This window comes from Prunus avium, chromosome 6 (genome assembly GCF_965620075.1).
Source record: "Prunus avium chromosome 6, drPruAviu1.hap1.1, whole genome shotgun sequence".
NCBI lineage: Eukaryota > Viridiplantae > Streptophyta > Magnoliopsida > Rosales > Rosaceae > Prunus > Prunus avium.
The window spans coordinates 26,324,879-26,469,057 of record NC_142289.1 but is presented as its reverse complement, the minus strand read 5'-3'; the positions used below and the strand labels follow the sequence as shown (position 1 = coordinate 26,469,057).

The 144,179-nt window shown below is 36.8% G+C and overlaps 7 protein-coding genes, 2 non-coding genes and 3 pseudogenes across 11 annotated transcripts; 6 read left to right on the top strand and 6 right to left on the bottom strand.

Annotated features, from left to right (window-relative positions):
- Positions 1-3,409: 3,409 nt before the first annotated feature.
- LOC148293926 (small nucleolar RNA R71) lies at positions 3,410-3,516 on the bottom strand. The gene has a single exon (XR_015836897.1). It is a non-coding gene; the product is annotated as a small nucleolar RNA R71 (small nucleolar RNA).
- A 9,150-nt stretch (positions 3,517-12,666) lies between these two features.
- Positions 12,667-15,456, top strand: LOC110767118 (aluminum-activated malate transporter 2-like). The gene is made up of 6 exons (XM_021970561.2): positions 12,667-13,153; positions 13,288-13,428; positions 13,555-13,827; positions 13,916-14,022; positions 14,281-14,424; positions 14,521-15,456. Exons 1-6 carry the CDS (start codon positions 12,874-12,876, stop codon positions 14,998-15,000), a joined length of 1,425 nt encoding a protein of 474 aa, XP_021826253.2. The 5' UTR covers positions 12,667-12,873; the 3' UTR covers positions 15,001-15,456.
- A 9,239-nt stretch (positions 15,457-24,695) lies between these two features.
- Positions 24,696-27,465, bottom strand: LOC110767115 (aluminum-activated malate transporter 2-like). Its single transcript, XM_021970558.2, has 6 exons — positions 27,105-27,465; positions 26,723-26,863; positions 26,317-26,589; positions 25,842-25,954; positions 25,588-25,731; positions 24,696-25,312 (listed from the first exon to the last, which is right to left on the bottom strand). The coding sequence occupies exons 1-6, from the start codon at positions 27,385-27,387 to the stop codon at positions 24,839-24,841; spliced, it is 1,428 nt and encodes a 475-aa protein (XP_021826250.2). The 5' UTR covers positions 27,388-27,465; the 3' UTR covers positions 24,696-24,838.
- A 20,273-nt stretch (positions 27,466-47,738) lies between these two features.
- Positions 47,739-56,573, bottom strand: LHW (transcription factor-like protein). Its single transcript, XM_021970560.2, has 10 exons — positions 55,799-56,573; positions 54,547-54,765; positions 54,358-54,439; positions 53,373-53,414; positions 53,225-53,284; positions 50,381-52,249; positions 50,174-50,275; positions 49,716-49,856; positions 49,493-49,618; positions 47,739-48,483 (listed from the first exon to the last, which is right to left on the bottom strand). Exons 1-10 carry the CDS (start codon positions 55,891-55,893, stop codon positions 48,307-48,309), a joined length of 2,913 nt encoding a protein of 970 aa, XP_021826252.2. The 5' UTR covers positions 55,894-56,573; the 3' UTR covers positions 47,739-48,306.
- Positions 56,574-73,775: 17,202 nt separating this feature from the next.
- On the bottom strand, positions 73,776-75,590 carry LOC148293925 (uncharacterized; annotated as a pseudogene).
- Positions 75,591-76,932: 1,342 nt separating this feature from the next.
- Positions 76,933-82,212, bottom strand: LOC110760032 (uncharacterized). The gene is made up of 4 exons (XM_088255794.1): positions 80,884-82,212; positions 80,359-80,824; positions 78,065-78,195; positions 76,933-77,938 (listed from the first exon to the last, which is right to left on the bottom strand). The coding sequence occupies exons 1-4, from the start codon at positions 82,210-82,212 to the stop codon at positions 76,955-76,957; spliced, it is 2,910 nt and encodes a 969-aa protein (XP_088111920.1). The 3' UTR covers positions 76,933-76,954.
- Positions 82,213-97,512: 15,300 nt separating this feature from the next.
- On the top strand, positions 97,513-97,619 carry LOC148293924 (small nucleolar RNA R71). The gene has a single exon (XR_015836860.1). It is a non-coding gene; the product is annotated as a small nucleolar RNA R71 (small nucleolar RNA).
- An 8,068-nt stretch (positions 97,620-105,687) lies between these two features.
- LOC110760037 (uncharacterized) lies at positions 105,688-116,725 on the top strand. Of its 2 annotated transcripts, none has more exons than XM_021962212.2 (15): positions 105,688-106,422; positions 107,002-107,523; positions 107,948-108,049; positions 108,172-108,224; positions 108,949-109,006; positions 109,376-109,458; positions 110,575-110,652; positions 111,003-111,082; positions 112,000-112,181; positions 112,608-112,682; positions 113,582-113,622; positions 113,876-113,981; positions 114,254-114,336; positions 115,575-115,648; positions 116,244-116,725. In XM_021962212.2, the coding sequence occupies exons 1-15, from the start codon at positions 106,246-106,248 to the stop codon at positions 116,348-116,350; spliced, it is 1,821 nt and encodes a 606-aa protein (XP_021817904.2). In that variant the 5' UTR covers positions 105,688-106,245; the 3' UTR covers positions 116,351-116,725. The 2 variants fall into 2 exon arrangements, with proteins under 2 accessions (XP_021817904.2, XP_021817905.2); XM_021962213.2 differs by having other exon boundaries at positions 105,690-106,422; positions 107,951-108,049.
- Positions 116,726-122,435: 5,710 nt separating this feature from the next.
- Positions 122,436-123,351, top strand: LOC148293923 (zinc finger BED domain-containing protein DAYSLEEPER-like). The gene is made up of 3 exons (XM_088254653.1): positions 122,436-122,760; positions 122,856-123,182; positions 123,281-123,351. The coding sequence occupies exons 1-3, from the start codon at positions 122,436-122,438 to the stop codon at positions 123,349-123,351; spliced, it is 723 nt and encodes a 240-aa protein (XP_088110779.1).
- A 3,202-nt stretch (positions 123,352-126,553) lies between these two features.
- Positions 126,554-130,696, top strand: LOC110760022 (BEL1-like homeodomain protein 1). 2 transcript variants are annotated; one of them, XM_021962196.2, is made up of 5 exons: positions 126,554-126,841; positions 127,229-128,118; positions 128,939-129,312; positions 129,448-129,508; positions 129,582-130,696. In XM_021962196.2, exons 2-5 carry the CDS (start codon positions 127,363-127,365, stop codon positions 130,356-130,358), a joined length of 1,968 nt encoding a protein of 655 aa, XP_021817888.1. In that variant the 5' UTR covers positions 126,554-126,841; positions 127,229-127,362; the 3' UTR covers positions 130,359-130,696. The 2 variants fall into 2 exon arrangements, with proteins under 2 accessions (XP_021817888.1, XP_021817887.1); XM_021962195.2 differs by having other exon boundaries at positions 127,206-128,118.
- Positions 130,697-131,195: 499 nt separating this feature from the next.
- Positions 131,196-132,455, top strand: LOC110760031 (F-box protein At3g07870 pseudogene; annotated as a pseudogene).
- Positions 132,456-143,139: 10,684 nt separating this feature from the next.
- LOC110747590 (beta-glucosidase 12-like) overlaps positions 143,140-144,179 on the bottom strand; it is a 6,988-nt pseudogene continuing 5,948 nt past the window's right edge.

Below are 144,179 nucleotides of genomic sequence, written 5' to 3'. Positions count from 1 at the left end.
ACAATATAAATCCATGGGTTTCTTAGGCCCAAAACCAAGGTCTCTCAATAATCTCCTCAACCATAGTAACTCAGATACACCATGAGCCATTCCCCGATACTCGGCCTCAGCACTAGATCGAGACACCACCTTTTATTTCTTGCTCCTCCACGTAACAAGATTGCCACCAACAAACATAAAATACCCAGATGTCGAGCGCCTATATGTAGCTGAACCTGCCCAATCAGCATCTGTGTACCCTTCCACATCTGTATGACCGTACTTGGAAAACATTAACCCTTTGCCAGGTGCCCCTTTGAGGTATCTCAAAATACGTGTCACGGCACCCATATGATCTTCACTAGGTGAGTGCATAAACTGACTCACTACACTCACTGCATATGCAATATCTGGACGTGTATGAGCCAAATAAATTAATTTTCCCACAATCCGTTGATAGCGCTCCTTGTCAGTAGGAGCTTGATTAGGATACAACCCCAACTTGTGATTCTGTTCACTAGGAGTATCAATGGATTTACAATCCAACATTCCAGTTTCAGCAAGCAAGTCCAAAACATACTTTCTTCGGGACATAAAAATACCATGCTTAGATCTGGCAACTTCAATCCCAAGAAAGTATTTCAAGTCACCTAATGATTTCATCTCAAATTCAGACGCAAGATATTTCTGAAGATTCTGTATTTCTACCTGATCATCTCCAGTCACAATCATATCATCAACATAAATTATTAAAGCTGTCAATTTACCTCTGCGACGTTTCAGAAATAAAGTATGATCCGCGTTACTTTGTACATACCCAGACTTCCTCATAGATGCAGCAAACCTCCCGAACCAAGCTCTTGGAGACTGCTTTAATCCATACAATGATTTCTGTAGCTTGCACACCATACCCTCCTTAGAGGTCACAAGGATACCCGGTGGAGGATCCATGTATATTTCTTCTTTGAGGTCACCATGGAGGAACGCATTCTTGACATCAAATTGTAACAGCGGCCAGTTATGATTAGCAGCTAAGGATAAGAGTATGCGTACAGTGTTGAGCTTAGCTACTGAAGCAAAAGTCTCCGTGTAATCCACTCCATATGTCTGAGTATACCATTTTGCTACCAATCTTGCCTTGTAACGGTCAATGGAACCATCATCCTTATGCTTCAAAGTAAACACCCATTTGCACCCAACTGCCTTTTTCCCTTTTGGTAAAGGAACTAACTCCCAAGTAGCATTCTTGTTCAAGGCTTCCATCTCAACATGCATTGCATCTACCCAGTTTTGATCAGATAGAGCATCCTACAACTTAGTTGGCACACATACACTAGATAATTGACACAAATATGATGCATATGACTTAGATAAACGATGAGTTGACATATAATGGTTAATGAAATACTTGGACTTGGCATGTATATCAGGAGAATATTGCACTTTAGGTTTCCCACGGGTAGTACTTGGGGGCAAAGAATAGGTAGGCACATCACTAGAAAGTACCTCATTATTACGACTTGATTGAGGCAATGGCAGGGCAGAGGGGGGTCTTGTATCAATTTCATCTGTACGAGAGTCGCTAGTATCACTGTTATGTCCTTCTGAGAGAGGCTCGAAAAAACAAGGAATATCATCTGGCGACCGGTCGTGACATTCCTGGTGACCGGTCGCATCACTCGTATCGATACTGTTGTTGCTCGTCGAGGCAGGCGACCGGTCACTTCCTATGGGCGACCGGTCGCTTCCTATGTGCGACCAGTCGTTTCCAGGCAGATCCATTAGCGACCGGTTGCTCACTTCTACTCGACCGGTCGTATCCAGACAGATTCGTTCGCGACCGGTCGTTTCATTCCAGTGACCGATCGCTTAATCCCAGCGACCGGTCGCTTCCTGTTCGCAAGAAATTCCTTCTTCAGGTCCAAGATCTTCCATATTTTCCACTCCAAAACTCTTCAATTCACTCCCCCTCTCCCCCTGAATTGAAGAGGAGGGAGAAACATAATAGGGTACTTCTTCATGAAAGGTGACATCCAAAGTGACATGTACCTTCTGAGTAGGCGGGTGATAACACTTATAACCCTTATGAACAGTAGAATAACCAATGAAGACGCAACGGAGAGCACAATGATCAAGTTTACTCCGTTGATGGGAGTAGACATGAACATACGCAACACACCCAAACACCTTCGGAGGTAACTTAGAGACCGAAACCGGAGGAATATGAGCACACAATACATCAAGTGGGGTCTTGAAATCAAGAACCCGACTAGGAGTACGGTTAATCAAGTAGGCGGCGGCCAAGACACCATGTCCCCAAAGATGATGGGGAACAGACATATCCAACATCAGAGAGCGAGCAACTTCAAGTAACTGACGATTCTTCCTTTCAGACACACCATCATACAGTGGATCAAGTCCGCCAAGAAAGTCATAAACTCAATCGGCTTCAATTTCTTTCAGACGACGAGCCCCATCAGTAGAACAACTAAACTCATGCGGACGCAGACAATCAATCTCTTGCCATATAGCATGAAGTTTTTCATAGAACACTTTCACAGATTCACCATTCTGACCTGTAAGTATGGACTGCCGTCGGAGTTGAAACAAACGAGAACTATTCTGAGTCATAGTATAGGTCTTCCGAGCAGCCTCCCATATATCAAAAGCAGTATCACCATGTTCAAACAAGGCACGAACTGGTTTAGTCATGGAATTGAGAAGCCATGACTGCACCAGACAATTATTTTCTTCCCATTCGGCATAGGCATCAAAATCTAGAGACAGAGTAGGCTTCTTCCCATTGATCCAACTTGCCATACGACGACTAGTAATCGTAATACGCGCACCACGAGACCAAGAGGCATAATTGGAGCCATCCAATTTGTCAGAAGTAATCGGGGTAGAGTAATCACGCGATGGACGTGCCTCCTTCGGTGTAGACACACTAGTACCAATCACAACCTTGGAATCATCACCCATGATAGCAGCGGAATTATCACCCATGATAGCAGCGGAAACAAACACAACACAAAGCACAAACACAGCACAGGTACAGGCATAGGAATCCTAAAAGAAATTAGGGCACACAGTAGAACACGGGTGGGCACAACACACACAGGTCACCAGAAAGTCGGCTCTGATACCAAGTCAAACAATATGGTAGAATATTTTCAGATATATTTTATTATCCGAAAGTAGGTATTTATAATACAAGGTTACAAACCCTAGTAGGGTTTAATTAGGAAATAAGTGGAATCCTAATTACATAATATCTATACAAAAAGGAAAAAAATAAATAAAATGCTAATAGAATAGGATATATCTCGCCAACACTTGGTTATTCACTCTACCAGCTAATAGCATTACAACTTGGCTGCAGTTACACACAAAATTCTTGAACAAATATTATCCAGCATCCAAGACGTTGAATTACAAGAGGGAGATTCTGACATTCACACAGAAGCCTAATGAAGAGTTTCATGAAGCATGGGAGAGATATACAGAGATGTACATGAAGTGTCCACATGCTAACATTGATGCAGATACACAAATGAATATTTTCTTTGATGGGCTCAATCCTACATCTAAAAGTCATGTGAACACATCCGCTGGAGGATTGTTGTCAAATAAATCTGCAAGAGAGGCATTTGAACTGTTTGATATGATGGCTATAGACTCTCAACAATGGGCAGCAGAACATTCACAGAAAAGGGGCATTTTTGAGTTATCAGTAGGTTCTCCCAACATGTTTGCACAAATGGAAAAAATGGAGAAGAAAATGGATGCAAAGTTTGATATTCTTCTACAACAGATAGCAAGTTCTACACAACAGCAACCACCTGCAACAACAGTTTGCACTATCTGCAGCATGGCTACACATGACATAATGGGTTGCCCACATAAAGAGTCCTACCCAAAACTTGTTGAGCAACATGTTAATCTGATGAACAGCTATTAAAGGCCTAGGAATGATGCATATGCTACTCATTACAATCCAGGTTGGAGAGATCATCCTAATTTCAAATGGGGTGACAATCAGACAAATTGAAAACCATTCCAGCATGCACAGAGCCCATTTGCTCCTTCCCAACCAACTTTGGATGATCAGCTTGCTAAATTGGTAGCAACAACTCAGTCATTCATAGAGGGGAGCAACCAAAGATTCCAAAATGTTGAAGTTTCAATTAAAAGTTTAGAGCAACAATTTGGACAGCTAGCTGCACAGATTTCAGAGAGAGAAAAAAGCAAATTTCCTAGTCAAACAGTACCTAATCCAAGAGGACGTGAAGAGTGCAACGTTGTTCAGATTTTACGATGTGGAAAAAGCTATGACAATCGTGAAAATAGCATTGAAAAGGAGCAGCCACCATTGGAAAATAATGCAGCAAATTTTACAGCAGCAGAACCTGCCAAAACTGCAGAAGAAGATATTCTGGCAAATCCCGAAACTGTCCCAAAACAGGTTTTAGAGCGTGTTTATGACCCTCCACTGCCTTATCCTGAACGTCTAATTCCTAAGGCATACGTACCCTTAACAAGGGATCAAGCCACACGTAGTTCTTCTATTTAATAATATAATTGAATATCTTATTCATTCATCATATTTCCATGTGTTTTGCAAATCAAACTGAATTCTCATGTGCGTGATGTACTCAATCATATTCACAATTCTAAAACAATACTTTGCAACTTCCCAATACACGTAACAGTCAAATACTGATTATAAATAAGCACTATACTGAACTCCCTTTATTTTAGTTTAAGAACATCTCGAAACCGAGATTCTCTCCACCTAGGCGTACCCCCATTCCTGATCCGTCAATTCCATCCGTGCAAGCCTCGGAGACACCAAGTCTACTCGAGCCGCAATACTCGCAAGCCTCGGAGATACCAAGTCTATCCGAGCCGCAATCCTCGCAGGCCTCAGAGACACCAAGTCTATCCGAGCCGCAATCCTCGCATGCCTCAAAGGACCATTGGTCAGCTTGAGTCGCATTCCTCGCACCACATGGTTCAGGGGTTCCCAAAACACGTGGGGCATCATTTATAAATGATACTGTTTCAAAGCAACTAGGGGGTACCCTTGTGGTGGGTTTGAAAAACCATATCCCAAATTTGTATCAATACTCTCCCTTTATTTCACAATCCATATCCCGACCTTAATATCAACTTTCAATAAATTGATTCTCAATATACTTAATCCGTAAATAACTATCTATACTTAATAACTATCTATACTTAATCCGTAACACCACCTAGATAACTCATTTCCGGTCAGGACTCGCTTACATGGTCATTCTAACGCTTCTCAAAGGTTATAACTGCCTCGGAAGACTCACGGTCAACCGAGGGATCAAACCGCCTAAGCTCGGTCAACCGGGCCCGTGGGGCCCACGACCTCCTATCACAAATTCGGGAGTCCCTAAAGGTTCCAATATGCCTAGAACACATGTCCCAAGCGTTTGGTCACGATCGAATGGTCAGATAACTTACGATCGCACGATCAGACGGTTACTGTAAACCTAGCCCTAGGGTTGGCATTTCCGGAGTATCCGGGACTCAATTTTTACGATCCATTGAATCCTATACGATCCTGGAATTATCTAGATCAACATATATGAAATTGACTATGATCCAAAGGTTCAAACGTATCGAACCCGGAAATCGCACAATAGGCGAGATCCGTTCGGGGTTCAAATGTTGCCCGAATTGAAATCTGAAAGTACCTACGCGCTCGTGAGGATCAGGAGATCATTCTGAAACCCTAAGCCGGTCCAAAGCTTGGCCCACGCGCCAGCAGCGTGTGGATGTTGTGAGTAAATTCCGGATGCCGGAAAATCTCCAAACTGCAAGCCCAAATTCCTACCCTAGGTGTAAAATCCCATTTGAAACCACTTTTGTTCTTAGACCTACCCCGAACAATGGCCGGAAGTGGCCGGAATTTCAATTTGAAAATCGGCCGAATTTCAATTTGAAAATCGGCCGAATTTCAATTTGAAAATCGGCCAAATTTCAATTCGTATTTCGGGTTATCTACGCTAAAAATCGATCAAATACTACCCAACCATCAGCTAGAGCTCAAAACATAGGTGGAAAAGCATACCTTATTCGACCGGTTTGGTGGCCGGAGGAAGGAGAAACGGCCGGCGAAAGTTTAAGAAAAATCTGTCCAAAACCGCCTGGTTCGTGGCTGATCCGGCGGCTACAACGGCGTATAGAGGCGGCGAAGGGTTGGGGCTGGAAAAGGGAAGTGTAGTGGTTCTTTTGGGATCGGTCTTGCTTGAAACGGAGACTGGAGTTGAGAGAAATCACGATCTGAAGTTGGTTGGTTGAGCTCCCAAGTGAAGAAATTCTGGGATTTTAGAAAAACTGAACTTCAGAATATTTACGATTATGCCACTAGCCTATTCTTGATCACCATTTCTTCGTTACAACTCTGATTCAAGCCCACTACGTGTCTACGGACTCGTCTCAACGTGCTCTACGCAATGGTCCAATCAGAATTTCCAAATTCCTTCCCAAACTTAAAATGACCTTTTGCCCCTCTTTATATTAAAGAATATCTTTAATTTTCAAAAACCTTAATTAATTCAAATAATTTTGTTTTATTGTTTATTTCAATTTATTTTCTCTTATTTTAATCATTTAATCTCCCCCGAATAAAAAGTCAACTCTTAAATCATTTCAATATTCCCGGGGGAAAACTGTCTTTTCCTTGAATAATTTAATGTTTAACTATTAATTTAGGATCGGGTTGTTACACTTTAGGGTCTCCTAGAATTTTTTTTCAACGATCCAAACAATCTATTTTTTAAGTCTACATTCATAGATTATCTTTGCAAAAAATTAGACAAATCGGAAACCGTTTCAACATCCAATTGTGTCCTACAAAACCAATGAACATGATGCTTCATAAAAGTACTAAAATTTCAATAATTTAATTGAGTGGTCAAATGAGATCGGATTCAAGTTATTTTTTTTTTTTTGTAGAGATGATATTTGAATGAATATCTACAAAATAGACAGTTTGAATTAGTGAAATACAATATTGAGTGGGCCCTACAAGGGTGTCCCTCAATAGAATATATATATATATATATATATATATATATATATATATATATAATTTTATTTGAAGGACACTCTTTAAGGTATATCCTACGAATTGTTTTTTCAACAATCCAAACCGTCTATTTTTCAAGTCTTCATTCATAGATCACTCTTGCAAAAAATCAGACAAATTGAAAATCATTAAGGCATCTAATTGCGACCAACAAAATCAATGAACACGGTGCTTTAAGAAAGTACTTAAATTTCAATAATTTAATTAAATGGTCAAAATAATATCGGATTCAAGTGATTTTTTGTAGAGATGATATTTGAATAAATATCAACAAAATAGACGTTTGGATTAGTGAGATACAATATGCAGAATGAGCCCTACAAGGATGTCCCTCAAATATGAGCTAATCATATATGATAGATGTTTGAACTAATTGGTTGAGATAGTGCTGAATGGTGTGATTTCCGTTGACAAGATCAGTCAATGGTTGGAACCAAAATTGACGAAGAAATACTACTTTTTCAATCACGTAGTCAAAAGGGCATCTAATTCTTTAATGGTCTGCCATTAGGCGATCGTTAATTCATTTTAGGCTAAATAATTGTTTAGCCGGTTTCTGTGATTTGTAACAAGTTGGAATCTGAGTTGGGTTTTAGGTTATTTAAATTTCCTTTGGATATACATGACAAGCATAAATAAAGTTTGAGATATTTTGATGATAGCAACTCGTTTCTAATTGGTTGGAAAAGAAGGATATATTCTCACTCAAAATCCAATACTCAATCCATTGCCCAGAATCTAACAATACAGTTTTTTTAGTACAAAGTGAAAATTGTGCAAAGTTGTCAATTTATTAAGAGTTAATGTCAAGATTTATCTAAGAGTATTTATTTGCGTCAAAGTTTTATTAAGTAGGGTGTATTTAATTTATATTTTAAATGATTTTAAAAGAGTTATAAAGTTGATGGAGTTTAATTGAATTTAATTGAGTTTGATTGAATTCTACAAACTCCATATAGATTTTGACTGAAATTGTGTATAGATTTTAATTGAGTGTCTTAGAAATTTATTATTGATTTTAATGGAGTTTATAGTGATGGCGATGGTGGTGATGGCAATGACGGTGGGGATGGTGGTTTGTGGGGGAGGTAGTGGCGGTGGTAGTGGCGGTGGGAGTGAGGTGGTGGAGGTGGAGGTGGCAATGGCAGTTATGGTGATGATGCTGGCAGTGGTTGTGGTGGTGGTGACGGTGGGGCTGATAGCGTGGGTGGTAGTGGTGGTGGAGGTGGGGGTAAGGGTGGTGGCGATGGCGGAAGTGGTGGTGGAGGCCGCGGCGGTGGCAGTGATGGTGTTGGTGGTAGTGTGGGTGATGGTGGGGGTGATGGTGTGGCTGGTAGTGGGGGCAGCGGTGGATGGTGGTAGTGCTAGGGGGTGGCGGAGATGGCGGTGGTGGTGGCGGCGACAATGACAATGACTGTGGTGGTGGTGGTGGCACGACGATGACTATGGTGATAGTCTTGATAAGATGGTGGTAGTAGAAGTGGTGAAAAATCATATTTTGAGAATAAAATAATATATCTATCAAAATCTCTAGGGGGAAGCAAAGATTTGTCATGGCCTAAAATTAGTCTATTATCAAACGAAATCCATTTTTTGTATTTCCTTTAAAATCAATGAGTTTTTGAATACACCCAAACTTTTATCAAGTCTTTTAAAGTCATGATTGAATACATCCAAATTTGAATGGAGTTTAAAAAGTCTGAATTGAATACACCAAGAATTGAATAGACTTCTATAAAATCGTGATTGAATACACCTAAACTTTTAAACTTCTTTAAAATCTTTTAAAATCTAAATTGAATACACCCCCCTAAGTTTTCTAAGAGTATCATTGACATCCAGGACAATGTCAAAGCTAGTAGCTTTTCTTTGGGAGCCAAGCCAGTACTATAGATTTACATTTAAACTAATATTGCAGTAGCTACTTAAGAATTAATTGCTTTTTTCATGGAGCTTCACGAGACCCCGGGGGGAGGGGGGCGCCAAGGCCATTGCATGCCTGTATGTGGCTCTACCCCTGATCTAGGACATGTCAACAAAGCCTAGGCCAGGAAAATATGCAGCGAAGTTAGACAAGACAAATGTTTGTGCAAATTTCCTTCAGGGAGAATATTCGCGGATGATCCTCTTCACACTCGAACCTTTTCTTCCTCGATACCTATAAAATAGATACGGTCAACGAAGCACACCTAGTGAGTGTTGGCCAAAGGCCCTCCAATGCATAAATCAGTTAAATGGTCTTGGGAGAGATAAAGGGGCGGCTGGAGCTGTGAGAAAGAGTGGCGAGAGAGAGAGAGAGAGAGAGAGTTTCTCTAGCATTTTTGAATGGAATTAGGATTACCTCATATGTGGTGTATAGCCATCTATTTATAGAGTCTCCTTGTTGGCTAGGGTTTGTAGAGAATAATTCTCATAAGGAAATGAATTATTATTTTCCATAAATGACAAGATAATATCAAGGAGATTTGATGGAAATCGAATCCTTGATTTGGGGAGATATTCCTATCGTAAATTACGAATAATTGACTAATTAAATGGCGTTTAATTAGCACAATTATTTGACCTAAGGAATATTCCTCTATCCACGTATCACCTTGTGATTCGTTGCCAAAATTCATATTCCCACAACAAGGCTGGACAAAGAAAATTTGATGTGTTGTTTGTTGTAGTAAACAAGACATGAGTGGCTTTTAGAGAGGCAAGACTTGACTTGGGCTGTTAGTAGGTAGCCAAGACATATATATATGGCACAACAAGATCCAAACCAAGGAATGAGAAGCAAGACCCAGCATACATGAGTGTGGACTGTCTGTGACAGCAAGCTTGGCAGAGTCGGGCTTGGGCTGGATGTTGTGTGAGCTTGCAAGTAGGTCTAATGGGGCTTAAGGTTGCATGTGACATGATGTGAAGGTGTTTGGGAATGGAAAAGTTGAAAGAGATGTTGATCATGAGCAAGTAGGTCTAATGGGGCTTAAGGTTGTATGTGACATGATGTGAAGGTTTGGGAATGGAAAAGTTGAAAGACATGCTGATCATAGGCAAGTCATGTTGATCATGAGCAAGTAGGTCTAATGGGGCTTAAGGTTGTATGTGACATGATGTGAAGGTTTGGGAAAGGAAAAGTTGAAAGAGATGCTGATCATAGGCAAGTAGGTCTAATGGGGCTTGAAAGTAGGTCTAATGGGGCTTTAAGGTTGCATGTGACATGATGTGAAGGTTTGGGAATGGAAAAGTTGAAAGAGATGATGATCATAGGCAAGTAGGTCTAATGGGGCTTGAAAGTAGGTCTAATGGGGCTTTAAGGTTGCATGTGACATGATGTGAAGATGTTTGGGAATGGAAAAGTTGAAAGAGATGCTGATCATAGGCACTGGAAATAACTTCTACTACGACCTGCGCAGCATCTTGGATTGAAAACACAACATTAAGTGTGTATTCTTTGTGTTTTATGAAGGAAGTTGAGGTTCCACTCCAAAATCAATTAGTAATGGGGGAGTAGTCTAACTCCTTGTAAGTCCTTGTTAGGTTTTTCAACTTTCCAATGTATATTTCACCTTCACATTCTCACATTTTAAGAGTGAAATTTAAAGCTAGAAGACTTCATGTAAATTTATCTTAAATGATATTTTGTGATTGAAATTTCATTGTTATTTTTATTTTTGTAAGTGCATGTGATGCTGCTTCGCTTTGATTAACTCTAGAGGATAGAAAGAAAGATTTATCAAATGAAGAAATGCTTACAAAGGTTGGAAAAGCATGTCCACAATTGAAAGTTACAAATAATGTGGTTTTTATTGTTGAACATAAAATTTTGAACATCAGAGTACTCTCTTTTTTCTTCTTGTAGGATTTTGTCCCGCTAGATTTTCCCCAAGCAAAGTTTTAACGAGACACAGTCTAGACTTTTGTCAAGACCGGTTATATATATGATGATAAAATAGATATCATTTATATTAATTGAATTTGAGAGAAATAGACGTCTAAAACAGATAATTTATATTAATTGAATCGAGAAACTACCCAAGATCTGAAAACAAAATATGTATAGAAAAGAAAGAAAAAAAGAAAACCAAAAGCTAGCTTCCTTTTTCTAAAGGCTTATTATCACAAAAGGTCCCTAAGGTTTACGAAACTATCAGATTGCATCCTTAATGTTTTTTTGTGTCACTCGTGGTCCTCAAGGTTAGTATGTATAATCACAAATGGTCCCTGCCGTTAGGTTCCGTCAAAAACTCCGTTAGTTTGCTGACGTGGCATATATACATATCATAAAACATCCCTAAGGTTTACACATCTATCACAAACGGTCCTTGCGAAATTTTTTAATTTTTTAATTTAAAATTCATAAAATTTTGGTTTTCTTTTTTATATTATTTAAAAATATATATTGTATTTTAAATACATATGACACTATATTTTTGAAGATGTGGGCTCCACATATATGCCACACCAACAAACTAATGAAGTTTTTTTAAAATAATTTAAAATTCATAAAATTTAAAAATGAAAAAACCATTTATATAAGGATTTTAACCTTAAGGACCATTTATAATCCCTAAACCCTTGGTTTTTTCATTTTTAAATTTTATGAATTTAAATTATTTTTTAAAAACTCCATTAGTTTGTTGATGTGGCATCTATGTGGAGCCCACATCTAAAATAATATAGTGTCATGTGTATTTAAAATACAATATATATTTTAAAATAATTTAAAAAATAAAACCAAAATTTTATGAATTTTAAATTTAAAAATTTTAAAAAATTTGCAGGGACCATTTGTGATAGGTGTGTAAACCTCAGGGATGTTTTGTGATATATATATATGCCACATCAGCAAACTAACGGAGTTTTTGACGGAATCTAACGGCAGGGACCATTTGTGATCATACATACTAACCTTGAGGACCACTAATGACAAAAAAAAACATTAAGGATGAAATCTAATAGTTTCGTAAACCTTAGGGATCTTTTGTGATAATAAGCCTTTTCTAAAAGAAGATAGCTTTTCTTAATTCATTTCTTGTCTATATCAAACAATTAATCGTTTCACACTCCAAGAGCACCTACCCAAAAGAACAGAACAGGTGTACACGGTGAAGCCGCACGAAAAAGACCGCTCATATAATTTCTCTTTGGCATGTACTGGATACAGATAAGAAAATTAAAGTATGGCAAACAGGCTTGGTTCACAAGAATTAATAAATAATAAGTTTGTGTCCCAACTAACCCGTACGTACTTGGAAAAACGACAATATCAAACAAAAGGTGGTGCAACAATTGCATTGACCCCAGGTGGGATTCTGCTGTGAAACACTGAATCACAACCAAACGACAACAGAAAATGATAAAACGACCACAGAGTAGGCACAGGCACTCGTTTGTACTGAGTGATATCCAATACCAGCGTGACACCTATCTGGTTGGTACTAGTTGTCCAGCACCGTCACAGTAGGACCTGTAAATCGAGACGTGTTATTTTGAAAATGATAACCTAAAGCTACCTGCAAATAATAAGGAAGATATATGTATACGCGTAGGGTTCTAGCATTTCACATATTTATTTAATAAAATCTTAATATTTTTATGATTTTTTTTCTCTGCTTCAAGGCAGCTTCGTCATCTGTTTCTGCATATTTTATTCACTATATATATCTCACGTATGAAAGAACACAGCTAAGTTATATATACTTAGTTTCAAAGCTGAAGAACATCAAGCCTCTCTCAGCCACTGGTGTCTGTTTCACTCTCAGCAGCACACAGAAATCAAAATGGCATCTGAAGCAGCTCGTGATCAGAACAATCGTAACGAAGGAGAAAATGGAGATCGTGGTTTCTGTGGGAAGTTGATGAACAAGGTGGTGGAATTTCCAAGAAAGTTAAAGAAACTAGGGCAAGATGATCCCAGAAGGATCGTTCATTCTCTTAAAGTAGGACTTGCAGTTCTTTTGGTGTCATTGCTTTATTACTTCCAGCCTCTCTATGATGAGCTTGGTGCCACTGCCATGTGGGCTGTTTTGACTGTTGTTGTCGTCTTCGAATTTTCTGTAGGTATGTTTTTAATTTCTGCTAGCTTTTTGATTCACTTATAAACCATCATAGTTTTGTTTTAATTAAATTTGGTTTAAGTTGATATGAATAAATTTATTTATCTGTTTTTTTTGGTGTGTGTGTGCATAATGCAGGGGCAACACTAGGAAGAGGTTTAAACAGGATTTTGGCAACATTCCTAGCAGGTGCTCTAGGATTTGGTGTTCATCACCTGGCAAATCTTTCTGGACAAACAGCTCATCCAATACTCATTGGGGTCTTTGTCTTTCTACTAGGTAAAATTACTCCATCTGAAAAAAGAAATAAAAATATTTAGAAGCTTTTTTCAAGCAACTTTATCATCACATAAATTACAACTAATATTAATGAATTGGGAATTAATAGAATTTATTCATGTGCAGCTGCATCAGTGACATTTCTACGCTTCTTTCCGCGGTTGAAGGCGCGATACGACTATGGACTTCTGATTTTTATCTTGACATTCTGTATGATATCCGTGTCGGGATACAGAGATGAGGAGATACTAGAAATGGCCCACAAGAGGGTGTCCACAATCCTGATAGGCGCATTTACAGCTGTGTTTGTGTGTGTTTTCATTTGCCCTGTATGGGCTGGTGATGATCTGCACAACTCTGTTGCTAACAACATTGAGAAACTTGGGAGCTTCTTGGAAGGTACATTACTCACATGCATTACATGCCTGGAATTTTCATTACTTATGTGACTGGAAACACTCACTATAAATTTTTTAAAAACTTGCAGGTTTTGGGGATGAATACTTTAAAGTAGCCGGCAATACAGAGTCTAATAAGGCACTTTTGCAAGGATATTCTAGTGTTCTCAACTCAAAACAGAGTGAAGAAAGTCAGGTATTGAGTCTCTCTTAATTACCCCCACAACAACCAGATTACAAGTATCTAAGTCAAATGTAAATTACAAATGATATTTGCCAAGTATTTGACATGCGTTGAGTTAGACTATGAATTAGAACCGCATATTTAGACATAAATTTTATGTAATTTATGGATCTAATTCATAGCGTAGCAAAATAACATCTCAAATTGTTTGACAAGACATAATTACTACTCATAGATAGACTGATAACACTATACCTTGATGTTTTGCAGGCAAATTTTGCAAGGTGGGAGCCTAGACATGGAAAGTTTAGATACCGTCATCCATGGAAACATTATCTGAAAATCGGTACCCTAACCCGACAATGCGCATACCGGATCGACACTCTTAATGGCTACCTCAACTCAGATATTCAGGTATTGTACACCAGATCATTTAATAAGACTATATTACAAAGAAAGACACAACGAAAAATGTGTACATATTAACAATGAGATTTTGTTATTGTACAGACACCTCTAAACATCCAGAGCAACAAAGTTCAAGAGCTATGCATGAAGATGAGCTCGGAATCAGGCAAGGCCTTGAAAGAGCTAGCATGGGCCCTAAAAACAATGACCAAGCCATGCTCTGCCGCCAGCTGCCACATCACAAAATCAAGAGCTGCAGCCAATAACCTCAAATCTCTGCTCAAAACCAGCGCAGCATTGTTGGGTAGCGAAGGCATTCACCTCCTGGACATCGTACCTGCTGTCACTGTAGCTTCGCTCCTAAGCGACGTCGTTTCGTACGCTGAGCAAATCGAGAAGTCGATCCAGGAACTGTCCTCGTTTTCGCATGTGCAGTTCAAGAGCGCAGAGCCAAAAAAAGCATTGCAGCCGTGTAATTCTTCTGCGAGTTCCACCAATGATAACGTGCCACATCATGTCATCACGATTCATAAATTGCCTTCTCAGAAGGAGATTGGAAGCAAACAAGGGGCTGCCAATTAATTAAGGAGCTCCATTTGATCTGACCGTCCATCGAAACCGAGAGATCCTCAGCCGTTAAGATCTCGCTATCGCAAAGCCCCTGCAGGTTTCGCTCACTCTGCCCCAACGCCTGATCTTGTCGCCACCTTCACGGAACCCTAGTTGTTGTTCGTGCCACCTCGGCACAGGCGCCTCTATGCCGGCGCACATCTCACTCGCCCGGGTGACAAGCGGTGCGGTAACATCTCCAACTCCGACCACCATAAACGGTGTCGCCTCTGGGGATATTTAGTTTGCAATTTTACAAGGGCATCGTTTATTATCACTATTTTTATGTTTTTTTTCTTATCATGGAGAAAATAAACAAAACTGTGCTCTTATATTAGTTGTAGCATTAACAGAGTAAACAAAATTATGCTCTTATTATTTGATGAACAAGAAATACATATTTTTGCATTCATGTTGGCCATACTTGAATTTTAGCCTCTACCCTTATTTGCTCTTTCTTTGCTTCTTGAGTTGTTCTTGTTGTGTGTCTTGGTGACACAAACTCAATCGGCACGTCCATATTCACATATTACACAAAAAGTCACACCAACATGAAACTTACCAGTCACAACCACACAGCAACCAAACATTTCCAATTAAAATTCAACACTATCTCAATCGTGGCACAATCTTGTAGCTTTCATTTTAACAATCCAAGAAACAAAGGAATATGGAGTTTCTAAATCCACAAAACCCATGCTCCTTACTCTTGTTCATGAGACAACTCAGCTCCCCCACCCAATACAACCTCCACAAACCTCCCAGAGCCCAGCTCCCCCACAATCTTTTCCCACACTCCACCTTTGTCCCTCAGCATCTCCATCAAGCTAAACCAAACTCCTCAATTGACACCATTATTAATGGTGTGGTTTGGGAAGAAAGCACACTAATTATGGTGCTTTTTACTGAAGGCCACTATGCAGCTACTATTCTTTGGTCCTGGATCTAAACTGGAGTTTCTAATGACTAAAAGCCACTTTTCACAACTTATAACTGTAAATCAACATCCTTCACGGTTTGGGCCCATGGTCCTCAATCTCAAAGTCCTCAGCCAACAACTTCGCCAACTACTTCCACTTTATAAACACGTCCCCATTGTTGATATTAATCCCAACCCGCTTTACTACCTGGAAATCTCAACGACAACCCCTCGTGCTTGTATATAGTAGCGTACGCACAAAGCATACTCACAATGACCAGCATTGTTGTTATACACATCTGGTTGGCACCAAATAGTCTCTCTGATACCTGATATATGGTCTAGCCGAAATTTCCTACCCGAGGTATCCTACTCGTTTCAATATAGCCTAGCCTCCGATATGTGTCTTACCTGAAATGTCATACCCAAGGATGAAAATATCGGCCGATATCCCGATATATCGGCCAGTATATCCCTTTTTATGGGTGTTGATACATGTTAAAAAGTAATGCACATTTGTACTAGAATAATATAGAAATGTCTTGAATAATCTAGAAAAATCTAGAACAATTGAGTGAAAGAAGACAAGACAAATTTGAGCTCTACACTAGAAACATCCTATTAATTATTTAATGTATTGTAACTAGACTATTCTAGACTTATAGTATAACTAGTGGCTGGAAATCAGTTTGAGAAGTCAGTTACTGTGCAATAACCGACTTCACTAGATATTTGCCAGGTTTAAGTCGGTTCAGCTAGTCTATATATATGCTATTAGCTGCCCATATGCATCAATCAAGTGAGAAAAGCTACAGCCAGCCAACAAGCTTTTATCCAACTCCAGTTAAGTCTTGTACTTCCTATTTCAATCAAATAAAATCACTTTGTTACTCTTCAAAAAGTTTTCCTTTCCAAATCAACCTATTATCCTAAAACACTACCAACTATTTTCCAACCCTCTTCTCTTTTAAACTAACAATACAGATAAGGGGGGATAAGCCAATTTCTTCCCCCTTATCGATGATATTTCCCCAATGCCCCCGATATCCTTGATATTTACTGATATTTACCAATATTTCCGATACCAGACAAATAACCTAGAAATTTGTCTTCAATTTTAAAAGTAATCAAAGGTCCCAGGCACTGAATCAATGTCAAAAACCAAGCTCTAATACTTAGTAGCTTCTACTTTCTTCTCTTCTCAGTCATTTCGACTATCTTCGGCTCTTCCTCTCCTCTCTCTGGTTGATCAGTTTCCTGTGTGTTTGATTTTATTTTTCACCTAATCTTCCATCTCTCATTTCCTTTATCATTAAGTCTAATTCTTGTAATATAATGTTGGGTTATGTATTAATGGGTTGGGTTGGGTTTTGTCTTTGTTGTGTTAAGTCTCTAATTGTATTTATTTTCAGGATTTTCATCGCGCATTATATATACACGTACATTTCATCATATGCATATCTTATACTTAGTATATTTTGAATTTTATTATTTCAATACATTCATTGATAATGTGCTTAATATCTATGAAAGTTTCACTTCAAAATTCCGTGTTTTTAAGCCATTATTTGTCTTTTTTGTCGATTTTCCCCGATACCTAAGACGACATCGATATATCCCCCAAAATATCCATAAATTGAAGGCCCGATAATATCTGTATCGCCAATATTTTCATCCTTGGTCATACCCGAGTAATATGTCCTACTCGATTCACTATGTCTTAGTTGAGTTCTACTTGGCCCAAATCCATGTGCTTCTCCTGGCTGGCCTCACTCACCAACATAGGGACCACTCAGTCTGGTCCCCCACATGCCACAAGTACCAAGAAGACAGACCCATGTGCCCAGCTCATGCTCCACTGAGGAAGACCCACGCTGCCACTTGCCCATTAAACAATGGTAAGTGGCTCTCATCTCCTACCTATATATGGGAAGAAACCCCTCTCCAACAAAGGACTCTCCATTCTCCTCTGCATGGGTATATCAGGGGACGCCCAGGCTCTCCTTCTTCCTCATGTATTCAGGCTCTCAAGCCTTTCCATGTATAATGTAATACTCCTCCATAATAAATACCAAGCTCTATAGTGGACGTATCCCTATTCATGGGTGAACCACTCTAAATCTGTGCATTGGTCTATTGTGTGTGATTGACCATATACCTTCTAGGGCCCATGCTAAATCACCCATTAGCATAAGTGAATTGAGTGGTGTCTTATGGTCTGCCAACACATAATGAATCGAGTGGTGTCTTATGGTCTGCCAACACATAGTGAATCGAGTAGGTGAGGTCAGCTGGGTGTCGATCAGGTATCTCTAATACAAGCTCGAGTAGGTCAGGTCAGTTGGTGCCAATTAAGTACCTCAGTTGGGCTAGGCAGGTGAGCTCACCTTGTACCAACCAGGTACAACAGCTCAGCTAGGTAGGTGAGGCCACTTGGTGCCGCCCAGGTACCTATACTAACAAGCCACTAAGTTCTTAGTGGAGAACTAGTCCTCGACTGGGAACTTTAAGTAGAACTATTACTGGGGGAGGCGACCAACTTGTATCTTTGAGGGGGGAGCTTTTGTTCCTTGGAGAATCAATCACGCAAGTTTCTCGGGTTGGCAAGTGATGCGGAGTAAAGCATGAAGGCGAATAAGCTAGCCGTGCAAGGTGGGCGGAGGGCTAACCATGCCTAGTAGGCATAGAGCTACCCATGCAAGGTTGGCATAGATTTATTCTTGTCAGGTAGAACTTATTGAATCATGTAGGTTTTTTTGGATCAGCTTTGACCTTTTGGATCATGTAGGACCTTTTGAATTGGGAAGGACCTTGTGGATCAGGTCAGCTAGGGTATATACCAACTCTCTATTCAAGGGTCGCGCCTTGGGTGGGGAGTTGCATCAGTCTTTATACCAAGCCAATTCATGTTCGATTCATTCGTACCTTGCTTGTGTGTGGAGTGGTAGGAGTACACTAATGTGGAGGTTGACCATGCAGGTAGTCAGGTCGGTCATCTAACACGAAGATGGTGAGGCCGAGCTGAACCGAGCACAATATGCTAGGGTCGAGCCTAGCAGACCCATATGGAGATATAAGCTGTCTCTTAGACCATGGTGGGACAAGGTGGAGATGGTGAGGCCGAGCCAATCTAGGTGAGAAGTAAGGAGATGGTTTCACCGGACCCATGGCGTCGCATTTATAAGCGATGGCAGCACTTGGAGTTTGTGGATATCGATACATATATATATTTCTACTCATCTAGCGGCTTTGGCTATTCAAGTGCTCGTTTGGAACGTTGCCTGAAGGCCATTGTATATATGACTGAGTGTGAGGGTGTTTTCCTAGGTCGAATGGTGGTGCAGCGAAGGTGGGCTTGTAAATCCGACCTCCTCGAGCTGAGAGAAAGAGAGAGAGAGAGAGAGAGAGAGAGAGAGAGAAGTGAGTCGTTTCCCCATAGGTTGGTCGTCATTTCATTGGGTGTTCCGAGCCGAGCCGTTTCTTCAATTGGGGGGATTCAGTCTCAGAGATACATTGTTGGTGGTTCTCTTTTGATTGCTAATCGGTAGTGATGAGACTTTATCTGGTGGTTAAAAATATCCCAGAGATCTTTTGGAGAGGAGCGAAAGAAAGTCAACCCCTTTTCAGGATTGAGTCGACATGTTTCTCATAATGCTTTGTTTCTCCTTGGAGGGGCAGTGGTCGGAGTACGAGCCAAACCATTCCTACTTCGTTTGTTTTTCTTGCAACCCCCATTTTTAAAGGAGAGAGGGTTGGTTGTGCAACATGGTGGATGGTCATGCAAGGTGGTCGGGTCGGTCGTGCAACGTGGAAATTGAGCATGCGAGGTGCTTTGATTGGTTACGATGTGGAGATTGAGCATGTGAGGTTCTCGGGTCGGTCGTGCAACTTGGAAATGGAGCACACAAGGTGCTTGGGTAGGCTACGACGTGGAGATTGAACATGCAAGGTTGTCATCTAGCTCATCCTTACGAGTAATATGCCATGCATGCAAGGTGGTCAGGACGGTCACTCATGCAAGGTGGTCATCCGGCTCATCCTTGCTAGTAATACACCACTCATGCAACATGAGCGAGTCGGTTATTCGACGTAGTGGATAACCATACAAGGTGGTTGGGTCGGTCTTTCAACGTGATGGATGGCTATGGAATGTACTCGGGTCCGTCATGTGACATGGTTGATGACCAGTACTTGGGTCCGTCATGTGACATGGTTGATGACCATGCAAGGTGGTTAGGTCGATCATTCAATATGATGGATGGCCATGCAATGTGCTCGGATCCGTCGAACAAGATATGGGTGTACATCCGTTCGAAACCAATACAATTTAGTCAATGCGCATCATATAGAATGGCTTGTGATTTTTTTCAATCCAATCCAATCCGATCCAAATTGATATTGGGTTGGATGATCGGTTTTGGTAATGGAAAAAGACTAATGAAATATTAAACGTTTATTCTCAGGTTTAATCTAACCAAACATATTAATAGACGTAAATGTAAAATATAAATGAAGTACTAGAGAAAATTGTTTTGATTATATAATACATTAAACTTAACTCCATTAAATGAGTTAAAATATTCATAACTTTTCAACTACAAATACCTACAATAGCAAAATAAACATAAAACTAATTAGATTGGATTGGATTTGATTGGATTCTGATGAGCAAATATGTCATATGATCCAATTATGTCGGTTTTCAAAATTACAAATCCAATACTTTGGAATCTGAGCCGAACCCCATGTGTGTCCGACACCGGGGTGCCGGGCACAAACAGGGTTCGGCTCGAATTCCAAAATGGAATTTGGGTCGGGTCCTGTCAGTCAGATCATTGAAACCGATTGAAATTGAATTAAATTGCATTGGATCAATCAATTTAGGGAGATTAGATTGGATCTTGTACACCCCTAACACAATAATCCGACACCTCTAAGTCTCTAGCTTTATCTTCGCAATTGACTTGTTTCATTGTTCATAGTGGCCTGAACCATGAGACCAATCTTTTGACCAAAAAAGAACCATGAGACAAATCTTGTCACCCCTCCAGTTATGCAATCTTTGGAATCAACCTGTAAAATCTGTACAAATCCCATGTACACCTTAGCAGAAATAACATTTTACTGGTGTTGTAAATCGGCTTGATACAATTTGAGTTCGACTTATGTTAGGCTTGTTTTTGGCTCATTTGAGCTCGGTTTGTAAAAAAGAAAAAATGAGCTCCGTTTGTAGAAAATAAAAAATGAGCTGAGTTCAAAGAAAATATTAGGTGCGTTGGACAGGATCCAATCTAATCAGCTCATAAAAACACATGAGCAGCTGGTTTTTATTTATGAGATAGCTCGAGTTTACCACAAGATTACACATTAGGGTAGTATGATTCAATCTATTTGGCTAGTTGTATGGTCTATTAAGACTCCCATTAGGGTACTGTGACCAGTAATAACACTTTCTTAGTGGATCTATTCGACTCTATATTCACTTTGAATTTGGTGGAAATCAATAATATATTAGAAAGAAAGATAAAAATGTAACACAAAATGTAGATTGAAACTTGACGAAAGCCCAACAGAAGGAGACATAAAATCAGCACAAGCCCAAAAGAGTCTGGTCATTATACCATCTTGCCCCTGACTACATGAAATGTAGTTTTTTATTATTTATTTATTTAGTACAAGCGATTGGAAGAAGGGGGTTTATACACAAATATTCATTAGGTGCTTGGGTTTCGAACCTCTGCCCACATGGGTGAAGGTAGACAAGCTCAACTGTCTGAACTATACCCAACCGAACTAGCGGTGTTAGAATTTCTTGCATACAAACTAAACATAAGGTTTTTATCCAAAACCGTAACTAAATATAAAGCGCTTGAGATTCAAAAATAAACCAAGCACCGGAATATACTTTTAAAAAAATTAAAAAAAAAAGAATATACTCTTAAAAAATACAATATAATTGATATGGGCGGTTATAAGTCAGGAAAAATAACTAATCACCAAATATTATGAATGTAGTCTGACTTCAATAATCAATAGTAGCACATAACACAAGAGTCGGAGGATATAATTGATAATTAAAAGAAGAAAAAAAAAAAGAGTCAGAGGATATAGAAAATGCATAAAGTATTTCCTCTCGACGTGGCATAGTTTTTTTTTTCTCTTAATTTTTTTATAAATAAAAAAATTAGGCGATGTGGGATGAATGAAGATGACCTTTGCTTTTTTGTAAACAAAGGAAGCTCCCAATATTAAATTTGCAATTTTCCTCACAAGGACAAGAAGTCAAGACCTAGAAAAGTTGGTTATGTAGGTAGAACATGTGTGATAAGAGTAGTAGTGTATTAAAAGTGATAGATGCTCTCACAGATCCTGATCAGCCACTCCATCATCCAGAAACACACAACAAAACAAAAACAGAAAAGGTGCATGCATATATATATATATATATATATAGTGGAAACCAGCTCAAATTCCATCCACCTTTGCCTTTTTGCTTTGCTTTCTCTGTTCACCACTTCCTCATTTTCATGTTGTGTGGTTTGCGTGGACTCTCAGACTCTCAAGCCACTTATAATATATTGAAAAAGGGAAAGGGCATGAGGGCATGATGAGGGCACCTCCTCTTTAAGTTAAGTGCACCTGCATCATCCATGCCAACAGTTGTCTTTCTCAATAGGTAGAAAAAGGTGCTTAACTTGATACTTCACGCAAACGTGAAACAAGTTAGTCCAATTTTTTACACAGAAAGAGTGAGCCTATAGATTTTTTGTTAATAAGGTTAACACAATTGCAAACATGCAGTGGTGAGGAAGATTATAGAACAATCCTAAATCAACTAACATATTTACAGCAGAACGGTACATTTCATTACTTGTACTATTGAATGAAATTAGCTCTAGATATGTTCTTTTAATTAAGGATAAGAGAGGACATGAATCGAACTTTTACCGTAAGTACCGAGGAGGTAGCTATGAAAAAACAAAACCTGTTATAGTGGTTAGCCTCAGATGTCCGAAATCTTAAGGCCGGCCTGATAACAACCCTAGATAACGGAAACATAAAGCATCAATAAGAAATCAAGGGTCTTCTCTAAACTTAATTATGTTTCCTGAGAAATTAATAAGGAATCAATAAGGAATATGTCGTTCTTCATAGGGTGATTATACTTCCTGGGAAAGTAAACTTATGCTTTTCTAAAATTGTATTAAGAAATATCTGCAAATGGCATTGGAGAAAGCTTCCAAAGCACTACCAAACTGAGTTACAGATATGAGAAGGTCACACCATGTACACTTAGTTTGAAAGTTGCTAATACTGTTCAAAGTTTTCTCTGAATTCTATGGTCTGCAGAATTGCATCTTTAGTATTTAATTGGAAGGTTAAAAATAGCCAGAAACCTTTGTCAGCCCACTTAAATCCTTCTGCATATTTACCAAAAATTGAAGTCTTAATTAGTACTTATGTTTGGCACTGATAAAAGTATAAAAGGAAGTAACATATAGGATAGATGCCCCATATGCATGTGCTCTACTCATTGCCTCTCCTAATATGCAGTCAAGAATAATCAGGGAATATTTGTCTAAAAGAGGATTTGGGGTCAATTTATGATGAGTGATAGATGAATCTTTCGTTTAAACTTTAAAATAATATTATATTGTGATTTATGTGTGGCCTGGGTTACATTTCAAAAAGTCTGAATTTGTGGTTAAGTTTGGACGGCTAGAATTCTTTGACGGCTGCCATTGGGTTTGCCTATGTTGATTAATTGTTCAATTCAGCCTTTGGTAACCTTTCCTTTTTGTGTTCCAGTTATTTTTCAGCCTTAAATTCTAATAATCAAGAGATCTACTTTGACTAGCCTTTTAACTTCTTAAGATTACATGGCTATGTATAGCACTTCCCACATCCCAGATATATAACCCTTTAGGGCCCATTTTGATTTACGGAATAAACTTTCTGGGAATGAAACTCTCGTGTCTAATCCCACGAGATGAAAATGGAAGTTGTTAATTGAAAATGCTGAGATTTTGTGAGAAAGCATAATTTAGATCATCATTCAAAGATTACCTTTGCAAAATATATGAGCCAAATCGAAAATGGATTAACCATATCATGAATATTTTTATTATTTACGAATATTGTGTTTGCCTATTTATTTAATCACAGTTAGATTATTACTTAGATTATCTTTTGCAAGGGTAATGTTTGAATAGGGAGTACGTAAAAAAACAAACTATTTTGATCATGAGATGACATTTTAGAGTGAATCCAAAAGCGTAGTGGTTAGTGTTGTATTAACTTACCGCACTAACTGGTCGCTTGAACGCTCTTGCACATATATATATATGAATGAATGAGGCAACCAAAAATAGCTGACCCCTGTTTTTCTCGCTATAGGCCTAGGGGCCTAGCTAGAGTATATTTTCATGATCGGCTAATATTCTTGAATTATCTATTATCTTTGTCTCTGGATCACCATCCCATTGTGGTCTCAGAAGCCATATATTCCTTCATGCATGTAAAGGGTTATTCTCATTATATGGCTGGTGTTTTTCAGAGTCGACAAGAACGAAAATTGAGTTTGATTCCATAAATCAATTCCTCAAAGTTCCACTTATATGCATGTGTACTAATCCTGCCCTCCCTAAAAAAGGAATATTTCAAATGTCCAAAGCCATCACAAAATGAAAATTTTGGAAAATATAAACCACACCAGTTGATAACTAGGAAAGTAAATTATTTAGTGGGTTCAGGATAAACCTTTTACAATTTTCAAATTATGGTAAAAAGTCTAGCTTCATATACCCAAACTTTATAATACATCAGTGTGGGTATTATGGCATTGCCATAATATTACATGTGTTAGTAAAACAGTACTATAACATATAATATTTACACTTCCACTTGTTGACTACCAACTTTTTCCCCATTTTCTGGTAAAACTGAGGGTGCCTCTGCAATTGTAACAACAACATCCATGTTGGGATTTTTTTCTTTGTTGTCAAGTTTTCCCAACTGTGATTTTTCTGGTGACACTGTGGCTTCAACAGTCTTAAAATTTGCAAGAAAGGCAAGTTCATTAACAGACTCAATAATTTTCTCACTGCAGTTGACAACATCCAGCAGAAGTGAACCAACTGTTGCTGCTGGCATCACTTCTAAGAGCTCTGTGTCTTCCCACAGCCCAGATTTAAGTAAGGATCTGAGGGACTTGGCTGCAGCCTTTGCCTTAGCCATGTGGGTTTCAGGAGAGGGTGATTTGGTCATTTCCTTGAAAGCTGATGCAAGTTCCTTCAGTGCTTTGCCAGTCTCCAAGCTCAGTTTTGTGCATGATTCTTGAATTATATTAAGAATTTCTGATGAGACCTGCAACACAAGTTAAGCATGAACACTAATTAATTATATTAATTATTAATGGTCCAATATAGCATTATGTTACTACTTAATTTTATATTATTTTTTCCGTACATGCATAAACGTAGCCAAATTGCCTAAGCTCCATTAACAATACAAACTTTAATTTATAGTGTGTTCTTTATTAATTTTATATTATATATAGTTTTATATATGTGCAGGTGCTAAATTAGTTCGACTTTTAGAAAAAAAAATGAATGTACTATTTATGGATTTTGTATTCATACTTTGTTGTCATCAGTGAGGCGGCTATGAAGTGCTTCAATCCGGTAGGCACATTGTCGAGTTAAAGTTGCAACTTTGAGGTATTGCTTCCATGGATGACAAAAATGGAAACGGCCATGTCCAGGCTCCCATCTTGCAAAATTAGCCTGAAAGTAACATAACATCTTAGTTCATTAAGAATAAGAAACATTTTTTTATATGGAGAGAGAGAGAGAGAGAGAGAGAGAGAGAGAGAGAGAGAGAGAACTATACCCACCAAGGATTCTTCACTGCTTTTAGAATTGAGAGCACTTTTATAAGCTTGTAGAAATGACTTGTCATCTTTGGACTCTGCATCCTCTAACGTTTTGAAGTATTCATCTCCAAATCCTATAAAATAAAAAATTGATTTTATCATTTGTTTAGTCTCATACCAAGAAAAGGAAAAGGGCGCAGTTCCTTAAATAGCATTGTAGTTGTAGTTATCCACGATCTTTGTTTTTGTTGCTTGTGCTATAAAAAAAAAGTATGTATTCAAATCTTATTAATTCATTTTGATAACTTAATATGTTACGTTGGTCAACTGTCAATTTTGACCACACATTCAAAAGAAAAACTTGTAGAAAATTGCTTTTGCTATGTGATAATGTTGAATGGTAAAACAACTTAGTTAAAACAAGACATGTGTTTAAAGTTATAGTGTCATACTAAACAACATTATTAGGGTTACAATAAAGAATTTGGGAATATACCTTCTAAGAAACTTCCTAGATTTTCAATGTTGGCAGCTATGAGGTTGTGAAGATCTTCGCCAGCCCATACAGGGCAAACCACTATGGAAATGATCACACAGGCAGAGCCACCAATAAAAATGGTTGCCAGCCTTTTGTGGGCCAACTCCAATATTTCATCGTCCCGCAATCCAGACACAGATATCAAAGAGAATGTCAATATAAAGATCAACAAGCCATAGTCATATCGTGCCTTGATTTGGGGAAAAAACCGTATAAAGGTTGATGTCGCAGCTGCAAAGACACAGAAGTTTGAATTTAAACATGTGATGAAGATAAAAAGGACAGCAAATATAAATTTTTTTTTTTTTTTTTTAATGAAAGAAAGCAAGTATAAATATGTTGGCTAAAAACCAAAATATTTTACCTTGTAGGAAGACAAAGAACCCAATTACTATGGGCTCACCTATCTGCCCAGATAGGCTAGCAAGGTGATGAGCTCCAATGCCAAGAGCACCAGCTAGCAGTGTTGCCAATGCTCTGTTTAAACCTTTTCCAAGAGTGGCTCCTAGAAGCATGTCCATAAAACAGTCAGAAATCAATAAATCCATTTATGGTGAGTAATACAAGAGCAACAACGTTAACATTAATTGGTCACATGATCATATATCTTTTATATAATATCTAGGGTATAAGTAATTACGTATAAACTGTCACATCATGTGGCTAGCTAATGTTGTCCAAAAACCGATGAGATATTATTAGTTTTACATTAGTGAGATATAGCTTAAGAGAGATGATCAACATACCTACTGAGAATTCAAATACAACCACAACAGTCATGACAGCCCACATTGCAGAGACACCAAAGTTGTCGTAAAGTGGCTGGTAGTAGTAGAACAATGAGACCAAGGTGAGTGCAAATCCAACTTTAAGAGAATGAAAAACTCTTCTAGGGTCATCTTGCCCAAGCTTTTTGGTGTTCTTTGCCATCTCAGAGACTTTGCAAGCAATCATATTAGGCATCGCTGTTAGCCGAACCCACCAACTAGCTAAAAGCCCTACTTTTTCATGACTTGCAGACTCCATCATCACTATGGGAAAAATAATGAATGATGTAAGACTAGCTTTGCATGAACTAATTAAAGAGAAAGTGGAGAGAGAGAGAGAAGAGAGAGTGATGCTTTTCGAGCACACCACAGGCTTCATATTTATAAGGGGAAAAGGATGTAAGTGAAGATTTTAAAAATCTTATTTGAATTCCCCGAACAAGTTTTGGTGCTTTTTGTTTTGTACGGAGAAAGTACAAGAAGTTTCACTGAAACCAAGGGTTGAAAATGCAAAGTTAAAATAAGTGCGATGTTGCTCTGGATGGATGTTGTTACCCATTAACAAGAGCCAACAATTTGATCCTCAAGCTTAAAGTCGCATCAACTGGCTCTTTCTATCTGGCAATGAAAAGTACTATTTCCTTTTTACTGATTTTCTGTGTAATGCTGAACTTGCCTGTATATGTAGGCAGTATCCAATATTGGTTCTAAACTTTGTGTTAAGCCAGTTGGACAAGGCATTGAGTTCGCCCTTTGCATCCAAGGTCCATCTCCTTCCCTACACATTAGAATAGTTCAAAATATCGCTTTATAATTAAAATATATATATAAAATAAAAACTGTGTCAAGTATGGTCACTGGGCTTGACCAGCCAAGCTTTTATAGCTCATGGCCAGGGGCGGATCTACAGAGGAGCAAGGGTGGTCAATTGACCCTTGCAACCTCTGAAATCCTCCATTAAAGCACCCAAAGTTGACCCCTGCAAAGTGTTCGATGAAATGCCCCAAAGGGGCAAGCCCTTGCAGCTGAAGGAGATGGCAGCGCAGGCTGCCCTTGCGCGCAGCGCGCGATTTCTTTTTTTTTTAGTTCCCTCGACGTCAAAACGACGTCGTTGCACTTATGTTTTTTTTTTTTTTAACCTGGCCAAAACGACGTCGTTTTGGCACAGGTTTTAAAAAAAAAAAAAAAAAAATTCTGAATACAGCAGCTTCTGTTTTTGCCCGATCCTTCCCCTTCCTCAAACAAGTTTTTAACTCATTTCTCTCAACTTCTCAAGTCTGAACCCTAAATCCCCAAACCAAGTTCCATCCAACCTTCACTTCCTTCCCCACAAATCCGGCGGCAGCAAAGTGGCGGCGGCGCAGCTCAAATTAAATAAGTAACCCTCAAATTCAATTTGATTTCAAAGGTGAATTTGTCCCTCAAATTTGAAAGTATGTTATCCTAATTTCTTTATGCTTTAATTAATTAGTCAAGATTGTTATATGTTTGTGTTTTTGTTAATTAGTTGTTGTTGAAATTTATTTTGGTTTGTTAGTTTGAATAAATTAGGGCTATTCTTTTATGTTAGTTTGAATAAATTATGGATTTTGGTTTTGGTTAGTTAGTTTAAATAAGTTAGGGTTTTATTTTTATGTTAGATTATATCTTGATTAGTTTCAATAAACTAGGGGTTTTGATTTTGGTTAGTTAGTTAGAATAAATTAGGGATTTACTTTTATGTTAGATTATATCTCTTGGTTAATTTGAATAAATTAATAAGGGTTTTTTTATTTTGGTTAGTTACTTAGAATAAATTAGTGTTTTTTGTTCGATTATATTTTGGTAAATTTGATTAGTTGTTGGGATTTTATATTGGTTAGTTTGCATAAGTTAGGTTTTTTCTATATTGTTGATGTTTGATTGGTTATTTATACAAATATAGTTATGGAACGCTACTTTAAGAGAAGGTTTGCATCAACTACTTCTAGTTCGGATAATGTGGGTAGTTCGAGTTCGAGAGATGTGGATATTTCAAGAGATGTGGATAGTTCGAAAGAAAGTGAATTGCAAGATATCTTGGCTAATCTTATTGCAGACCCCGGACTTTACCGGTTGCAACTGCTTCTGTGGAGAGAGCATTTTCTGCTATGAATATTGTGAAAAGTCCACTTCGCAACCGAATGGGAGATCAATGGTTGAGTGATAGTTTGCTTGTTTATATTGAGAAAGATGTATTTGCTTGTATTGATAATGAAACTATAATGCTACGTTTTCAGAATATGAAAACTCGTCGTGGACAATTGTAATGTGGTTTTTTATATTAATTATGAATGATAATATTATCGTTTCATTTTTATGGGTATATTTTGTATAAATTTTTTTTTACCTTTAAATGTTGACCCCCGGAACGAAATTTCCTGGATCCGCCACTGCTCATGGCCCGACCTAAATGTATAGATTTTAAGAAAGAGTGTAGTACTAGTGGAGACAGTACTCTAACTATAAGTTATAGCTAATTAATAGGTTAAAAAAGATTCAACCGAAAGTTGAATATTATATTAAAGGGTTAGCTACATAAAACCTCGACACCGAATAAATAGAGAATAAGAGAGAAACCACAAGTAAACACTCAAAGATAAACAACTTGCTACTTAACGATTCCACCAGATATGAGAGCTGAGAAACAAGAATAAATCCTTATTCCCATAAGCCTAGGGCTATAAATTCATTTTAAATTTAGATGTCTCATCCCATAAAGGAGGAGGAGGGGTTTATATACTGTGGTCATACTTGTAGTTTTACTGTATGTATGAAGTACGTAGCAGATATGAATGCATGTGAAATCTGCATTGCTTTTGGTTGGCATATCTCTGCTTGGCTTTAAATATATGTAGGGCATCTGCTTCGTGCATCAAGGATGTTTCGATGGGCACGGACTTTGTGTTCCGATTAAAATGACCTAAGAGAGACCACATAAGGATGACCTTAGAATTCGATACCTAAAACCTTCGTGTCAAGTTATACAGACGGACTAGTCCTGCAATCTTTGCGGATGGGGGTTGGATATATGAGGTATAACCATGAAACAGACATTTCTGCTACCGTTCCACCTGAGTTTGATAAATTTGTGTATGGGTAGTTGGCCTTGTGGGTCGATCATCAGGTAATTGTTATTGGTTCCGAAAACTTGGTTTTAAATGTCGATTGAGCATCCATGTTTGTTGAAAGTTAAATGAAATGTTTTGTTGTTGTGCATTATGATTTTGGTTTTAAGACAATTATGGACCAAATTATACTTGGTAGTTATTTTTGTTATCTACCCCTTACTAGTGGCAGATGAACGTAAATAATGTTCACCCCTACATATAGATTTTGCATGTATTGTTTACATAATTGATGAGGATCTTGGATATATTTACTTGTGGTAAGGTTGTTGCTTGTCAACTCTAGCATTTAACTGTAATTTGGTTCACGTACTTGGCAAGTCATCCCTCCTTATTGTTTTGGGGACTTGTGTTGTCTTACCCCATTCTAGAGTAATCATTTGTCTTGAAAATTTTGAACCCTGAGAAATTTTGATAACATCTTGAGGTGGTGATTTTAAACTTATTATGTTACAAATATACTAAAGGTTACGATCAAAGTTACTTGTTCATGTTTTTATTTTAAATTTTCTGCTACCAAATAAAATTTTGATCCAACTCATTTTTAACTAATTAAAAAAAGCTTAATGTGTTTCAGGAATACATACGAATATAATGCTCTGGCAATTGAACATTATATTCTTGGGATTCTAGAGGTACATGTTTTTATGTGACCAGAATTTTTGGAGTGTGATAGATTGCTTAAGAATAATCTAAGTCTCTGCATTTGGACTCCACTCACTTATTCGCATTTCACCTCATCTTGATCATTAGAATAATCTAACAACATTATCCCTATCATTACTCTGTCTCTTTCTCCCCTACCCCTTGATCACCTCCCTCTCTCTCCCATTTCCTACTTCACAACAATCTCTACTCAAATTAAAAGCCCAAATCAAAATTCCAAATAATATTTAAAATTTCATGGATGCTTTTCAAATTGGAATTTTATGCAACAATTTTAAAATTGAATTCGTGGGAATTGTTACTAATTAAGAAATGCAGACACATATGTGCAATCTAAATGCAGAGACTCAGAATCCTTAAGATCTCCTACCTATCTTTCAACTTTCAACATATTATGCACATATTTTTGAAATCACGTCATTACACGCAATGATCTTCTAAGAATCAATAAATAACCCAATAAGAATTTCAATGATGATATTGACAAAATTTTCTCAATTGATTTTTACCTTCAACCACTGAGCCAAAACAAAGTCCTCGATCCATCATCATTGTGCCGTTATTCAATATTGGCTTGATCACTCTCGAATGTTGGTCATTTTTAAAGTCATGTCACAAGTTGGCGTACGTATTGACTTAACCCGGAAATGGCTTGTAAAAAAATTTAGGTCCAAATAACCAGTGATAAGACAATGAGTTGCTAGGGTTGAGATCTACCTAATTAACCACCCCAAAAAAAATGTCTTTACTGACCACTTTCAACAGTTCATACCATTACAGAAAAAGAACGATTCTTTATATATCGATATCTTGTGATATCTTGTGCCCCTCATTAGGAAAAAAGAATGATTCTTTATATCAATATCGTGTGACCCAAAGTGAGGAGTGATTAAGATTGACTGAACAAAAAACCCAAAGTAAAACCGTCCTCACCACCCAGAAAATGGACGAAAAAAATATATCCTTCAATAAAGTTGCTGGATTGACGAAAAATATATTGTTTTGAAGCTCGTGTTTATGGATTTGTGGTCCCTATTGACATTGGGGAGACCAGAACCATCCAAGAAGAACTTTTAAAACCATTGGGTTCAAATTAATAAGTGACCACCAGCTATAGGAAGAAGAGTACAGCACCTTCTTTTGACAAAATTACGAAACTTTTATCATATATAAAAAAATCAGGAAACTTTTGGCACGAAGTAATGATTAAGACATCCATTTTTCTGTCCAGATATGCACTGATACACACCATCTAATTTTGTTTATAAGAACGACAATTTAATTTTGATTAGCCTAAGAACTGATTAAGACGTCCACTAATACAAAATATATATATATATATATATATATATATATATATATATATTTATACATACAATCCCCTTCTATTGAAAGATCTCTTCAATAATTGTATTTGAGGACGTCATTTAGGGTACTCCACGATTTTTTTTTTCAACGATCTAAACCATCTATTTTTCAGGTCTTCATTCATAGATCATCCTTGCACAACATTAGACATATCGGAAACTGTTTAGACATCTAATTGTGTCCTACAAAATTAATGAACACGGTTATTTAAAAAAGTACTAAAATTTCAATAATTTAATTGAGTGATCAAATGATATCATATTCAAGTGATTTTTTATAGAGATAATCTTTGAATGAATATCTACAATAGACGGTTTGGATTTGTGAAATACAATGCGAAATAGGCCCTACAAGGATGTCCCTCAAATATTATTTGAAAAATCCCTCGATAGAAGCTCTCTGTATATTACATACATCAAAAAAAATATTCCCTATGCAAACCATAACCTCGGGCTACATCAAGAAAAAAAAATAGCTTTGCCAAATCAAAAGCAATATATATATACTTGATGTAGCCCGAGGCAATGCCTTGCATAGGGAATATTCTTTTGTAATTAACATAAACTAACAACTTGAAGGTGACGATTAGGAAAAAGAAAAGAGAAGTGTCACATGCTGTTTGTTGGAACCCGAAATAGTGACATGTATATATTTTTCTTTTGGGTCCAGATTAGGACATGCATAACTCCTTTAACGTTCAGGTGAGGCAATATTTCTAAGTGCTTAATTCCCAAAAGAAAACATTATAAGTGGTTATATAATCTGTCCACATCATCTGGTCTGAGATAGTACTCTTCATTGAAATATTTCCTGAGGTTGAATTTCATGAACTTCAGTAATTAAATAAATAAAAATTTCTAAATCGTAAAACTTTTGATCACTTGGCCTAAACCTTCAGATTAAAGGAGAAAACCTACTAATACATACGTACTCTACTAATATAAGTGGATTTACAACACCACATGACACTATTACAGTCCATTAAAATTCCTCATGGTAGAGGGCTCGAATGCTTCATATCGGATCATCTCATGACCTTATAAAAATAAAAATAAAAATAAAATAAAAATAAAAGTAAAAAAGAATGGTTCTTTGTGCTTTATGTTTAGACCGTACGTGCCTAGCTGGAGCATATGCGATTTCAATCTAAATTCACATGTTCCCTTGGAAACGCTCAGCCACATATCATATGTGAGTGAAAGCTGAGGATACGAAGACAAGCTTTCATCCTTTGGCAGTGCATGAGAGGTTGTATGTGCGCATATAACTCTTTATTAACTACACTTATAATCTTGTCAATGCAGTAAATAGGAACCTTAATTACTTTAATTACAATCGAGAACTCACTCTTTAAGTAAAAGAAAGCCTATCAATACAATGGGGCTCACCTCTATTAAAGAAGTGATGATATATAAATGTAATAGAAAATTTGGCATAAGTCCAATTATGAGGAGAGATTTTGGGTGCAATCCACGCAGAAATTGTTGTTGATCCAAGTTCTTTGACTTTTGCGCCATATAAGATTACATGCCTATTTCAATTTATTGATATTTACTTTTTTTTTCTTTTTTCTTTTTTTGTTCCAGTTATGCACCTAAAACTTAAATAAGGTAAATTATGAATTCCTAAAACTGGTAAGTTATTGATTTGTAGGATATTAATTATCATATTTGATTTGAATTTAATTGCAAATCTATTTATTGAATTCTGAAATTTTCCCAAGGTATACTGACATCAACATTTGTAATAAGAGTTCATAAAAACTTCATATATACCTTAACAATAGGTAAGGTACCTATGCATACACCTCGTATGCAGTATGCAGGTAATTAAATCCATAAATTACCTCTAGTCTAGGTAGTTATACCCTCTAGCCCAGCTAATTGAACTCATATAATATCTTGGTATGGATCTTTAAACTCAACCGAGATAAAAATCCATACAAAATTTCTTTGGAAAAAAAAAACACTATTACATGGAAGACATGTACGTATGTATATAAATATGAACCTCCAGAAAAAACTGCTTAAGAAAACTCAAGAAAAAAACACTTACCTGTAAGGTAGGTACATATATACCTGTATGTATTAACATTATTTACCTGTATGTCAGGTACATAATTTAATGTGGGTGCTTGCCTAATCGATTGGTATAATATGTGAGTCTTTACTTTTTATTGATTAAATTGTATTTTATCTATATATTAGGAATATTATCAAGGAAAAAAAATTCAAAATTCAAAATTTGGAATTCAATTTCAAGGAAATAATGCATTAAATTTAGATTTTCAATATGATTTCCTTATTTACCTTAAAGGGTAAAATCGACACAACAAAAAAGTAATAAATGTCAAAAGACCTACATCTAAAACCAAAAGCACGAGGACTAGACCCAATGACAGCTAATCGTTTTGGACCTAGATTTAAGAACCCCTAAATGTAAAGATCGTTTTTGTACGTATCAACGGATGAAGGGGATTCAAACTGGACCTATTCCAACTTCAAAAGAGAAGTACCACTTGACTAACAATGAACATTAGAAGCCAAAATCAGACTACATCAATCTGGTTTGCTTGCTATAATTGGAATAATATCTATTGCACCCTCTTATCTAGACTTAACAGAAGCGTGCCTGAATGTGTGATGATCAGCTGAGTGCTCTAGCCATATCATCAAATTGCTTGAAAAAGTTGGGACAAATAGTTGACCCAACACTGACGAGAAAGACAAGATGGTTACCAAATTAAAATACAGGCCGTACAAAGCAATTACAAATGCGTATGTTCAGTTGATCATATAACGGGCCCTTCTGGAAACTTAATTTCAAAATCTGTTCATGGCACGTCAGAGTTGCAAGATAAGGACCCTTCTCATCTGTCGGCAGTCTAGGATATTGTTGTGTAGTGTGCTGATAGTTGGATCCCGTCGTCCCTAGCATTGCATTTTTGCATGGTGCGTTCTATCTTTTGTTTTTTATTTTTTTATTTTAATACAAGCAGGTTATGAAGAATACGAATCTTCGAACCTCTTTCAATATTCGAAAAAAAAATACTACTAAACTGAAAATTAGTCGATGCAAACTATTTTTGGTTTCTAATTAAGAAAAGTAATAAAGAAAAGCATTTAATTAAGAACATATAAAAAGAGAAATGAAAAAAGTGAGGGGAAGAAAACAGATTATTGAGCTACGACTCTACGAGCACCAAGCTACGTTCAAGTGGTTTTCTTGGGTGGATGGAAAAATCAGGATATAGTGCACCAACTCCAAGCTACGTTCCAAAGCCCTTATGCACACTTCATGATCGGTTCATAATTGTATATCATTTTGTACCCTTCTAGCTTATGATTTGGTTATGTTTTTTAGTTAAACTTGTGCTTTTAATCCTTTTTGTGTTTATCTTTCAGTTCATTGAGTTTTAGGTAATAATGAGGGCTTTGGATAGTAAATGATGCAATCCATGCATGTTAGGGCCTAATTTGGATGAATGGATGAAGAGCTTAAAGACAAACTCAATTTTGGCTACAGTCCCCTGCCAGCCCAGTTTCGTAGGTCATATTGCAAGCTTTGTTTCAGCAACCTACATAGCTCGGATGAGGCCACATTCTTCATGAAAGTTGTTCCAATGGGTGTATACTATAACATATCCAAAATTCAGCCCCATTGGATAAATATGGAGTCTGTTACCTAGCAAACACAGAACCATGCTCAGGATGGATTTTATCAGCGCGCAAAATGAGTTAGCAATTTGTTTTGGCCTTAACTTCCTCCTCCGACCTTGGATTGGCCCAAATGATATATGGCTGGAAAGAAGACATTCTGAACTTCAAGTTTGAGTGCTTAAAGTCTTAATTTTCTTAAGGGAAGCCCAATTCGTAAGCCCTTGAAGTTGCTGGTCATGCTGACCTCAGGATGAGCTATTATTTCTGGTTGGAAGCTTGGTCATGGTGACATGAAGATGAGCTAGGGCTGCTGGTGGGATTTATTAGTGAAGTGCATCAACCATTTCAGATTTTATAATGGAAGTGTTGTATGCATTAGTGAAGTGCATCAACCATTTCAGATTTTATAAAACAAGTGTTGTATGCATTAGCCATACTTAATTCAGATTTTCAGCTTCCTTAGGCCTATATATAGTGAGGTTTCCCAAGCTTGTAAACACACCCCAAGGGGGGGAGCTCTCAAACACTTCTCTAGAGCTCCCTTCCCTTCTCTCCCTCAAATTCTCTTAAGTTTCTCTTTCTAGTTTTCAATTGTTATAATGAGATCTTTGTGCTGAAATTTTCCTTTAAGTCTTTCCAAGTTCTACTTTAATTTTCATTGTTATGTAAATTCTTTTCTTTAGTTTCAAGTTTGATTAGTTTCCAAGTTTCAATTATGATTTTTGTTCTTATTCATTATGCTTATAAGTTAATATGCTAGTTTGAATGATTGATCACCATTTAGGCTTGCATGTTAGCTATCTTGGTTTGAATTAAGAGTAGACACCATACTTTAATTCGAATTGAACTATGAATAGGAAGAGTATGTATGGACATTCGACAACAGGGATTAGATACATGCTTGGTTGTTTAAATTGTTCTTCTATGCTTAATGGGTTCCTAATGCTTAATTTTAGGTTAGACAACAAATGATCAAATTAGGGAATTAGGAACACAAGGTTATGACCACACACCATGGCTTAATCATACATTAGCTAGAATCAATCCGTTAATCTAATTGAACTTGGGAACTTATCTGCTTGAGTTAGTTATTTTCTTTCTTCCTTGTTTTATTTATTTCCCTTCTTTTTCATTTCTGTTTTGTGTAGGGAAAATGAATTGAATCATTCAATCACCAATCCTCGTGGGATCGACCTCGCACTTACATACGCTATACTACCGCACGGCTCGTGCACTTGCGAGTATCACAAGTTGAGGATGCAGCTGAATCCATTTTGGTGCAGCTGTATCTACACAACAAGTTTTTGGCGCCGTTGCCGGGGATTGGCAACATAGTTTGGTTCTATTTCTTTTCCCTACTTGTTTTATTTTTATTTTTCATTTTCATGTTTTTCTAGACAATTTCAAGTTTTAAAGTTAATGACGTTAATGGACAAGTTGTGTTTGTAGTCCAACAGAAAAGGACAATTGCCCAACAAGCAAGAGAACTGGGTTTAAGTCTCAGCTTACACAACCCATTGGTGCTTGTTGCTTTGAAGCATGGAATTGGATGTGTGTTGATTTTCCTTTTCATTTTAGTTTTTATTTCCTAATCCTTTTAATTCCATTTCAAGTTTGTGTGTTTGTTTTAGCAATTTATGATAGCTTAATAAAAATGGAGAGAGATGGCAACCTCAATCATAAGAATGGGAAGTGTGGAGCAATGGGAGAAGTCGCGACCTCCAAGTGCATCACATTCGACCTAATCGCTTCAAGGGGGAGCATTTCAATCCTTTCTCTTCTTTGAATTATGTTTATTTCCGTCATTGTTTTTACCTTTTGGTCCGCGTTGAGTTCTTTGTTTTTCTGTGCTGAATCCAACCATATAAAGAACGTGAAATTTGGACTTACGGTTGGAAAGTTATAGCCTAAACACTGAACACAGGTCGAAGCTGAAAAATAGAGAAACGAATCTGTCCAAATGGTGATAAACGGGTGATAGAAAGTGCTGTTTGTGTTTTTCTTTGGTTTATTGGTTTGTTTCTTTTAGTACAACAATTTATGTTGTTTGTTTGAATTTGTTTAGAGTACTTAGTTCATTTTCATTTATGGTTTGTTGTTCCATTTTATCTTAATTTTTTTTTGTTTCTTATCTTAAAAATTTTAAAAAGATTTTTCATATGAGCTGACTTATGGTAACTCCAGTGAGCACTTCCGTCAATACAGTGTCTAGGAGTTCTATAGGCGACACCTTCGGTGTCTAAGAAGTTTGGGTTTTAAGCGGGACCATTGTGACCCCTCCAACCTTCCCGGATCCCCTGGCTGTGTTTTCTGAGGCCCTTAACTGGTCATCCGTGAGTTGCTTGTATATTGTGTGTTTTTAAATTAAGTTTTTTTTATTTTCTTTGTTTTCTTTTTTGTTGAGTCTTTGTTTTTGTTTTGTTTTTGTTTTTGTGTTGTTATGTTAGTTTATTTATTTATTTACGTGGTATGGTTAGTTAGTTTATTTCTGAGTGTTAAAACACATTTTTATTTCAAACATTGCATAAAAACAAAACAAAAAAAAACAAAAACAAAAAACAAAACAAAAATAAAAACAATAAATAAAAAAAAACATCATCATCATCATCTTCTTCATCTTCTTCATCATCTTCATCTTCATGGCATGCCTCTGTTTTCTCTTACTTGCAGAATCTGCAGCAACTCCACATGGTCCTCATTTTTTCTCTGCAGTGCTTCCACGTGCTGATTGGCACAATAGAGCCGCTTCTGCAAGTCCGCCACCATAGCCTTCAAGGAAGCTATTTCCTCGCTCATCGCGGCACACTCCCGTGTTCTCGCCAGCAATCGCATGCCCAAATTGGTAGCCGAGACCGCGTGGAGCACAGTTAAATTGTGGGACTCCTCTACTGCTGCCTTATCAGACCTCTGTGCCACATGCAGATGATCTGTCGGTGTGAGCTTGCTGCCAATCATGCCTCCCAGCAGCACTGCTCTGTTCGGCACTGCCTCATAAAAGTTCGGTATTGCCTCAGCAAAGTTTGAGGCCGTACCGTGATGATATGTGGAGTTTGGGAAGACTGGGTTTGAACGAGCCCTTATCTGGGCATTCGGTGGTGCAAGTGAGAGCTCAAGGTTGAGATCATCAAGGTGAGTGCATGAGGATGCCATTTGTTTTGTTTCTGGATTTTTTGATGTTTTTCCTTGAGTTTGCAGGAAGAAATGCTGGGTATCATCCGCTTGTAGAGGCGTGCTTTAAATAGACATATGCTGATGAAGGTGCCAACACCATTTCGGATTTCCCGGGCATGCTCGACCTAATCGCTTCAAGGGGGAGCACCTTTACTTTCACTTTACTTTTCTTTTTTCCGTGTTTTCTGGTGTTTTATTGTTTTGCCCGTTACTTTCATTTTCTAGAGCTTTGTGTTTTTGCCTTTCCCTTTCGGCTATCATCTTTATTTTATTTTAGTTAGGGAACTGTGCTTCCATTTCCGTCTGTCGTCTTCGTTTGATTTAAGTTTGGAAAGTGTGCTTTCTTTTCCGTTTTCTTTTTCCTTCTGCAAATTTACTCTTTTATTTCCAAAACAAAATAAAGACAAAAACAACCAAAAAAATAAAATAAATTAAAATAAAAACATCAATAATGCAGTAGAAGTCATTTCTTCACAGTGCTCGGTGTCTCGACCATTGGAGCTTTGAGTTTGGCCCTCTGGCTGTCCTCTTCCTGGGCTTCATGCACAGCCTCTTGGGGCTCACCACTTGAGCTCCCAAAGATCGCAATCTTAGCTTGAGCGTAACTACTCTCACGATCTGCTTGCTTGCGTTTACCCGGTCGGTCTAGGTCTTCCAGCTGTTTTCGCATGTCGCGAGAGTACAACTCTACCATCTTTGATAGGTTTCTATTCTCGTCCCGCAATACTTCTAGCTGGTGTCGATTCACCTCCACTATCCTTGACCTCTCCCTTTTCAAGCTTTTTATAGCAGTCTGACACTCCTCAACCATACTTCGCTCCGCCGCCAACTGACCTTTCAGCACCTCTACCTCATGGGACTTCGCAAGTAGGCGATGACCCAAACTTGCGACTGTTGCCGTACTCTGCACGCTCAGTGCTAGGGCATCGCTCACGACCCGGTTGTCATCCCTTGTCCCCAGAACACGTATATCTTTAGGAGTCACTAAATTTCTAGCCACTCCAATGGCAACATCGTTGTCCAAGAGTATTGAGTCAGTTACTGTCACAGGCCCCCGTGCGGAAGCAAAGTAGGGCATCCATACTGGTGTCGCTGCTTGGCCTCGTGTCTGAGTCGGTGGAGCTAGGTTGAGATCCAACGAAAAGGGGTAGGAAGAGGCCATTTGATTTCTCACTTCTTATCTTCTTTCTTTCTTTTCTCTTTTGTGTGTTTCTGAGTTTGTGTTTTTTACCCTTTCCTTTTTTTACCTTTTATAGACTTAGTTTTTGCTAACCCTAGCCATTGCGGTTCTGAGTTCTGTGCGGCCCTTACGGCTTATCTCTATATGTCGCCGCACCCGTTTCCCAACCCCCTTAATTGCATTTTCACCTTTCACCACCTTCAAGTGAAAAAGTCGTCGCGCCTTCCTACGAGTCTAATAATTCTAGCTTGGGGGATGTGAAAGCGGCCTCTGCACGCCGACACGTCCCTCGCCTATTTTCCCCTTCACTTCCCAGGAACCAAGGCATCAAGGACCACACTTTTTCTGTTTCGTAAATACCCGCCTTCGCACTCCCAATTCACGTTTCATTAAATTAAAATAAATAAACAAATAAAATAAATTAATAATAACATGTGGGCTTCGGACTTCATTGTGGGCTTCGGGTTTTCACCGTTGTTAGGTTTCAAGGTGGGTTAACTTTCTTTTGGGTTGGGCTTTCAATTGTTTGGGTTTTGGTTTGCGTAAGACTGTCTGTTTAGGGCTTACTGTTTTGTCTGTTTAGGGCTTTCTGTTTCGAGTGTTTTACTGTTTCATTTTTTTTCTTTTTTGTTTATTTGTTTGTTTGTTTTGTAATTTTTATTTTTGTAATTATTATTTTTTTTTGTTGTGTTTTTTGTGTGTTTTTTTTTTTTTTTTTTTGTGGTTTATATTTACTTTAGTACCTTTCATTTCTTGTTATGACATTGCTTGTTCCTAATTTTTAAACATTGAGGACAATGTTCATTTCTAGGTTTGGGGGTATTGGAGTTTAGCATGTAAAATTGGTTTTTCCTTAATTTAATTAAAAAAAATTTTTATTTGCTTGTTTTTATTTTTATTTTATTTTGTTAAGTCTTGCTTTAATTTTGATTTTGATTTTGATTTTGATTTTATTCACTTTCCGAACACATTTGATGAGATTGTGATAAATGTTTGCATGACTTAAATGAAAATTGAATTTTATTTATTATTTATTTTTTTTCCTTGTAAATTTTTATTGTAAAAAAAAATAAAATTAATTAATTGATTAATTTGGCATCGTTCTAGCATGATATGTTCGAAACCTTCTTTGCACTTGCCATTTGTTTCATAATTCTCCAATTAAAGGATTTGCATGACCCAAAGAATTGTATCAAGCATAAATTAGACTTATATAACCATAAATGTGAGCTTTTGAGCCTTGTGCTTCATTTCATGAGTGTTATACACATACTCTTATTTTCTTGTCATCAAAGTTGTTGTTTGATCTCATTATTCATTGATTTGGTTGAATACTTAAAAGTCATTCATTCTTTTGCAATTCGATTTCATGACATTTAAGAAATGATATTAGGCCCTCTTTGGATCGTTTGTACCTTTCAAGCTAACCTTATGCATGCTTAAGCATGATTTTCCATTGTTAACCATTTTGAGCCTACATGTAAACATTTTCTTTCATTTACCAATTATATTTCCTTGCCTTAGCCTGAAAAACAAATATTTACCTTTCTAAGGAACTCATGAGCTTTAATTGGGATGTGTTTTTCATACTAAGTTTAGGAATTGGTGTTACATTTTGAAGAAAAAAAAAAAAATCACACAATTGGTGAAAGAAAAGAGAAAAGTTGTGATTAAGTGGTGGTTGAATGAAATTTCATTTTTGGGTTTCATTTTTGGGCCTTCAAAATAAATTGGTGTTTAAGGAAAGGAGTATGAATCATTGTAAATGAAGGTATAAGGAGTTTTGATCGCGTAAAAGAAAAAATCTAATCGTGATGATTCGAAGTCTTGTAAACAATTGTTTTATGCTATTATATTTTGAGTTTCTTGGACTTTGTTTTATCCATACCCTTCATTTCTTACTCACCTTACACCCTTGGCCCCATTACAACCTATGCTAAAGACCTAAATTGATCTTAAATGTCATGTGGTTGAATTGCATTCATTTTTTCTACTTTTAAGTGTTTGGCATCCTTCTTGAGATCATATTAATGCAAGTCCTTCATCTTTTTATTTCGAGTTAAGTCCTTATGGTTTAACTCTAACCTCATGTTTATAACTGAGTATTGCATTGTAGCCCTCTTCCGAGTGATTCATTTGTGAGAGGACAACTTTGGTGAGATTTGAAGTTGCATTTGTGCTTGGTATGATTTTTGAAATTGTGTGGAAACTAAGATTGGGGAATTTGTTGCATTTGGCTATCACACTACTACACTTTGAGCATATTATGTTTTGAACTTTGCCGCTTTGTGAATAATGTCTAAAATTGAGCTTTTATTGTCAAAACGTTTAAGTCATGTGTATGAGTCATTTCTCTTCACAAAATGTTCGGAAAGATTGTTTTGAGTTTTTATTTTGATTTTGTTTTTTTTTGTTTTTTGTGTTTTGTGTTTTGTTTTTATTTTTATGTTTGTTTTTGGTTTTGGTTTTGCTTAAGAACTAACAAATCTAATAAGTTTTCTAACCATTTTGTTTTGTAGAGTTAGAAAAACGTTTGTGGGTATCGTAACTGTTAAACCCTCAGGAGACACAACTCCTCCTACTAGGGATGCCTAGAGGTTTAAAGGCTTGTTGCATTCGCTCAATGCAATCGAGTTACCTACGAAAGTGGTCTAGTTAACTTCTTGTTTTGTTTTTAACTTTGTTTTGTGTTGTTTTGCTCGAGGACTAGCAAAATCTAGGTTTGGGGGTATTTGATCGGTTCATAATTGTATATCATTTTGTACCCTTCTAGCTTATGATTTGGTTATGTTTTTTAGTTAAACTTGTGCTTTTAATCCTTTTTGTGTTTATCTTTCAGTTCATTGAGCTTTAGGTAATAATGAGGGCTTTGGATAGTAAATGATGCAATCCATGCATGTTAGGGCCTAATTTGGATGAATGGATGAAGAGCTTAAAGACAAACTCAATTTTGGCTACAGTCCCCTGCCAGCCCAGTTTCGTAGGTCATATTGCAAGCTTTGTTTCAGCAACCTACATAGCTCGGATGAGGCCACATTCTTCATGCAAGTTGTTCCAATGGGTGTATACTATAACATATCCAAAATTCAGCCCCATTGGATAAATATGGAGTCTGTTACCTAGCAAACACAGAACCATGCTCAGGATGGATTTTATCAGCGCGCAAAATGAGTTAGCAATTTGTTTTGGCCTTAACTTCCTCCTCCGACCTTGGATTGGCCCAAATGATATATGGCTGGAAAGAAGACATTCTGAACTTCAAGTTTGAGTGCTTAAAGTCTTAATTTTCTTAAGGGAAGCCCAATTCGTAAGCCCTTGAAGTTGCTGGTCATGCTGACCTCAGGATGAGCTATTATTTCTGGTTGGAAGCTTGGTCATGGTGACATGAAGATGAGCTAGGGCTGCTGGTGGGATTTATTAGTGAAGTGCATCAACCATTTCAGATTTTATAATGGAAGTGTTGTATGCATTAGTGAAGTGCATCAACCATTTCAGATTTTATAAAACAAGTGTTGTATGCATTAGCCATACTTAATTCAGATTTTCAGCTTCCTTAGGCCTATATATAGTGAGGTTTCCCAAGCTTGTAAACACACCCCAAGGGGGGGAGCTCTCAAACACTTCTCTAGAGCTCCCTTCCCTTCTCTCCCTCAAATTCTCTTAAGTTTCTCTTTCTAGTTTTCAATTGTTATAATGAGATCTTTGTGCTGAAATTTTCCTTTAAGTCTTTCCAAGTTCTACTTTAATTTTCATTGTTATGTAAATTCTTTTCTTTAGTTTCAAGTTTGATTAGTTTCCAAGTTTCAATTATGATTTTTGTTCTTATTCATTATGCTTATAAGTTAATATGCTAGTTTGAATGATTGATCACCATTTAGGCTTGCATGTTAGCTATCTTGGTTTGAATTAAGAGTAGACACCATACTTTAATTCGAATTGAACTATGAATAGGAAGAGTATGTATGGACATTCGACAACAGGGATTAGATACATGCTTGGTTGTTTAAATTGTTCTTCTATGCTTAATGGGTTCCTAATGCTTAATTTTAGGTTAGACAACAAATGATCAAATTAGGGAATTAGGAACCCAAGGTTATGACCACACACCATGGCTTAATCATACATTAGCTAGAATCAATCCGTTAATCTAATTGAACTTGGGAACTTATCTGCTTGAGTTAGTTATTTTCTTTCTTCCTTGTTTTATTTATTTCCCTTCTTTTTCATTTCTGTTTTGTGTAGGGAAAATGAATTGAATCATTCAATCACCAATCCTCGTGGGATCGACCTCGCACTTACATACGCTATACTACCGCACGGCTCGTGCACTTGCGAGTATCACAAGTTGAGGATGCAGCTGAATCCATTTTGGTGCAGCTGTATCTACACAACACTTCACATTAGTGCATTATTAGGCTGTGCAGCCTTTCTCCACAGGCAGGCAAAAGGTAGGTCTAGTAAATGACCAAGCATGGCCTTTCATGATTGCGTTCAGAAGCATCCAAAAATTCCTTTAAGCCAATCCTTGGTGGATTTGATGGAAAGTAACATAAATGAAAGAAAAATAATAGCGAGAAGGACGACACCTTGAGACTACTTGAACCCTTGAATCCAAGACAAAGCCCCTCCTCACCCCGAGTTTCAAACATGAAGCCCAAAAGACCTAGTGCCACTGCCACGCCCACCAACAATCTAAACCACTCGAGTCCCAAAATCTGGACCAAATCCGAGGACACAGCTCATTGCGGCGGATTCAGAAATTTTATCCTAAGAAGTCAATGTGTAAAACTTACCAAAAAAATTTAGACGAAAAATACTCTGAACGATATTGTTGATATCCAAAATTGGATTCTACTTAAAGGGTGATATCTTCTACCTCAAGGGTAATTCAGCAAGTGGGGATTGATGTGCAGTCGCCTAGTTAGACTCCTTTGCATTTCTCCAATGTGGGTCTCTTGACGCGGCACAAGGTGGCGACGCATGTCCAAGGATAATATAGTTCTTCGCATGTACTAACAAATTTCTTGGCCTTTGGGCGAAGTTGATCATTGTCGTCCTTAAACCTCAACAAGTAAAGAAGTTGTAGCCTACCTTTAGTGCGCGTAATGTCTTAGTGAGCTTGACCATTGTCGAATCATGCTCGATCAGCTATAATATAAACAAATACTACTTTCATTCATAATTTCTAATAAACACAACCTTACAAACTATAATTGTCCACGATGAATTTTTATATTCTTAAAATATTATAATTTCATTATGAATACAAGGGAAAAAAAATCTCTCAATGTAAACAACTAAGCTATATATCACTCAACCATTGATTTCATATTCTGTTGTGAAGTGGACGTTTTACAATATTTATAGACGAAAATTTTCTTGACAATGAACCTAGCCCATCTAATTAATTAGCACATTTTGCACTTGGCTTATTGGAATAAGTACATGTTGCATTTATCTTATTTAATTCAAAGTCTAGTTCAATGCATTTGTTAGGTTTATGTTTGATACATACATTGTTCCAAGTCTTGGTACCAGGCACGAACCTGGGCTATAGCCCAAGTGAGTTTTATTCTTTTCTTATAGTTAGTGTTAATGCTAAGCATATATAATTAATTGTTGCTGGCATTATTGGTGTCAAATAAGCCTCTTTAAATAAATAAAATAAAAATCATATGTTTTTAAATTAAATTAATATATTTATGATCAATTCCATCAGCCTCCTTATAAGGGTTTAGTCAAGCCTAAACTCTAACAGTCTAGTAAGGTAAACTAACCCACTCCATTTTGAAATCCTAGGTTAGTCCCTACTTGTACATATGAGGTTATTTATGAGAGTTAACCCACTTATGGAGGGTTGTTCCATAACAATACTATTTAATCCCCTCCTCCATTATGGAATGGGACATCCTATTTTGACTGAATTTAATAGCCTTTGGCTTTTGAGAAGTAGGATTTCTTCTCGTTTTCTTAGTTGTTTGTCTCTGAGTGTTCACTTATTGTTTCTCTCTTATGGTGTGTTTATTAATCAGGAATTGAATTCCACCTATGGAGCCCACACAAAATTAGGAATTGAATTCTTGATTTTGGAGGACTTCAATTCTTGAGTAGGAGGTGGTATTCTAATTCCTGGAGAACTAACACATTAAGAATTCAATTTTTTTACCCATTATATCCTCACACAATTTTAAATTTTAAAATTTTTCCATCTACTTTAACCCAACAACGAGGACATTTTAGTAATTAGTACCACTCCTACCTAAATTCCATATGGTTTAGTAAACAATTTCAATAGGAATCTGGAATCTAACTCCTCTCAATCCATATGGTTTAGTAAACAACTTCATTAGGAATCTAGAATCTAATTCTCCTCAATCCAACTCCTCCTCAATTCAATTTATCCTCAATTCAACTCCTCCTAATCCAATTACGGATTAGTAAATATGTCATTATTCTCCATTTTTTTAGTGTGAGTTATCTTCATTAAAGCAATTGCAACCGATAAAACTAAAGCCAATATAATAAACAAATACAAAGTTGTTCTATGCATCCCTTTGTCAACCATTTTTATTTTCATTTTTTGCAAGACTACTAATCCCTTGCAATTTAGAAAAACAACTACTCAAACACATATGACAAATATAAAGCTCAAGTTGATCTTCATATGCTATAGGTCCCAATCTGAAAAATCTTGAGAATAAAATAGAGCAAAATGAATTAACTTTTGTTTGTCAAAACTACGAATGAATCATGCTGACATAAACATGTCAAACAAAGCAACTCAGTATTTACGTCATTGAAGCGATCGTTTAATTCTATAAAGTACTCATAAACGACATAAAAAAAAAGAGCTCCACACAATAATAATGATTGTTTGTCTTTATTGGAGCATTACATTGTGACCTTCCTCGAGCTACGTATGTCTCCAACACTAACCTATTTGCTTCACCCACACGATCATTGTAGCCTGGCCTCCGTGAAGGAGTATTTTTGTATCGTATTTTCGTTTCATCTCCATACTATAAACAAATTAAGGAAAAACCAGAAAAAAGGCTTTTATTTGCAGCCGACCTATTTTGCCCTTGTTTCTTTTGTAAGGGAAAAGAAAAAGTCTTACAATCACTAGCATTTGCGAGGCAGAGACGCTAGAAATGCCAATTTAAACTTTTTCTTCTTTGGTGAACTAAGGCTAACCATCTGGGTGGTCATCATAATGTCTCACTTCAACTGAAGCTGGCCATTGTTGGCCCCAAGGTCAGCGGTCCTCTACCGAGACCAGCCATGATATAGTTATGGTCATGACCACCTCATTAAAAACTAATTTGAAAAATTAGGATTTTGATGTATATCACGTCACTTTCAAGTTTAATGTCATACCATTCAATTAAGCGGAAACTAAAGCAAGAGAATCCAAAGGAAAACATTTACCAATTACCATGCATTCTCAGGCATGAAACTGAACTGATCAATAAACCTTACAAATTCAAATAAAGAAAAAGGCAGTCTTGTTTAACTAACACTTGGAAACCCTTAATCCCATATATCCCACAACCTCTATACATTTGCAAAAATCTACAGCCCATAAATCATACCCAATCAGTAGCCTCTACATAAACTGCCAAAGTGCCCTCCTGGCTAAAATCTTTTAGTAGGGCCAATAATTCAAACATTCGGATTCTTAGCTAGGTAAAAGTAAACACACCATTAGAACGATTTTGCAGAGTTCCTCATTAATACAACAAATCTCACCCCGCTAAAAGTGAGAAAGGTCAGGAGGATCATGGTTTGTGGTAGATAAACTTGGTCAAAATGAGAACCTCCAGAGAGCACTTAGTCTAGAATGCATGTTTGTCATGGCAAGCAAACACTAGGCTTGCTCTGAACATGTCCAGACCAACAAACTACAGCTAGTGGCTCATCACAATCTACTGCGCCTACGAACTCGGGTATAGGTTAACATTTCCAGACCAACAAACTGTATAGCTAGTGGTTCATTGTAAACTACTAGGCCTACCAGTTGCAGTGATAGGGGATGCTAGAGGAAAAGAGTGTTGGACCATCATACTGTTCTTCATGGCATTTACCGATGACGCATTGCCTTTTACAGTTTGCTCCAAAAGTTGAACAAGCGACATAAATATTTCCATCCTCGTCACATCCCTATTTGCCTGCAGATAAAACCTGGAAGTAAATGACCAATATATGGAAGCTAGTGTTGCATGTGCCTTTTGAATAAGCACTTGCATTCAACATGATAAAAATGAGCAGTGACAACAAAGCATATGCAAAAACACTTAATAGAGATCAAAGCTCGTGTTAAGGAATCCAATAAGAATGACACATCAACTTTCATTCTAATCAAGAAAATATTGGTAATAAAATTCAGGGCAGCGAAGGCCTAGAACAAACACACACACTCTAATCTCTACATTTTATGAGAAAATTAGAAAATGCGGACGCTTAAGATTACCATGGTGTCTTTGTTGCTGATACTAAGATACAAAGAGTTCCTCAAGTTTATATGTTTATTCTAATTTTCATTTTTAACCTAAATTAAAAGAATCCAACACGCTACTATATCCTTGACTCATGGTTCAAGTTAAAAGTATTTCCATTAGTTTTCATATAATGCGACCTTCACACTTTTTAGCACTTGCTTGGGAGATTGAAATGAAGCTGATGTTAAAAATCCTTTAGATTCCAGATAGCAGGACTCCAGTATGATAAATACAGATACAGCAGTTTGTGACCAAAGGCTTAAATGGTTTAAAGAGGGGCATGCGGTTAGTAGATTGAATGGGAATTTAAGGACTTCATGGTAGCAGGAGATTCGCCGATTTGCAGGTGCAGAATTTTTGGGTAGTTGTATTTTAGATGATGCTTGAAGCAGAATATTTTCTGAGTATTCAATACTCTATTTGATTCTGTGCTATAATAACTATTAAGAAGAGGAATTTTAGGCCTTAAACTAGGTTAGGGGTTACACCAAAGTTCAGGGAGAAAAAAAAAGGAAAAGGACAGAATTTTCACGGAATAATTACAGACAATCTCACTAACAAAGTTCCAAAACATTATTGCTAGACTGAACAAGCAAAGCATGTCACTAACGAAATAATAAAACAGAAAGGGAAAAAACAGAAAGGATAATTACAAATACAAAAGGCTTTTGAATATTACCTCTACTGCAAAGCGTGCCCATATCTTATCATTCCGAGCTTCCACCACCCCCTTCAAGATGGTCAAACCCAAACCTCTGATCAAATCAGCAATTTCTAAAAAGAAACCCTGTTCTTCACAAAGCATCTGGCAATAGAGATAATAAAACAGAAAAATATTGATACACACTTCACTCACAGCCAAAGCTCCAATTTCAGAAATTCAAAAGAATGTTAATCACTACCTCCACAAGCATCTGACGAGGTGGATTCAGATCCTCAACGATGATAGGGCAAACCATTGATTGTGACCCAACCTCAAAAGCCCATGTTGCCCCCCCATCAAAGTTGTCGTTTAGAACCAGTCCACCTTCTTTGCCAATAATCTGCATAGCAAAGAAATTTAGTGCACCATCTAAAAAGGTTTTCTGTCTTATTTGTTATATCTGAAAGCAAACAATGGTGTACCATCAAACCATGATAGCAGATAAACGACTTTTACTTCTAGATTTTATAATTTCTACAGCTGCCCTAATTTATGGCATCAAATATATAATATACATATTATACCATTTTGAAAAATTTTGAAGCATAATATTTCTTGTTTTTAAATATCTCATATCCTGACTCCCAACTTTCTCATCGATGAGAAATTTTCTGTTTAACAGCAAACACAGGGTAGAGAGTAGACAGTCTTTTGTACCTTAGATTCTCCTGTTTGTTTTAGCTTGTCAGCATGCTTTGTGACGCTTTGCAAGAAAAGCATATGCTTGATAGTGCGTTCAAGCAGTGCATCTATGCTACACTGTAAAAACAATATAATGGAATCAAAAGAATGGCATCGGCATCTGGCATCTGATTATTGTAAAATTCCAAAGAAGGGACAGGAAGCAAAGAACAAATATATTACTTTTGCTCCATTTGGCACAATATCCCGCAACTCTTTGACCCGATCTTGGATCATCTGACGATCTTTTGGCCTTGGCCTAGGGTTCTCTCCAGGTTTAAGCCTTTTGCGATTTGATTTTCCCATTACATCAGGCCTCTTAGAATATGCAGTTGAAACACTACTCTCATGCTTCGCAGTATTACCCTGTTCAGCCCAAGAACTTATATGAGATCCATATATGGAGGTAGTCTGGGAATAGTTCCCCACATCATCCCTGCTACACCCAGATTGGAAAGAACTGGGTTCTTCTATCCCTGCTTTTCCAATAGCCTTAGGAAGGCCTGATGTCTCCCCATGCACATGATTAGGCATACTAACCCGTCCACAAGTGGGAGAACTGTTAGGCATGGAAGAGCTACTGATTTTTGTCAATGTTGTTCTACATGACACATTATCATCAGAGCTCTGCTTGACAGCAGACTGAGCCCTAGAGACCACAGCATCTAAAAGATGGTCAGCGCCTGCCCCAGAGAAAATGCTGCTGTTTGATATTCCTTGACCTGCTGAATAATAATCAGAACCCAACTCTGGCACATTTGTAAATGTCGAAGTATTCTCACCCAGGTCTTTTGTATTTGAACCTATCTCATCAGCAAGAAATTTATTCCAATTGCCATTAAACAGCTTATTTTTAAAATCCATACCCAAAACATCAAACAAATCAGCTCCTGATGAAATTTGAGTACAAGCATCATGTGTAGCATTTGCAGATCCTGGACTACAAATTTTATAATCAAGGTCATCATGAATAATATCAGGGATGTTCTCACTCAAAGACATGTGTTCATCTGGATGAATCAATGGGATGCTAAGGGCTTTAAACAATTCATGATCCATCTGTTGCTCTCTCAGGGCCAATTCAGTCTGAGTAAACTTCACATTGGTAGAAAACTGTCTCTGGTTAGAGCCTTTTGAAAGCATGTTCTGAGAAGCTGATTGACCTGCCACACTGGATGAAGAAACCCCTTCTGTTTGGAAATCATCAGCCTTTTGAAATTTACCACCGGACAGACGTCCACCACAGAGGTTGATGTCAGCTGCCCTGTGTGAGTCTGAAGGAGAACCAGGAACTAAAATTTGCTTTGAATGACTACTTGATCCACCATGTGCTTGACTTCCTCCAACCACTGAAGCAGTTATCGAACCTTTGCTCTGATCAAGGATTAAACTTCCATTTGTTCTCAATTGAGGCATGATACCATTCGACGCACTAAAGTTGTTATCAAGATGATACCTAATGCTACCACCAGATAAGATCTGATGTTCCATCAACTTTAGACTGCCCTGATTCGCACCTGATTGACCCAAACTAGATGGGTATTTGAGTCCCCTGCTTGAACTATATGAGGGAGTCAGCTGGTTCAACCACACATCAGAATTTGTAGCAATTACTTCAGCTCCCCCAACTCCATCCTTTCGTTGGCCGTCAAAAGAAAAGTTTGGTTTCATCAATGGAGAAACCGTTGGTTGTTGAGGGTCATCATGAATTTTAGGCAGATTTTGGGTAAGGTTAGGGGTTTGAAATGTTGAATCGGTAGTTTGAGACTTATTGTGAACATCTTTAAGAGAGTGAGATAGTTGGCCAACAAGGCCTGAGGCCCGAGATGAGTTGCTTTGATGTGTATAGTTATCAATCATCTGAGCAGAACCTGTTACCTTATAATTTCCAGCTGGATGCATAGGTGTCAGCATACCAGCAGTATAGGGTACTCCAGATTTCTCAACCAAATCTTTTGTTGCATAGTTTTCTGATAATAGAGCACCAGGAATGCATCCTAGTTGCAGGATTGAACTCTTCACATCATTGATGAATCCTATATTCTCCATCATCTGAAGCAGAATGGATACATTAATCAGGTTGGAAGCAACTGACAGAAATCAAGAATTGATTTGGCTAGCTAAAAAAAGGAACAGCTTGCGCCAGAATGGTCAAACTTGAAGAAAACATAGGTACTAATAGTAATACAGGGTAAAATAAAATAAAATACTCACATTGCTAAGGAATTTTTGTGTTAAAATCACATCCATTGTTGCCTTTTTTTATTTTTTTTATTTTATAATAACATACATCCGTTGTTGCTTGCAACAGTGCTTGCCCAGTCAAACAAATAATTCATTTGGCCTGAAGCCCACAACTATCTTTTATGTTATACAAAATAACCACTTCTCAATAGGTTAAAGTACAGTGCCCAGAGCTCTTCCTTACATATATTGCTAAATCCAGAGTTACACAGGTGAAAATTTACCAGGATGTACAACCATAGATTTTCCTCATGGTTGGATAAACCTGGTCGTTTAGCTAGAAAGAAGATGAACTCTGGGACAGAGTGAGGTTCTTGGCAGCTTTATGGGCATCGGTTTGGGATGATTTAGGGATTATTCTCATTCTTCTATAATTTTCATTTTGTTAGCTGTTGTGATGTGAGACTAGATTTTTCGAATTTAGAGCTTTCCTTGCTTACCTTTGTTTCCAGGTGGTCTGTCTTTTATTGTATTTTCTCCTCTCTTTGTATAGCTTTTCTACTTTAATAAATTGCTGTTTCTCTTATTTTAAAAAATTAAAATAAAGATAGAAAGTAAATGATAGTGTCAGGCGTGGGAGAATAAGATGCAAAATACTGGAACAAAATATTTTTTGGGTGATTTAAGGGAACAATATACATATCTAACAGTGCCACTTACATTCTGTCATCTAAATTCATTAAACCCACATGCACAACAAAGAAAACTAAATGCACATTACTGTGTAAATAGACATTCTGCCATCTAAACTCATTAAACCAATATATACTATAAAGGACTTACAGCCAGGGAAGAACCAAGTTGAACAACACCATGAGGAAGAACAGGAATAACTGCAACTGTCTGCAGCCCAAATAAAACACAAGTACTATTATGAAACATGAAAATATAGAATATGCAAAACAGTGGGACTATATTAAAACTGACATACCTGCATGCCAGCAGAAAATTGGTGGTGCATCTCATTTAGGACCTGAAACAGCCACAAAATCAAGTCATATAAAGTACAAATGCCAAACCCCAAAACTTGAATATAAGTCTTTAGCCTTTAGTGAATCCACATTTATGAGAATTTCCACGTGCAAATGCCAAACCCTGATTTCTTAAAGTTTTAGCCTCTCACAGACACCACATTAATGAAAACTATTTCTTTGTTTTATGGGGGACAAATTAATGAAAACTATTAAGAGGGTTCTACATCATTAACTTCCATTTAAAATTTAGTTTCACACATCAAAGCATAAAGACCAGCTACTCTGGAAAAGAGAAAAACCAACGTTCACATGTTTTTAATTATGAAGAATAGAGCCACCGAAGAACAGATCACCTTGATTCCGTATAATCTGTGTGCTTACTAATTAGGATCCTGACTTTCTCAGCAGGATTTCATTGAACTTTTCAAGTTTTCAAGGAAAAACTGCATTAAAAGGCATGGGTAGAAATTCTGTTATATCATACTGCATCCCCCACTCGCAGGAAAATTCTTGTTCACCAACCATCGTGAAAATTCAAAGACTGATATGCACTTCCTGATAAAATACTTCTATTTTTTAAATAAACATCAAACATACTCTTTTTTTTTAAGGAATTAATATCAAGCGTTCGATCTTCATTCAACAGTTGGTGAGCATGTACTTTTGTGACTATATATACGAACACACACACACACATATACAAACTTCTTATGAAATATATATTCATGTATATGAATGGGAATAAAGTGTTAGATGAGATCCTGCCAATGTGGGATGTGAGAGGCCAATCGCCTGGCCATGTCACATCCACATTGAGGGATCTCATCTTAGAAGGGGCCTGTATAAACATGTGTGTATAGTTGAAATTTATTGTACCATTTCCGTCAGCAATAAATAAGAAAATTCATATCAAAATGGAGTATTAGAAATACTAATATATACCTCCGGTGGATGGGCATCTTTAGTGTAATTGCTTGACAGAATCCATTGATGGTTTCCTGTAAATGCAGCTCGTCCCACTATTCTGAAAGGGTCCAAACAACAATTTTTAAAAATGGCTGCTAATAACAAAAGAACTTTAAAAATGAGATATATGCAAAGCAGCAAACATAGTTAACAGAAAGGTCATACCCTTCGCCCACTATATTAAACGGTTTATCCATCATCATTCTATTAATAAGTGAAGACACTCTTTCCTCTGGTTGAATACCAATAGAAGAGGAACACACTTCAGAAGAAACCCAGCAGCCTTCCCACTCTCCAAATGGTAATTCGGCTCTTTCAGTTCCAGCAATGCGTTTAGGTAGAGAACATATTGATGGTTCATAATGACATTCCCAAATTAATAGTCTGCCACCAAAGTAGAAGTATTTTCTTTAAACTCAAATTACAAAAGCCTCATCACTGAACAGATGAAAGTCCCAAGAACAGACATCAAAACCATCAAAAGATGGCACAGGTCATGAGCACATCAAAGATTTGAACATTAACAACAAATAATGACATAAAAAGTACAAAAAATAAATAAAAATACTTGAAGGCTAAATAGTTCAATTTAATTGAAAGTAGTTTTAATATGTGTCATAAATTATTTAAGTTTCAAACATATCTATTTAAAATGCATTTCTCAGAAGTGAAACAGTGAAGAAAAGATAGTAACTGGTCAGCAGAGAAAACTCTCCTTTTTATTTGGGTCAAAGCAAATTAACCTGTCATTGCTGGTGAACAAAATAATAATTAAAATACCTTTTTTGTTGCTTGAAAATATATATATATATATATATATATACAAGAGAGGAGTATAAAACCAACAAGGAAGACAGATACTGATGGAATACTCATAGGCAGTAAATGAGTCCAATAAAGAGCGGGTTTGGCAAACAAAATGCAAACCCACTTTTCACTTAGATTCTTAAAGACAAAACAGAACAAACCAAAAACCAAAACATAAACTTCCAAAAACAGAAATAGAGAGACACAAGATTGCGAATCAAATACAAGAGAACACACTAAACAATGAGACTATAACATCTCCATCGTATCTTAGAATATATCCCAACCCTAGCCCTTCCAACCAAACGGAAAGAGACAACATATATCTGATAACAGATCCACCCTGTTTGGCCACTGAGAAAATGCAGGAAAACAAAAGAAAAATAAATTTGAAATAAAGTCTAAAATCTCTAAAACCTCAACCTGAAAAGTGAAAACTATCCGAACTTTTTCTCCACTTTCTCAGAGCAACCAAACAGACACATAGGGAGCAGAATTATTAGCCAAACAAAGACAAATTTTTCATAAAGAAAATGAGGACAAATAAAATAAGAAAACCAAATATTTTTACAGCATTGTTTGTGTTTCGTCCAATTTGTGGGGAACTTACTTAGGGTTTTGGCAGCCGATCTTCCAGAACACAGCATAAGCCCACTGATTGGAACCGCAGAGTGTCTTGAGCGCTTGTTTAAGCAAAAGCCCCATAGTTTCGGCTTCTTCAGAGCTCAAAAATCAAAAAATTAAAGCAGTAATCGGACGAAAACCACAAATTTACAGCCAATAGAAACAGAGAGCGAGGAAGCACATCAAGATATCAGTGCCGGAGACCGTACATTTCCGGCGCCTAACTTCCACGGCATGATCCTCTTCCCGCCTGCTTCGTCCTCAACCCACCAGTCCTCTTCCTCTCCGGATCCAAGTTCCACGAGTTCAATCGCAATCTCCGGCCGGCCATAGATACAATACGGAGTGAGAGTGAGAGAGGGAGAGAGAGGGAGAGAGAGGGAAACTGAACGAAGCTGAACGGTTTCCGAAGAATCTGAACCCTACACTATTCCACAAGCTTCGAGCCTGTAGAAAGCCTCCATTGTTCTTCTTGGTCTTCGTTTTGAGCTGAAAATGGTGAAATTTGAAGAGTTGCAGAGCAAACAAAAGAAGACGAGAGAGAGAGAGAGAGAGAGAGAGAGAGAGAGAGAGAGGGAGAGAGCGATGCGTGTGTCGTGGAGACTGTCCAATACGTTATCGTTTGCTGTGGTGGAGAGCTATAGAGAGGTCTGTGAGGTAAGGTGAGGTCGTGTTCAGGTTTTGCTTCAGCTGCTGCTGCTGCTGCTGCTCTGTTTGTTGCTGCGAAATTCTCTGCGTAATGTTTTGGAGTGCGCTAAAGTGCGCCACAATAAAGAGGCCGAGAGAGGTTGGGGCTGGGTCACAGCCTGTGACGTTAACTTTCCCTGCATTTCTTTTTTTTTTTCTTTTTTTTTTGGGAGTGTTTTTTTTGTCGTGTTTGAGTCAGATTGGGATGTAATTGTTGTTGGGTCTGAACAAATAAGGTTAGTGCGGGTTGCTGTCGTGATTACGTCATATTTGACACTGCCCTTGCTTTTTGGGTGAAATTACAGGAGTGGCAGATGGGGACGATGGCTTTGGATTTGAGTGGAAGAACACGTGGAGGGCTGCGATTGTTTTGGTGGTGTGTGTTTTTTTTCGCTGAAGTGAGAAAATAAAATAGGAAGAAATATCCATATCTTTCTTTTTTTTTTCTTTTTTGTGTTGCGAGAATATTCATAAAATCATGATTAATGATTAAAGCGGAGAAAAGGGCCATGATGGAGGAGATTTGACTCTTCTCCACTTTTTGGCTTTCTTTTTCATATTTTGACTTTTAATCTATTTGCATTAACACAAAATTCTATTGCAAAATCGACTCATGAATTAAGGATAATGCAATTGAAAAAATGAAGATGTGGCCAATTGAAAATGAAAAATAATATAATAAAAAATACTTGTCCAAATAATGAAAGTTATATCAATAAAAAATCACTAGCCTCTTCGCACGCGCTTTCGCGCTTCCGAGAGGCTTTTTTAAAAAAAATTTAAATTTTATTTTAGAATTAAAAAAGATAATGGGTAGTTATTTTCCATAAAAATAGGATCCATTATCCGATTTTTCTTTTAATTTTATTTTTTTTAAATAAGAAAAAGTGCGAATTTACCATATTATACTCATTTAATTAATAATTTCAATTCTTAATGTTTGCATTAACCAATTGCATTTTTTTGGTATTTTGAATGTTTCACTCTCTTCCTTTTGCTTTATATATATAGATAATAATAACTTGAAAAGTAACACCCGACCAAATCCAAGATTTTAAACTTTTATTTAATTATTTGAATAGGTGTCCATTTGCAATTGAGCCACTTTTTATTTCAAGAGGTGGTGGTCCTCCTCTTTTTTTAATGGTTTACGTCTCCATCCTAGGTCTTAGTTTCGATCCTCCTTTCTCCCAACATCACTTGAGTTAGTAGCTATTTCTATTTCTTTTCTTTGTTGAACATTCAGAAATAACAGTGGCCCAAGCTTTTGGTGTGCTCACAAGTGGTCTTGGATTCAAGCCCTCATAATATCTGTGTGCGTGAATTTCCTCCTCCCCTCCTAACTTTGACAAAAAATAAAAAATAAAACCCACAGCTTAGGAAATATGGTTAAACTCAATGGAACAGTACTGAAGCTTTGAGAGTTCCATACTTGATTAAATGAACACAATGATTTCAATCTCATCATCATGTGAAACATTTGTGCTGGTCATCATGGATGACTTTCGTTCTACCAAAATCACAGTTACATTGCCATCCACTGCAGTGATGGCACAAAGGGTTGATCTTGTCTCTACAACATTATTAGGATTCACTAAGAAGTTTTGTCGTCATCATCTTCCAAGACATAAAAATAAGTCATTGGTTGACACTGGAAAATGATCTTGAGCGCTTATTTTATAAAAGTTATGAGATGCGCGCCTTAAGTATATCGCCAAAAGCGATTTCTTAAAGGATATAGAAGGAATTAAAAATTAATTAAAAGGCACAATGTGTACTTTAGTTAATTGATATTCAAAATTGTTTCCGCATACTCAAATCTTGAAGGAGTAAAAATTTAATTGAGACTCCTAAAGAGTCCATAAAACTATTCTTAAAACAAACAAAGACTAGTTAGAATCACAAGTTTTCCCATGTAGTTTTTTAATGCTCAAAACATACCAATGCATGTAATATAACAATAGATCTTTATTAGAGACCTTGTGAACAAATTAATGAGAATAAGCTTTATTTTCATTCTGATTCTTAATAGTTAGTAAACAAATTAATTAATAGAAATGTTTTACTCGGATTCATGCTCACTCCAATTCCTAGTTAGTAAACATACAACCCTTTATGAATGATGAGTTTGCGAAGTTTTTTCGTTTTGCCCAAATTAAATGGCTAGATCCATTAAAACTTACAATTTGTTAGAGTCACTAAGCCATTGATGTGGTATTGTTTAATTTATTTTCTATTTGGGTCCATTCTCAACCTTATTTTTTTCATAGTAAGTGAAACACTGTCACATTAATTGGTGTCCAAAAAGAGTTAGTATATCTAAAATTAGTGTCTAGTCAAGTGGAAAAAGATCTTAACTTTGAGACTAACAGTCTCACGTTCGAACTTCCATGACAACTTAGTAGTCTGTGTGAGAAGAAAACCCCTCCCATTTGTGTTTTAGTATTTTTCTATTATTGCATGGATTTTTAGAAATTGAAACTTAAGTGTTTAATACTTTAAAATCTTTTTTCACAATAAATTCTCAAAAGCAAACATTATATTCTTGAACTTCTTCCCCACTATATGGGTGGGATTAATGGGTGAATTTCCTTACCTCAAATGACCAAGCCATCCTATGCCACTAGTCTAGTACCAGCCTTCGTGATATTTATATTTCCAGTCACGTGCTTTGTTGAGCCCAAAAATTCCACACCCCATCCAAGGAAAGTGGATGTTTAAACGCTTATTTACAGTAATTTTTTTTTCATTCTTTCTCTTTACCATTTCGCTTTTTCTTTGAGAGGTTCAAAAAACTTGTAGTAAGATTGAAGGCAAAAAGCTCATTCCACTTTTGCCTTTTTCATTTTTATATTAGGCTTGTTGTGGTAGCGATTCTGTTCAGCTGTGTAGGGGTTGCAGGTTTATTCCTTCAAAACCTCTCTAAGTGGATGGGCATGGGCATCTATGCATGCTAGCTAACAACAATCAAGTGCGTAAATGATGCACCTATAGCCTAACATTTAGTTGTATAATACGTGTAAGCCGGGTAGTTGTATAATACGGTATTAGATGTGGTGTGGGCGGGGTTGATGGTGGCGGTGATGGTGGTGGTGGTAGCGGCAATGGTAGTACTAGTAACGATAACAGTAGTGGAGTTTGGTGGTAATGATGGTCATGGTAAGATGCCTCAAATACTTATGTGAGGAATACCTTTGTGGAGTCCTTTAATATTGTATTTTAGTGATTCGAACCGTCTATCTTTTAGGTATTTCTTTTAAAGATCATCTTTGTAAAAAATACTTGAATCCGAAATCATTTGACCACTTAATTAATAATTGTCATTTTAGCACTTTCTTGGAGCACTGTGTACTTTTTTTTAATAATGGTCACAACTAGATGTCTTAATAGTTTTCAATTCACCTAACTTTTTGTAAGAATAATCTATGAAATGAAAACCTAAAAAATAGACAGTTCGGATCGTTGAAATGAAATTTGTAGTGATATATGTTGAAGAGTCTTGTTAACAAAATATTTGACAAAATAAAATTATTCATATATTAGGAAACATAGCTAGTAAAACACAGTCCACCTTTTAGAAAATTCAAGGCCGTCAACATAACAATGATAAGTTAAGAGCCCTTGATAAACTTGTAAAAAAGAAAAGTTAGCTTAACGTTTTGTATCCCGATTTTCTTCAGTGTGCTATAAAGAATAAAATTTTATTATTCGTTGTTCTGTGACTCTGGCGGGCTGACATGCCAGTCACTGTACCAAACCCCTTTTTTTATTCAACTTCCAGAATACCATCTTTGTTTTATAAATATAAAACATATTGAAAAATATTTTTAGGTGTTTGTGAAGCTTGTGTTGTGTGATGCTTCTATTCTTTAACTGATCTTCATTATTAAGCCCTAATTTAATATCAATACTTCACATGGTGGGTAGGTCTTTTGGTCAGTAGCTACATATATTCGGGTCAAATATATACGTTTTAACGAGGCTTTTTCGGTCATTGGATTTTTCATACAAGTGATACTGAAAAGGAAGGAATCGAATCTAGAACCTCTAGTGTATGGATAAATATTTTTAATCACTTGAGTTGCAAACTCCGTATTATATTCCGGCGATCAATCTTCACCAACTTGTTCAAGAGGTATTAATTTTCGAAAAGTAAAATATATTATCAACACTTGAATCGGATTAGAATATTAACTGTTGGATTTTAATCCGACGGTGATAATGTGGTTTAATCAAAAAGCAACATGTACACACAAAAAAAGGCAAGTAACTGGATATTTTAATTGAACTACTGGTGACTACTCTGTCACCCTTTGTATATTTTTTTCTTCTTCGGAACAATAATAAATTTGTTGAGGCATGAAAAGATGGAGCACTAGTTGCAGACACATGAGAGTGTGTTCCTTTTTGTGTGTTGGTCTACTTTTTTTTATTTAAAATTTCATCTCAAGAGTAGGTATATAGTAATTTTTGTGGGGAAATGGGTAAAAAAAGATTCTCATGGAAGGCATAAGAGAATGTGTCCTCGGATGTTAAAATATCATTTTTTTGACTGAGACCTAATATTTGTTTACTCTGGGCAATGAGATGTAGCCACTGGTCTATTTTTCATACAAGAGTATGATTTACTCAATCAGTCACTATAAAAGTTTGAAAATTTTATTTTCAAAGGAACACAATTATAAGTAATAATGAGCAAGCCTATGTGTCAAGAACTATTATGAAGATTAGCAACAAAATAAAACATATATGAACGTTTTTAAAACTAAAAATGAGTGTGGATGAGCTCTAGTTCAATTTAGCGGAAATAGCTAAAAGTAAAAGGGAGCTTTTTCATTGAGGAATAAAATAGTGTAGATTCATTATTGTCTTTTAATTTGAACCGTTAAATGATTTATAGATTAAATTTTAAATAATAATTAAATCTTGACAATACTTCATATCTTACATGGGTTTGTTCTCGAAAGTGATATATGGATTTGTTGAACATATACTTGAGTTTAGCTATTTGTGAGATTTTTCTTTTCTGATTTATGGGTATTTTTTTGTTGATTTTGTTATGATATGTGGGTTTATAATGAATCCGCACACTTTCAATCCGCAATAGAAAGCGTCCAAAGTGTAAATATAATGTGATTTCAATTTTCTATGGTCATAGTAGCTATTAGTTTAGCAAGTAGAAAAGAGATAGTTATTTCGGGCATGTTTGATATCCTAGTTGGATCCAATTTTATAAACTCAAAAATAGATTTTAAGTCTAAAGCTACAAAAGCTCATTTGGTAGGCCCATTTTTAAAAACTCAAAAACACCCTCATCATTAAAAACCAAAAAATGAGGTTTTTTTTACCCTCTCTCTCTCTCTCTCTCTCATTTTCTTTTGTTAATTTCAAATTTTTTTTAACCTTAAAAATAGTTTGAAGTTCAATACCAAACAAGTTTTTAGATCTTAAACGCACTATTTAAAAACTCATGTTTTTAAAAGAATCATAGTTTTTGAATTTGTTTTTTTTTAGTAGGATACCAAACATGTTTTTTTTTTTCTGCCTTTTGTATTGAGCTTTTATGTAACTCTCTATGATAATGCCATGTTAATTCATTTGACAAAAAAAAAAAGATATTTAAGTTGTGAGAGGGAAAGTGAAAGAGGAATTAGATGTTAGCATTTGTAATAAAGAAACCTTTTTTGGCTTTTCATTTAGACTAAATTTAAGGAAAAATCATTTGTAATAAAGAAACCTTTTTTGGCTTTTCAATTAGACTAAATTAAAGGAAAAATCTTTATTTTGAAAAAAATTAGGAAACAACTTTAAAAATAAAAAATAAAAATTAAGGGGGTTTTGATCCAAATAAAATAAAATAAAATTTAAGGGTCCTCTCTGCTGAGAAAACAAACAAAAAAGGGGCCCTCTAATTTTTGCGAGCCTTGTGCGTGGGTAAACCCCGAACCTTATCAAAGTCGGCCCTAGTCCACACATCCAAAGACCCACCAACATGGAACAAAACTGAAAAATAAAAGATATAATTTAGTATGTTGTGGTGCAATATATAATTAGATTTTTTCCCATCATATTTGGAGGGTAGAAAATTAAATTTAGACATCTGATAATATAAATAATGTTTTTAATCACTTGAGTTACATTTTATACTTCCATTTAGTGAGTTGGATAGAATTCATAATTCTAAGTCAAATGTTTAGTGTCCTAAAAACAACATGGATTGGATTACGTATGAATCATACCCAAATCATGTAATAGAACATTTCAATTAATTCAGCCCCTTAATCATATGTAGTACTCAACACATCATCGGATTAGGGTTATCATTTCTAATCCAATGCAATTCAATTCTACCTCATAATCAAATCCAATTCCAGTCGCCAAACTTCTGCTAAGCTAATCATTTGAAAAAACACCAACTATTGTGATAGGCGTACAAGTAGTTGAATTTCTACAAGTGCATATCTTCTACCTAAAAAAAATCCTAGTCCTCCATGGAATCAGCTGTCCACCCAATAATCAACCAAAAACTAATATATTAAGAACTTAAGCCGATCTGCTTGACTTAGAGGAACTTGGAAAAACTTATATATATATATATATATATATTTTTTTTTTAAAGGGTTCTCAAAGTTAGTGGCAATGACCCACAAAGTTCCCAAAGTCCAAATTTCATTCATGCAAAAGCCGAAAAAAATAAGGTAAAATTGAAAAAGAAAAAGAAAAAGAAAAAAAAGTAAACATGTTGATTGAGCTTGGTGCACAGTTTACCATATGCATGAGTTGAAATGGGACAAGCAGGTCTTGTGGGTGGGGATTTGAAGTGCTCCACCAAAACCCCACACCATTATTTGAGGTTGATACGACCGAAAGCCAATGCATATGAAATCTGATATGTGATATGTGTGGGAAAGATGAGATAAAAACCACAATGAGACAAAGGAGCATGAGAATCTTGACTATGGGGTATTGCCAATTACTATGTGCTATCTCCTAAATCCAATTCCTATTTGCTCATCTTCATCCTGTCTACACATGCGGCCATCCATTGTAGGGTTTCAATTTCTACTTTTTTGATTTTATTTTTGATTTTTAAAGAATTCTATGAGAGATATATATGTGCAACAGTGCAAGTGATGTGTTTTAAAACGTTTTCCTGCCGTTCAATTTTTAAGGTGTCACATTGTCAAACTCAATTGGATAGGGCCCTCTCTCTCCTTCGATAATGAAAGCTATTATTCTTCGGGTTGAAAGTCTTCGTTACTAGGTACAAATCCCTAAGAGCATTCACAATGGACTCCCTAAATTACCTCTTTAGACAAATTTTAGAGATGAATTGGAAAAATACAACCTCAACCATGCTCCCTATCCACATCCTAAAATAGGTAGACCTCTAGGAGCTCCTAAATTTGAGGAGAGAGAAAGGACTCATAGTGGCTCCCTATAATTTAATTCTGCTTTATTTAATGAGTATTTCAAACCTTTAATAAATGCTACCTATTTTTTATATTATTTTTTTAATAGAGATAGACTAATTAAAAAAGAGTTATAGCATTTATGACTTCCTAAACTAGAGAGTATGATTGGAGTTTAAATTTTTTAGAGAGCTCCTAAAATAACTTTGATATGTTTTTAGCTAAAATTTAACTAAAAATTAGAGAGCATGATTGTGGATGCTCTAATTTCATTAATAATATGAGAGTATATTTGGTACACCGTATTAGACTCTGGATATGAGTAAACAATCCATGTCAATTGTTTGGTGTCAACTTGTATTATTTAATTACCTGACTGTATTAAACGGGTTGGACTTTTAATACACTCCTTACCTGACTAACTAATACAACCCACACATCTCAGTTTAGATAATACATGCTTAATTATAAGGCTAGGGAAAAAGAAAACACTTTTTCTACATGAAAAATCATACGCTCTTTTCATCTTCTTCTCCTAGGGTTCTTGTATGCTATCTTCTTCACATGTTATTCTCTTCATTCTCTCTCATACTCATTCCGATATGCTTCTTCTTGCTTCTTCTATCTTCTTCTGTCTTCATCTTCTCTTTTTTTTTTTTTTTATAAAAATTATTTATATATTTCCTCTTTTGTGGTGTATGATTATCTCTTCTTACTATTTCTTTTATATTTATTCAATAGATTTTATTAAATTGTTGTGTAGTTTGGGAGAAGTGTTTTCCTTCAAATAGAGTTATGTTTACCTTCTTTCAAGTTTTGAGAACCTCCATACTGATTCGAAAGATGTTTGAGATGCATATATGTTGGGAATATGAAATCAACATCAGATTTATACTGTTTACTTTTTAATCTTAGTTTTCTAGGATCCAATCATGGTCCTGAAAGGCTATTCAAGACTTTCAAGTCAAACTTTTTCTAGCAAATTTCAATTTCTCTAATATTGCTTCGACTTCTATTGGTACCAAGTTACAACGGAAGGTGAGCCCATACCATCAATGGGTTAAATCAGTTTGCGTAACGGATGGAACTTTGTATGCATCTGAATTATTTGCCAACAATATATTAGATCTTGGCAAAAACAAAAGAAGAAACAAATCTTGTCATATCAATGTTGCCAAAAAAATTTGTGTCATCACCAATGGGGGGTGTGTGCTCCCAAGGGTATTTGTTTGTCTAATTTTTTATTTTATTTTATAGCTTTTAGTCTTTTAAATATTACCCTTTCCCTAAAAAATTTATGACTCCGCCATTGATTTAGACTAACGGATTTGAAAGAGGTAGACATAACAGTGACAAACAGAGAGAAGGAAAACATAAAGAAATGAAGGGGGTACTTAAAAATTTGAGTAAATATTTGTAGAAAGATTCTTCAATAAATTTTTTATGTTAGGGATTGGTTACATACTTCTAATCTTGGCCCTTGGATTGCTTTCATTAAATGTTTTGGTAGTCTCTTAGATGCAATTCAACAATCGAGATTAGAAGTATGTAACCAATCCTTAACTTAAATACTTATTGGAGAATGCCCTAATGTTTATAAATTCATTAAGACATTGTTTGACTAAAAAAGAAGTTGAGCGGGGGCATATGCCTCTAGTCCGTAGATCCCTTCTCCCATGGTGGCAGCCATGACGAGAGTTGTGTCTGCCACCACTCAATCCCGAAAAGAAAGTTTAGTTTTCATGTTTTAACGAAGTAGCCAATATAGCTTTTTAAGGGTAGTTTTGACGCATTTTGAAATACAATTGGATGTAGTGAGTACAATATTTTTTTAATATAATAATAATTATAATAATAATAATAATAATAATAATAATAATAATAATAATAATAAGAGGGTGCTAAGCTCTTAATCTAGTAGTCTTATCCCATTTTGCCATCCTTACATTTGAACTAACCCCAAGTACATATCAAATACACATAGAATAATTGGGTGCACATATCAAATGTATCGGTTCATGTAGAATTTAACTACAATTTTTAGGGCTAGATTAATTTGTAATTTGATTTGTTTGGACTTGTGGCCCATTTTGGTATTGGATGTAAGGGTGACATACTTCACTCTATAGGGCCTAAGAATCAGAATGGAGGGTAGCAGTGAACGGCTTGAAGACAAGGGGAAACAGTCAAAACACCAATCAACGGGCCAATTTGATGGATTATATAAGTGGCGAACACAAGATTTCTTTTTTCATGCAACTTTTAATATTACAAAGGTGATCCATCTCATTCAGTTTGGACCTTATTGTACAAACACTTGTTGTGTTATTCAAAAAATTTATTATCATTGCAAGTATATACCTTTATCTCAATCGAAATTCTAGACTATGAAAAATTCCTCAAGACCTAAAAGCTAGCAATAGTTAGCTAGATGGAGATATGATTCCCCAAATTTCAGAATTTGGTGTGGCAATAATATTCGGCGAGAACCAAAATGAAGCATATACAACCCGAGTTGTTGGCACATAATAAACATGACTTGTTAATATTAATATAACTTATTTATATCATTTCAAAGTTTATTAATCTAATTTTCATAATATCCATGATGCAATAGTTATATGTCACCTAAATATGCGATGGAATGTCTATTTTCTAGAAACGCAATCTCCAAATTTGGGGTATTGCTACTAGAGATTGTGAGTGGCTTGAGGAATACTAGCTTACGCTCATCAGAACACTTGAGCCTTATTGGATTTGCATGATATCTTTGGAATGAGAATAGAGAAGTGGACGTCATTGATCCTTCCATTGCAAAAACATGTTCCTAAAATCGAGACCAACTATGCCGTCCATGGTGTTAATGTAATGCACACATGTAGCGGAATTATTGCGATGCATACAAGTAGAGTATTGTGTGTGCAAGACTTTGCAATTTCTTGACCAACCATGTCATCCGTGGTGTTAATGATGGAGAGTGAGAATGCAAATCTTCAAGCCCAAATTTTGTGATACATACAATTTCATTCTACACATGTCATGAATTAAGTAAAATTTTTCAATGTTGTCTAAAAATTTGTAACAAAAAGTTACAAAAGACTTGGAAAAAAAAGAAAAAAAAGGCTCAGCCAGGGCTAGGCCAAGCCCTTTGAAACCTTAGTCGGGCTAGAAAAATGAAAAAAGCCCGATAAGCCCTGATCGATCCCGATCCGAACCCATAAGAGTAAAGAATGCTTAACATATGTTTTAAGATAAGTTAACCTTTCAGCAGAATAGAGTCAAGTAAATTTCTCCAATTTACTATTGTTCAATTTCATTGTGTTATATCTGTTACAAACAAGTTTTCTGAAGAAAACAAACTTGGGAAGAAGGGTATGGTACTATCCACAAGGGTAACCTTCTAGGGTTACAATAAGTAGCTGTAAAAAGACTTTCGAGAAGGATTGACCGAAGCTTGGAGGAGTTTAAGAATGAGATTAGTTTGATTGCTAAGTTATAATGCATGAATCTTGTTAGACTATTGAGCTACTGCATTAAAGGAGAAGAAAAGATGTTGCTTTATGAATACATGCCAAACAAAAGTTTCAATTTCTATTTTGTCGATCCATCCAAGCAAGCATTAATAGATTGGATGAAACACTTCAAGATTATTGAAGGGATAGCAAGAGGGGTCCTTTATCTCAATCGAGATTCTAGACATTGAAAAATTCATTGAGACTTAAAGCTAGCAATATTTAGCTAGATGGAGATATGATTCCCTAAATTTCAGAATTTTGTATGGCAATAATATTCGGCGGAAACCAAAATGAAGCATATACAATCCAAGCTGTTAGCACATAGTAAGCATATTTTTTGAGACTAATATAACCTATTTATATGATTTCAAAGTTGATTAATCTACAATATCCATGATGAAATAGTTATATGTCACCTATATATGCAATGGAATGTCTATTTTCTATAAAGGCAGTCTGCAACTTTGCAGTAGAGTTGCTAAAGATTGCGAGTGGTCGGAGGAATACTAGCTTAAGCTCATCAAAACACTTGAGCCTCATTGGATTTGAATGAAATCTTTGGAATGAGAATAGAGAAGTGGACCTCATTAATCCTTCAATTGCAGAAAAATGTTCCCAAAATATAGACCAACCATCTGTGGTGTTAATGCGATGCACACATGTAGCGGAATTATTGCGATGCAAACAAGTAGGGTATTGTGTGTGCAAGACTCTTCAATTTCTTGACCAACCATGTCATCCATTGTGTTAATGCTGGGGAGTGAAAATGCAAATCTTCAAGCTCAAATTGTGTGGTATATACAACTTCGTTTACACATGTCATGAATTAAGTAAAATTTTTCAATATGGTTTAAAGCTTTGTAATAAAAAGTTACAAAAGACTTGGAAAAAAAAAAGTTCAGCCTGACCCGGGCCAAGCCCTTTGAAACCTTGGTTGAGCCGAAAAAATGAAAAAAGCCGTATGGGCCCTGACCGATCCTGACCCGAACCCACAAAAGTAAAGAATTTTCAACATATGTTTCAAGATCAGTTAACCTTTTTGCAGAACGGAATCAAGTAAATTTCTTCAATTTACCATTGTTCAATTTCAATTGTGTTGCATCTGTTACAAATAAGTTTCTTGAAGAAAATAAGCTTGGGAAGAGGGGTATGGTACTATCCACAAGGATAACCTTCTAGAGTTACAAGAAGTAGCTGTAAAAAGACTTTCAAGAAGGATTGACCAAGGCTTGGAGGAGTTTAATAATGAGATTAGTCTGATTGCTAAGTTACAACACATGAATCTTGTTAGACTATTGGGCTACTGCATTCAAGGAAAAGTAAAGATGTTGCTTTATGAATACATGCCAAACAAAAATGTCAATTTCTATCTTGTCGATCCATCTAAGCAAGCATTAATAGATTGGAGGAAATACTTAGAGATTATTGAGGGGATGGCGAGAGGGGTCATTTATCTCAATCGAAATTCTAGACTTTGAAAAATTCATTGAGACCTAAAAGCTAGCAATATTTAGCTAGATGGAGATATGATTCCCCAAATTTCAGATTTTTGTATGGCAATAATATTCGGTGGAAACCAAAATGAAATATATACCCCTCGAGTTGTTGGCATATAGTAAGCATGAATTGTTGACTCTAATATAACATGTTTATATCATTTCATAATCTACAATATTCATGATGTAGTAGTTATATGTCCCATAAATATGCAATGAAAGGTCTATTTTCTATAAAGGCAGTTTATAGCTTTGGGGTACTGCTGCTAGAAATTGTGAGTGGCCGGAGGAACACTTGCTTACGCTCATGAGAATACTTGGGCCTCATTTGATTCGCACGAAATCTTTGGAATAGGAATAGAAAAGTGGACCTCAATAATCCTTCTATTGCATAAACATATTCCCAAAATTTAGACCAACCATGTTATCCCTGGTGTTAATGTTTGAGAGTGAAACTGCAAATCTTCAACCCTAAATTTTGTGGTACATACAATTTCGTTTCGTACATGTTATGAATTAAGTAAATTTTTTCAATGTTGTCTAAAATTTTGTAACAAAAATTTAGAAAAGACTTAGAAGGAAAAGAAAAAAAGGCTCAGCCTGGCCCGAGCCAAGCCATTTGAAACCTTAGTCAAGCCAGAAAAATGAAAAAAAACTCGGTAGGCTCGATCGATGCCAACCCGAACCCACATGAGTAAAGAATTCTAAACATATGTTTCAAGATTAATTAACATTTTTGCATAACAGAATCAAGTAAATTTATCCGATTTACCATTGTTCAATTTCAATTGTGTTGCATCTGCTACAAACAATTTTTCTGAAGAAAACAAGCTTGGGAAGGGGGTATGGTACTACTGTCCACAAGAGTAACCTTCTAGGGTTACAAGAAGTAGATGTAAAAAGACATTCGAGAAGGACTCACCGAGGCTTAGAGGAGTTTAAGAATGAGATTAGTCTGATTGCTAAGTTACAGCGCAAGAATCTTGTTAGACTATTGGGCTACTGCATTCAAAGAGAAGAAAAGATGTTGATGTATGAATACATGCCAAACAAAAGTTTCAATTTCTACCTTGTCGATCCATCCAAGCAAACACTAATAGATTGGAGGAAACACTTCGAGATTATTGAACAGATTGCAAGATGGGTCCTTTATCTCAATCGAGATCATAGGCATAGAAAAATTCCTCGAGACCTATAATCTAGCAACATTTTGTTAGTTGGAGATATGATTCCCCAAATTTAAGAATTTGGTATGGCAATAATATCCAGTGGGAGTTAAAATGAAGCATATACAACCCGAGTTGTTGGCACATAGTAAGCATGACTTGTTGACACTAATATAACATATTTATATCATTTCAAAGTTTATTAATCTACAATATCCATGATGTAGTAGTTATATGTCCTATAAATATGCAATGAAATATCTAATTTCTATAAAGGCAGTCTACAGCTTTGCGGTACTGCTGCTAGAGATTGTGAATGGCTAGAGGAATATTGCCTTATGCTCATGAGAATAATTGAGCCTTATTTGATTCGAATGAAATCTTTGGAATAAGAATAGAGAAGTGGTGGATCTCATTTAGCCCTTAATTGCATAAACATATTCCCAAAATCTAGACAAATCATGTCGTCCGTGGTGTTAATGTTTGAGAGTAAAAAGACAAATCTTCAAGCCTAAATTTTGTGATACATACAATTTCTTTTTGCACACGTTATGAATTAAGTAAACTTTTTCTATGTTGTATAAAATTTTGTAACAAAAAGTTAGAAAAAACTTAAAAGGAAAAGAAAAAAAGGCCTGGCTCGACCCGTGCCAAGCCATTTGAAACCTTGGTCACACAGGAAAAATGAAAAAAAAAACCCAGTAGGCCAGAGCGATCCCGACCCGAATCCACAAGAGTAAAGAATACTAAACATATGTTTCAAGATTAATTAACCTTTATGCATAACAGAATCCAGTAAATTTATCTGATTTACCATTGTTCAATTTTAATTGTGTTGCATGATAGGATTTTTAGTACCTGCGCAAAGAGGGTTAAAATCATTGCAAATACTTGCAAGAATACAAGGTAGTTGTAGTATAAATGCTCATGCAAGGTCGTTGTCCCCAAAGATTGTTTGACTAATTTGTAATTAAACCAATTCTTAGTTAATAATTAAGATAGATTTTATCAAGAGTTGAAATTTATGAATTAGAAAAGATTAAATTAACAATAAAAGAAATTGAAAGGTTGGTAAGTTGAAGAAAAACAAGTTTTAAAAACCAATTAATAAAAGCATTAGGGTTCCACCATCACCTAGCAATCCTATGAATTTTTACCAATTACTTATGATCTGCACATGTCACTTTGAAAGTTAGGTTTTCCTAATTTATATTCTACTTGGAACCTCCAACACAGAACATATATCTAACATGCAACCCGTCCGGACGTTCGGATCAAATATGAACATGAAAGACTCATTAAGTTTTGTGAAAACCCTTTGAAAAACCATGCAACCCTTAAGACGTGGTGTTCATCTTAAGTGAAATTACAATTATTAACCACAAGAAGCCAGCATCAATTCCAGGGAACCTTCCGACCAAAATTGCATCCAATTACTTTTCTAAAGATCCTAATGGTGATCAAGCATTAAGACAATTAGATAGTTTAAAATAGTGATTAACAATTCAAAGTATGCATGCAATCAATCATAAGCAATTAAATAAAAATCACATATTCATGCTAAGATTCAAGGCTTCACCCTAGCAAAGAGAGTGAGTTATGCATAATCATAACTAAAACCCAAGAAAATATCATTCCCATGAATAAGAATAAAAACACCTTGAAGTAGAAGTTCTTCAAAAATCCTAGCAAAAGTCGCGTTCCAAAAGCCAAAAGAGAGATCCTAAAAATTCTCTGAAACAGAACTTAAATATTCCCACAAACGAGCTGCCCACAACCAGCTTTTCTATCCTCACAAGGAAACTAAATAAAATAAAATAATGACATGACCTAAAATCCAAATTGGACTAGGAGAATCTGTCCATAATATGCCCAGCCACATTTTGGCCTCAAATCTCCTTCAAATCTGGCCCAAGATAGCTTGTTTTAAAGATAAAAACGTTCTGAACACTTCTCCAGAAGGCCACGAACCCATCCGAGGTCATCTTGGGCTCCAAAAATGCAATAAAAGCCCAAAACGTCACTATTCCAGCACCGCGCATTGCTCCTTTATTTTATTGCCAGAAAATAACTGCTTGGTAGAAAAGTTTGAAAGTTTGATACGATCAAGCTAAGTGACTCACGAACGTCCTCCAACTGGAATTACTCCAAAATTCGTCCATTTGATTATGCTTTGCTCCAGAGGAAGTCGAAATTCCTATATTGGAAATATAATTCAAAGTATCAAAATTCTTCCAAAATATACCAAGATTAGGGTTAAATATATAATATAAAATATACCCATCAAAATACCCCCAAACTTAGCTTTTTGCTTGTCCTCAAGCAAAACAAGACTCAAACAAAAATAAAGACTTAACAAACTGGACACCTAACTAACACTTAACCAAGTCAAAACTTCCACCTTCAAGTCGCAATCCATAGCAAATTTTAAAAACTAGAACATCTTTTCAGTAGATCCAACTAATCCCACCACAAAGTCTAAGCTACTTAGAATCAATTAGAAAAGAATTTACAAATTTCCTTCGGTGTAAAGTGAACCATCATAGTTAAGGAGACTCGACTAAAATCCTTACCTCTCATCCCTTTTATTCATACTTCACATATTTATAGAATCAATCTCTCTTTTCTTTTTCTTTTTATCTCTTTTTATTTTTATTTTTATTTTTTATTTTTTCCAGTAACAGCAGTGGTCGTGCAATGTCGGTTCCCTTAAGCTTTCGATCCAACCCGTGTAGCGAGTGTTAGGTCAATGTCTCCCAAACCACTAGGGCTTTAGGGCACTAAGTGTAGAACACCTCGAAGGACTTATTAACTCGAGCTGAAAAGGCTACGAAACCAACTAACCACTCTGCCCCATGCCAAAACTCTACCATTTGACTCGAGAATCACTGCTTATTAGGCAGGACTGGCCCGGTTACTAGGCAAAGCCTTGGGTGAGACAATTATTACTTGATAACACATACTAACTTTATTTTATATATAACAAAAATTAAAACACACTTAGACAAAAAGTAAGTATTTCAATCTCACTCCCCACAAACCATGTTGGTGTGATGTGCAAATTTCAAAGTATAATTCATGAATTAGTGTCTAAGCAACAATAAATAGAAAAGACGCTATTGTGGGATTGATCTTCACAACGTCCATTTGGTCTAACGTTTAAAATAATCTATGGATATTAACTGGAAAATGAAAATTTTAAACAAGACTTAAAAAATTAAAAATCTAAAATTTACTTTCCCACCCCCAAACTTAAATCACACATTGTCCTCAAGGTGTGGAAAAGAAAATAAAGAAGTTAATAAAAATAGTAAGGCTGAAAATAAAACAGCAAAATAAAATGCTAGCACAAATAAAATAAGAACCTAATGCTCCGTTTGGATGAAGGAATTACAAATTACATAGAATTCTAAAATGACGGAATTTAGATTTCCGTCATTTCAATTTCTGGCAATTGAAGATTTCAGTGTTTGGATTTATGTATGTCGAATTTTGTAATTGACAGAAATTGAAAATTTCAATGTTTGGATAGCTCATTTAAATTGTAAATGACAGAAATTAAATATTTCGAAAGAACATAAAAACTGATAAACAACATAGAAGGTATTTCTCGAAGTATAAAATAACATATCTTTTGATGAACTAAATAACTCAACTTAAACAAACAGAGCATATTATCAAACCAAATCACTTCCCACGTGCAATAAACATCAACAACATACTCTTTTTTTCCTTAATTGGGAGTGCCTTCAGCATCTGAAATTGTTTGTCATTTTCAATCAGCCAAGCACATGCTTTGAGTTGTTCATTTTCACTAAGACCAGGTACTGCTTGTACTTCAACATATACCTCTGCTGGATCAAGGCTCTTAGTATCAGCACGGATAAACTCTTCAAATGAGAAAGCCATTCTAGCAATCGAATCAGCAATAACATCTTTGACAACACCTCTTTTATAAGTAGGAAGAATATCAGAAGAATTTGATGCACTATTTCTTCTCTTGTGACCATTTGTTGAGGTTGGTGAAATATCATCAATAACATGAATATCTTCTAAATCTTGTGTATCACCATTCAAATCAACATGATCAACTTCATTAGTAGGAGTCATAACCTCAGTTGCATCCTATTTCAGGGCCCTCTCCAGTGGCTCTATCTTTGCCACACAAATCTACTATATCATCCCAATTTTCTATAACTTTAAATCGAAAACCTATAGCATCGTCATGAGACTACCAAACAAATAATCAAAGTCATATAAGAATGGGAGAAGACCAAAATCGATTTTCAGCAGCATATAACAATCAACAAAGCTTTTCGTCTCCTTACAGAGTATATAAAAAGCTTTTCAGCAACATAGGCTTTTTCTTCAGATTAAGGAAACGAAGGGTAAAACTTGAACAAGGTGATAACACAAAGCGATAAAGCTAGCACACAACTACAGAGTTGTACCATAAACACAAATGACACACCAATATCCATGAGCATAGAATATTTTGTTAAAACTTCCCAAAATCCAGCCATAGTGCTGCAAAGATCACAAAACCCATTCAACACATATTCATAAATTTAGTCAGAAACACCCATGGTAACCCTGAAATAGAAAAACATAAATTGAAGGAGAGAAAGGCTTGAAGACTAACCTTCAAATTTGATCCAGAGAGACGTGTACTTTTTTTTTTTTTTAATGAAAAGTTTGGCGGGTTTTTTTTAATGTAAGTTTTGGCACACTGGAAAATATGAATTCCCGCGTGATGGAAATTGTGAAATGACGCCTATTTTGGTGGAAATTAAACTCGGGAATTTGATGCCTCAATTTCCACGATTTTTTCCGCGCGTCATTTAATAAATTCCGCGCTTAAGTTGCCAAACAAGGGAATTGTCAATTTGTCCTCTTAAATTCCCGACTTTTAGTTAAATTCCGAGTTATTTTCCCTCATCCAAACGAAGGGTAAGAGAAATTGAAAATAAGAAAAGAAGGAAAAATGAAAGGCAAGACCTAATGAAAAATTAAAGTAATCAAAGATAGAAAAGAACACACCCGGATATTGAATGGATGCCAACCCACGTGCATGAATTGTTGAAAATAATGTCCTCTTTGTTGTATCTTGTTATTTTATTTTATGACTTGCACAATGTTGTTAATCACTGTTGAATGGAATTGAATGGATGCCATCCGTTGGATTCCCAACCCAAATTGAATGGACGCCAGCTATTGGATGGGCTGCACCTGTGGGACAATTTCAAAGTAGCCTCCATTAGCCTCTCTGTCGTTGAACAACCGGAGCATTGGATCCTTTTCTAGCCGCGAGCCTAGAGCCACACCACACGGCTTTCCTTTGTCCACTCCCATCTCTGTCTGTATTTTTCTCAAAACTCATACATTTCCTTTACACGAACAGCTCCTTCACACCAGCGTCCACGATGGCAACCTGAACAGCTCCTCCAGCTCCTTCAAAACACGAACAACTCCTTCATCCTTGCTCTTGAGGAACTGATCCATGGTGGAAGTAGCGGAAATCTGAGAGGCTAAAGGTAGAATTTTCCTCAAATATTGTAATTTTCATTTCAGAATTGATGGTTTGAGCAAAGTCTAACTCGTGCATATATGTGTATCTGTGTGAGGACTACCCCCAAACTTGCAAATCGGAGCAGATCTACACCACGCACTGGTCTCTGCAAAAATTCAAAGCCAGCCATCCCACAGAGGTATAAACACTATCCTCTGCAGAATATATGACTTGCACAATATTGTGTGTTGTAAATGATGCATAATTACTCAAAATTATGTTTCTGAGCTGGATCTGCACTACTACCCCCAAAACGTTGGCATATGATGGGGCATCTCATCAACATGCCACCTGTTAGTGGTTCTTCGTGATTTCTTTCTAAAACCCAAAAGCTTGTTCTCTATTTTAGCCTAGGTAGACCTCTGTTGGCGTTGAAAAGCATCGTTGCTTTGGGCATTTCAAAACCATCCATTTCCAGCAGCGCCTTCATCTCAACTTTCTCTCTTTGCAGTGCAAAAAGAAACCAAAGTCGCTCTCTTGTGGTTTGCTCAAAACTCAAACCCTTCCCTCTCTCACCTGCGCCCACGATCTATTTGGCTCTCTCTGGCGAATTGCTTATGGCAATCTCGCAGCAGATCGCTGTTGGCTTTCAACTTCCAGCGCACAGCAGCTTCTCAATGCTCTCGAAACGCTACACTCCATGTCGTTTTGCACCCCATACCCATGGAAAACGGTAGATCCCTCCTTCACGTATGTTAATATTCTTTGTTTTTTGTTTCAGAGATCTAACATATGCATTTGTTTCCATCAGTGTGAGGGCACTCGGAGCTCCGTGAATGTAGGTGCATCTATGGGCGGACAACCCCCAAACTTGCCAATCTGAGCAGATCTACATCTGTTTTTCATCTGCTTCAAGTTTAGATTTGCATCAACCTTGGAAATACTACGTGGAGATTGGCGGATGTCAGCCTGCAAGTCAATCTTTAAGTTGGGAGTAGGTATAATATCGAATCCCTGCAAGTTGGGTTGTTGTAAATCTGGTGTATGGATATGTGAATATGCTACTGGGTGCATGATTCCAGTATAGGAATAGCTGCCTTTGATGTTCATGTAGACTTGCTACTGGGTGCATGATTCCAGTTGTTGCTGGGTGCATGATTCCAGTGTAGGATTATCTGTGTATATTTGTTTCTGTGCTGCTGATTGTTGTCCTGCATTGAACCAAATAGTAAAGAGTTTAGAAAAAGAAAAGAAAATAAAAGAAAATAAAGGAAGGAGAGAGGTTAGAAAAATTGGGTTGCCTCCCAATAAGCGCTTTATTTTAAATCTGTAGCTAGACATTGCAGAAGCCCGGTGGTCAAATCTCTGGTTCCTTCAGAGTCAAAGACTCGTTTGCAGTGTCAAAAGGTGTCTCCACGTAGTATTTCAGCCTGTGACCATTCACCTTGAATGTGTTTCCTTTAGCCTCATTAGTTATTTCAACTGCCCCATGAGCAAAAACTTGAGTCACCAGGTAGGGTCCAGTCCAGCGAGATTTTAATTTCCCTGGAAATAACTTGAGCCTTGAACTGAATAACAGAACCTTTTGCCCTGGCTGAAATTCCTTCCGTAAAATTTGACTGTCATGAAATGCCTTAGTTCTTTCCTTGTAGATGCGAGAACTGTCATAAGCACCTTGACGAATTTCCTCTAGCTCATTCAGCTGCAATTTCCGCTTTTCCCCAGCCGAGTCATATGCAAAATTTAGCTCTTTAATGGCCCAGTAAACTTTATGCTCCAGTTCCATAGGTAGATGACAAGCTTTCCCATAAACAAGTCGAAATGGTGACATCCCAATAGGAGTCTTATAAGCTGTCCTGTACGCCCACAAAGCATCATTTAATTTTAAACTCCAATCCTTGCGTGTAGAACCTACTGTTTTCTCCAAAATACGCTTGATTTCTCTGTTTGAAACTTCAACTTGACCAGATGTCTGTGGGTGATAAGGTGTAGCCACACGATGATTAATCCCATATTTTGCCAGTAGATTAGCAAATGGTTTATTAATAAAATGCTTCCCCCCATCGCTAAGAATAACGCGTGGAATCCCAAAACGTGGAAATATAACCCCTTGGAGGAACTTCAGGACCACTGATCCTTGATTAGTTGGTGCTGCAATGGCCTCGACCCACTTTGAAATATATTCCACAGCCACTAAAATGTATTGATTTCCGTAAGAAGATGGGAATGGTCCCATGAAATCAATACCCCAAACATCAAATAGTTCAACAATCAAGATACTTTGCTGGGGCATCTCATTCCTTCTGGACTGGTTGCCGACCCTTTGACACCTATCACAAGCCTTGCACCAATTCTGTGAATCTTTAAAAAGTGTTGGCCAAAACAACCCACTCTGTAGGATTTTCTCTGCTGTCCGTTTCTGCCCAAAATGGCCGCCACATGCATAATGATGAGCAAACTTTAAGACACTGCCCTTTTCAGCCTCTGGAATACACCTGCGAATAATCTGATCTGGACAATACTTGTATAAGTAGGGTTCATCCCAAAAATAATGCTTTACATCAGATAAAAACTTATTTTTCTGCTGGTAAGAAAAATCTGGATGCACCACACCCTTAGCCAAATAATTGACAATATCTGCAAACCAAGGTGTGTCAATTTGGATAGCAAATAGCTGTTCATCTGGGAAACTTTCACTCAATGGTAGAAAATCTGCCTCCATAGGTGCTGGAATAATTAATCTAGATAAATGGTCAGCCACAACATTCTCACTGCCCTTCTTGTCTTTTATTTCTAAGTCAAATTCTTGAAGTAAAAGAACCCAATGAAGCAACCTAGGCTTAGCATCCTTCTTAGACAGCAAGTATTTTAAAGCAGCATGATCGGTATAAACAATCACCTTAGCCCCAACCAAATAAGAGCGAAACTTCTCTAATGCGAACACAACTGCTAACAATTCCTTCTCTGTAGTTGCGTAGTTAAGCTGTGCATCATTGAGAGTACGACTTGCATAGTAAATGACATGGGGAAGGTTATCTGTCCGCTGCCCTAAAACTGCCCCTACAGCATAATCTGATGCATCACACATTAGTTCGAATGGTAAATCCCAATCCGGTGCAGCAATGATGGGTGCTGAAGTAAGGAGTGCTTTCAACTTGTTGAACGCTTCTAAACAGGCCCCATCAAAATGAAATGGTGTGTCCTTAGCCAATAAATTGCACAAAGGTCGGCTAAGTTTGGAGAAATCCTTGATGAACCGACGATAAAAACCGGCATGTCCTAAGAAAGACCTCACACCTTTTACGGATGTAGGGGGCGGCAACTTTGCAATAACATCAATCTTTGCCTTGTCAACTTCAATTCCTTTATTTGAAACTAGATGTCCCAAAACAATGCCTTGATTAACCATGAAATGACACTTCTCCCAATTTAATACTGAGTTTGATTCTTGGCATCGTTCAAGAACTTGAGATAAATTGTGTAGACAAAGATCAAAACTATCCCCAAAAACTGAGAAATCATCCATGAATACCTCAACAATCTTTTCAACCAAACCTGAAAATATGCTCATCATGCACCGTTGAAATGTGGCGGGTGCATTACATAACCCAAATGGCATCCTCCGATAAGCATAAGTACCAAATGGACAAGTGAAAGTGGTTTTCTCTTGATCCTCTGGTGTAATTGGAATCTGATTATACCCAGAATACCCATCAAGAAAACAATAAAACGCACGCCCAGCCAACCTTTCCAACATCTGGTCAATGAAAGGCAATGGAAAATGGTCTTTTCTTGTCCCTGCGTTAAGCTTCCGGTAGTCTACACACATTCTCCAACTTGTAGTCAAGCGTGTAGGAACTAACTCGTTATTATCATTTTTCACCACTGTAATACCGGTCCGCTTAGGCACAACTTGTGTAGGGCTAACCCATTTACTGTCAGAAATTGGATAAATCATGCCTACATCAAGTAGTTTCATAACCTCTGTTCTGACCACCACTTTCATAATTGGGTTAAGGCGACGTTGAGCAAAAACTGTTGGCTTCACGTCGTCTTCCATTAAAATTCTGTGCATACATACTGCTGGGCTAATACCCTTGATATCTGCAATTGTCCATCCCAATGCATCTTGATACTTTCTCAACACACGAAGCAATTTATCTTCCTCAGTGGGAGTTAAATCTGCTGTAATAATAACTGGCAGTGTCTCTGCAGCTCCTAAATGTGCATATTTTAGATGTTCAGGTAAAGGCTTCAGCTCCAATTTCGGTGGCTGCTGTCTGGAGGGTTTAAGGGGCTGTTTAGGCTCCCCTAAGCTCTCGTAAACATTTCGGAACCTTGGCGGCAATTTGGGTAAACTGTCCAATGCGTGAATGTACTCAAAAACTTCATCATCTTCATAATCTGTCCCAAGTTCCCCTTGTAAAACACGCAACAACTGATCTGTATATGAACTGGCATAAAAACTGTCTTGAATCATACTGTCTACCACATCAATCCGCAAACACTCTTGCTGTTCATTAGGACGTTTTTCAGCCTCAAACAAATTAAACACCATAGATTGGTCTTGAACTCGTAAGGTCAATGTCCCATCTTCCACATCAATTAGAGTCCTAGCTGTTGCCATAAATGGTCTCCCCAAAATAATAGGTGTTTGAAGGTCTTCGTCCATGTCTAAAACCACAAAGTCTGCTGGTAGGTAAAGGTCATCAACCTTAATAAGTAGATCTTCAATAACACCTCTTGGATAAGTGATTGAGCGGTCAGCTAGTTGAAGTATAATTGATGTAGGCTTTAAATCTCCGTGCCCCAATCGCTGAAAAACAGAATAAGGCATTAAATTAATGCTAGCACCTAAATTAATTAATGCACGTTTAAAATTAGAATTTCCAATAGTGCAAGAAATTGTAAAACTCCCTGGGTCTTTCTTTTTGGGTGGCAATTTGTGCTGTAAAACTGCACTGCATTGTTCTGTAAGAACAACTTTTTCAAAATCTGCAAGCTTCTTTTTGCTATTGCAAACTTCTTTTAAAAATTTGGCATAAGATGGAATTTTCTTGATCGCATCCAGCAATGGAATGTTGATTTGAACCTTGGATAATGTCTGCATAAAGTCCTTGAGTTGCTGATCTCTTGTCTTAGGAATTAGACGTTCAGGATAGGGCAGTGGGGGGTCATAAACACGCTGCAAAACCTGTTTTGGGGCAGTTTCAGGATCTGCCAGATTCTGTTTTCTGCAATTTTGGCAGGTTCTGCTGCTGCAAATTTTTCTGCATGATCCTCCACTGTTGTCTGTTCCTTTTCACTGCTATTATCACGATTGTCATAGCTTTTTCCACATCGTAAAGTCCGAACAACATTGCAATCTTCACGTCCTCTTGGATTAGGCACTGTTTGACTAGGAAATTTGCCCTTTTCTCTGTCTGAAATATGTGCAGCTAGCTGTCCAAATTGTTGCTCTAAACTTTTAATTGATGCTTCAACATTTTGGAATCTTTGGTTGCTGCCCTCTATGAATGATTGAGTTGTTGCTGCTAATTTAGCAAGCTGATCATCCACAGTCGGTTTGGATGGTACAAAAGGTCTTTGTGCTTGTTGGAACGGTTTTGCATTATTCTGATTGTCACTCCATTTGAAATTAGGGTGATCCCTCCATCCTGGATTGTACTGAGTTGCATATGCATCATTCCTAGGCCTTTGATAGCTGTTCATCATATTAACATGTTGCTCAACAAGTTCTGGGTAGCATTCTCTATGCGGGCATCCAAATATATCGTGTGTTGTCATGCTGCAAATGCTGCAAACTATTGCTGCAGGTGGCTGTTGCTGTGTGGAATTTGCTATCTGTTGCAAAATAGTGTCAAATTTTGCATCCATTTTCTTCTCCATTTGTGCCATTTGTGCAGACAAGTTAGGCGAACCTACTGATAACTCAAAGATTCCCCTATTCTGTGAATGTTCTACTGCCCATTGCTGAGATTCTGTGGCCATCATCTCAAATAATTCAAAAGCCTCTCTTGCTGATTTATTTGACAATGAACCCCTAGCAGATGCGTTCACATGACTTTTTGATGTAGGATTGAGCCCATCAAAAAAAATATTCATCTGTGTATCAGCATCAATATTAGCATGCGGACACTTAACGTACATCTCTGTATATCTTTCCCACACTTCATGAAATTCTTCATTAGGCTTCTGAGTGAATGTCATGATTTCCCGCTTGTAATTCAAGGTCTTGGATGCTGGATAATACTTGTTCAGAAATTTTGTATGTAAGTGTTGCCAAGTAGTGATGCTATTTGCTAGTAGAGTGAATAACCAAGTTTTGGCCTTATCGTTCAAAGTGAATGGGAAAAGACGTAACTTAATAGCTTCAGCAGAAAAACCCTTAATCAAAATGTTTTTGCAACCCACAATGAATTTTGCAATATGTATGTTCGCATCTTCATTAGGCAACCCACGAAAAGTAGGTAGAATTTCAAGCATATGGTGCCTAATCTCGAACGAATCACCATCTTCTTGTGTAGGATACACAATGCAATTAGGGACATCATTGGCACGGGCAGCCAACGACTCTCTGAGTGGTCTGCCTGCTACAGGTAGTGCTAATGCCATTTCAACCTTGCTGTCCATAGAATCAGCAAACAAATTCTGCAAAAATGTGTCTTGTAATGAAGAATCAGATGCTAGAAACTGTTCTCTATGCTGTTTTCTTAATATCCTTTCAGGCTCTGGGTCAAACGGAACAAACTGTGTAGGTTGTGATCTGGTGCTGACCATGCAAAGATTTCAGCAATTTGAAAAAAAAACGAAAATTGAAATTAAAACTTTTTTTTTATTTATTTAAATTTTTTTCTTTTTGGACGAAAAATAAAAATAAGAAAAAGTTTAAACAAGAATTAACTAAGAATATGATAAAAACAAATTAATTGAAAGAATCCCCGGCAGCGGCGCCAATTTCTTGATATGATTTTTAGTACCTGCGCAAAGAGGGTTAAAATCACTGAAAATACTTGCAAGAATACAAGGTAGTTGTAGTATAAATGCTCATGCAAGGTCGTTGTCCCCAAAGATTGTTTGACTAATTTGTAATTAAACCAATTCTTAGTTAATAATTAAGATAGATTTTATCAAGACTTGAAATTTATGAATTAGAAAAGATTAAATTAACAATAAAAGAAATTGAAAGGTTGGTAAGTTGAAGAAAAACAAGTTTTAAAAACCAATTAATAAAAGCACTAGGGTTCCACCATCACCTAGCAATCCTATGAATTTTTACCAATTACTTATGATCTGCACATGTCACTTTGAAAGTTAGGTTTTCCTAATTTATATTCTACTTGGAACCTCCAACACAGAACATATATCTAACATGCAACCCGTCCGGACGTTCGGATCAAATATGAACATGAAAGACTCATTAAGTTTTGTGAAAACCCTTTGAAAAACCATGCAACCCTTAAGACGTGGTGTTCATCTTAAGTGAAATTACAATTATTAACCACAAGAAGCCAGCATCAATTCCAGGGAACCTTCCGACCAAAATTGCATCCAATTACTTTTCTAAAGATCCTAATGGTGATCAAGCATTAAGACAATTAGATAGTTTAAAACAGTGATTAACAATTCAAAGTATGCATGCAATCAATCATAAGCAATTAAATAAAAATCACATATTCATGCTAAGGTTCAAGGCTTCACCCTAGCAAAGAGAGTTAGTTATGCATAATCATAACTAAAACCCAAGAAAATATCATTCCCATGAATAAGAATAAAAACACCTTGAAGTAGAAGTTCTTCAAAAATCCTAGCAAAAGTCGCGTTCCAAAAGCCAAGTCGCGTTCCAAAAGCCAAAAGAGAGATCCTAAAAATTCTCTGAAACAGAACTTAAATACTCCCACAAATGAGCTGCCCACAACCAGCTTTTCTATCATCACAAGGAAACTAAATAAAATAAAATAATGACATGACCTAAAATCCAAATTGGACTAGGAGAATCTGTCCATAATATGCCCAGCCACGTTTGGGCCTCAAATCTCCTTCAAATCCTGCCCAAGATAGCTTGTTTTAAAGATAAAAACGTTCTGAACACTTCTCCAGAAGGCTACGAACCCATCCGAAGTCATCTTGGGCTCCAAAAATGCAATAAAAGCCCAAAACGTCACTATTCCAGCATCTCGCATTGCTCCTTTATTTTATTGCCAGAAAATAACCGCTTGGTAGAAAAGTCTGAAAGTTTGATACGATCAAGCTAAGTGACTCACGAATGTCCTCCAACTGGAATTACTCCAAAATTCGTCCATTTGATTATGCTTTGCTCCAGAGGAAGTCGAAATTCCTATATTGGAAATATAATTCAAAGTATCAAAATTCTTCCAAAATATTAACCAAAATATACCAAGATTAGGGTTAAATATATAATATAAAATATACCCATCATTGCATCTGCTACAAATAACTTTTTAGAAGAAAATAAGCTTGGGAATGGGGATATGGTATATCCACAAAGGTAACCTTCTAGGGCTACAAGAAGTAGCTGTAAAAATACTTTTGAGAAGGACTGGCCAAGGCTTGGAGGAGTTTAAGAATGAGATTAATCTTATTGATAAGTTACGACATAGAAATGTTGTTAGACTATTGGGCTATTGCATTCAAGGAGAAGAAAAGATGTTGCTTTATAAATACAAGCCAAAAACAAGTTTCGATTTTTTTTTTTTTTTTTATCCATCCAAGGAATCACTACTAGATTGGAGGAAACACTTTGAGATTATTGAAGGGATTGCAAGAAGGGTCCTTTATCTCAACCGAGATTCTAGACTTATAAAGATTCCTCGTGACCTAAAATCTAGCAACATTTTGCTAAATGGACATATGACTCCCAAAATTTCAGAATTTGGTATGGAAATAATATTCAGCAAGAGTCAAAATGAAGCATATACAACCTGAACTGTTGGCACATAGTAAGCATGACTTGTTGACACTAAAATAACCTATTTATATCATTTCAAAGTTTATTAATCTACAATATCCATGATGCAATAGTTATATGTCACCTAAATATGCAATGGAAGTTCTATTCTCTATAAAGGCAGTCTACAGCTTTGCAGTAGAGCTGCTAAAGATTGTGAGTGGTCGGAGGAATACTAGCTTACGCTCATCAGAACACTTGAGCCTCATTGGATTTGTATGATATCTTTGGAATGAGAAAAGAGAAGTGGACCTCATTGATCCTTCCATTACAGAAACATGTTCCCAAAATATTGACCAACAATGTCGTTCATGGTGTTAATGCGATGCATACAAGTAGTTGAATTATTGCGATGCATACAAATAGAGTATTGTTAGTGTAAGACTCTGCAATTTCTACACCAACCATATCGTTCGTGGTATTAATGTTGGAGAGTGAAAATGCAAATCTACAAGCCTAAATTTTTTTATACATGCGATTTTGTTTTACACATGTTATGAATTAAGTAAATATTTTTAATGTTGTCTAAAAATATGTAACGAAAAGTTAGAAAAGACTTAGAAGGAAAAGACAAAAAAGGCCCGGGCCAAGTCATTTGAAACCTTGGTCATGCCAAAAAAATGAAAAAAAACCCAGTAGGCCCGAGCGATCCCAACCCGAACCCATAAGAGTAAAGAATTCTCAACAGATGTCTCAGGATAAGTTAACTCCAATAAATTTATCCGATTTACCATTATTCAATTTCAATTGTGTTGCCTCTGCTACAAACAACTTTTCAGAAGAAAATAAGCTTGGAAATGGGGGTATAATATATCTACAAGGTAAACTTCTAGGGCTACAAGAAGTGGCTGTAAAAATACTTTCGAGAGGGACTGATCAAGGCTTGGAGGAGTTTAAGAATGAGATTAGTCTTATTGCTAAGTTACAATATAGGAATCTTGTTAGAATGTTGGGCTACTGCATTCAAGGAGAAGAAAAGATATTGCTTTATGAATACAAGCCAAACAAAAGTTTCGATTTCTTTCTTTTCGATCCATCCAAGCAATCACTACTAGATTGGAGGAAACACTTCGAGATTATAAAAGGGATTGCAAGAGGGGTCCTTTATCTCAATCGAGATTCTAGACTTAGAAAGATTCCTCGTGACCTAAAACCTAACAAAATTTTGCTAAATGGACATATGACTCCCAAAATTTCAGAATTTGGTATGGAAATAATATTTAGCAAGAGTCAAAACGAAGCATATACAACCTGAGTTGTTGGCATATAGTAAGCATGACTTGTTGACACTAATATAACCTATTTATATAATTTCAAAGTTTATTAATCTACAATGTCCATAATGCAATAGTTATATGTCACCTAAATATGCAATGGAAGGTCTATTCTCTATAAACGCAGTCTACATCTTTGCGGTAGAGTTGCTAGAGATTGTGAGTGGTCGGAGGAATACTCGCTTACGCTCATCAGAACACTTGAGCCTCATTTGATTTACATGATATCTTTGGAATGAGAAAAGAGAAGTGGATCTCATTGATCCTTCAATTGCAGAAACATGTTCCCAAAATCTAGACCAACCATGTCATCCCTGGTGTTAATGCGATGCATACAAGTAGTTGAATTATTGCGATGTATACAAGTAGAGTATTGTGTGTGTAAGACTCTGCAATTTCTACACCAACCATGTCGTCCGTGGTGTTAATATTGGAGAGTGAAAATGCAAATCTTCAAGCCTAAATTTTATGGTACATGCAATTTTGTTTTACACATGTTATGAATGAAGTAAAATTTTTTAATGTTGTCTAAAAATTTGTAACGAAAAGTTAGATAATACTTAGAAGGAGAAGACAAAAAAGGCCTGGGCCGGCCCGAGCGAAGCCATTTGAAACCTTGATCGGGCTGAAAAAATGTAAAAAGCCTCATAGACCCCGACCTATCTCGACCCAAACCCACAAGAGTAAAGAATTCTCAACAGATGTTTCATGATCAGTTAACCTTTTTGCAAAATGGAATCCAGTAAATTTATTCGATTTACCATTGTTCAATTTCAATTATGTTGCCTCTGCTACAAACAACTTTTCAGAAGAAAATAAGCTTGAGAACAGGGGTATGGTATATCCACAAAGGTAACCTTGTAGGGCTACTAGAAGTAGTTGTAAAAATACTTTTGAGAATGACTGACCAAGGCTTGGAGGAGTTTAAGAAAGAGATTTATATGATTGCTAAGTTATAACATAGGAATCTTGTTAGTAGGGGTGGGCATCAAAACCGGAATACCGATACTGTCCCGAAACCGTGCCATTCCGTGTCAAACTCGTGCCAAACCGTTTGGTGTTGATGCTTAAACGGGATGAAACCGTGTCATCCCGTTACTGTTTGGCACGACACCGGTATCAGATTTGTGATCCCGCTTGGTGCCATATTGTACCGTACAGTAACTAATTAATATTAAATATTAAATATTAAAATATTATTTCCAACATTTCAGATTTAGTCAACCTCTCTTTCTTCTCGTCTTTCTCCTTTTTATTCTCCTCCCTCTCTTTTTTAATTCTTTTTTCCTCTCTCTCTCTCTCTCTCTCTCTCTCTCTCTTTCTTTATTCTTTTTCCTTCTTCCTCTCTTCTTCTTTTCTTTCTTCTCTCTCCGTCTGCTCCATCTCTCTGTTCTTTGACCTCTTTCCCTACCCACAGGTGGAAGGGAGGGCAGAGTATTAAACTTGAAGGCTCTGATCATGCTCCTGTTTACACAAGTTTGCTGGAAATTCCTAGTGTCTTCCAGCATAGCACCCCATCTTTATCTGCTAGATACATTCCAATGGTTCGTGGACTCCAGCAAACCCTGGGTATGAAATTATTTTTCCCCTTTTGCTGATGGTCTCTTTTTAATTTAGATATTTCTATGTATGCTGTCTTGCGAATTACATCAAGTGATAAGCCCTTTATGATGCACACTAGAAAATTCAAGTGATAAGCCTTTTATGATGCACACTGGAAGACACCGGTACTGCTTTTGACTTCTTTTTCTTTTTCCACTGGGTTCATAGGAGTCACCATTTGCATGATTTGGCAGCTATTGCAAAAACTGAAGTTATTTGGCCGCTGCAAAAACTGAAGAAAAAAAATAATCAAATTTTAGCCTAAAGTGAACGGTATCAGTTTTGATACCGAATCATACCGGTCCCGGTTTGGGCCGGTATGGTTTGAACGTGTTTTGAAAATCCCTCATCCCGTGTCATACCGTCCCGATTCTCCTATTCGGGATTGACACCGGGATGACCTCCATCCCGTGTCATCCCGTACCGTGCCCACCCCTACTTGTTAGACTATTGGGCTACTGCATTCAAGGAGAAGAAAAGATGTTGCTTTATGAATACAAGCCAAACAAAAGTTTCGATTTCTTTTTTTTCGATCCATCCAATCAGTCACTACTAGATTGGAGGAAACACTTCGCGATTATTGAAGGGATTGCAAGAGGGGTCTTTTATCTCAATCGAGATTCTAGACTTAGAAAGATTCCTCGTGACCTAAAACCTAGGAACATTTTGCTAAATGGACATATGACTCCCAAAATTTCAGAATTTGGTATGGAAATAATATTCAGCAAGATTCAAAATGAAGCATATACAACTCAAGTTGTTAGCACATAGTAAGCATGACTTGTTGACACTAATATATCCTATTTATATCATTTCAAAGTTTATTAATCTACAATATCCATGATGCAATAGTTATATATCACCTAAATATGCAATGGAAGGTCTATTCTCTATAAAGAACACTTGAGCCTCATTGTATTTGCATGATATCTTTGGAATGAGAAAAGAGAAGTGAACCTCATTGATCCTTCCATTGCAGAAATATGTTCCCAAAATCTAGACCAACCATATTGTCCGTAGTGTTAATGTGATGCATACACGTAGTTGAATTATTGCGATGCATACAAGTATGGTATTGTGTGTGCAAGACTCGACAATTTCTAGACTAACAACGCCGTCCATGGTGTTAATGATAGAGAGTGAAACTACACTTCTTCAAGCCCAAAATCCCATATACAGGTATTGTTGTTAATATTATGTTAACTCGCAATTGTACGGGGCAATTAGTAGAATAGCAAGACAAGTACGAGGTCGTACCCACGAAGACTGAGAAGTTAAAACTAGTTATGTACTTAGATTACCAAATTCAAGAAAGTAGGAGGTTATGTCTAAAACAGAATTTAAAACAAGAGTGGTTGTGATTGTTGAACAAAAGAAGCAAAATGAAATTGCAAACAAAAACAAGTAAACAAATGTAACAAAGAGTGATTTTAAGAGTTGGAAAACAGATTTTGAGACTAGGGCATTCGAATCACCATAACAATTCAATTCTGGGTTATAAAGATTCAAGTAACAAGTCTAATTCAGATTCAAAGATTGATTCTAGCTAAAGTATGATTAGGCCATGGTGTTTGGTCCTAACCTTGTGTTCCTAATTCCCTAATTTGATCATTTGTTGTCTAACCTAAAATTAAGCATTAGGAACCCATTAAGCATAGAAGAACATTTTAAACAACCAAGTATGTATCTAATCCCTGTTGTCGAATGTCCATACATACTCTTCCTATTCATAGTTCAATTCGAATTAAAGCATGGTGTATACTCTTAATTCAAACCAAGATAGTTAACAAACAAGTTCTAATGGTGATCAATCATTCAAACAAGCATGTTAACTTATAAGCATAATGAATAAGAACATGAATCATGAATCAAACTTGAAACTCCAAACTTATAAACCCAGAATATTCATGTTAGGTTACATCGAAGCCCTAGTTATGGATTTAGCTACTCATAATGGAAAAGAGACTTGAACAGAAATGAGAAAACATAATGAATACAATAAGAGTAGAAAAACCCTTTTTCTGAAGTTCTTGTGGTGTCCAAGGCTTCTCCAAGTGCTTCTCCACTTCTAATGCTTCTCCAAGAGCTTCCCCACTTCTAGAAAGATGTATGAAGGATATGGAGGTGATTTGGGATGAGTTTGAGTGAGTGGTGATGGCTAAGGAAGATGAAATTCGTAGGGAAATGGAAGAGAGGTTTGCTGGAGTTGTTTTGGTGATTGTTGGAGTGTTTGGGATTTTGAGAGTGTTTGAGGATGGTTGGAGTGAATTGTGGGGGTTGTGAATCTCAGGATTTGTTGTGTCTTGAATGTGGAATGGATGTGGTATTTATAGGGAGAGGGGAGTGACAAATCTGAATTCAATATGGCTAATGCATACAACACTTGCATTATAAAAGATGAATTGGTTGATGCACTTCACTAATGCATACAACACTTGCATTATAAAATCTGAATTGGTTGATGCACTTCACCAATAGATCCCACCAGCAGCCCTAGCTCATCTTCATGTCACCATGACCAAGCTTCCAACCAGAAATGATAGCTCATACCTAGCTCACCATGACCAAGCATCCAACCAGCACATGCTGAGGTCAGCATAACCAGCAACTTCAAGGGCTTACAACTTGGGCTTCTCTTAATCAAATTAGGACTTTAAGCACTCGAAATTGAAGTTCAGAATGTCTTCTTTCCAGCCATATGTCATTTGGGCCAATCCAAGGTCGGAGGAGGAAGTTAAGGCCAAAACAAATTGCTAACTCATTTTGCGCGCTGATAAAATCCATCCTGAGCATGGCTCTGTGTTTGCTAGGTAACAGACTCCATATTTATCCAATGGGGCTGAATTTTGGATATGTTATAGTACACACCCATTGGAACAACTTTCATGAAGAATGCTGCCTGATCCGAGCTGTGTAGGTTGCTGAAACAAAGCTTGCAATATGACCTACGGAACTGGACTGGCAGGGGGCTGTAGCCAAAATGAGTTTGTCTTTTAAGCTCTTCTTCCATTCATCCAAATTAGGCCTTAACATGCTTGAATTGCATGAATTATGCTCTCTTGCTCTATTGGCCTACAAAACACACAAAGGGAGGGAAATAACTTAGAATTATAGGAACTAAGCAAAAGAAGTAAGTAAATTGGGCATGTATATGTATGAAATTATGAGCTTAACACACCCCCAAACTTAGATTTTGCTAGTCCTCGAGCAAAACAAAAGAGAAACAAAGATAAAAACAAAACAAAAAGTTAACTAGACCACTTTCGTAGGTAACTCGATTGCATTGAGCGTATGCAACAAGCCTTTAAACCTCTAGGCATCCCTAGTAGGAGGAGTTGTGTCTCCTGAGGGTTTAACAGATACGATACCCACAAACGTTTTTCTAACTCTACAAAACAAAATGGTTAGAAAAACAACTTTGAAATCAACTAATGAAAATGAAAGAAAGTTTTAGTCATACCTCCAACACCATAGAGTTGCCAAGATAGGTCATCAATCAGTGTGTACAAGTGGAAGCTATAGCTCAAAGGCACACAGTTTCAAAGCAAGCACACTCAAACCTTGAATAGAGAACATGCTTCGACTCTAATTCTCACAGATAACACTCAATCACTCAGAACCTATGTTTTAATTCTCTCAAGAAAGCATAAGTGAGTGTATGAAATAGAAGCACAAATTTGGTTAGATCTCATGAAAGGAATTAAATACTAAGAATAGAGATACACACATACTTACCAGCACCCATGAATACATCCTCAAAGATCAGCTAGGTCTTTCACAATGTTGTAATGAAAGGCTAAGGTTTAGGGGAAATGGAAGAATTGGAAGGAAAAACAAATAACTTAAGAACATACCAAGGTTGCATGCTTCATTAATCTGCAAGGCATCATTGATTTAGATTGGCATGGCAGCAAACTTCATGGTATCTCCTGGCATAGACTTTATTTTTCACACTTAGATCAAATCGAAACACTTTCATCTTCGTTGATTTGATCTGCATCTTCATTAACTTCATTGCACAGATTCACATCATCTTTATTTAGGTACATGGCTGCAACTTCCTTGCTTCAAACTTTATCTTGGCACACCTTGGTATATTTCTAAGCTATAGGGTATGGCTATAATAGGTCAAGTATCTCAGATTGAGATACAAAGGTAGGGAAATGATGAGGGTGATAGAAGAAAAGGCTTTAAGTGTTTGGCTTCAAGAGGGTTGATGGAACACACATATAGGTAGGGTGAAAAGAAAGCACATAGAATGGTTATGCACACATAGCCTAGCATCACTTCAATGAGTTCATGAATGAATGAGAGCAAGCACATGATATCTGCAAAAGCGAATCATCCTTAGTATTCAATCAAAATGGAATAATGAGATCAATTAGAGTGAATTGAAGAAAATAAGTATGGATGAGAAATAGAACACTTTAAACCCTCTCAAGAAAGCAATTAGGCTCGATATAGCTCACTAGGGTAGTCTCCACTATTTTCCTTCAAGAATTTGAGCGTGGTACTTTAGCCACCAGAATTCTAAGAGCAAAAGCTTTGTGAAGTGCAAAATTCTGATATGAAAACCTCAAATAGCAGCTCCATAGCATTGATTGTATGACATTCTTTAAAAAAAATAAAAATAAAAAAATAAAAAAATAAAAAAAATAAAAAAAATAAAAAAAAAATTGTGACAAGAGAACGAAAATTGAAAACACAAATGGATAAGAAAATTGAAATTGAAAACCTTCCCCCCAGACCTGAATTGAACATTGTCCTCAATGTGAAAGCATACAAAAGATGATTGAGAACAAACAAATGATAAAGGGAAAAGTTTAGAAGAAGGTTTAGGAAAAATAAAAAATAAAAAAAATGAATATATAAGCAACTCATGGATGACCAGTTAAGGGCCTCAGAAAACACAGCCAGGGGATCCGGGAAGGTTGGAGGGGTCACAATGGTCCCGCTTAAAACCCAAACTTCTTAGACACCGAAGGTGTCGCCTAAAGAACTCCTAGACACTGTATTGACGGAAGTGCTCACTGGAGTTACCATAAGTTAGCTCATATGAAAAATCTTTTTAAATTTTTAAATTTTTAAATTTTTTTTAAATTTTTATAAAAAAAAAAAAAAAAAACAGAAATTTAAAATAATAACAAGTAAAGAGAAAGGATTGAAATGCTCCCCCTTGATGCGATTAGGTCGATTGCTACCAAGCACCTTCTTCTTGAACACATGGGTTGCCTCCCAAGAAGCGCCTTAGTTACTGTCTTGGCAAGACATTGTGCAATCAGCTAAGTTGATGGTACGAAGGGAAGTTGATCTACCACATGGCCAGTTTGGATGCCAGCTGAAACTCCCTCATAGAATGGCTTTAAACGTTGTCCATTTACTTTGAAAGTCGAGCCATCTTTAGGGTTTTGAATCTCCACAGCTCCATAGGGAGAAACATTGACCACGGTGAATGGGCCTTGCCATCTAGACTTCAATTTTCCTGGAAAGAGACGCAAACGTGAGTTAAACAAAAGAACTGACATACCTTTGGAGAACTCTTTCCGTTGAATGTTTCTGTCATGGTAACTCTTGGTTCGTTCTTTGTAAAGCTTTGCATTCTCATAAGACTCATGTCTAATTTCTTCCAATTCATTCAGCTGAAACTTTCTTGCATGGCCTGCCTTGTCTAGATCAAAATTTAACTTCTTGATGGCCCAAAAAGCATTGTGTTCAAGCTCCATTGGCAGGTGACAAGCTTTCCCAAACACAAGACGATAAGGGCTCATTCCAATAGGAGTCTTATATGCTGTCCTATAAGCCCATAATGCATCATTGAGCTTGGCTGCCCAATCTTTCCTTGTATTGTTCACCACCTTCTCCAGGATGTGCTTAATTTCTCTATTGCTTATTTCCACTTGACCAGAAGTTTGCGGATGATATGGTGTAGAGACTCGATGGGTGATGTTGTACTTCTTCATGAGTGCTTCGAATGGCTTGTTACAGAAGTGGCTGCCTCCATCACTAATGACAGCCCTTGGAGTACCAAACCTTGTGAAAATATTATCCTTCAAGAACTTCAGCACCACCTTATAATCATTGGTTTTGGTGGCTATGGCTTCCACCCATTTAGACACATAATCAACAGCAACAAGTATGTAAGTATAACCAAAGGAAGATGGGAATGGTCCCATGAAATCAATACCCCACACATCGAAGAGCTCCACAACAAGTATGTTATTCAATGGCATTTCATTCCTGCGACTTATGTTCCCCATCCTTTGGCACCTATCACACTTAACACAAAAATTAAATGCATCTTTAAATAGAGTGGGCCAAAAGAAACCAGATTGTAGAATTTTAAGTGCTGTTTTCTTAGCTCCAAAGTGACCTCCACAGGCCAATTCGTGGCTATGCCTAAGTATGCTTTCTTGCTCTTCTTCTGGAACACATCTTCTGATGAGTTGATCCGGGCAATGCTTGAATAAGAAAGGTTCATCCCATACATAATGTTTCACCATGGAAAAGAACTTCTTCTTATCCTGAGAAGTTAGATCATTTCTAAGAACACCACAAGCAAGATAATTAACAAAATCAGCATACCATGGCTCTTTGACTTGGGCAGCATATAGTTGTTCATCAGGGAAAGTCTCATTCAAGGGTAGCACAGCTCCTCCTTTTTCTTCAACCACAATTCTGCTCAAATGATCAGCTACCACATTCTCACATCCCTTCTTATCTCGAATCTCCAAATCGAATTCTTGCAGCAAGAGAATCCATCTAATCAAGCGTGGTTTGGCATCCTTCTTAGTGAGCAAGTATCTAAGGGCTGCATGGTCAGAATAAACAATTACTTTAGAACCAACAAGGTAAGAACGAAATTTTTCTAAAGCAAAAACTACAGCAAGCAACTCCTTCTCTGTTGTGGAGTAGTTGATTTGAGCATCATTCAAGGTCCGGCTAGCATAATGAATCACATGGGGCAGCTTGTTCTTCTTTTGACCTAAAACTGCACCAATAGCAAAGTCAGAGGCATCACACATTATTTCAAATGGTAAAGACCAATCCGGAGCTATGATAATAGGGGCTGAAGTTAGCTCCCTCTTCAAGGTAGAAAAAGCTTCCATGCAAGCTTCATTAAACTCAAAAACAGCATCCTTAGCAAGGAGATTACACAATGGCCTTGTAATGCTTGAGAAATTTTTGATGAACCTTCTATAGAATCCAGCATGACCTAGAAAGCTTCTAATTCCTTTAACAGAGGTAGGGGGTGGAAGATTTGAGATGAGGTCGATCTTGGCTTTATCCACTTCGATTCCCTTGCTTGAAATCACATGGCCTAGTACAATGCCTTGTCTCACCATGAAGTGACACTTCTCCCAATTCAAAATCAGATTTGTTTCCTGGCATCTTTTAAGCACTAGAGACAAGTGGTGAAGACAATTATCAAAAGAGGAACCAAAAACTGAAAAATCATCCATAAATACCTCAATGAATCGTTCCACCATATCTGAAAAGATTGACATCATGCATCTTTGGAAAGTTGCTGGGGCATTGCATAAACCGAATGGCATCCTTCTATAAGCAAACGTACCAAATGGGCATGTGAATGTGGTTTTCTCTTGGTCTTCCGGAGCAATGGGAATTTGATTATAACCTGAAAAACCATCAAGAAAACAATAGTAAGCATGGCCAGATAAACGTTCAAGCATTTGATCAATAAAAGGTAAGGGGAAATGATCTTTTCTAGTGGATGTGTTCAACTTCCTGTAATCAATGCAAACTCTCCAACCAGTGACAGTTCGTGTAGGAACTAGCTCATTCTTCTCATTCTTCACAACGGTGATTCCGGACTTCTTTGGAACAACTTGCACAGGGCTTACCCACTTAGAATCTGAAATTGGGTAGATGATTCCTACATCGAGTAGCTTTAAAACTTCAGCTCTAACCACCTCTTTCATGTTGGGATTTAGCCTCCTTTGGGCATCACGAGATGGTTTGCTGTCTTCTTCCATTAAAATCCGGTGCATGCACATGCTTGGACTAATTCCTTTGATGTCTGCTATGGTCCACCCAATGGCTGTTTTATGCTCTTTTAGAACTTTAATTAAGCTCTCTTCTTCATGTGAGGAGAGACCTGCAGCAATTATAACAGGGAGAGTTTCGTTAGCACCCAAATATGTATATTTAAGATTATTGGGAAGAGGTTTAAGTTCTAGCTTTGGTGGGATGACAATGGATGGCTCCAATTTCGTGGATGATGGTCCAAGAGGCTCGATTGGTGGCCTAAAGGATGGTGGGTATGGCGGAAACACTTCTAAGGCAGCCACCACTTCTTGGAACTCCGGTTCACAAAGATCTTCCTCTTCTTGTGTTAAGACAGCTTCTAGAGCATCATTAGACTTTCTCTGCAAAATTTTGGAAGAAACCTCATGATCCACAACATCAATTGAAAAGCAAGAATCAAGAGTGATAGAAGGTTGAGATAGAGCATTAAGCATTTTAAATTCAACAGTTTCACCCAAAACAGTCATGGAGAGAGTGCTATCTTTCACTTTGATGATTGTGTCTGCAGTGGCCATGAATGGCCTGCCTAGGAGAATGGGATCAACACGATCTCCATTTGGATTGTCTTCCATGTCCATCACTACAAAATCAGCAGGGAGAATTAGTGTATTAACTTGAACTAGAATATCTTCTACAATACCTTTTGGATATTTTATAGAATGATCAGCTAGTTCAAGTCGCATTGAAGTCTTCTTCATCCCTTCTAAGCCAAGCTCTTGATAAACTGAATATGGCAAAACATTGATGCTTGCTCCCAAGTCCAACATGGCTCTTCCAACCTTCTTGCCTCCAATGTTAATGGGAATGTCAAAGCTGCCAGGATCATCTAGTTTTGGTGGAAGCTTCCTTTGCAATACAGCACTTACATTCTGGTCGAGCTTTACTCCTTCATTTGGAGCGAAATTGAGCTTGTGAGTTTTCAAGTCCTTGATGAATTTTCCATATGCAGGAATCTGTTCAATAAGATCAAGCAAAGGCAAATTGATATTAACTTTACTCAAAATATCATAAATCTCTTTAAAAGCCTTATCTTGCTTTGCTTTCTTAAGACGGCCTGGAAATGGAATCTGTGGAACATATGGAGCGGGTGGCACGTATCTATCTTCTTGAAGATGTGGTGGCACAAATTTGTCATCCCTTTTATGCAATTGGAATTGATCGGATTTCTGAGAATCTGATTTGGCCTTAGGAGCAGATTGAGAAGTTTTGAGTTGTTCTCCTTCCGTGGCCATGGTCTCCTCCTCTTCATTTTCTACAATCACAACATCATTTGAAAGATTAGAATCATCTTTATTATCAATGATCTTACCTGATCTGAGCACATGAATGGCCTTGGCTTCTGGGTTCTTTGGATTGATCTCAGTTTGGCTTGGCCATTTCCCAGGCACTCTTTGAGTTATTTCAGCAGCTATTTGGCCTAATTGGACTTCCAATTTGGAGATGGCAGCTTGTGTAGTTTGCTGAAAATTGGATTGGTTGATTGCCATCTGCTTCACTATATCTTCCAATGATGATGATGATTGTTGTGGCCTTTGGAATGAAGGGGGATTTGCTTGATTCTGGGTATTTCTCCATGAAAAGTTTGGATGATTCCTCCAACCTGGATTATAACTTTGAGAGTATGGATCATTTCTTGGACCTTGGTTGTAGGAATTTACCAACTTAGCTTGCTCTTGCACAAATTCTGGATATCCAGCCCTAAGTGGACAAGCTGTGGTAGCATGGTCATGAGATTCACAAATGCTACACACTTCCTTCGGAGGGCTTCTTGAGTTTAATGCAAGAAGAGCATCTAGCTTTTGTTCCAGTTTTGAAATCTGCACACTAGAAGCATCATTAGAACCACTAATAACACGTTTACCTCTTGTATCCGTATGTTGGGTCTCCATTGCTATCTCCTCAAAGAGTTCGTACGTTTCTTCTGGAGTTTTGGTTTTAAAAGAACCACCTGCAAAATTGGTGACTATATTATGACTAGAAGGGGTTAGTCCTTTATAAAACATACGCATTTGAAGCTTCAATGGAATCCCATGATGAGGACATTGGTTGAGCAACCCATTGAATTTCTCCCATGCTTCACAAAACGATTCATCATCTTGCTGTGCAAATAACAAGATCTTGTCCCTAAGCATGTCGGTCTTTTGCGTGGAGAAGTATTTTTCCAGGAACTTCTTTTGAATGGCAGACCATGTAGTGAGTGAACCAGGCTTCAAAGAATTCAACCAATACTTCGCCTTATCCTTTAAAGTGTATGGAAACACTCTCATTCGAAGTTGATCTTCTGTCACACCTGTCAAGGGAAAAGAACTCACAACATTAAAAATATCCTTTATATGAGTCAATGGATCTTCATTAGGTAAACCATAAAAGGAAGGCAGCATATTAAGATGAGAAGATTTAAGCTCATAATTTCGAGCTACAGTGGGCAGCAAAATGCTTGAAGGAGATGCTGGAATTGTTGGGATATCAAGTTCTCCCATGAACTCAATGGCAGCCATCATTTCTTCTTCTTCTTGGTCTGAACTTGCTTCCGAATTTGAAAGTGAAGAACCGGGAAGTTCAGTGTGGAGAGCAAGACTTGTAAATGTAGCAAGAGCTTGCTCTTTTGCAGTTGACAACTCCCTTTCTAGACGATTCTGAATTTCAGAGGTCACTCGTCTGGGTTGCAATGATGGTCCTGCGTTCAAAGATCTAGAACGTTGGAACGAAGACCTCACTTGTTCAAGTAATGGATTTTTAGACATAAACTACCTGAAACAGAAAATTAGATTAATTAGAAATACTAAAAAGAATAGGGTAACCTTGGGCACATAACCAGGGAAGAACTTTCGTTCAGTCCCCGGCAACGGCGCCAAAATTTGTTGTTAATATTATGTTAACTCGCAATTGTACGGGGCAATTAGTAGTATAGCAAGACAAGTACGAGGTCGTACCCACGAAGACTGAGAAGTTAAAACTAGTTATGTACTTAGATTACCAAATTCAAGAAAGTAGGAGGTTATGTCTAAAACAGAATTTAAAACAAGAGTGGTTGTGATTGTTGAACAAAAGAAGCAAAATGAAATTGCAAACAAAAACAAGTAAACAAATGTAACAAAGAGTGATTTTAAGAGTTGGAAAACAGATTTTGAGACTAGGGCATTCGAATCACCATAACAATTCAATTCTGGGTTATAAAGATTCAAGTAACAAGTTTAATTCAGATTCAAAGATTGATTCTAGCTAAAGTATGATTAGGCCATGGTGTTTGGTCCTAACCTTGTGTTCCTAATTCCCTAATTTGATCATTTGTTGTCTAACCTAAAATTAAGCATTAGGAACCCATTAAGCATAGAAGAACATTTTAAACAACCAAGTATGTATCTAATCCCTGTTGTCGAATGTCCATACATACTCTTCCTATTCATAGTTCAATTCGAATTAAAGCATGGTGTATACTCTTAATTCAAACCAAGATAGTTAACAAACAAGTTCTAATGGTGATCAATCATTCAAACAAGCATGTTAACTTATAAGCATAATGAATAAGAACATGAATCATGAATCAAACTTGAAACTCCAAACTTATAAACCCAGAATATTCATGTTAGGTTACATCGAAGCCCTAGTTATGGATTTAGCTACTCATAATGGAAAAGAGACTTGAACAGAAATGAGAAAACATAATGAATACAATAAGAGTAGAAAAACCCTTTTTCTGAAGTTCTTGTGGTGTCCAAGGCTTCTCCAAGTGCTTCTCCACTTCTAATGCTTCTCCAAGAGCTTCCCCACTTCTAGAAAGATGTATGAAGGATATGGAGGTGATTTGGGATGAGTTTGAGTGAGTGGTGATGGCTAAGGAAGATGAAATTCGTAGGGAAATGGAAGAGAGGTTTGCTGGAGTTGTTTTGGTGATTGTTGGAGTGTTTGGGATTTTGAGAGTGTTTGAGGATGGTTGGAGTGAATTGTGGGGGTTGTGAATCTCAGGATTTGTTGTGTCTTGAATGTGGAATGGATGTGGTATTTATAGGGAGAGGGGAGTGACAAATCTGAATTCAATATGGCTAATGCATACAACACTTGCATTATAAAATCTGAATTGGTTGATGCACTTCACCAATAGATCCCACCAGCAGCCCTAGCTCATCTTCATGTCACCATGACCAAGCTTCCAACCAGAAATGATAGCTCATACCTAGCTCACCATGACCAAGCATCCAACCAGCACATGCTGAGGTCAGCATAACCAGCAACTTCAAGGGCTTACAACTTGGGCTTCTCTTAATCAAATTAGGACTTTAAGCACTCGAAATTGAAGTTCAGAATGTCTTCTTTCCAGCCATATGTCATTTGGGCCAATCCAAGGTCGGAGGAGGAAGTTAAGGCCAAAACAAATTGCTAACTCATTTTGCGCGCTGATAAAATCCATCCTGAGCATGGCTCTGTGTTTGCTAGGTAAAAGACTCCATATTTATCCAATGGGGCTGAATTTTGGATATGTTATAGTACACACCCATTGGAACAACTTTCATGAAGAATGCTGCCTGATCCGAGCTGTGTAGGTTGCTGAAACAAAGCTTGCAATATGACCTACGGAACTGGACTGGCAGGGGGCTGTAGCCAAAATGAGTTTGTCTTTTAAGCTCTTCTTCCATTCATCCAAATTAGGCCTTAACATGCTTGAATTGCATGAATTATGCTCTCTTGCTCTATTGGCCTACAAAACACACAAAGGGAGGGAAATAACTTAGAATTATAGGAACTAAGCAAAAGAAGTAAGTAAATTGGGCATGTATATGTATGAAATTATGAGCTTAACAGGTATTGAGCTCTAATAAATTATATATTGTGGGCCTACGAGCTGAGCTTCTTTGGGCAAGCCGAGCTATGTTGTCCGGGGTTCAAACGGGCCAGGATGGGATTTAGACACCGTAAGCCAAGCCCATATGTGAAGAGCTATTTAAAGAATATATATTATTAATTTACACAAAGATTCATTATTTAATATTTATTGTGACGACCTATATTTATTAAATATTTGGTCTAGTGTGGAATTATTACCTTACTTGGAGGTGGCATCATTCTTGTAGCCTCTATGTATATAAATTTAGAATTGATGGTAATCAATCATTAGGGCATACAAGTTGTGTTAAGATATCATTGGTGGAAATGAATGAGGCACATATTCTCTTATGATATCATTGGCCAAAAGGGGATAAGTCACATTATTCCCTTAGTTTTCTATCTTATCCTTTGATGGTTTAGAAAATTATATATATATATATATATATTATTTGGTTGCATTTGTAGTCTCTCCTATAAGTATTATCCTTCCTTATTTACAATAATTCATTCCAACTCTTTAGAATAGAATTATGAAGTAGTGTTTTTGAGAGAGAGAGAGAGAGAGAGAGAGAGAGAGAGAGAGAGAGAGATAGAGAGAGAGAGAGAGAGGGAAGAAAATTAAAGAAACAAGATGAAGAACATGTGGTTTTGTCTTGCAATATTTGATAATTATCATGGTGAGTGGGTTATGTAATGTGTTCTAAAAGTTCTTATTTTGTGATAAATATGAAAATCATGTATTATCATGGATTTGTTCTATTTATAAATTTCTATATGTTTTCAAGTCAAGCGTGTCTAATTTGTGCAATATTTGACAAAATTTATATTATTTGGAGTTTTTGTGAAGTACGTACTATTCAGGGAACATGAGAACTTCAATGACGTGGTATTAGAAGGACAAATATACCATATTGGGACATAGGGCAATAAGGCCGATATGGGTCACATGTTGGGTACAATTTATGAAGGATAATCAAGATATGAAGTAATGATGTGATATGATTTGGTTTGTTTATCTTTTTATTATATTTTCTAAAGTGTGTAAAATGACATTGCTTGATTGGCATATTACATAATCTATTCACTGAGCAGTGGTTTACTCATCCCTAACCTATTTTGTTTTTCAGATCAATTAGTGGGCAAGACAAGGACTAAATTAGAGAAGTTGGATTAGTTGAGAGTGATAAAGTTTTATTTATATCTTGTACACTTGTAAGATTATTATTATTATTTTTATAAGGAAAATGTATTTTAACCAAATTTTCAGTCTTTTCATTTTATTTCGTTCAATTCACACACCAGGTTCGGGAGTTTTATCCCACCTCGGGTCTGGGGCATGACAAAATGGTATCAGAGCCTAAGGATTAGACACCCTTGGGGAAGAAATGTGATTTAGTGTACATTTCGAGGGAAGAAATGTGTGTGTGTGTGTGTGTGTGTGTGTGAGAGAGAGAGAGAGAGAGAGAGAGAGAGAGAGAGAGAGAGAGAGAGATTGAGATAAGAAAAAGAAACAAGATGAAGAACGTGTGGGTTTGTCTTGCATTATTTGGTTTGCTCATCCTTCACCTATTTTGATTTTTTAGATCAATTAATGGGCAATATAAGGACTAAATCGAAGAAGTTGGATTAGTTGAGAGCGATAAAGTTTTATATCTTGTATACTTGTAAGATTATTATTATTATTTTTATAAGAGAAATGTATTTTTAACGAATTTTCAGTATTTTTATTTTATTTCGTTCAATTCACGCATGGGGTTTGGGATTTTTACCCCACCTTGGGTCTAGAGAGTGACACCATCCCACTAAACAACGAGTCAGGCCAGCCCATAACGAGTCGGGCTAAGCTTTTCCTCGATGGGTTGGGTGGGCCCCCTTCGATCCATGGGCTCGCATGCCAAATGGGACCCTTAATTGTGGGATGGTTGGGGATGGATTGAGGATGGGCTTGGATGGGGTGTTGGCTGAGCTGGGTTATTTGTTGTCACAAGAGGGGAATAGTGGTTTTAGTTGGGGCTGTGACTTGGGCGTTGGTTGGGGATGGGCAATCGAAGTTGGGTCGGGGGATAGAGAGAGAGAGGGGATGGGAATGGGGTTGGTTTTTCCCTAATCTTGGTTTCTATGTTTGGAAACGTCTAATTTCTATAAGAGTGATCGGGCAATGCTTTTCCCTCTCTCACAAATCTAGCATAGATATGGTGGCTATAGTTTATGTTTGAATGAATTATATTTTCTACTTGAGGAGAGTGGAGAAGAGGGAATCAAGTTGAGGGAGTGGGGTGGCGAGCCGGGGAAAGAGAAGGGAAACAGGATAGTGTTTGTTAGAAGTATGCCCTAGAGCAAATCATAAATTGTAAACTCTAAGGATATTTCACCTAATTAATTAAGGGAATGATGTTGTTTTGAGTAATAGTCTTATTATTTATTTAACCAATAAGTCCATGGTTTGTGAGATGTAGAAATGTGACGAAAGAGGTTAAGTTCAGGAGATCTTTCTGTGCTATATATGCTCACATCCAGAGTTTGTGGTCATAGGATAATCAACTGGGCATTGACAATCCGCAATGACCGTCATGTACTATATTTGCTCAATCAGGAGGATGACTGGTCTCGAGTCATTCGTGCAGAGACACTAAGGTAAGTGTATGAGTGTTCAATTCAGAATGAATTCACTGAACACAATCAACAAAGAGAACTTGAATGGAAGTTTTACTTACATGTCAATCAGGATCTCTCAAGTTGAAATAGTATAGACTAGTCCTTGACCTCAGACAGCACAAGTTGTCTCGTGGAAGCGTCGTGTGCCCTTAGCCATGTTGAAGCATTGTGTTCCCTCTGGGTGTAACCCAAAAACATGACTAGGATTCAAGATTAATTCATGGAGACATGTGAGTGTACTACAAGGGATCTATATTTTTGGTAAGGAAGGAGAATGCTTTGAAGATATGACTCAGAAGTCTTTGGCCAAAGTAGTGAGCCGGATCGAGAATGGAGATTCTTATCGCGCTCTAATGAATCACATGAACTTATAGATCACACTAGGGGCTTGACATAGATTTCATGCCTTAATAATATGATCAAGAGCATTGAGTCGAAGGACCTACTACACGACAATTCGAATTGAATAGGTTCACAACCCCATTCTATATTGACTAGGGTAACTGTGACATGTTGTTAGACGTCACTCACGGTTTATGGAAGCCTTAAGAACACGCTATAACCTAGTCCTCATAAAGGTAGATTTAAAATGAGTTTTAATTCACAATCGATCAAAGAAAGTTTCATATCGCCCATTGCCTTGCTCATTAGAACCTAATGGATCACACACCAATAAGGTTGGGTGAAAGGAAACAAATATGATATGCACATACTTACTAATTTCATAGAGATTAAATTAATTAAGAGAATGTGTGAAAATGATAGTTTGGGCCTAAACTATAAAATTAGGTTCATGACCCATTGGGTTAGTCAAGTGATGTGGACATAACAAGATGACCACATGAGCATAGAAGGCCCAATGAACCTGTATGGCCAGTTTTACCAAGGGGAGACTTTGGTCTCCTCCTTGTGTGTCTATATAAATAAACTTTGCCTCTTAAGGTGAGTTTGAGTTTTTGAACTAGTTTCAATAGAGGAGTGAGAACACCATTAATCCCACCTAGCCAAAACCGGCCACCCTAGGGAGAGAGAGCACTAGCATCCTCTCCTTCCTAAGTTGCATCATATCCTCCTCGTTTCCTTGGTGTGGAAAAGTTAGAGGTCACCTCCCTTGGTGATTCTTGGTGAACCAAAAAAAGGCCTTTCATATAAGGTAAGCAATAGGGGTGGGCACGGTCTGGTTTGGTCCGGTGTTCACCTCAAACTGGAACTGGAATCGATACTATTTAATCGGTTCGGTTTGGTCTGGTTTTAGTGAATTTTTTTTTTAAATTGGGCAATTTGGTTTGAATCGATTCTAGATTTTCTAGATTTGGACCGGAATTTTTTTTTTTGAAACTTTTTTTTTTATACAAATTCAAACTAAAATTTTATTTCTTGGGCTTGAAAATTTACAAATGATCCAATTTCATACAAAGAGAGATATTGGCCTAAAAGAGATAGATATTTTGAAGTTGGGCTTGGTGAAATATTAGTTATGATATTAAAAATGTAGCATTAGAGTTAAATAGTTTTGCAAAAAAAAAAAAAAAAACAACTACAATTGGTCCGATTCGGTTTGGTGTGGTGTGAAACCGGAACCAGAACCAGTTGGAACCAGTTCGGTCTGGTTCAGTGCTAGTTTGTTGACTTTTTTAGTCAACAAGTTTTTTTTTCATGTTTTTTCCATCCAGTCTAGTTCAGTGCAAGTTCGTTGACTTTTTTAGTCAACCAATTTTTTTTTTTCCTGTTTTTTCCATCTAGTCCAGTTCGAGGTTCCGGTTTTTCGGTCCCAATGCCCACCCCTAGTAACTAACTCAAGGATGTCAACCTTGGGTAGTGCTTCAAGGGTAAAGTTTCTACTCTCTTCTTTTCATAGTCAAGAGTGTCTAGAAGAGGAACAATCTAAACCAAGCCTTAAGATATTTGGGGTTAGTTTTTTTAAAGCTCAAAGATTTATTTTTAGCTTCCATTGCCTTGGGGTTACTTGTAATCTCATTGTGGCCAAATCAAACTAACATTTTAATGTTTCTTGCAGTGGTGTGGCGGGTGCTTTGGAGAAGGTGGGATGAGGATGGGAAGAGATTATGATTTTTTTATTCTTTTATATTTATTTTTTAAAATACAAATGTTTAATTATTATTTTTAGACACATGTCACTTGTGTGGCAAACACTTGTTCAAAAAGGTGGGTCCCCTTCATGCCACGTGAGCCACTTTAACAGATTTTATAACAGACTTGATTGTAATGGGACAAAGTGAAACGTCAAACATTGGTCAAAAGGGTAATGTGGGTTACTTTGAGTTTTAGAGTGTAATATGAGATTTGACCATAGTTTCAAATTTTTTTTTTTTAAAAAAAGGGCAAAAAACTGCTGTTAATAGCAAGCCCAAACATCGGAATTGGGCTTATCAGGCATTCGCGTAGCAAACTCCCATGCTAGATACAAATTTCGGGCCGGCAGGTTCCAAGTGCTTCACCATGGAAAGAATAATGCTCCATGTTTGGTTTCGGAAAGGCTAGAATGAGGAGGTTGAGTGAGGAGGTTATTTGAGGAGGTGAAATCTCACCATCAACAACAAAAAACAAAGCACATGGGGGGGTGCATTGGGGGCTCCACACCCCTTTTGATGGTGAGATGGGCCTCCTCAAATAAACTCCTCAAATAGCATCCTCATTATAGAAGCTCCCGTTTGGTTTTAGTGAGTAGTCCCTATTCATACTTCCAAAGATCTCACCGCCCTTATCAACCAGCCCAGCGTATGTCCACAAGCTGAGAGATCACTCAGAGATGTGATGAAATTGGGTTTAGTTTGGTGTTCCCTTTGCATTATACTAAACTAAACAGCTCATGAAATTACGTTCTTTTGGGGCATGTAGTCAAAAGTTCTCGGCATATACTCAATTCTTCCACATTTTTGTAAGGGCACTTCCCATTTTCATATGTCCACAAACAATTCAAGTCTTCATAGGTTGACTTTGGACTTGTTGGCCAGCTTCAGATGCCGCCAACACCAAGGAGGATTTAAAAAACAAAAAGGATTGTTTAAGGATTTAGTGGGATTTGCTTAGTGGGATTTTTGTTTTCTTTCATACAGAGAGAGAGAGAGAGAGGCTGACAAATAGCGGGATGATTGGTGAGCTCTCTTTTGCGTAGTTGGGAGAAAGAACCCATTTTTGAGCGACCCACGAAAAGAGTTAAAAATGGTATTTTGGAGTTATTAAATCGTGGGTTTTCTGCTTGGGCTTTGGCCCCCATTTCACCCCCCAAAAAAGAAGAAGCAGTAGTCTCTGCTGCAAATGAGAGTGAAAATGGAGTGTGTAACTGCAGGAAGGTTCTTTGGTCCTTCAAGTTCAAGATTGTCAAATCCAAGGAGGAGGAGGATAGTGCTGAATAGAAAGAATGGACTGAGTGCCCACAACTTGTGCTCTTCTTCTAAATTCAAAATTCAAGCTCAAACTCATCTCTCATCAGAGGTAATTTCTCCATTTCCCCCCACCTTTATTTTTCCTTATTATAAAAAAAATGAAAAAAGAAGCAAATGCTAATTTTTGCAGTTTCCATTTTTCTAATATGATTTGAATTTTGATTGTGGGTTAAATTGGGTATGTAAAAGGAGATATGGACCGATGAAGAACTTTAAATTTGATACATGTTGTAAGGAATTGAAAGTTTTGGTTGTTATTGAGATAATTTAGCTTCATTTTATGCATTTTTGTGGGCGGCTGTAGTCTAAGTTAAATAGATATGCTTTAATATTTGTATACGGAATTCATTTGTGGACGGCTGAAAGTTTTAAAATTCAAGGGGGAATAAATTTTGCACGGAAGAGGAATCCTTTTGGTATTGGTTAAAATTTTTTGAAGCTGTGAAACTAATCAAAATCAGTACTAGAAATTATTTGAAGCCTAAGTCTAGGCTCTAGCCCGTCATATATATTCAATTTGTAAATTACTCTGACTTTCTAAAACAAAGTCATAGATACCACAAACGTTTCAATTTTCATGTTTATTGTTATAGTCACTATTAATAACTAGTAAAACTTCTATATGCAGGTAGGCATTGCAAAGCAAGGAAGTTTGACTGATTTTGGCGTTCAGGAATTCGTTTGGCCTTCTCCTACTGATGAAATCCCATTTTGGAAGAAGGGTTTCCCTTCTTGGGATGCGAACTTGGAAGTTCCCTCTGAAGTAAAGAAGGATTCCAAACTCATGCACATAATTCATGTCACAGCTGAAATGGCACCAATAGCTAAAGTTGGTGGTCTTGGTGATGTTGTAACTGGACTTGCTCGAGCATGTTTATCGCGGGGCCATAGAGTAGATATAATGCTTCCTTTCTATGAGTGTATCCAGAGGGAGCAGATCGATGACTTGACGTTGATCACAACATATAACTCTTATCATGATGGAAAGTGGATTCCCACTCATGCGTATAGTAGCACAGTTTCAGGAATCCCAGTTATATTTATTGAGCCATCACATCAGTTCTTTAAGGGCCAACATGTGTACGGGGGTTCATACAATGAGCTGGAGGCATATCTGTTCTTTAGTCGTGCTTGCCTTGAATGGATGCAGGTTGTTATCTGTACTTCAACTCAAACTGATAGAAAGTTAATTTTTTCAGTTCATATTTATGTGCATTGATTCAAAAAGTCAACTTGGTCACCTGGCCTAGAAATGATAGATCGTAGAGGCTTTGTTTTTTGGCATCTTGGCTTTGAGTTTTAATTTGCATGAAAAAATGGATATGGAAGCGAAGGACTGCTTGAATTCATGGTCCCATGAATGAGTTGCATATGTAGTGTTGTTTGAATATTTGTAGTACTAATATACACTACACGGGAAAAAACAAATAAATAATTTCCAACATTCCAAATCAAGCGTTTCTCAGCTGTTCTGCCAAGTTATTTGTAACCTGATATCCTTGTTACAATTTATTTAAAACTGTTGACTTCACAAATTTTGTTCTTCCAATTTCTGACAAGAGTATACATCATAGCAGGTGACTGGAACACAACCTGATATCATTCATGTCCATGAATGGCAGACAGCTGCTTTACCCTTGCTTTATTGGGATATGTATCATTATCTTTCGCTTCAGGTATTTACTTCTGTTATCACTACTGTGTCATCTTCAAGGTTTCTGATGGATAACAATGTTGTAATATAGTTCATTTTTGCATATAATATTAATATCACCTTGTGTGATTCACTAATTTGTAGAAACCGAGAATAGTATTGACAATCCATAACATGGAGCATTATGGTGAATGTAGGTAAGTGAAAAAAATTTCTTATAGAGAAAAGTAAATAAATGCTTTTGTACTCTTATTTTTTCAATATACTTTGTCCCCTTGAGCTATTTCTGCTCCATTAATTTGATTTGATCATTCTTTCTTAGTTGAGAATCCTTGGATTTCTTTTTACCTGACTGAACTGTCCCAATTATTTATAGTTTCAGCTAATATTGCAAGGTTTTACATGTGCTTTGTTCATGTTCTACTGATAAAAAATCCCAGTAAATTTCTTCTTAAACTCAATCATGGATCAGGAACCTATGACTTTTAAGCATATGTTTCACATAAAATTATTGAAGTGATTCTTAGCCAATTCTTGTAACTTGTTTCTGATAGGTATAGCCCCAATATTGGAATTGTGTTAATATGAATATCCTTGGAACTTTCAGATTGCCTCACATATACAGAATCTAAAAAGTATATCTAACAACACCTAGTAAGTATTTTTTTAAAAATATTTTTTTATTGTTGCTTTTTTACTTTAGTATTTCATTCCTCTGTTCCAGAAAGGATGCTATGTGACCTGTCAGTAATGGACTTCAGTTATCTAACAACAAAATACTTGTTTTATTTGTTGTATTCTTAAATTCATGTGACATTTTGTGATCCATACAACTTCTAAAAGAGCGGTTTCATTAATGTATATGAAGTTCTTTAAGTCTTCCAAAACATCTTCATAACCATTGTTTTATTTTTATGGCAGACAAGAGCAACTTAACATGTGTGGTCTTGACGGATCTCTATATGCAACCTTTGACAAAGTGAGCTCTTTACATGGATGTGATTCGTGTGTGTGTTTTTATGTTTTGTAAAATTTTAATTGGTTCTTTGCCACATGTGGTCACAGAGTAATATCATAGATGCTGGGTTCATTGCTTGTGCTAATTAGGCTGAATCTATGTATTGAGATTTTAATCTGGCATTGCTAGGATTTTTCATCAATTGATAACATGTTTCTTTGGTCACACCTAACTATTACCTTCTGGGTAGAAGGAAAAACAGTATTTTTCATGTGTGTGTATATTTGTCGGTACCTTTGCAAACTCAGATCAGCCCTGGTTGAATTTTCAAATTACTCGCTTGAACAGCCAAAACTTACCATGTCTCTCACACTTATCAATATGGTTTAGGCAGTTGATGATCGAACTGTTGGTCATAATCCTGAGAGGTTAAGCTTATTGAAAGGTGGAATTGTCTACAGCAATGCAGTAGTGTAAGTGGTGTTACTGATTTTTTGGTTGATCTCTATTTTTTTATTTCTTGATAAACTCATATTTGCAGTTGATATCCGTAGCCAGCCATGACTAAGTAATCCACATTTTCCTTGTATATTTTTTTAATGCCTTGAGTTGTCTAACTACGTTTTCCAAATGATATAGAAAAAGGTTGCTTATCATAAAAACTAAAATAGGGTTTACATTTTGGCCAAGTGTTTAAATATTGGCTGTTGGTGGAAAGAAAAGGGGTGTAGTTCTGGGAGATGTGCTATGATGTCAATTTTCTGGGTTATGGATGGAAAGGAATATGAGGGTTTTTGAGAATGTGCTTCATGAGCAGGTGAAGTGCATATGGGATAGGGTTCACTTTTGGGTTTCTTTGTGGGCATCTGTAGCTTCAGAGTTTAAAGAGCTGTCTTTCTCTGTTCTATCATTTTGGAAAGCAGCTGTTTTTGGTAACTCTGGTATTGTGTTACTAGGTCTCTCTTAGGATAGAGTTGATGTTGCAGGTTTCATGTTAAGCTTTTTTAGAAGTGGACTAGTTAACTATCTTTGTACTTATTTTCTATTTAATGGAAAGTTTTGTTTCTTATTACAAAAACAAAAATCATCCATTTGAGACTGCACCTCTTCCTTTGAGAGGGTACCAGTACCAGTACCAAAGTCATGGTTGTGCCCAGGCTTACCCACATCAGTCACATTCAGAGTTAATCTGTATTATCAAATTGAGCTTCCCCTCACGCATCTCTGAAAAGTGGTGCAACAGTTAGAGTATACTTGTCCTGTGGGATAGAGTAAAGCATGAAGGTCTTTCTACTCCTTTCTCACTGACAGATACATATACCTGCCTTAAAGTAGCAAAGGGGCCTCTACCAAGAACTTGATTAAATTCCATATTAAGTCAACACAAAGTTTCTTTAATTTCCTTCAGTGTCATCATATATTTTCCATTCATATTTTCGGAAGGCACCACAGTTTATTTAGTTTCCTTCAGTGTCATCATATATTTTCCATTGTGCCTGTGCAGGCATGAGCACACACCCACCCACATTGGCACAGACAAGCTCCCTTGTATCTATTATGTCAACAAGTGATTCTTCTTTCACTTTCAGCACAGTTTCTCCAACATATCTCAAGGAAACACTCTGCTCTGGATGGCTTTCAAGTACTTTGATAAGACACCGTGATAAGTAAGTTCCTTAACTGTGATAATAAACACAAATGGTTTTGCATTTTTATTAAAATCGAGGTTTCCTATAGATTGCTCTGTGGTTGAATCTGACATTATTTCTTTGTAAGGAATTGAATCAGACATTGTTGAACTACTGTTGCAGTACAAGATCCGGCAATCAGATAGTTGCACTTAGTGATCTCTTTTCGTGCCTTTTTGCCCCTTGAAAAACTGCAATAACATTATGCTTTTTGCATATCACTTGTCTTTAAATTCAGCTTTATTTCTATTTCTCCTCTCTGATTAAGAATATAAAACCTCTTATTGTCTTTGCATCTGTTGATATTTAAATTTCATGTAATTCTGTAGGTACTTAGGTATAGTAAATGGAATAGACACTGCGATGTGGAACCCTTCTACTGATGTTTTCTTGCCTTCAAAGTTCCATGGTAAGAACTTATGAGTAAGTTTGTATTAAATTTGCAATTTGATCATTTATATTTTTGAAGCTTTTCCTTTTCATATATATATATATAATTTTTTTTTTTGAAGCTTTTCTTATCTATCATTTTGTTGAAGTAGTTTTGGAAATAAAGCTAGATCAGTAAATGTCATAAGATTACTAGATGATGATGGAAAATGTTATTTCTCCATGTCGTGTGTGTGTGTGAGTGAGCATGCGCCTGTTTGTATGTTCATCTGTGTAACTCACGTAATAAATTTCTTAGATATAGAATATTATATTCTTTTCTATTTTGCTCTTCCTCCCTCGAGATTGTAATTAATGGGGATCTTGGTGTCCTCTGTACCTATTTGCATAGGCTAAGAAATGATCTTCAGTGTAGTTTTCATTACAGTATTTGTTTCTTATAAAATAGAATATTATACTACATTAATTTAATTTCTACTTTGTTTTAGTAGTGTTTAACTATTTTAATGTTTTCTTTTCCTTGATTTCCATTTAGATTACCTTTATTAATAGGCCATCCTTGTAACTGAACCCTAGTTTTGCCTATCAATTTTAGATTAGAAGACTAAAGTTGGAGTTATCCTGAATTTTTATTCTTTTTGTTATCTTCTTTTTTTCCTATGTGCTACATCTTCATCTGATAAACTCTAGAGAGGGAGCATGGGTAGTACATCTGTGGAGGCGTGTTAGATGGTATAAGTACAAGTTTCTGGTTTGTTGTTTTTGAAAGTTTACACTTCTTTGGAGTGTCTGTTAGTCTTATCCTTAATGTATGTCGGGTTGACCAGGATACACTGGGGTGAAGGGTCCATGCAATGCCGGAAACTCTGTTACTAAGAATTTAACCCAATGCACAGTAATTTTTATTCTCATTATCCTTTGTTCTGTCTCTTGCAGCTCAAAACTCTGAGGGCAAAAAGTTATGCAAATACTATGTCCAAAGAGGACTTGGTTTGGCCTCGGGAAACCATGTGCCAGATACTGCACTCAAGATGCCCTTGGTTGTGTGCATCACTCGCTTAGTGGCACAAAAGGGTCTTCATTTGATTATTCATGCAATTAAGCAAGTTGAAGAACTTGTAAGTTTGTTACTGCATTACATTCTTTTGTGCTCCTAAGTTGTGCCTTGGGTGTGTGGATAGATGGGTGGGCATGGATGCGTTGGTGCATGCACACTTGCATATGCATGTGTGTATACTTAAGTTTTCCTGTATGTGTTGTCAGACAGTTTGACAGTTATATGAGACCGGGCCCTTAAGAAAACTAGCAGTGTTATGTAAGCTGGCACAAGATTGGTTTTAGAAACAAAATGTCCAACAGACCCGACAGAAAGACATTGTTTGGAGAGATTATTTAATTTGTTATGAAAATTTTGGCATTTGTTTGCCTGTATTTTTTTTCTTCACATTTGTGCTTTAGATCTTCCTGACTACAATCTCAATTAAGAGTAGAGAATGTGTTTCTGATGATTTTCTCTTTGCTCCAAATGCTGGAGTCAATTTCAGGGTGGACAGATGGTTATACTGGGAAAAGCTCCTGATTCTCGGGTTGAAAGTGAATTTGAAGGTCTTGCGAATTCGGTAATCTGAATTACTCTGTTTTTTCTTGTTTTTTGTTTTCTCATATTTCCCTTGTTGGTTCTCTCTATGTTTAACCATGATTTGGCTTGTAAGTCTTTGGTTAATGACCATTCAAATAACTCAAAGAGTGTAAACTATATTTGGAGTGTATACCCAATAGCAGCTTTACAGAACACTGTTTTTTTTTTAAAGCCAAATCACCCTCTCCCTTCATCTGGGATATGCATCAGGCTGTCAGATTTCAAAGCTTAGCAAGGAAATTTGTATGCTCTATGCTGTCTGCTCTTCTACGTTCCCAATTATCTAATGCTATCTTAGTCTGTCCAATATCAATATGATACTACTCAATTTTTCAGAGTCAGTCCTTGCCTTATTAACTGAAACAAGTCTACAAGATATTTGGAAATGAATGACTATTTTAGAATAGAAAGATAACTGCGTTGAGAACCAGAAAAAGGAGGCATTTTATTATATTGATACACTGTGTGGCTCACAACACAAATGTCTAATAAATGTATTTCTTACACCAAACAGTCTAGATGCAATTTTTTTCTTTTTCTGTTTTTCCTAGTTGTCATGCTTCTCACTTTGCATAGTGTCCCATATATGAGAGGATTTGAAATTTGTGATTTTGTTAGTAATTAATAATCATCGAAAACTTATCGTTTTTTTAAGTCACTAAAATTGGAATAATACAGAGAAGATGCCAGAAGTATCCTTGACAAAAAAAAGATTAATGATGCGAACAGAAGTATCCTTAACAAGAGCAAAAGGATATTCAATATTCCATGAGATATTTTGTGGAAGATCTGTGATTATTAAATATTTTTGTTTTCTATACCCTACCTTTTGAGTCAAAGAAAGCTGACAGACATTCATACTTTGTACCATTTTTGTAGCACAACCAAGGTCCCAGCATTCGGATATTGTTGATGTATAGGTAATCAATCTTGAAACACCATCCAATTCATAATTTACATTTAATTGTACTTACAGATCTGTTTAAATACTATATTCATATTTTCTTATTCAGTGTTGGAACTTATTGTCGTGGGAAGATATAAATTTATTCCATACAATAGCTGAAGTGCCTGTCCTTTCTATATAAATTTCTGTTTATTGTCCAAGAAAGATTATGGCTGATGTTTCTGCTTACTAAATAAGTGTTGTTTCTGTTTTGCTTTGCAATGCAGTGAGGAGCTATCCCACTTGCTGTATGCTGCTGCAGACTTTATTCTAGTTCCTTCCATGTATGAGCCATGTGGACTTGCCCAAATGATTGGAATGCGTTATGGGGCAGTATGTACTTCTATTGGACAATTTAATCCTACCATTTGATTTTTTTCTTTAGTGATGGCTATATACTAACAACTCTTCTGAAGCATTCTAGAGCTGGGAAACTATGTCTCACTAGCTACAACGTCTTGCCTATCTATGGCTTTTTGCTTGTATAGCATTATATATAAGATATTTTTATTCACATTGCAGTAAATAGTAGATACACAAAATGAGTTAGTAGAGAAAACCAAAGTTATTTAAAGGTCTCACTTAGGTTGAATCAATTGTTTCAGGTCCCAATAGTTAGAAAGACTGGCGGTCTTGCAGACACAGTCTTTGACATGGATGATGAGCCAAACCATGAGATGGCCAATGGGTAACTTCCTTTGCAATTTCTGAATATTAAATTAAGCTTTAACGAATTGGCTCACAACTTGAATCCACTGCACCAATTTGCTTGAGAAGCTAGGCAAATGCTTATTTACTATTAACCAGAGGCATTTTTCTCAGCTTTAAATACTAGGAAATAACTACTTTGGTCAGGTGTGGCGGTGATGGTGTCTATAAACTCAAATTCTTTATGGTGCGTAGGAAAACAAATTAATGACTGCAGAAATAAAGTCAAGCTGCAATGATGCACTAACCAAATATTTACTAATCTGTATTGTAACAAGAAAAGCATTGTAAACTCAAACTTTAAGATAATGTAGAGAGCATGAAAACCAAGTAAGAAACTAGACAAGACACAGGACTGGAATGTGTTTCCAATCTTAAATCATACTAAATTATTGCTAAAGATTATTCAAATTTTCATCCAAAGGCCTAAAGTTACAAGTGGGCCGGAAGCAAAAAATTATGGCACAAGCAGTTCATGAGGAAGAATATGAAATTCCTTCTTAGTTTGTTTTAATCTCTCACTGTGCTGTCATGAATATGCTCTGTTTAAGTTGGTGGAGATTTTTACTGATGGATCAAGTCAAGGATAATAACACAGATTTATCATCATAGATTAGGGTACACCTTCCCTGTACCAGGGTTGAATTTAGAATTCAACCCTTAATTATTAAAGAAAACAGATCAAAGAACAAGGTTTGCAGGTCTTTGGTTACTCTCCAGAGCTTAGGCTAACCATGTTTCTTTGATTTGCCTCAGACCACATGAACTTGTTTATACTAATTTCTTAGAAGTGTTTATTCTGCACTTTAGAGTGATTATTTCTTGATTATTAAGTCACTGAACATTCTGTTCACAGAATCCTCAATGTTTAGATTAGGAATTCTCTCTCCTTCTCTTTCTCTTTCACACACACAATTTAGTTTTAAGTGAAGGTACTAATTTACAATTAAGAGAAGAGTGCAGAGACAAGCTCTTTTAACCACTAGCTGACTTTTTTCTGTCATATTTCATTCAAAGCTTTGCCATTTATTTATTTTCAAGAGAAGGGATCCTTTTTTTTTTTTTGGTACTGTTCCTCACCAGATGATTGCGAAGTACATGCTCTGAGGTGCTAGTTTACATTACTAGGGTGACAGTGTGTTGCATATGCCCTGGCTGTGTGTTCTAAGTATTATCGTATAGGTGTACCTATGAATGCTGCAAATTTGTTTTTGTTAGGTTTGTTTTTGAAGGAATTGATGAAGGATCCCTATATAGGGCTCTAGGTCGTGCATTCGCTTGCTACAGAAACAGTAAGTTCTGCTTGTATCATTATTATTTTAGAACCTCTGCTTGTATCATTATTAAAGTCTTTCATATGGAAAAAGTTGTTGAATTTCAAATTTCGGTGCTGAAACGACAGGGACCAAAGTGGTAAAAGTGGCAAACTACAGGGACCAAAAGTAACTTTTTGCCTAGAAATAATGCTTTTTGAAGTTATAATAAAAGAAACAATGAAGGCAGGGCCGGTTTGGTTCCTTGATTCAGAACAGTTTTCTGGCATTAAAATCATGAAAACAGATAATAGTTTGAAAATATGCAGCCAAATCAGTTCCACAACTGGTTTTTCACAAAAGTTTCTGGAGAAATAACTTTAAAACAGAAATGGGGTTGTTTTCTTTCGAGAATCTGGTTTAAGTTTCAGAACAGAAATTTTTTAAACTATTGAACAATACGGAAACTGTTCTGAAGCTATATTTAAAAACTCAGCCTACTGCAGCCCAAATCAGTTCAAACGTTGTTTTAGATGGTTGCAATTTGATCAAAGTGTCAGTCATTGTCTTTGTTTTTATAAATTTTGTTTATCTTTTTTCATTTTTCTAGTATTCTGTTAATTACTTGGTGCAGAACCAGATGAATGGAATGGCATTGTTAAGAAGGTTATGGCAGTTGACAATAGCTGGAACAACACAGCTGGAAAGTATATTGAGATTTATGAATCAGTGAGAGCATGATAGCTATAGCTTTTAGAAGGGGATTGCTACAGAAGCTTCAGTTTTCCCCGGGCTGAAATTCCTAGTGCTGGATGATCCTTAATGGTGTTCATCGGCCGTATTTCGTTAGTAAGGGGACGCGTTAAAGCAAGGTTTCTTCGCTTTGCATCTAATGAAAGTTGAAACCACGATGAACCCAGCTGGCAATGCATCATCCCAAGGCCTTGGCTCAGATGGTGGAAATGTACATTGTAAATGCTGATTATAAACTAGTAGGTTTCGTTTAACTTGCTTGTACACTAGTTGGTTTTGTATATGATGAATTGTAAGTTATCCACTCTGAGGAAAATGGTTCTAAGTAATAGATGACAGAGTATAAATATATTGTGCTAAAAACTACTACACAATTTTGAGTTCCATAACCACAAGTAGAAGATCCTCTTTCTTACAGTAAAAAGGCCGGTTGGCATTGTATGCAAATGTCTGAAGAGGACCCAGCCTTCGGAAGGCTAAAATGTTAAAATGTTATAGTATTTAAAATTGTTTTATGTTAAAATGTTATAGTAATTCCCCGTGGAACTCTAAAATCTGTTTAGGCAGCATTTTATAACAAAGGAGAAAACGAACAAAATAAAAGTAAATATGACACATCTAAAGCTTAAATTTCTTTGCATAAGCTTGCTTGTTTGTGACCTACACACCTCACTCTATTGTTTTAATTAGTATGTGTCATTTATCTAATAACATCCCACCCTATAAAAATTTATGTTCCGTTCTTACAAAGAAATATATGATGTAGAACATATGGCCGAGTTGACCGAGGAACAGGTGGACAGATGCACATGTCATTGCGGCAGCGAAGTCCAATCTGTGTAAGTATGGGCCCCGAGCTTAGAATCGGGCCCATGACCTATCGTTTTGAAGAGAACGGCATGACAAGTGCAACACGCTGCTTTCCTGTGACGTATGGGCAATTTTAGTCAAATTCTATCGTTTACTTTGACTTTTCAGCGTTTAAAGTTTTTATAATATTTTGGGAAACTTTTATTATTTTCTTTTTCGGTTTCTAATTAGCTTTCCTAGCAAGTCTAGGGTTTCTCATTAGCTTTCCAAGCAAGTCTAGAGTTTCTATTGTATAAAATGAATGCGTTGTAGCATCCTAGATCATTCATCTTATTTTCAATCTATATATTTGAGGTTTACTCAATTTCTCTGGTGGATTCCAGTTCGTTGGTGGATTCCGACATTATTACTTGTAGGGTTATCGTTCGATCTCCCTATCCCTTATATCTCGCTATGTCAGTTGGTATCAGAGCTAGGTTTTTGTATGACTCGAAGTGCCTCGAATGGCTCGTTTAGACGGAGAAGATAGGACCCATAGAGACGGGGAACCAATCACTCGTGATGAATTCAAATTTCAATATAGCAATCAAGGGTATATGTTAGATGATCCTCACCTTGGGAAACCAAGCATGGCCAGATGAAGACAGAGGAGAAGACTGGCGTAACGAACTACGTCCCCCATGGCGCCCTTGTTAGGAAGATAGCGATGCGGAGTGGGAGGAAGAAATTCAACCCAATAACCAACGCCAAGAAGGCTATCACATGAAGACTGAAATTCCATATTTCAATGGGCACTTACAAGTTGAAGATTTATTGGATTGGCTTGTTGAAGTGGAGAGGTTCTTTGAACTTATGGAAATCCCCGAGGCGAAGATGGTGAAGCTAACAACCTTTCGTCTCAAAGGAAGTGCTGTAGTATGGTGGGATCAATTAGAGAAGACGGGCCAAAGGCAAGGCAAAACTCCTGTGTGGACTTGGCGACAGATGAAGCAATTAATGATGGATAGATTCCTCCCAACAGACTTTGAGCAATATTTGAACCGCCTTTACCACAATTGCATCCAAGGCCATAGGACGGTGGCAGAGTATACATATGAATTCTAGGGCCTTGTAGAACGTAATAGCCTAGATGAAACCGATAGTCAATAAGTGGCAAGGTACATGAATGGGTTTAAACCTTCCATCCAAGATCGAATTAGGTTGCAATAGGCCAATAGCATGGTCCTCAAGGTGGACCTTACGGAGAACGAGAGACGATCAAGTTTTGGCAATTTTCAAAAGAAATCTACCGATTCACCTGTACGTGCAAAAGACAAACGTAAAGAAGTTGCATAGGTTCTTGGGAATAATAATAATAACAAATGGTAGGGCACAAAGGGAGTAGCAGAAGGTAGTAGCCGCACTGGGGATAAGGGTCGTTTCCAGAGACCAAATCTTTATGCAAAACCTTATGGAGATCATTATTATCGTTGCGGCAAACCAGGCCACAAATACAACGATTGTCCCAATCGTCGACAAGTTAACTTGGCTGAAGCGAATGAGGATGGCAATCAGGATCATGGTGCTGATGAAGATTATGAAGGAGCTGAATTCACCTATGAGGAAGGCAACAAATTAATTAACTTAGGCTTGGAGAGGGTTTTACTCGCACCAAGACAAGAGGAAGGGCAACGACATAAGGTCTTTCGATCTCTTTGTATCGTCAACAACAAGGTGTGCAGTTTAATTATCGATGGTGACAGCTGCGAGAATCTTATATCTAAAGTAATCATGGATTATTTAAAGTTGCCAACAGAGAAACATGAATCACCTTATTTCTTAAGATGGGTGAAGAGAGACCCTTCAGTTTAGGTGACAGAAGTTTGCAAGGTACTGTCCATTGGTAAGCATTATAAGTCCGAAGTTCTTTGTGATATTATTGATATGGATGCTAGTCACATTTTGTTAGGTTGACCTCGGTAGTTTGATATAGATGCCACTCATAAGGGACGTGATAACGTGTATGTTTTCAATCGGAGCTCTCATAAAATTGCTATGGCTCTCGTGAACGACTCTGGAAAACTTGAGAAACTAACCGCGAATTCCAATTTCCTCACCATAGTTAGGAATGAACGCGATTGTTCAGAAGCCATTAAAGATGAAAAAATAATTTATCTCGTGGTGATGAAAGGGTTGTTAGCTGTCGAACCTGAGAAAGTTGAAATCCCAAAAGAAGTGCAGAAAATTTTGTAGGGGTTTAATGAGTTGATTGCTGATGACCAACCCAACCAGCTACCTCCCATAAGAGATATCCAACATTAGATTGATTTGGTGCCTGGAGCAAGTCTCCCCAATCTGCCACATTACCGTATGAGTCTTAAGGAGAATGACATTCTACGAGAGAAGATAGAAGAGTTGCTGCAAAAAGGGTTTATCCGTGAGAGCATAATTCCTTGTGCAGTCCCGGTATTACTAGTGCCCAAGAAAGACAAAACATGGCGTATGTGTGTTGATAGTAGGGCGATCAACAAAATTAGTATCAAATATAGATTTCCAACACCACGGTTGGAAGACATGCAGGATGTGTTTGGGGGTTCTAAGGTGTTTTTAAAGATAAACCTCGAAGTGGTTACCATCAGATTCACATCAAGCCGGGTGATGAGTGGAAAACTGCGTTCAAAAGCAAGGATGGCTTGTACGAGTGGATGGTGATGCCTTTTGGCTTATCAAATGCGCCAAACACATTTATGCACCTTTTGAACTAGGTTCTTCGTCCTTTTATTGGTTTTTTTTGTTGTGGTGTATTTTGTTGATATTTTGATTTACAATCGAACCAAGGAAGAACATCTGGAGCATTTAAAACAGGTCCTTCGAGTTTTGGAGGAAAACCAACTTTTCATCAACCTGAAAAAGTGTAATTTTTGCACCAATAAATTACTCCTTTTGGGTTGTGTTGTTGGCGAGGATGACATTCAGGTGGATGACAAGAAGGTGCGAGCTATTAATGACTAGCCTGCTCCGAGAACAGTAAGCAAGTTACGTAGCTTTCATGGGTTGGCTACCTTTTATCGAAGGTTTGTTCGTGATTTTAGCACCATTATTGCATTGATAATTGAGTGTTTGAAGTAGGGAAAGTTTCAGCAGGGGTGATGAGCAAGAGAAGAGTTTCACCCTTGTTATAGGAGAGAGCCAACTAGAGTTTAAATTGTGTAAATCTGTGTAAATCTGTCTGCATTGACTCCCTTCTAAGTGCAAACGAGCTTAATTGAATAAACTGCCATTTATCGGAGAGAGCCAACTAGAGTTTAGGTTGGTGCTCAGAGTGATCAAATATGGCTAATGGAGGAAGGGAGCTAATGCAGATCTCATGAATTGTTGCAAATAGTGGGAAAAACTCTGGCCACCCACGGTGACTTAGAACTTCATAAACCTCTTTTGTTATTGACACACCCTTCAGAAAAGGAAAAAATAACTATTAAATAATGTGAGTTATATAACAAATAGCTTCAGGCTACATCTGCACAAGATCAAGCTATAGATATGTTTTTGTGGACTCAAAATACAAATCCTCTTAAATTTCTTCAAGATTACTATTAACAAGTTAGAAATAACAAATATATGTTTGAAAACCATCACAACTTCTTGTGCATATGTAATCATGTACAAATCTGAGTAATAACACAGTTCAATTATCTGTTTATAATGTTTAATATAAACCTGTAATATGAGTTATCACAAGTTTGATATTATTTTCCTCTTGCTTTCTCTATTATTCCCTTTGTTATTTTCTTTGTGTTCAATGTCTATAGGAAAAAGTGCAAATTTGTGTATGTATTTATCTTGTGTTTATGAATCTTTTCATTGTGTAAATCTGTCTATAGGCTTGAAAATACAAAGTATGGAAGGAAGTTCTCAAACTCCTACCATTAACACATCTCTCACCAACCTAAATGAAAGTCTTAGTCCTATACGTACCATTGCTACCACTGAGCCATTAGTTCAAGGGGGAACATCTATACTTCCCCCAATTCCTAAGAAGAAAGTACCCGTTAGGAAAGCATTGGAGGTTTGGAAGCATTCTACTAAGGACATAGGACATAGAACTTCTTGCAATTATTGCCATCAATCTTATGCATGTGATCCGGTAAGAAATGGCACATCTACATTATTGCAACATTTGAAAGTTCAATGCATGGGCCATTGAAAGAGGACAACAAACAAAAGGTTCTTTCATTTGATAAGGGAGGTTTAGTTTCACATACATATAGCAAAGAGAGAAGTAGACTTGCTTGTGTGAAGATGATAATAATTGATGAGCTTCCTTTCAGGCATGTGGAAGGGATTGGGTTTAAATTTTTTGTGAAAGAGCTACAACCTAGATTTGATCCACCTTCTCGTAGGACCATTGCTAGAGATGTTTGGTCTCTCTTTCAAGAAGAAAAGGCAAAACTCAAGAGTGTCATATCTCAAAATTCACAAAGAGTTCTCTTACCACGGATACTTGAACTTCACTACAAAATGTGAATTATATGGCTCTCATAGCTCATTTTATAGATGATGGCTAGAATTTGCACAAAAGGATCCTAAACTTTTGTCAAATTACAAATCATAAGGATGATGCCATTGGGAGACTTGTAGAAAATTATTTTGAGTGATTGGGGCATAGAAAAAGTATTCACTATCACACTTGACAATGCAACCGCTAATGATGGTGCTATTAGGCATATGAAGAGGCAATTGGGTCAATGGGGCACTCTTTTTGTTGAATGTGGACTTTAAACATATGAGATGTTGTGCTCACATCACTAATTTGATTGTGTTTGATGGGTTGTGTGAGTTGAATGATTCAATCAAGAGTATTCGGAAAGTTTGTATGTATACAAGATCCTCACCATCTCGACTGGACAAGTTTAGGCACTGTTTGATGTTGTAAAAGATTGATAGTAAAGGTCTATTGCCTTTTGAGTGTAAAACAAGGTGGAATTCAACCTATGAGATGCTAGAGGCCGCCTTAAAATTGAAAAAAGGTTTTGAGAGGTTGGAAGAGGAGGACTCAAACTTTTCATCTTACTTTGAGGAAACCCTTGGACACCGTGAGGATGAAAGGCCAAAAAAGAAAGAAAAGAAGGCTTGAAACGCAAGGGAGTTTAAGAACAAAATTGAGTCCCCCAAGTGTAGTGGATTGGAAATATGCAAAGGTTTTTGTGAAGTTCTTAGGTTTTATGAGGCTACCTTAAAGCTTAGTGCTTATAAGACGGTAACTTCCCATGTAGCCTTCCATGAGATGTACTCTATTGTTGATCTCTTGAAGAAAATGATGACAAGTGATGATTCTTTAATGAAAAAGGTGGTCACTTCAATGAAATCCAAGTATGACAAGTATTGGGGTAATATTGGGGATATGAACCAACTCCTAATAATGGCTGTGGTTCTTAATCCCCGTTACAAAGTGGATTATGTCCACTTTAGATTTGGTGATTTGGAAGAGGATGCTTCCAAAGTTAATGCGATGATAAGTGGGGTAAAGGATCTTGTAATGAAGTTGTACGAGGCGTACACGAAAGAAGATCCAGCTGTTGCCCAAGCTTATGTGAAGGCTAATTTTGAAGGTGTGGGGGAAACAAATATTGTTGACAATGATGAAAGGCTTGAAAAATTTATGAGATCAAGAAAAGAGAAACATGTGGTCAAATTGGGAATGAAGTTGATAAATATTTGGAGCCTCCTGAGAATCCTAAAAATGCTGGGTTTAATTTGCTGGATTGGAGGAAAGAAAACCATCCAAGGTTTCCTGTTCTATCTAAGGTTGCAAAGGATATCTTTGTTGTCCCTGTGTCAAGTGTTCCATCAGAGGCTGCCTTTAGTATTGGGAAAAGAGTTGTGGATCCTTTTCAGGCTTCTTTGACTCCAAAAACAGTGGAGACCCTTATTTGCTCCAATGATTGGCTAAGGGCCGCTGGCTTTAACTTCAACAAAGAACCGACTGAAGATGAATTGGAATTTTATATTACTTTGGAGAAAATGGAGAAAGGTAAGGGCTGCTTTCTTGCTTTGTATTGTTTTTTTTCTTCATATATTTAGTTTTGCTTTAACTTTGTTTATATTAATTTATGTTTTTCAATGTGGTAGAAATGGAAACATTGCAAATGGTTGGAAAAGAAAACATATGTACCAATCGTTCTGTCTCTACCTTAAATTGAAGACTTTGAGTCCTGTAGTAGCAGCAACAGCAGTCAAGAAGAAGGACCATTAATATGTTCCATTACATTTCTTGGTGATATTTTGTTTTTGTAATGTTACTTCAGCAACAACAGTCAAGAAGAAGGACCATTAATATGTTCCATTACATTTCTTGGTGATATTTTGTTTTTGTAATGTAATGGAACATATTAAACTACCCTTTGTTTTGTTTGTTAAATTAGGGTTGACTGCTCATGTTTTTGCCTTTAATTTGTAATTGCCATAGTGGATGTGAACTAGATGAATGGCCAAATTAATGGCATGAATATTGCATGAAGATATTGCTGCTTTGTAATGGGATTGAACCTTTGATTTGATGATGGATATTTAGGAGGATGAATGGATGCCCAACCTTTTGCTATGTATGAGATAGATGGAATGTGCTTAAATATGATTTCTAGCTGCTCAGGTTTGAGTTGAATATCATGTTTTATGTTGAAAGAAATGGGCATAATTTGAAGTCAACAAAACTGCCCATTTACCCCAAACCAAACCGAACCGAACCATAAAGTCCGGTTACCCGAAGTGTTCAGTTTTTCACTTATGTGGTTCAAGTTCGGGTTGGAAAAAGAGCACACTGAAAGCTTCGATTCGGTGTTCGGGTTGGATCCAAAACCGAACCAACCCAACCCGAGCCCAGGCCTAGTGCCCACGAACCCCAGTGAATTAAGAAAACATCTAAACAGAAGTTTTGAAATAAATGTACACATGTTAAATCCTCGAAGTTGAAATAGATATGTTGATAACTTTAAAATCTCAAATAGGAAGTTTTTGAGTGTATATGGCACATCTCAAAAATCTGGACACGTACTTTGAGGATTTCGAAAATATAACACCTATGTCCCAAGTGTTATACTCCCAAAATATATTATGCTCTTTTTATTTAGTTAAAACGGATTGGATCAGAGTTTTCATGGCAGCAAAAAAACAAAAAAAACTCTATACATAATTTTAATTCGAAAAGTAACAAGTGGTAATGGAATAGTACCAATAACCTCAAAGGTTATTTTACAAACCAGAAAGTAATCTTCACTCCGCGATATTCAAAGGGTTGTGATTTACACCAGAAGCTGCACTAACTCGTAATATTTTGAGTTTTTCCTTGTGTTTGTCATTTATGTTTTTTTTTTATTAATGTTTTTATTTTTGTTTATATGTTTTTTATTTTTGTTTTTGTAGTTATTTATGTTACTGTAATACATTCAGCCTTTTTGTTTTATGTGCACATTTTCCGTGAAGGTTACTCAATATATATATATATATATTTATAAAATATACAGAGAGTTTCTATTGAGGGATCCCTCAAATTAGCTTATTTGAGGGACACCCTTGTAGGGCCCACTCCGTATTGTATTTCACTAATCCAAACCGTCTATGTTTTAGATAATCATTCAAAGATCATCTCTAGAAAAAATCACTTGAATCCGATATCGTTTGACCATTCAATTGTGTTATAGAAATTTTAGTACTTTCTTAAAGTCCATTTTCATTGATTTTGTAGGATATAATTGGATGTCGAAACGGTTTCCGATTTGTCTAATTTTTTTGTAAGGATGATCTATGAATGTAGACTTAAAAAATATGGTATGGATCGTTGGAAAAAAAATTGCAGGGTACCCTAAAAGGTGTCCCTCAATAGAAGGAGACTATATATATATATACAATTATTCTCTTATCCGGATGTCCGCACGTTATTATCGTGCGGATCCTATTGTAAACAGGGAGGAAAACAGAGAGGGGTAGTACAAAATACACGGCGTCCGTAAGATAATAACGTCCGAATGTCCGCATAAGATATATATATATATATATATATCGATACAAGACACATAACCAAATAAATAATTTGGGTATAATTTTGGTTATGTGTTATCAAAATAATAACACAGTTCAATTATTTGTTTATAATGTTTAATATAAACCTGTAATATGAGTTATCACAAGTTTGATATTATTTTCCTCTTGGTTTCTCTATTATTCCCTCTGTTATTTTCTTTGTGTTCAATGTCTATAGGAAAAAGTGAAAATTTGTGTATGTATTTATCTTGTGTTTATGAATCTTTTCATTGTGTAAATCTGTCTATAGGCTTGAAAATACAAAGTATAGAAGGAAGTTCTCAAACTCCTACCATTAACACATCTCTCACCAACCCAAATGAAAGTCTTAGTCCTATATGTACCATTGCTACCACTGAGCCATTAGTTTAAGGGGGAACATCTACACAAGACACAAGACACAAAACCAAATAAATAATTTGGGTATAATTTTTTATTTTTATTGGATATAAGTGATATTAGGAGTGGGAGAATTTGAACATAGGACCTCGGGTGCATAAGTTTACAGTTCTTAACCTCTTGAACTACAATCCGTTTGCAATTTGGATAGAACTAATTATACGTTGAAAAAAACATAGAATTTGGATAAAACTTTAAATTTCATATGAAGTTTGCCCAAAAATATACAACTATCTGCCTCACTATCACAATCACTAACTAGACTATTAATTGTAAATTAAGACCCTTTTAACTGGGCTATACCAAATTTACAAGTTCCTTTCCTATGTCCTTTAAACCTATAGGTTAAAAGCATTTACATTGGTGTTCAAACTTTTTAGATGCATTATCTTCAACTCTCGCATCTCCAACCACAAAAATTAGAAAAGGAAAATAATATGAAATTAAAAAGTAAGTGAGAGACAAAGAGATATTTTTAAAGTTGGCAAAAGCTAAGGGACTTCCCAACCCAAGCATGCACCTCACTCTTTCTATCGTACTCAATTATTTAGCCCTTTGGGGTGGAAGCAGACGTTTCCTCGTCTTGCAGCTGTTTCCATCTCCTACCCCACTTTCCTTTCATTTTTTTTAATTTCACATCTCTCTATCTCTCACTATTTATCATCCATTTAAAAAAAAAAAAGAAATTTCCATAGTTTCACATCAAACGTGCCTGCATCAATGACTTGATGCTGGAATTTTCTTGTTTTTATCCGTGAAACAAAAGAACCTAACCAAATACACTGCATGAAAGATAAATAAGAGACTAATGAAATTTTTTCAACTTGTTTATTTTAATTCCATAAAAAGAATATGAACCTAAATATATAGTTGTATGCATTATTTATGCACTCTATTTGGGTGAGAATAATGATTAAATTATATAGAAAAAGGAAAAAGAAAATGAGGGGTATCTTATGTGGTGAAGCTTTATGAAAGCCCCATCTGTCTTTTATTTATTTATTATCATTTTCAGCAAGAGAGAGAATTGCAGGAGATGGTGGTTTGAGTCTGACAAGAGCTAGCAACTCCAAACGAAAGCCTAAAGAGATTTTGTTATGTAAATAGCTCCGATGACGATAGTGGACTGTTAGATCCACTGACATGTACTTCTCAGATGAAAATCCATCAGTCCATCCACTCGTGTCTGTTTCAACTTTCAACCATAATTGGATGGTACAAAACTCGAACTCCCTGTTCTCTGCAAAAGGCCTTTGATGGGTTCCATATATATAATTTCCATTTTTTCAATTTTTTTCAGTCTTTTTTATAATATTACTTTAAATTTGTTATGATCTTTGATGCGCTTTGTGTCACTAGCTACTACTTTCATCATCATCTAGCTATGGAATCCTTGAAAGTCTTCTCTCTCTCTCTCTCTCTCTCTCTCTCTAAATTTTACATATAGTTCGTGGTGAACTTCACCCCTCCTTTTCTCAGAAGTTTTCTGGGTCTAAATAAAACGACTCTCACTATTTTAGGCAGATATAATTTGAGGTTTCTGATTCATGGGTTTTCTTGGCTTGTTTGAGATCTGCAGATTCTTGTTGCTTTTTTCTCCAGGATCTTGCTTGTTCAACAATTTGCAAAGGACCACTGATCAACCGATATATATTGCTACCGGCTGGATCTTGCATATTAATTAGGTCTTGATGTTATATATGTCCGTACAAAGGAGAGCTTGAAGTACTTACTCCATGGCAACGTTCTTTCACCATGGAAGCTCTGAAATCCAAGCCCCAACTGATCATGCTCTCCAGACACTTTATCTAATGAACCCCAATTACGTGCCATCCTTCTCTGACAGTGGCCAGCAAAACCCTACACCTCCTAGCATGCTTCTTTTCAATCACACTCCGCCTCCAACAACCCACCACTTAGTCGGCATCCCGCTTCACTCGGCCGCCGTTGGATCAAACAATTCAGACGATCACAGCCCTCCATCCTTGCAGCACCAAACTGATCCATCTCGGGTTCACTACAACTTGTGGGGCCCAATGGGTGGCCAAACCCCCATCGGAGTCTCCGCGGTGTCCCCCACAAGTGCAACTACTCAACAAGGTTTGTCTCTCAGCCTCTCAACTCATCAGCAGCCAGGTTATAATAGTAACTACAGGCCATCATCATTTCCTGCCGAGCGTGATGTCCCGGCCAAGGGGACTTCTCTGTCGTCGGTGTCGGCCATATCACATGGATTTTCAGGTGTGCTTTTGGGGTCCAAGTACTTGAAGGCTGCACAAGAGCTACTGGATGAGGTTGTTCATGTTGGAAAGGGAAGCAACGCCGCCGAATTGGACGGTGGGATTAAAGATAAGATGAAACTGAGTCGAGAAACAACGGCTGGGATTGGAGCTAGTTCGAGTGGTGGTGCTAAGCAAGGAGCTGAGCTTAACACAGCACAGAGGCAGGAGCTCCAGATGAAGAAAGCAAAACTTGTCAGCATGCTTGATGAGGTATTATTAAATTCTATGTTCATTCTTTTATTAAATTTTTCGCTATTTTTGTGTTTTGATTGGTCATATTGATTCTGTAAAGTTTCATTTGTTATGCACGATTGTTTTTGATGTCTTATGCAATTTATCCAAAGATGTAATTCAACCACACTTCCAGTGAATGATTGAATAAGAAAAAACACACCTGGCACTTAGACAAGAGTTGGGCAGAATTGCCATAAGTCGGGCCTATAATTATTAGCTCTAGTTCCGCTGGTGGGTCCAATACGTAAATGTAACCACCTTTGTCAAAGGAATCTAATTTACTAATTTGTGTTTGGCTTATGATTATTACACCACGTTTAAGAAAAGAAAAGGTTTAAGATGTTAATTAAGTCGATTCAAGAAAGATGAAGAAATTATTGTGTGTGACGATAATATGACGTGGATGAGAATTGAAAAGTAGCCACTTGGTGGACTATAATACTCATAAGTTTGATAGGGGAGGAAAAAGAAAAGGAGAAAAGGAAAACGAAAGTTGGAGCTTAATTGCAGTGGGTGGGTATCTGGGACCATTGTGTCTGTTTCATATAGTTACCAAACTTTCCTGCTGACCCCTTCATTAATTAATGTATATATATATTTTCTATAATACAAACATATGTAATAAAAAATTAGTACGACAGAAATGAACTAAAGTGGGTCTTTTTCTTTGTCACCTTTTCGTACATTTGGTTTGTTTGCAGTGAGTTTTGGTCTCAACAGGGTCCATTGGCCAAAACTGTCATGCAGCTCTGTAAATATGCTAATTTATTTATTTATCTGTCTTTTTTTTATGAAGGTGGAGCAACGATACAGACAGTACCACCAACAAATGCAGTTTGTGATCACTTCATTCGAACAAGCCGCAGGTTTTGGTTCAGCAAAATCGTACACTCATCTTGCCCTGCAGACAATCTCCAAGCAATTCCGGTGCCTCAAAGACGCAATATCAGCTCAAATCAAAGCCGGCAGCAAGACCTTGGGTGAGGAAGAATGCTTGGGTGCCAAGATCGAGGGTTCAAGACTCAAGTACATAGACAATCATGTAAGGCAACAGCGGGCATTGCAACAGTTGGGAATGGTCCAACATAATCCCTGGAGACCCCAGCGAGGATTGCCTGAACGAGCTGTTTCCGTTCTTCGAGCCTGGCTCTTCGAGCACTTCCTTCACCCGTAAGTACTTTTTGAATTAATTCGATGCTTCAGTCGTGCTAAAAACCCTAACAAATTTCCAGTTCGGTCTAGTATTAAATTCTAGTACAGTTTATAGGACGTATCAAACTAACAAATTTCTAATTGGGTTTGTAGCTATCCCAAGGACTCAGACAAAGTAATGCTGGCAAAACAGACTGGGCTTACAAGGAGTCAGGTAGGTATTTACAAGGTTGTCATTAAAGTTTTGCAACGTTTAAGGCCATAGACTGATTAAAGTTACAAAGCAGGTCTCTAACTGGTTCATTAATGCCCGAGTTCGTCTTTGGAAGCCAATGGTTGAAGAGATGTACGTGGAGGAGACAAAGGAACAAGAGAAAAATGGTTCCAGGAACAATGCAAATTACAAGGAGTCAGGTTCAACAACTCCACGAGAGAGTGCTTCCACTAGAATTGATGATCAAATATTCCGGTCGACGCATGAAAACTTTAGCAACCAGCATCCTTCTCCAAACGAGAAGTCGAATAATTCTTCATTGTCAGCGTCTCCCATGGCAGGGTCTCTTCAATCACAATCAGGATTTAACCTTGTGGGAATGTCCAACATGCAAGGAAGTACCAAGAAACGAAAGAGTTCTGAAATAGAAAATTCTCCAAGTAGCATTCTTTCCATGGACGCCGACATGAAAGCTAACGAAACAAATAGAGAAATCACTACAGATCATGCCAATGGTTTTGGCACATACCCCATTCCGGAGATAGGAAGGTTTGATATGAATCCGGAGCATTTGGCACAAAGATTTCATGGAAATGGTGTATCCCTCACTCTAGGCCTTCCTCACCGTGAAAACATCTCTCTCTCAGGAACACAACAAAGCTTTCTCTCCAACCATGGCCAGATTAATATTCATGATCAGCTGGGAAGGAGATTTAACACAGGAGGAGAAGCTGATTTTGGTGCAATCAACCATCCACAACCTTCACATTCCGGCATCGGTTATGAGGACATGGACATGCGAAGCAGAAAAAGGTTCGCTGCTCAATTGTTGCCAGATTTTGTGGCCTGAGGGGAATATTGTGCACGCATTTTGTTGCCAATGTTTCTCCAATATCACATTGCCACTGTATAGAAGGAAATGATAAGAAATTAGTATAGAATATAACTGATCGTGAAAAACGACCTAGCTATAGATAGAAGTTATTACTTTGCTTGGATATATTAAAATAGGTTTGGGGATTGTAAAAGTTGATACCGTTAGATTCTAGGCAAGCTGAGACTTAAAAGATTCCGTACATATGCAAATTTAAATTTTTGTTTGTGCAATAATTGTAAGTTTTCAATTACTGTAGAAGGTGGTATAATATATGAAGCAGTACAATAATATGGTCTCTCTAGCATTTTCAATTTCCTGTTTATGTAGTCTTATTTTTTATATTTTTATATTTTGATTACAAGCGATAGTCTAAATTAAAGAAGGGGGATTTCTCACACACAACTAAGATGCCATGGGAGTTCGAACTTGAAAGGCAAAAGTTAATCCGGAACCTAGTTGAGCAGACAAAAGACTATGAAAGAGAACATACAAACGCTTAGGCCAAAATGGGTTAGTAATATAATCCACACCTTTTAGGTTGCATTAAGTGGAACGCTTTGTTGTTGTTTTGTTATTTCTTGATCTTTTCACCTGGTGCAGGCCTCCATTTGTACGTAGTGTTTGCCTAATGATTTCTTCAAGTCATACAATACACTATTTTAATATAAAAAAACGTTATCACTTTGTATTATTTATTCAAGATGAAGACAAAAAAAAAAAATCATACCTCATTATCATCGAAGCCCTGATCGTCCACCATGCCTTGAAGGAATTGAGTTCTTCCTTTCCCTAATATGCTTTTGGCTTAAACAATCTGTATTCTTCATATGTAGTGTGTCCTGTTTTCATTTCCTTTGAAGGCATCAATATGGAAAAGCTTCCCCGTGACGTTGCCCTCGACATATTTTCCAGGCTGCCAATCACTTCCCTAATGCAAATCAAGTGTGTGTGTCGATCTTGGCGTGCCTTAGGCAAAGACCCTCGGCTCCTTATAATGTACCAGGCCATAGCAAATAAGAGAAACCCATGTCTCATTCTTCACTGCGATTCTCCCATTCAGAACAATTTACATTTCGTTGAAAGCAGCCAAATTGGACATCATGAGCACTACACGAACAATGCGAGAAGGATCAATGCACAAATCCGATATGTTGCACCCGAGTTCCATGTTGTTGGTTCGTGTAACGGCCTTTTATGCATCTCCAACGCACTTTACTTCAACCCTCTTCTGGTTTTCAATCCTTTAACCACAAATTATATTCGGCTGCCAAACACAACCCAATACCCCAAACAACAAGAAGTAGCCTTTGGATTTGGTTTCCACCCCACCACAATGGAGTACAAGATTGTTTGGATATCATACTTAAACAACACCTACCAAAGTCACCAGCTGCCTCTACAGTCCCGTGTCCAAGTTTTAACTCTTGGCTTGAACGCTTGGAGAATTTCGGTCTCTCCTCGTTGCAAGCTTGAGCAAGGATCATCCGAGGCATTAGTCAACGGTAATCTTCACTGGGTGACAACGCGCCACAAACATCGACCCGGTCCTTGTTTGCGTATTGTTTGTTTTGATTTAGCTGAGGAAAAGTTTAGGGAGATTGAGAGTCCGGGATGTGGAAGTCTTAACATTTGCAATTTTCATCTTGTGGTCTTAGGAGGGTGTCTCTCTGCTGTTGTTTGTCATGATGATGGAAAAATTGATATATGGATGATGAAAGAGTATGGTTCAAAGGAGTCTTGGACCAAGGAATACGTAATTGGGGAGAGTTTGTTTAGAAGCTTAAGCGAAAGAAGAAATTCTCGTCCAAGCTCAAGAATATGGAAGAGGCCAACTCTAAGCAAAGGTAAAATACAGGTTTTATGCTCTCTGAGGAATGGAGAGATATTGTTAGAGTATGAGAATGGAGTCTTGGTTTCATATAACACAGAAAGCGAGGAGTTTCAACAACTTATGATTCATGGACTTCCCAAGTGGTTTTGTACAATTGTTCATTTTGAAACCCTTTATCCCGCAGATGTAATTCTTCAAATGCAGCTATAGGAACCAGTATTAAGGTTACGGTTTTCTTATTCAGTGATCAGATTATATAGCACTCTTAGCTTTTTTTTTTTTTTTTTTTTTTTCCAAGCACTCTTAGCTTTCAAATGATAGGCAGGTTTTTAATTTTTTAAATTTATTTTGGTAGTTCAAATGAATCAGTCATTTGATTTCTGTGATATTTCATGTTTCATTTACAATTATAGGGTTATTACCTTCGCAAATTACAATTCACTCCACCTACTTGCTTTCCCGTTTTGAAGGTTCATTTCAAGGTCCAAAACTGATATGATATACTTAAAAATAATAATAATAAGAATATGATATTCTACTTCTAAAATATAGGGTTTAGGACTAATCATATTCTGCCGTTTTGCTAGGTGAATAAAATGTGCTATTATTTTGAAAAATTCATGTAAGCCACAACCTAGATTACTTTAATTTATGCAACGGAAGCTATTTAAGAGATATTGAGCTTCTATTATATCTCCCAAACTCTAGCCGCTCTTTCCATTTGTGAGTCCTAAAGGAAAATTCCATAGAGGGGGGAGGAGGAAGAAGCGTCACTGCCCCTCCTCCCCCTCTTCTCCTCGTCTTTTCCTTTTAGGTTAGTGAATAAGTCCACTAGGGCGTTTTGAATAAAAAGCCTATTGTGGTGGTTTCTTCTAAGCTATGGTTAGATTGAAGTTCCCTATCACCCCTTTTAGTCTATGTTCTCAATCAAATCCTACTCCTAAAACCCGCTCCCTAACGCCGCTCATGTTCTTTAAATTTGATTCTACATCGTTTTTGATGGAGGTTGCTGCAAATCACCCAATTGTTCTTTGGCAAAGTTGTTGTTTTCGTTTATTTGTTCGCTCTTATGTGCAGGTAGGATTGCCAGAAATCATATTTTCCCTTTGTTACGGATGCGGTGGTGGGTGTGGCCGCGATGGCGCTTCTTCAGGTGTTGGTGGTAGGGTTCGTTTAGGCTTATGGGTTGATTTAAGGTTTTGGTTATGTTGGGTTTGTGGGCTTTGTTTGGGCTTATGACTAATAGTAGTGATGTGGGCTAGTAGTTTTAGTGCGGCTTTTGTTCACGTTAGTTTTGCTTTTAGTATGTTAGTTTGTTGCTTTATTGGGATTGATATTTTAGATGTCTTGTTGATGTCTTTGATTGTACCATTGAAGTTTATCTAATGAAGTTTCTATTTGATCAAAAAAAAAGAAAAAAAAAGAAGAAGAAGAGATATTGAGCTTAAAAATTATAAAATTCATCACAGACTAAGTATTGAATGTTCCATGACTCTCTACCACTACTCTTTAATGGAGAAGAGGAAAACTTTTACCTTTGAAGCATCACCTCTCAAGGTCTATCACCGTAAGGAGGGCCTTCTCCTTTCGGCTCTCAAGAAATAGCCCCATAAATGTGAGACCTCTAAGTTCAACACACCAAGAAAGTGATGGAAAAGATGAGTTATCCCTTGAAAGTATTTGATGCTACGGAAAGGCTAAAATGAGGAGGTTGAGTGAGAAGCTTATTTGAGGAGGTGAAATCTCACCATCAACAACCAAAAACAAAGTACGTGGGGGGGGGGGGGGGGGGGGTTGCATTGGGGGGTCCACACCCCTTTTGATGGTGAGATGGGCCTCCTCAAATAAGCTCCTCACTCAACCTCCTCATTATAGAAGCTCCCTTGATGCTAGTGAACTCACTTTCGAGGTGGCCGGCCTTGGATATGGCATGGGAGAGCTTGATGGTTCTCTCCCGCTTCACAAAAATAACACAAAAACCCTGAATGGATCTAAGGCTGACTTAGGTATTTATAGTTCCAAGAGAAATGATCCTGATCCCTTCTCTCTCCTAGAAAGGCTGGCCCCATGGTTCTCTTGTGCCTATTGGGTTTACGTGGTCATCCTTCTCATGCCTACTTAATGTCAAATGCCCAATAGGTCCAAGCCCAATGGACATTGAACTCGAATTTCTTCTTGAGGCCTGAACCTAACCATATTTGCATTCACTTAATTATTTACTCTATATTAAACTAATTAATTCATGCACATCATCACTATTTTCTTTTTCCATCCAACGACCTTATGAGTGTGCTTGATCGATTGTGAATTAATTCTCCATTTTATAAGGACCCAGTTACGATGTGTCCCTAGGGCTTCTAGAAATTGTGACTGTGTGTCTAACAACATGTCACGATTACCCAAGCCAATATAGAAGAAGGTTGAGAACCTATTAAGTTGGAATTACAATGTTATACAATCCTTCTCTTACTCAATGCTCTTGATCACACTATAAAGGCACAAAATTCATATCAAGCTCCAAATGTGAATCCTGAGCTTATATGACTAATAAGAGCACAATCAGAATCTCTATTCTTAATCATGTTCAATACTTTGGCCAAAGACTACAGAGTCATATCGTCAAAGCATTCTCGTTCTTTATTGAAGTTAGAGATCCCTTGATGTACACTCACATGTGCCTCTATGAATTGATCATGAACCCTAAGTACACCTTAGATTCATGCCCTAGAGAGAACACGGCTATTTAGTGTGATCAAAGGTCTACAATGCTTCCACAAGACAACTATTGTGCCTCATGCTAAGGACTAATTTACATTATATCTCCAAACCAATCTTGTGTCATATCCCAAATCCACTGGTGCACATATAACTACAGTCAATGAAGTCTAGTAGGCCAACCAACTAACTTTTTAGTCTAGCGGTTCTTCTCTTCCTAATATTATAAGAAGTTTCAAGTTTGATCCACCATCCATTGTTAAAAAGAAAAAAAGTTCACATGGTTAGGCCAGATGATGTATATGCAAATAATAATAAAAAGAAATGTCCTTTTATTGTGACTTGCCCCCGCAAACATTACCACAAAACTAACTAGAATATGGTTATCCACATTTTTTGCTTAAGTTGTAAGCCCCCATCACATGGGGTATTTGATAATATGATCCCATATCGTAAAAGTTAAGTTCTACATTCCAATTCTCACCTTAATTGTCTTTATTCTAGTTACCCACAAAAGAATATCGAAGTCAAACCCATCCAAACCTCCGCTACTTTCTAGTGCGATTAGAGATAAGTTTTAAGTGGTCCCCTAATGGGCTTCAAAATCCATATATGAAAACTTATTTTAGTTTAGTATGGAAGAGATTCTTTATGGTATTTGACTATTTTGCCTAGGGTGGCTATTGCTGCCCATCATGACCCTCTTTTGTCGAACTCTCACTTTGTATGACCATATAAGTTGACCAAACCAAAAATCTTGAAATACTAGAAGTTTGTGAAACCTTATATTTCAAAAATCATTTGAACATATACAGGGAAATATAATCAACATTATAGCAACAGAAGCTTGAAATCAAAACCAAGAGTTCAAAAACCAATCTTTTCCCCTCATCTTTTAAGCCTAAAGGATTGAAGTTCTAATCACTACTAAAGATAGAAGAAACTGCTTTACCTTTGAAGCACTACCTTGAGAAAAGGTCAAGGTTGATCACCCATAAAGGGCCTTCACCAAATGATTCCCTAAAAAGAGCCACCCCAATGTATGGCTTTTAATTTCATACACACCAAAAGAAGAGAGAAATAAGAAGGAGATGAGAACCTAGGAGGTCGGGATGCTCGTGAAGGAAACATATATATAAATTAAATTCATTGAATCTTAGGCTACAACATGCAAGAGAGGCTGAAGTGAAACTTTAAGTCATCTTGAGCCTAATACTATCCAATTTTCCCAAGTATCTTTCAACATCTAATCTTATTTATGCCCAACATATCAAAATCTTAGAGAACAGATGAGACTTTCTTACCCTTGAAGCATTCTTGGATGGTCTCCAAGTTTTCACCTTTGGAAATGCCTTATTCCTTGCTTAGTTTCCATAGATTCCTCACAAAGATACCAAAGTAGATATCCTCTAACTCATACACACCAAATTTAGAGAAGACGTGAAGAAGATAACCAAGAAGAGATGAGGTTCTCTCCCTCTCCTCTAGGACCGGTTTTAGCAATTAGTGGTGAGAGATAATCTCTCCTCTCACTCAACATCACACCCAAACTTAGGAGGCTCAAACCCTAGAGAGAAATGGTCTAGTGTGCCTTATATAGCCAGCATATGGCTGAGAAATAGTCATTTGTTCCTCTTGTTACATTTATCGATGTGCAATCTGTAGGTTCCAATTAGCAAGGCAATGGGTACGTTCGATTCCTTCGAAACATGTCTGAATTAAATCCTATCATTTAATTCTCCCTATTGGCGATGGCTAATTACAATTAGACCTTACAAGGCATTCACAAGCTATGAGTGACACCTAGAAGTATGTCATGGCTACCCAAGCTAAGTAGAAATGTGAAGAACCTATTCAAGTTGAATTGTCATGCAATTGAGTCCTTCTCTAGTACAGTACTCCTAATTCATATTATCAGGATATGGATACTTTTGTTAGAACTTTAATATGAATTTTCCACTTATATGATCACATTGGTTATGTCTAGAAACTTCCTTTCTATATCCACTACTCTGCCAAGATTTCCTTAATCATATCTTTGGAGCATTCATCCTCCTTACTGAGAGCAGAGATCCCTTGTTATACATTCACTTGGCTCTAAGAGCTTATCGAGAATCCTGAAGACCACCTTTTGAATCATATTTGTCGACACGACCATATAGTGATTTCAAAGGAAAACGACTTGCCCACAAGACAACTTTGATGTCTTAGGTCTGAGGACTAGTTTGCACTATTGCAACTTATGAGTTCTAGTTTGACATATGAGTAAGGCCCCAATCCCAGAACTTGTGGTTTGATCGTGTTCAGTGTACTTATCTCTATAAGCACTTACACACTTATCTCAGTATCTCTACACACAATGACTTGAGACTAGTAATTCTCCCAATCAAGTGGATATAGTGTGTTTGTGCTCAAAACTAGGTGACCAGTAATGGGTCCAAACTTAAGGATGAGGTCTGATCTAATCTACCTTTGATAAGCACTTCCCTTCAGCATGCTGAGGGTTATCTGCAAAGATAGAGAGGAAAGAAAAGTAGGTAAGACCTAAGGCACCAGTGTAGTACTGGTTGAAGGCCCTCCGATGCTAAAGTTAACTGAAGGAAAAATGAGTTAGTTATTGACAAAGCAAGGGCATAAGTGTCGAATGGCTATTACCTTGTACCCTGGGGGTAAGGGGCTCTATTTATAGAGGTTTTGGGGTGTCCTCTTGGTGTAAACTTTTGATGTGGGACTCGTGGGGGTAGCCTAGGAGATTGCCACGTGTCCTAATATACCAGTGAGGGACTCAAGAGATTCCTACAAGATACCTTTTGGGAGGTCGAATTGGCAGGGGGTGTCGAGGGCACCTGCTGACCCTCTATTTGCAAGCATGCGAGACTAGGTTGGCTAGTCTGCATGGGCCCTGCCTGGTGTCAGGTCTTTTCCATGTGTCATGGCATGAGAGGTCAGTCAGATGTAGTGCAAACATACTGTGTACCAATCTTTGCAGATGATCAATGCCTAATTGATAATATTTTGGCAGGGAACGTTTAGGAAATGATGTGGGAGTATGAGAGGTCTCCTTATATCCAACCTCATTGCATAACTCTCATACTATTTCATATTCCAAGGACTGTTGTTTTACTGTTATGATTATAAACCAAATATTATAGTTGAAAACAACAATTTTGCCCATAGGTGATGGTGAAATATCTAGAAAGCAACATCACATGTCTGGATTTAGGGAATATTTTCAACAGCTAGTGCCAATCCCTTTTAGGTGGCCGGCCAAGGCTAGAGGATGAGAGGGCTGAAAGAAGATGTTACATGATGGAAGCTAAAAATTGAATCTTTGAGCTTTAACAAAACTAACTCCAAGTATCTTAAAGCTTGGTTTAGATTGTTCCATCCTAAACACTCTAGACTAAGAGAAGAAAAGAGTAGAGACTTTACCCTTGAAGCACTACTCAAGATTGACATTCTGGATTTGATCACCTTGTAGGAAAAATGCATTCTTTTGGGTTCACCAAGAATCACCAAGAGAGGTGACTTGTAATTTCTCAACACCAAGGAAAGGAGGAAGATTCGATGCAACCTAGGGAGGAGAGGATACTAGTGCTTACTCCCTAGGTTGGTCGGTTTTGCTAGGTGGGAAGAGCTTGATGGTGTACTCACTCCTCTCTTGAAACCACCTTAAGAGGAATAATTAATTTATATAGACACACAAGGAGGAGACCAAAGTATCCCCTTCGTAAAACCAGCCATATAGGTTCATTGGGCCTCTTGGGCTCATGTAGTCATCCGATTGGCCAAATGACTTGACTAGCCCAATGGGTCCAAGGCCAATGGGCCATGAACCGGATTTTATAGTTTATGCCCAAACTACCCTATTCATGCATTCTCTTAATTAATTTAATCTCTATTAAATTAGTAAGTCTATGCACGTCATATTTATTCCGTATTATTCAACATTATTGGTGTGCGATCCATTAGGTTATAATCAGCAAGGTAGTGGGCGATCCAAAATGTAAGGAATAGGTTATGGTGTCCCCACTCCTTCTATATATTCCTTTATTAGGAATAGGTTATGGTGTGTCCTCAAGGCTTCCACAAACCGTGAGTGATGTTTAGCAACATGTCACGGTTCCCCAAGCCAATATAGAATAATGTTGTGAACCTATTTAGTTGGAATTGTCGTGCAGTATGATCCTTCTCCAATTCAATGTTCTCGATCATACTATTATGACACAGAATTCATGTCAAGACCTTAGTGTGATATGTAGGCTCATATAACTTATTACAGCATGATCAGGATCTACAAAATCAATCGACTCATTGCTTTGGCCAAAGACTTCCAAGTCATATCTTCAGAGCATTCTCCTTTTTTACTGAAGGTAGAGATCCCTTATTGTACTCTCACCTGTCTCCATGCATTGATCGTGAATCCTAACCATGGGGTTATGCCCAAAGGGAATACAACGCTTCAACATGGCCAAAGGCACACGATGCTTCCATGAGATAACTTGTGGTGTCTTAGGTCAAGGACTAGTCTACACTATTTCAACTCGAGAGTTCTTGATTGACATGTATATAAAACTTCCATTCAAGTTCTCTTCATTGATCACGTTCATTGAATTCATTCTTGATTGAACACCCACAAACTTATCTTAGTGTCTACACGAATGACTCGAGACCAGTCATCCTCCTAATTGAGCAGATATAGTGCATGTTGGTATTTGTGGATTATCAATTCCCAGTTGACTATCCTATGATTAGAACTCTTTAGGATGTGAGCATAGTTGAAATTTCAATGTAATATGGTCCTTCTCTTTCTCTAATTTCAATGTAATACTATTTTATTAAATGTTATAGTTGCGTGGCTATACTATTTAATAAAAAAGAATTATGAAAAAAGGACCCTCCTAATTGCATTAGTTTATACTTTATAGATAGTCATTTGGTATAGTCGCGTGTCTATACAAATAAAATACGTACCTGTTTTATTCGGTAAAATTTTGGCAAATTACAACTTAAAAGTTGGGTCACTATATAATATTTTAATATAATTTATTTAAATTTTTTAATATATATTATTTGTATTCAATAATATGTGATAATTATGTCTATAATACTTGAATTTTGTGTGTATTATTAAAGTTTTTGTAAAAAATACGTGATTTAAAGATGAAAAATACATATGTACATGTTCAATGCGAGTATTGTACGCTTGTTTTAAAAAAAAACATGAATTTTACCGAGTCTTTAAGACGTGTAGGAAATACGGATGTATTATTGAAATATAGATACGTACATGTACAATACAATATTAAATGTGAAATTGTGAAATTATTTATAGGGGTAATAACTTTGAAAAAGTAAAAAATCAAATGGGGACAATAGAGACTCGGGTAATGGCCTAATAGTAATGGATAATCCGGGAAAAAATATAAAAGAAAAAGAGGATCCCTGTATATATATATATATATATATATATATATATATATATATATATATATATATATATATATATATAAAGCATATCTCCGCTCAGCTATACTATTTATTAAATTTTTTTTTTTTAAAAAAGAGAAGTGTAAAGCTGCGTTGCTATACTATTTTTTTTATAAAAAAAAAAAAAACCAAGTATAGCTGCGTGTCTATACTATTTCTTTTTGAAAAATTAGGAAAAAAACCGAGTATAGCCACGCGCTATACTATTTCTTTTAAAAAATATTGGAAAAGCCGAGTATAGCAGCGCGCTATACGATTTTGTTTGTAAAAACCGTAGTATATCATGGCGACTATACTATTAAATACATTATATTTAAATGGTATAGCCGCTTGGCTATACTATTTAATAAAAAAAAAAATTGAAAAAAGGACCCTTCTAGTTGCATTAGTCTATACTTTATAGATAGTAATTTGGTATAGCCACATGGCTAAATGAATAAAATACGTATATGTTTTATTCGGCAAAATTTTGGCAAATTACAACTTAAAAGTTCAGCCACTACATAATATTTTAATATATGTTATTTGTATTCAATAATATATGAATTTTTTGTGTATTATTGAAAATTTTGTAAAAAAATACATGTATTAAACATGAAAAATATGTATGTATATGTTCAATATGAGTATTGTACGTTTGCTTTTTAAGAAACGTGAATTTAACCGAGTCTTTAAGACGTGTACAAAACCGCGGCTTGGCTATACTATTTATTAAAAAAAAATAAAAGAAAAAGAGTCGAGTAATGCCGAGCGGCAATACTATTTTATAAAAAAAATTAGAAAAAAAAGAGCGGCTATACTATTTTATAAAAAAAAATTAGGAAAAAAAATCTGCTTTTAGCCGCCTGACTATAATATTTCTTTTATAAAAAATTGGAAAAAACCCTGTATATCTGTGCGGCTGTACTATTTCTTTAAAAAAAAAAGAAAGGAAAAACCGAGTATCGTCACTCGGCTGTACTATTTCTTTAAAAAACATTTGAAAAAACCGTATATAGTCGCTCGGCTATCCTATTTCTATTAAAAAAAAAAATTCTAAAACCCGCGTATCGCCGTGCGGCTATATTATTATATTTTTTTAAAAAGGGAAAAACCGAGTATATCCGCCCGACTATACTATTTCTTTTTAAAAAAAAATTGGAAAAAACCGGGTATAGCCGCCCGGCGATACTATTTCTTAAAAAAAAAAAATTAAAAAAGCGAGTATGGCCGAGCGGCTGTACTATTACTTTAAAATATTTAGAAAAAATGATTATAGCTGTCGGCTAAACTATTTAATAAAAAAAGGACCCCCTAGTTGCATTAGTTTATACTTTATACATATTAATTATGTGTATAACATGTGAATTGTATTATTGAAAATTTTAAAAAAAGCCTAGTAAAGCGAAGGGGCTATATAAAGTTTTTTTTTTTAAAGAAAAAAAGACCGAGTATAGCCGATCGGCTATACTATTTCTTTTCGAGAAATTACAAAAAACCCGGGTATAGCCGCGCGGCTATACTATGTCTTTCGAACAAAATTTTGGAAAAAACATATACCGGTGCGGGTATACTATTTCTGTTATATATATAATGGGTAATTAAGAGATTGATGTTCACCAAAACAAATAAAAATTAAGAGATTGATGTAATTATACTCATCCGCTTACTTGGTTGCTGTTTAGACCATGAGATTGAAAATCTGTGAGCATGAAAACCCGTATCCTTCAAAATCCCAACATCTTCCTCTGTAGCAAATAGATAACCAAATAGTACAATTAGAAGAAATCATGAATATCGGAAAGAACTTGCTGTCCTTATATATACTTCTTTTCTTATAATGTGGGATTTGTGTTGGAATCCCACATCGGTTGGGTGAAAGAAATGAAATGGGTTTAAATAGAATTACTCCACTCTAACTAATATCGAGGCCTTTTGTGGTAAAACCCCACACCTGACGGATTGGGCAGGTGGTAAAGTGGGGACAGTATCGATGTTGTTAGAGTGGGACCCATCGGGCAGATCCAAAATTCAACAATTTGTACCTTGTAGAGATTATATTGATCAATAGCCACATCTCCATTGCTGCGGTCCTTTATCCTCTCTGAGTATTTTATTTTATTTCCGTTAAAACATGTGTCTAACAATCAAATTAAGTTTCACAAAATAGAAAAAGTCTAAATAAAAAAAAGAAACCTGGATATTTGTGAGTGAATGTATCCCATACGCTTGGTCCTCTACCACCTTCATTTGCAGCACTTTCATACAAAAATCCGTACACACACAACACACACATAACCATACAAACCATGCTCGAGCACATCTGACCAGAACCCTCAAAGAAAAGCCTAAATTATGTAAAGAGATCATCAAAGAGAGAGGTACCTGGTACGCCGATCCAGCTGCCCCAAATAAGAAACCTTTCGAAAAACTGCTCCGGTTTAGCAAAGCAGCGCTACATATGTAGCAACAGAATGCTTTGAATTAGTTGCTCCACTACTTGTAACTGCACAACCAAGAACAAGTAGGAGGGCTAAGAGGAAGGTGCTTTGGAGTTCTATAATTCATTTGTACTCGTCTTCTAGCTAGGCTTTTTTATAATATGTACTCGGCATTTGTTACTTGTATCATGGACAAAGCATGATATAATTTAAAAAAAGTAATTTGAAACCTGTGGCATCTGTGAATCTTATAAACCTTAATTTCCATGTCCATTTAAGCTGCACGAAAATTCTGGGACTAGCAGGCCGAAAGTTTAGGATATCTTTTCAACCCATCTTTGTAATCCACATAATTGATACCAAATTTGACTGTGTAACCTAAGTCCCATTTGAAGTTGTCGAACAATGACCATGCAAAATAACCCTTCACATTAACGCCATCCCTGCTAAAAAATATGAATTAAAAACAAGAATATAAGTTATTGATCACGTAGTGAGAATGAAATCTTGCTATTGATGATGTTAAGCTTACTTGATTGCTATATTAAGATAATCAAGATGACGGTGGTAATAGTCAACTCTTTGATTATCGATAAGAGCTTCCTCAAGTGGTAATTTGGGATCATCGATGTCATCATATCCTACGTACAACATTAGGTGATTTTTAATTCCAAGTAGTACTTCAATAGCCATAATTATAGCATGTCTAATGACACAATAGATTACACAAAGGCCAAAGTTACCATTTTCAGTGACATAATATGTTGCATAGTAATTTACTACAATAAAATCATATGAACCTTTTAGCATCTCAGATTGCGCTTTAGTAAACTCTGGTAACCGATGTCGAACAATATGTCGCATAGTATGCGGATAGCGTCCATTTATCACAGGATCCATAAACCTGCATTAATAAAATAATTATTGAACTCTTTACTCGATTGGAAATATTGATAACAAATAGTCACATTTAGAACATCGACCTGGTGGAAACGTTCCTACTACAAAACCATTATTACTGTAGCTCCATGGCTTATTCATCGTGATCCAATGCTTAACTTTGTCTCCAAATTCCCTAAAGCATAGGTCTGCAAAGTCCCGAAAATAATTCCTGCATATTACATAAGAAAGAAGAATGAAATGAAAAGAACATAGAATCTTGAATGGCCCTTCTACCGCCAAAATATGAGTATGGCCAAAGGAGTGAACACTAGTAAAAAAAACCCTTTGCGCGACGAAACACAATTCGTCGCTCGATCAAAGTGACTTTGCGCGACGAAAATGAAACTTCGTCGTTCAAAGTCTTACGCGACTAAATTTTGCGCAACGAAACACAAA

Bases quoted from the DNA above. Each gene is read 5' to 3' on its own strand.
- LOC110767115 (XM_021970558.2), bottom strand. From the start codon at position 27,387: ATGATGGAGTCTGCAAGTCATGAAAAAGTAGGGCTTTTAGCTAGTTGG. The intron at 25,732-25,841 runs GTGGGTATAGTT...TGTTACTTTCAG, and splicing joins AAAGCAGTGAAGAATCCTTG to GCTAATTTTGCAAGATGGGA. The intron at 25,313-25,587 runs GTATGAATACAA...CTTGTGTTGCAG, and splicing joins GCCTCACTGATGACAACAAA to GTCTCATCAGAAATTCTTAA.
- LOC110760032 (XM_088255794.1), bottom strand. From the start codon at position 82,212: ATGGCATTAGCACTACCTGTAGCAGGCAGACCACTCAGAGAGTCGTTG. The intron at 78,196-80,358 runs GCTCAATCACTT...TGGTGCATCCAG, and splicing joins TATACTTCAACTAGCTGACC to ATTTTTCTTACCAGCAGAAA. The intron at 77,939-78,064 runs GTCTTAAAGTTT...AATTGGTGCAAG, and splicing joins CAGAGGCTGAAAAGGGCAGT to GCTTGTGATAGGTGTCAAAG.
- LOC110760022 (XM_021962196.2), top strand. From the start codon at position 127,363: ATGGCAACGTTCTTTCACCATGGAAGCTCTGAAATCCAAGCCCCAACT. The intron at 129,313-129,447 runs GTAAGTACTTTT...TTGGGTTTGTAG, and splicing joins TTCGAGCACTTCCTTCACCC to CTATCCCAAGGACTCAGACA. The intron at 129,509-129,581 runs GTAGGTATTTAC...GTTACAAAGCAG, and splicing joins CTGGGCTTACAAGGAGTCAG to GTCTCTAACTGGTTCATTAA.
- LOC110760037 (XM_021962212.2), top strand. From the start codon at position 106,246: ATGAGAGTGAAAATGGAGTGTGTAACTGCAGGAAGGTTCTTTGGTCCT. The intron at 109,007-109,375 runs GTGAGCTCTTTA...AATATGGTTTAG, and splicing joins TATATGCAACCTTTGACAAA to GCAGTTGATGATCGAACTGT. The intron at 114,337-115,574 runs GTAACTTCCTTT...TGTTTTTGTTAG, and splicing joins AACCATGAGATGGCCAATGG to GTTTGTTTTTGAAGGAATTG.
- LHW (XM_021970560.2), bottom strand. From the start codon at position 55,893: ATGGGGCTTTTGCTTAAACAAGCGCTCAAGACACTCTGCGGTTCCAAT. The intron at 49,619-49,715 runs GTAGTGATTAAC...CTCTATTGCCAG, and splicing joins CTCGTCAGATGCTTGTGGAG to ATGCTTTGTGAAGAACAGGG. The intron at 48,484-49,492 runs GTAATATTCAAA...TTTTATCTGCAG, and splicing joins GGGCACGCTTTGCAGTAGAG to GCAAATAGGGATGTGACGAG.
- LOC148293923 (XM_088254653.1), top strand. From the start codon at position 122,436: ATGTACTCTATTGTTGATCTCTTGAAGAAAATGATGACAAGTGATGAT. The intron at 122,761-122,855 runs GTGTGGGGGAAA...TTGGGAATGAAG, and splicing joins TGTGAAGGCTAATTTTGAAG to TTGATAAATATTTGGAGCCT. The intron at 123,183-123,280 runs GTAAGGGCTGCT...TCAATGTGGTAG, and splicing joins TTTGGAGAAAATGGAGAAAG to AAATGGAAACATTGCAAATG.
- LOC110767118 (XM_021970561.2), top strand. From the start codon at position 12,874: ATGGCATCTGAAGCAGCTCGTGATCAGAACAATCGTAACGAAGGAGAA. The intron at 13,154-13,287 runs GTATGTTTTTAA...TGCATAATGCAG, and splicing joins CGTCTTCGAATTTTCTGTAG to GGGCAACACTAGGAAGAGGT. The intron at 14,425-14,520 runs GTATTGTACACC...GTTATTGTACAG, and splicing joins ACCTCAACTCAGATATTCAG to ACACCTCTAAACATCCAGAG.